This window comes from Macaca fascicularis, chromosome 7 (genome assembly GCF_037993035.2).
Source record: "Macaca fascicularis isolate 582-1 chromosome 7, T2T-MFA8v1.1".
Taxonomy (NCBI): domain Eukaryota; kingdom Metazoa; phylum Chordata; class Mammalia; order Primates; family Cercopithecidae; genus Macaca; species Macaca fascicularis.
In genome coordinates, this window is record NC_088381.1 from 132,167,352 (window position 1) to 132,304,401 (window position 137,050).

Sequence of the window (137,050 nt, forward strand, 5' to 3'; positions counted from 1 at the left end):
GTAAATTGTACCAACAATGAATTCTGTAATTCCTAGTAGAAAAGAACATTAAGTGTATGCTGCTTTGTGCCATGCCTGTTTTGCTTTATGATGTGTCCTAAAGGGGTGTTCAGTCTTCTCACTCTACCACCAAACTTAGTAGCTTACAGAGCAAACATGTATTATCTGAAAGGAATCCAAAAGTGGCTTTGTTGAGGGATTCAGCTAAGGGCCTCTTTTGAGACATTGATTGACTGAGGATGATAAATACACTTCTCAGGTGGCTCATTCACATGCTCACAGAAGGCTTCAGTTCTTCCCTGGCTGTTGGGAGTAGGCCTATTTCTCACCAAATGTGCCTTTCCATAGCACTGTTTGATATGTCCTCATGACATGGCAGCTGCTTTACTTCAGAGTGAATGATCGAAGGAGAGGACAAAAAGGAAGTCATGACCTATTGACATACCTCCACATTGGCCATATTCTACTCATTAGAAGCAAGTCACTAAATCCAGCCTACACTGGAAGAAGAGGGGAATTAGCCACACCTTTGGAAGGAAAGAGTATCAAAGAAATGGTGGCCTTATTTTATTTTTTTGAGACAAAGTTTCCCTCTTGTTGCCTAGACTACAGTGTAATGGAACAATCTCAGCTCACTACAACCTCCGCCTCCTGGGTTCAAGTAATTCTCCTGCGTTGGCCTCCCAAGTAGCTGGGATTAAAGATGTGTGCCACCAGGCCTGGCTAACTTTTGTATTTTTAGTAGAGACAGGGTTTCACCATGTTGGCCAAGATGGTCCCAAACTCCTGACCTCAGGTGATCCGCCTTCCTCGGCCTCCCAAAGTGTTGGGATTACAGGCGTGAGCTACCACGCCCGGCCTGTGGTCTTACTTTAAAACCACCACAGGAATACTGTTTGGGTAGGGTTTTTTCCTAAAATAATATTTTTAATAAATAATGGTTTTTCCTAAAGTAATATATACCTAGCACTGGGGATATAAAGATAAACAAGAGAGGCAAACCTCTTTTAGAGCTTAGCTTCTACTGTGACAAGACAGTAAACATGTATAAAAATTAATAAAATACTTTTAGGTAATAAGTGCTGTATATAGAATAATGTAACAGTGATCAGGGAAGGCACACAGGGAGTAACTTTTGTTAGTGTGACTAGAAAGGCCTCCTGTGATACATTAAGATAAATGGGGTTATACCATGCATTCTATTAGATACCCTGACTTTATCATTTAACAAAGCTATCTGTCTTAGCTTGGGCTGCTATGACAAAATATTAATAGCACAGACTGAGTGACTTTAAAAACAGACATTCATATCTGGCTGCGGAACCTGGAAAGACCAAGATCAAGGTGACAGCCAATTCAGTTCCTGGTGAGGACTCTTCCTAATTTGCAAATGGCTGCCTTCTCACCACATCCTCAAATGACAGAAGCAGCAAGCTCTGGTCTCCCTTCTTCTTTGCATAAGGACACTACTCCCATCTTGGGGGCCCCATCTGCATGACCTCATCTAAACCAAATTACCTCCCAAAGGCCCTGCCTCCAAACACCATCACATTCAGGGTAAGGGCGTCAACATATGAAAGTTCAGGGGACACAATTCAGTCTATAGCAGCTATCTCCCATATCTATACATTTATAGCTTCCCTTTAACAACTGCATCCATCTTGATAAAAATTTGCACATTTTTACAACTGTAAACAATGCTATGATAAACACTTTTTTTGTTTTGTTTTGTTTTTTTCAGACAAAGTCTTGCTCTGTCACCCAGGCTGGAAGTACAGTGGTGTGATCTCGACTCACTGCAACCTCCACCTCCCAGGTTCAAGTGATTCTCCTGCCTCAGCCTCCCAAGCAGCTGGGATTACAGGCATCCGCCACCACGCCCAGCTAATTTGCGTCTGTGTATTTTTAATAGAGATGGGGTTTCGCCACGTTGGCCAGGCTGGTCTCGAAACTCAGGTGATCCATCCACCTCGGCCTCCCAAAGTGCTGGGTTTACAGACATGAGCCACTGTTCCTGGACAACACATTTATACATATATATGTGTACATTCTGTAATAAACACTTTTACACATATATATTTGTGTGCACATATTAGCATTTTTGTAGGATAAACTTCCACAGGTGAAATTATCAATGGAAACACAATTTTAAGTTGTAGATAATGTCAAACTGCCCTTCAAAATGGTGGCAGGCCAGGCACGGTGGCTCACGCCTGTGACCCCAGCACTTTGGGAGGCCGAGGTGGGCGGATCACGAGGTCAGGAGTTCAAGACCAGCCTGACCAACATGGTGAAACCCTGTCTCTACTACAAAAACACATACACACACACAAAATGGTTGTAAAAATTTACACTTCTGCAAAAAGGAGTAAACACTGTTTCCTTACTAACTTCATGTATAAATATTTCTATCAAAAGATTTTATGTATTTTTATTTTCTTACAAACAGGCCATTTTCAGTCTTCATTTTATTTGATCAGTGTAACATTTAACAGTTAATTCCTCCTTCACAGAACACATTTTTCACCTGTCTTGTAAGGTAGCATGCTCTTGTGGTTTTCCTCATAACACACTGGACTCTCCTTTTCAATCTTCCCTCCTGTTTCCTCATCTCCTTGAATTCTAAACACTGAAGTGTCCTAGGCATCAGTCTTTGGTTGTCTCTACCTAAACCTATTCCTTTGGTGGGATCTCATCCAATCTCATGAATTTAAATGCCATATTTCCATTTAGATGTCTAAGAGGCAAGGTATTTAAAAACATTTAAAGCCGAACTTATGATTGTACCACCAAAACCTGGTCCTTGCCGTATCATTTTATTTCAACTCAGTAAATCACAACTCTATCTTTGCGCTTGCTCAAATCAAACCCTTGCTTTCCTTCTTATATCCTAACTTCCTCTTCATTCAGATGTTTCTCATCAGATTCTGCCTCCCACTACCATTCCTTGCCCTTTTAACTTATCTATTAAAAAAAAAATAGATCAATCTCTAAAACTATATATTTCTTTACTTGATCATTGTCCTTCCCACCAGAGATGAGCTGAGGGCAAGAACAGTTCACTACGGTATCTGATTCACTAATATCTCTAGCACCTATAGTAGTGTTCTTGGCACACAGTGGCACTCAGTAATTCTTTGCTCAGTAAATGAGTGGCTTGTACTGGTCACACACATCAGTACTATAGTTGAAAACCAAGCTGTTGAGGTAGCAAGGGTAACAAATTGAGAGATAACTCATCGGGGTTTGGGGCCTAGCCCAGGCACAGGTATGCAGCTGTAGGCAACTTATCCTTCAAAGCCTATTTCATCATCTGTAAAATGGGATTTATGCATTTCCTCAGCTTAAAAACCAGTTGAAATGGTCAGTATCTATTTGGTCTTACAAAAGACAAAAGTTTCACTCCCTACAACCTACCAGGAATATTTGCTTCAATTCCCTTCTTAATTTCACTTGCTCAGGTATAAAACAACTTAAGTGGACATTTTCAGAAGCTCTTATATTACACTGTACCTCTAAGATATCCACTTGTGCAAACTTTGAGAACAGTAAAAAGCAATTACCAGAAAAAAACAAAAAATCGGCCAGGCGCAGTGGCTCACACCTGTAATCCCAGCACTTTGGGAGGCCAAGGTGGGCGGATCACGAGGTCAGAAGATCGAGACCATCCCGGCTAACACGGTAAAACCCTGTCTCTACTAAAAATACAAAAAATTAGCTGGGCGTGGTGGCGGGCGCCTGTAGTCCCAGCTACTCGGGAGGCTGAGGTAGGAGAATGGCTTGAACCCTGGAGGTGGAGGTTGCAGTGAGCCGAGATCGTGCCACTGCACTCCAGCCTAGGTGACAGCAAGATTCCGTCTCAAGAAAAAAAAAAATCACCAGATTCCTTAATTCTATGATGGTTGCACCACTCTGCAAATATGCTAAAAATCATTTAATCAATTAAAATGGGTGAACGTTATGGTATGTACATTATACTTGATAAAACTGTTAAAAGAGATTATATAATTCCATATAAGGGACTACTATAAAATATCCTCAGAATTTAGGAATAAGATAAAAATACTAAAACCCCCCAATTTTTTAAAAAAATCTGTTTTAGATGAGCTCTGCCATTAGTTGAAACAGGCCACCGTCAGAAACAGCCTGTAAAAGAAACCCGGTATCTGGTCAAGTCCTAAGTGACCTGAACGAAGCATCTTCAGAACCATACTGAGATGACTGTAACCTGAGTGCGGTTCCTCCAGCAGAGCAGGCACATTCATCGGACTCAGTAACTCAAGGGGCCAGTCCTCTCCAGCATCCCAGCTGCCGTCGCCCTGTCAGGCTCCCCAGGCAATCGCCCATCTTAGTCCCTCTCCAGCGTGGACGCCTAAGGGGAGGGAGCATCCCTCCTCGAGGGTCAACTGGCATCTAGCTTATGAAGCCCGCGTGATTGTCCAACCCCAGACCTGCTGCGGGGCGGGGACGTGGGGGTGACAAAATCTAGACTACGACCCTCCCTGAGCCCTGGCAACCCCGGGGTGACCCCGACACCGAGGGGGCCACGCGCGCTCCAGCTCTAACACTCCTTTCAGCTCGGCCTGGCCTGAAACAGCGGGATCCGCTTCACCAAGGGCTGAGAGTCAGGTTCAGCTGAGGAGATTCTAAAAGCCCGGTACTGGGCCCAGACCCAGGCCCTCCAGAGTAGAACGCGGAGAGGCCCGACCCCAGTCTGGTGGCGTAGGTGTGTGACAAAGTCGGAAGGCAAGGCGAGCCAAGCTCTCCAGTTCCACATGTGCTGTCGAGTCCAGCGCCCGCCACGCGTCCGCGCGGGGACCCACCCATTACTCCCTGGAAGCCGGGCGTCCTCACACTCCTGTACCTCGTCCCCTGAGCTAGGGGGCAGCCACGAGACTCGCCACCCGAACCCGCGAAACTCTCCCCGCTCCCGCGAGACCGCCCCGCCCCCCGCTCCACTCCCTGATTGGCTCGAATAGGGCGGGTTCCGGCGTCGGTTTCAGCCCCTCTTCAGGCGAGTTGCTAGCCACATGCAAAGGTGCGCTCTGGTCCGCCTCTTTTCACCCGCCAAATATCCGCTCCAGCCAGTCATCACCGACTTCCTCCACGTTTTCCTAGTCGTCTCCTGCCGGCAGTGTAGCAGCAGCAACTCCATACGTTGAAGTCCCCTCCCTCCGTCCCCGCCCTCACTTTCTTTTCCTTTAAGGACCTCGCACACGCTGCAGTATTCAGAGGGGCGCAGGCGCGGTAGCGCGGTCTCTTGAGCTGTTGGAAGCACCAGGTTGAGGTGGAACGCGCACCATGAGTTGGGCTGCACAGAAAAGTGGTCTCCGCGTAAACTGTTGCACTTGTCCCTAGGGAATGTTGGACCACAGGAGGGGACCTGAAGTACGATGTACAGGCCCTAATGGTCCCTCTTTATAGAAGCGGACACTTGTAGGGGAGGGGCCCAGCGGGATAGGCAGAGAACAAGGAGGCAGATCTCAGCCTGCCACACCTGAAGACAGGTGCCGTGCAGCTGAGGAATGGGGCCCCAGGCAGAATTTTCCTGGTGGCTGTGCCCCTGGCTCCTGTTCTGGGGCAACAGACTCCTTTATTTGACCAGAAAACGTTTCTGCCAGCCTACTTGTTTGTGGCTGCCTGAAACCCCATAATTCAAAAATCCAGGCCACGATTTATTTCTAGTTTTGAGATAAAGAAAATTCGAGTTTAGTGAGGTGACAAGACTTGATCAAGGGTTACAAGACTGGTTAGTGACGGATGTTCAAGAACCAAATTCTCCTTACAAGCCCATTGCTTTCTCCATTATGTTAGCGTATTACCATTTGCTTAGTGGAACTCTATGCTCTCCCCTGTTAACCATCTCCCAGTCCTAGTCACGATTCATAGCAGCCTCAACCTCCTGAGGCTCAAGTGATCCTCTTGCCTCAGACTCCTGAGTAGCTGGGACCACAGGGGCGCGCCACTATGCCCAGCTAATTTTTGTAGAGATGGGGTCTTTCCATGTTGCTCAGGCTGGTCTCGAACTCCGTGTGGCTCAAATGATCTGCCCGTCTCTGCCTCCCAAATTACTGGAATTACAGCCTGTATTTCTTTTAGATTTTCAATTTATTACCACTAAGTTACAAAATATTCTCTTAGAATTTTTTTTTTTTTTTTTTTTTTTTTTTTTTTTTTTTTTTTTTTGAGACGGAGTCTGGCTCTGTCACCCAGGCTGGAGTGCAGTGGCCGGATCTCAGCTCACTGCAAGCTCCGCCTCCCAGGTTTACGCCATTCTCCTGCCTCAGCCTCCCGAGTAGCTGGGACTACAGGCGCCCGCCACCTCGCCCGGCTATTTTTTTGTATTTTTTAGTAGAGACGGGGTTTCACTGTGTTAGCCGGGATCGTCTCTCGATCTCCTGACCTCGTGATCCGCCCGTCTCGGCCTCCCAAAGTGCTGGGATTACAGGCTTGAGCCACCGCGCCCGGCCAGAATTATTTTTATCTTTGCATTCTGTATCCATTCTGTATGCATATCTATGCATTCTGTATATTCCTCTTTTCTAATGTTGTGTATTTTCACTTTCTCTCTTTCCTTTTTAACCAGGCTTGCCTGAGGTATCTATTTTATCTTTCCGAAGAACAAGTGGTTCTTTTTGATACAGGGTCTGGCTCTGTCTGTTGTCCAGGCTGGAGAGCAGTGGCGTGATTACGGCTCACTGTAGCCTCAACCTTCAGGGCTCAAGTGATCCTCCTGCCTCAGCCTCCCAGATAACTGGAATTACAGGTGCACACCTCCACGCCTGGCTAGCTTTTTGAAGTTTTTGTAGAGATGAGGTTTCGCCATGTTGCCCAGGCTGGTCTTGAACTGCTGAGCTCAAGTGATTCTCCCGCCTCAGTCTCCCAAAGTGCTAGCATTACAGGCATGATCCACAGTGCCTGGCTGGTTCTTTTTTATAAATATACATTTTATGGCCGGGCATGGTGGCTCACCCTATAATCCCAGCACTTTGGGAGGCTGAGGTGGGCAGATCACTTGAGGTCAGGAATTCGAGACCAGCCTGACCAACGTGGTAAAACCCCGTCTCTACTAAAAATACAAACGTTAACTGGGCATGGTGATGTGCACCTCTAATCTCAGCTACTTGGGAGGCTGAGGCAGGAGAATTGCTTGAACCAGGGAGGTGGAGGTTGCAGTGAGCTGAGATTGTGGCACTGCACTCCAGCCTGGGCAACAGAGCTAGACTCTGTCTCAAAAATAAATAAATAAATATACATTTTACTAGTTTATTTTGGTTTATATATAATGAATATATATAGTATGTTTATTAAATCTGCACCCTACTTTCTCTTTTCCCTTCTTAAGTTAATGTGCTTTTTTTTTGTCTTTTGTTTTTAAATCAGAAAAGGAGTAAGTACTATTAAATGTTTCTCTGTAGCTTGTCCAATAGATTTTTATAAGAAATGTTTGTGGCCGGGCGCGGTGGCTCAAGCCTGTAATCCCAGCACTTTGGGAGGCCGAGGCGGGTGGATCACGAGGTCAGGAGATCAAGACTATCCTGGCTAACATGGTGAAACCCCGTCTCTACTAAAAATACAAAAAACTAGCCGGGCGTGGTGGCGGGCGCCTGTAGTCTCAGCTACTTGGGAGGCTGAGGCGGGAGAATGGCGTGAACCCGGGAGGCGGAGCTTGCAGTGAGCCGAGATCAGGCCACTGCACTCCAGACTGGGAGACACAGCGAGACTCCGTCTCAAAAAAAAAAAAAAAAAGAAATGTTTGTTTTCACTATGTTCTATGTATTTTTGTAATTTTAGTGTTGATTTCCATTTTTTGAACTGAAGGTATTTAGAATTTTTGTTTGTTTGTTTTTTGTTTTTGGGACAGAGTTTCACTCTTGTTGCCCAGGCTGGAGTGCAGTGGCGCAATCTCGGCTCACTGCAACCTCCGCCTCCTTCCAGGTTCAAGCAATTCTCCTGCCTCAGCCTCCCTAGTAGCTGGGATTACAGGTACATACCATCATACCCAGCAAATTTTTGTATTTTTAGTAGAGACAGGGTTTCATCACCTTGGCCAGGCTGGTCTCAAACTCCTGACCTCAGGTGATCCGCCTGCCTCGGCCTCCCACAGTGCTGGGATTACAGGCATGAGCCACTGCACCCAGCCTAGAATTTTTTTAACCCTTTATACACACACACACACACACACACACATTTCATAATCAAATATACCAAGAGTATTTCATTGAAAAGGAGCAGCCCTCTTCTGTACCTCTCTTTTTTCCCAGAGGGAGCTCTTTTTAACTCTTTTAGCTGTTTCTGGTAGTAACTTCCATTTTCCTAAATAATTTTAAACCGCCCTATCTCGAGTTATCTATATTAGACATATTGTTGATTTCCTGTTATATGATAAATGAAATTTCATCTCTCTCTCTCTTTTTTTTTTTTGAGACGGAGTTTCATTCTTATCACCCAGGTTGGAGTGCAGTGGCACAATCTCGGCTCACTGCAACCTCCGCCTTCCAGGTTCAAGTGATTCTCTTGCCTCAGCCTCCCGAGTAGCTGGGATTACAGGCATGTGCCACCAGGCCTAGCTAATTTTGTATTTTTAGTAGAGATGGGGTTTCTCCATGTTGGTCAGGCTGGTCTTGAACTCCCGACCTCAGGTGATCTGCCCGCCTTGCCCTCCCAAAGTACTGGGATTACAAGAGTGAGCCACTGCACCCAGTCCGAAATTTCATCTCTCTTATACCACTTTCCTACCTGCTCCTTTCATCTTCCCAATATGGTTATATTGATATTTTAAGCTAAATGCATAATCAGCATTTACATTACCGTGATACTAAATGTTTACGAAAGCGTGAAGTTCTATATTCTTGGTACATTTTCTTTATTGTATTGCATTTTATTTTTCCTATAGTTAATGCCTTCCTTATATTTTCATACATTTAATTTTCAGCATTCATTTATTAAGGTTTTTTCCCGCCCAAATCTGTATCAGATGATCCTTTAGTCTGTAAAAATCTCCCATTTCTTCTCTCCCAAAGTCCTTCATTCCCTTGCTTCAGTCTGGATTTTGCTTTGGGGACCTGGGCACAGCTGTGATCCTGTGACTTTCCTTCTCTAATCTCCTAGTCAGGTTTCATTGTTTGCCAAATCACATTTCTTCCTCTTTTTTGGTTTCCTTTCTTATTTTACTGGAACCCATCCTCCAATGGCTTCCTAAGAAATGGTGCCTTGTAGAGAGACATTTTTTGAGGTCCTTGTGTGAATGACAATGTCTTTGAATCAGCATACTCAATTGATAGCTGGGTTTAGACTTTATTTTCACACACAAACTCCATTGTCTTCTAGTGTCTAGGATTGTTATTGAGAAAAATATGCCATTTTGATTCTTGTTCCTTAATACGTTATTTTAGTTCTTTTAATTGATTAAAACATTTACCACACTTTTTTTGTAATAACATTTTAGATAACTAATTTTTTTCTCATAATAAAATTAGGCCGGGCGTGGTGGCTCAAGCCTGTAATCCCAGCACTTTGGGAGGCCAAGACGGGCAGATCACGAGGTCAGGAGATCGAGACCATCCTGGCGAACACGGTGAAACCCCGTCTCTACTAAAAAATACAAAAAACTAGCCGGGCGAGGTGGCGGGCGCCTGTAGTCCCAGCTACTCCGGAGGCTGAGGCAGGAGAATGGCATAAACCCGGGAGGCGGAGCTTGCAGTGAGCTGAGATCCGGCCACTGCACTCCAGCCTGGGCGACAGAGCCAGACTCCATCTCAAAAAAAAAAAAAAATAAAATAAAAAATAAAATAAAATTAATTCAGCTGGACATGGTGGCTCACGTCCGTAATTCCAGCACTTAGGGAGGCTGAGGTGGGTGGATAGCTGGAGCCCAGGAATTTTAGATCAGCCTGGACAGCATGGCAACACCCCGTCTCTACAAAATATTCAAGAACTAGCCAGGCGTGGTACACACCTATAGTCCCAGCTACTGGGGAGGCTGAGGTGGGACGATGGGTTGAGAATGGGAGGTCGAGGCCGCAGTGTGTTGTGATTGCACCACTGCACTCTAGCCTGAGCAACAGAGTGAGACCCTGTCTCAAAAAATAAAAAAACATGTGTATTAGTGAAGGTTTGTAAAGTAGAAAATAATAGAAATAAAATTGAAATCACCAGTACTGCCACCATTTTGCTATAACTAATATTAAATATAGGTACATTTCCCTCTGGTTATTTTCCATGTATATTTTTTATCATAATCGAGTTATGCATAGTTTTTCTTAATCCTACTTTTTTCATTAACTACATCATTGTATTTTTTCTTAATAAATATTTTTGAAAACAATTTCTAGGGAATAGATAATCTATCATGTAATAATTTTTCTTTTTTGACATTTGCATTGTTTCAGTTTTTTCTATTATGAATAATGTTGTAAAGAATATCTTTGTGGGCCAGGTGCAGTGGCTCACGCCTGTAATCTCAGCACTTTGAGAGGCCAAGGTGTCTGAGGTCAGGAGTTTGAGACCAGCCTGACCAACATAGTGAAACCCTGTCTCTACTAAAAATAAAAAAATCAGCAAGGCATGGTGACAGGTGCCTGTAATTCTAGCTACTAGGCTGAGACTGGGGAATCACTTGAACCCAGGAGGCGGAGATTGCAGTTAGCCAAGATTATGCCATTGCACTCCAGCCTGGGCCACAAGAGCAAATCTCTCAGATATTCAAAAAGAATATCTGAATATCTTTGTGGCCGGGTGCAGTGGCTCGCGCTTGTAATACCAGCACTTTGGGTGAGCAAGGCAAGAGAATCACTTGAGCCCAGGAGTTTGAGAAAAAAAAAAAAAAAGCTGGGTGTGCACACCCTGTAGTCCCAGCTACTCCAGAGGTTGAGATGGGAGGATCACTTGAGCCTGGGAGGTCGAGCCTGCAGTGAGCTGTGATAACGCCACTGCATTCCAGCATGGGCGACAGAGCAAGACCCTAACTTAAAAAATAAAATAAAATAAAGAATATCTTTGTGTGAATCTTTTCCCCCCCGCCCCCGAGACGGAGTTTCGCTCCTTCGCCCAGGCTGGAGTGCAGTGGCGCAATCTCAGCTCACTGCAACCTCTGCCTTCAATCAACCCTCAAGCAATTCTCTTGCCTCAGCCTCTCCAGTAGCTGGGATTACAGGCACCTGCTACCATGCCCAGTTAACTTTTGTACTTTTAGTAGAGACGGGGTTTCACCATGTTGGCCATGGTCTCGAACTCCTGACCTCATTATCTGCCTGCCTTGGCCTCCCAAAGTGCTGGGATTACAGGTGTAAGCCACCGTGCCCGGCCCGTGTGTGAATTTATCCACATGTTTGATTATTTCTTTATAATACATTCCTAGAAAAGTTGAACTAATCTATACTACTGCTTGGTACTTATAAAATCTATTTCATTGTACCCTTGGTAGTCCTGAGTCATCACTTTTGTTGTCATATTTTATTTTCCTGATTATTTTAATAATGCATATTTATGGTGAAAAATACTTTACTTATGGAAGTATTGTTAAACCTGCAGTGTGTTAGTCTGGAGTGGATGTGGTATTATGCTAGTTCAGAATAACATCTTAAAGCGCAATTTTTTATTTCAATACTGTTGATTTCTGCAAAGGAAAACTCAGGGACTAAGCATTCCCAGATAGACAAGCTTAACAAGAAGTTAAGAAAGCTAGAGAAAGACAACATGCAACAAAGGTTATTGAATATTTGGCGGAATTTGCAGATTGCCACAATGCAAAAATTGGAGGAGAAAATTCAGAAACTTCAGAAACAGCTCAGTGATTTGAAATCGTCTAATAAAAATATGAAAACCCAACTGACAAGAGTAAATGTCCTTAAAGTGAGTAAAGGAAGTGAGGCTTTCAGAAATTCACTTAAGCTTTGGTCTTTTACCATTTTAGCAGCATGCTGTTCATTGAAGTTAAAAAAAATTAATATTAAAATTATTTTACATACATACAAAGAATATATATAATATTAAAGCATATAGAATAAAATTGGAATTGGAATTCACCACTCATTTTAAGAAACAAATATTACCAATACAATTGAAACCCCCATATATCCATATATCCTTCTCCTTATTCCTCAGTGATAGTTGGTATTCTAAGTGTTATGATTACAAATGCCTTGTTTTTTGTTTTATTATTAGTATTATTATTCTTTTTGAGATGGAGTCTCGCTGTGTCACCCAGACTGGAGTACAGTGGCGTGATCTTGGCTCACTGCAACCTCTGCCTTCCAGGTTCAAGCAATCCTCCCATCTCAGCCTCCCAAGTAGCTGGGAATACAGGCGTGTGCCACCATGCCCAGCTAATTTTTGTATTTTTAGTAGAAACAGGGTTTCACCACGCTGGCCAGACTGGTCTCACACTCCCGACCTCAAGTGATCTCCCTGCCTTGGCCTCCCAAAGTGCTGGGATTACAAGTGTGAGCCACCACATCCAGCCTGTTTTTTGTTTTAGTTTTACTTGTGTCTCTTACTGGGGTGATAGTTAAAAGTTGTAGTCATTTTGGGGACTCTTCTTTGGACCTTCTCCATATCAAGCTTCAGTTATACTATTTCAAAAATTATGCCTTAAGCCAAACAGGCATTAAATAACTGATCAAATGATATGCCAGTTTATCAGCAATATCTCTCTTACTGAAATGCCAGTTATGTTCTGTATTTCTGTATTTGATTAATGTAGGGCTTTAAGACCTTTGAGGATGCAGGAAACATGTTAAGACTATTTAAATCCCAAGTGGCCAGTTAATAAAAGTGCTAAGTAATAGTTATTGATGAGCACGATGGTGGGGAAATGTCTTAATTTAGAAATTATGGAATGTTTTTCTTTTCCATGTATCTCTCTCTTCACAAAAAAAGAAAGAAAAGGAAAAGATGCAAGAGTTATCATAACTGTTATTTAGAAGAGATCTAATCATAGTTATCTCCTTCCTTTCCCCCATCTTACATGCTGTCACAGGACAAAACAATTGAAAGGCTCAGGCAATCTTTAGCAAATGTTGAAACGATGAAAGAGAAGGCAGTTGTGAAAAGAGAAAACTTGAAAACTGCGTTAGACTCTGCAGAGCAAGAGGCAAGATCAGACAAAGAAAAGACCCAGCAGATGTTAGGTGCTGTCACTTCTGAGCCCCCTACAGCAAAGAGCACACCTGAAGAAGTATCAGGACAAGAACAAGAGGGTTTTTTTTAAACAATAAAATTAAAATTAATTTAGTTGAAGTGATAAACACCCATGCCTACTTAGACTGTAACTAACTGGACAAAAGGGAATATTGGCCTATGGAATCAAAGATGAGTTAAACAATCTAACCTCCAGGGAGACGGAGATGCACCTGGGCCCCAGGATCGGCACCTGGAACCTACAAACCCTTTCTCGTGGTCGCTTCTTGGCATCTATGTGTCAGCTCATCCGTCTGACTGCTGGTTGCTTTTCTCCATAACAGGAAACATGGTCACTGGCAACCATGGAGATTTATATGGAGTTTCTTGACAGGACAGAGAATCCCAAGAAAGGGTCTTATTGGCCCAGTTTAGGTCAAGTGTTTATCCCTGCTAAACCCACAGTGGCTAGGGATGGGATATATGATTATTTTATATACTCTAACCAGTGACCAGGAGGGTAGAGTTCTATGACATCATGTGTCATCATGTGAAGCTCAGGGGAAACCATGTATGTCATTTTCTGTGTCACTGTCTAGGAGAATAGAGTAGTGCTTCTAAACTTGCTTAGATTTTCACTATACTTATAAAGCAAATATTTTGAGATAATTTTTTTTTTTTTTTTTTTGAGACGGAGTCTCGCTCTGTCGCCCAGGCTGGAGTGCAGTGGCCAGATCTCAGCTCACTGCAAGCTCCGCCTCCCGGGTTTACGCCATTCTCCTGCCTCAGCCTCCTGAGTAGCTGGGACTACAGGCGTCCGCCACCTCGCCTGGCTAGTTGTTTTTTATTTTTTGGTAGAGAGGGGGTTTCACCGTGTTAGCCAGGATGGTCTCGATCTCCTGACCTCGTGATCTGCCCGTCTCAGCCTCCCAAAGTGCTGGGATTACAGGCTTGAGCCACTGCGCCCAGCCTTGAGAGAATTTTTAAAAGGCTAACTGATCATTAGGGGCAATTTTTAAATTATATGTCACATCTCCATATATTAGTTGCTTAGGAAACTTATACCTTAAGATATGCTTAAGCCGGGCGCGGTGGCTCACGCCTGTAATCCCAGCACTTTGGGAGGCCGAGGCGGGCGGATCACAAGGTCAGGAGATCGAGACCACGGTGAAACCCCGTCTCTACTAAAAATACAAAAAATTAGCCGGGCGCGGTGGCGGGCGCCTGTAGTCCCAGCTACTCAGGAGGCTGAGGCAGGAGAATGGCGTAAACCCAGGAGGCGGAGCTTGCAGTGAGCCGAGATCGCGCCACTGCACTCCAGCCTGGGCGACAGAGCGAGACTCCGTCTCAAAAAAAAAAAAAAAAAAAAAAAAAAAGATATGCTTAAAACATAAAGTCATGATATTAGCATTTCACTTTTTTCTCTCCTTAACAGCCTCGACCTCCTGAGCTAAAGCAATCCTCTCACCACAGCCTTCTGAGTAGCTGGGGCTACAAGCGTGCCACCACCACACCCGACTAATTTTTGTATGTTTTGTAGAGACAAGGTTTCACCATGTTGCCCAGGCTGGTCTCAAACTCCTGGGCTCAAGCAATTCTCCTGCCTTGACTTCCCAAAGTGCTGGGATTACAGATGTGAGCCACCGTGTCCAGTCCCTTATTTTCAGTCAAATCTGTTTTCCTTTGGTCACTTTGTAGTTCACTCTTCACTTTTTAGATGATTTTGTGTTTTCTCGCCTGAGTTAAACTCTCACATCTAGGTATCTTGGACATCTTTTTTGTTCATTTATATTCTGAATTATTACATTTCTGATTCAAAATAAAGTTTTTCCCCCATTCTTGTAAATCCTTTTAAAATTGATATTTAATTTTTTTCAGGGTGTTGTGTCAAATATGTGTCCTGTGTTTCATGGCTGGTTTTTTGTTGTCGTTTGTATTTGTTTTTTTTGAGATGGAGTTTTGCTCGTGTTGCCCAGGCTGGAGTGCAGTGGCATGATCTTGGCTCACTGTAATCTCCCCCTCCTGGGTTCAAGTAATTCTCCTGCCTCAACCTCCCAAGTAGCTGGGATTACAGGCGGCGCTACCATGCCCGACTAATTTTTGTATTTTTAGTAGAGACGGGGTTTCACCATGTTGGCCAGGCTCGTCTTGAATTCCTGACCTCAGGTGATCCAACTTCCTTAGACTCCCAAAGTGTTGGGATTACAGGCGTGAGCCACCATGCCCGGCCAATGGCTGTCTTTTGGGAGTATTTCTTTTTTTTTTTTCTTCATTACCTGAATGGTTTAGATGATAGTGCCTTTCTCTTTTCTTCTTAATTTTATGTGAATATAATTTGCTATTTCTGTATTCATTTTCAAATTCCGTGAATTGCTCTGGTCTTCAGCATAGCTGGTACCCTCAGGGTAGCTGGAGGGTACTTTAGGGTAGCTGGAGGCAGGGCTTACTCACTAGGTTCCTTAGCTCAATACCACCCTCTTCTGTTGGCACAATGAGTACAGTTTCTAAAGTTTACTAGATCAAGCCTTTTATTTTGGGAGTGAGGTATGATGTCTGATTCTGTAATACTGTCTCATTTGTATAAACTTCTTAATTTCCACTGTTTGCTTTTTGCTTTTCCTTTATTACCAAGCCTCCAAGGAACACCTCACCCAACTACCTCCCTCTCCCCTCAGAAACCTTGCCCTCTACAACTGCCATTTTTGGTCTCATGTGCTTCCAAGACCCTTGCTTTTCCTTCATTTGTCAGTGTTCTGATCCACCAGATCTCAGATTTGTTCTCGGTATTTCATCATTTATGAACTGTCTTGTTTCTGGGGGTAAGGTTGTCTGTGTTCTACACCGGTGAAAATTAGCTGCACCTTCCTCTGTAGCAGCCTCTGCTGGTTTAGGATATTTATTTCCCCACTTACATGCAAATTGAAGTTTGTGGTATTCTCTAGTTTTGCTTTAGGCATGATTTACAGGTAGTTTTTATTTGATCTCTGTGTTGATCACTATGGTTTTTGGAGGATGGGTAGAGAAATGTGTATTTAGGGGACTGGTATTCAGCAAATCAGAAGTCCAAAATGTAATTACCTTATGGATGAAAAATAACAAAATAAGCAGCAATAAAATTAAGTTTACTCTATAAAAGTGTAAAAACAAGAAAAAATTTAAATGCAAAGGAAATTTTAAATAGAGTTATTGTAATAGAAGAGACCATTTTTCTAGCTTAAAAATACTGTTTGAAAGTAGAATATATTGGCCGGACGCGGTGGCTCAAGCCTGTAATCTCAGCACTTTGGGAGGCCGAGATGGGTGGATCACGAGGTCAGGAGATCGAGACCATCCTGGCTAACACGGTGAAACCCCGTCTCTACTAAAATATACAAAAAAAAAAAAACTAGCCAGGCGAGGTGGCGGGTGCCTGTAGTCCCAGCTACTTGGGAGGCTGAGGCAGGAGAATGGCAGGAACCTCGGGGGCGGAGCTTGCAGTGAGCTGAGATCCGACCACTGCACTCCAGCCTGGTCGACAGAGCCAGACTCCGTGTCCAAAAAAAAAAAAAAAAAAAAGTAGAATATATTACATTTAATAATGTTTGATAAGACTAAATTTCTAGTACCAATTCTTTGTACATAATACATGGGTGACCCAAACTAATAACATATCTTGATTTCTGTAATCTTTTTGTAGCTCAGTGACTTTCAAGAAACTATTCTCAGCTACTCAGGAGGTTGAGGTGGAGGTTGCAGTGAGCTGAGATCGCGCCATTGCACTCCAGCCTGGGTGACGGAGTGAGACTCTGTCTCAAAAAATAATAAATAAATAAAATTGAAAATTTAAAATAAAAATGGAAACTGCTCACCTTCCGAGGTAGTTTTAGATGTACCCAAGATATCCTCTGTGGGAACAAGTCAGAAGCTGGACAGGCCTGTGGGAGTCAATGCCTGTTTCAGAGAGCTCTTCAGCATGGGAGGGCTGAGGTTATATTGGACCTTACAGAAGTAACATTTTGGAATGAAATAATTATCTTGAATACTCATTCAAGGGATACATGAGAATCACTTTCCAAATGGCCACAGCCATGATTCCCAAACTATGTGCCAAGGCACACTGGTGCACTGGAAGGATCTCAGCATGCCATGGAATATTTTTATTTTATTTATTTATTTATTTATTTATTTATTTATTGAGGCGGAGTCTCGCTGTGTCACCCAGGCTGGAGTGCAGTGACGTAATCTCGGCTCACTGCAACCTCCACCTCCTGGGTTCAAGCAATTCTCCTGTCTCAGCCTCCTGAGTAGCTGGAACTATAGGCGCCTACCACCACGCCCAGCTAATTTTTGTATTTTTAGTAGAGACGGGGTGAAGGGGTGGCCTGCCCCTCCACACCTGTGGGGTTTCTTGTTAGGTGGAACGAAAGACTTGAGAAAAGAAATGAGACACAGAGACAAAGTATAGAGAAAGAAAAACTGGGCCCAGGGGAACGGTGCTCAGCATACAGAGGACCCACTCTGGCACTGGTCTCTGAGTTCCCTCAGTATTTATTGATCATTATCTTTACCATCTCGGAAAAGGGGAAGTGGCAGGATAATAGGATCATAGTAGGGAGAAGGTCAGCAGAAAGACATATGAATAAAAGATCTCTGTGACAGGAATAAGTTTAAGGAAAAGTGCTGTGCCTTGACATGTGTATGCAAACATCTCCATAAACATTTTTAGTGCATAAAGAGCAGCATTGCCGCTAGCAAGTCCCACCTTCAGCCCTAAGGCTGTTTTCTCCTATCTCAGTAAATAGAACAAACAATCAGGTTTTACACCTAGACGTTCCATTGCCCAGGGAAGGGCAGGAGACAGATGCCTTTCTCTATCTCAACTGCCCAGAGGCCTTCTTTCCTCTTATACTAATCCTCCTCAGCACAGACCCTTCACGGGTGTCAGGCTGGGGGATGATCGTCTTTCCCTTCCCACGAGGCCATATTTCAGACTATCACATGGGGAGAAACCTTGGACAATACCTAGCTTTCCTAGGCAGAGGTCCCTGCGAACTTCCGCAGTGTATGTGTCCCTGGGTACTTGAGATTAAGAGAATGGTGATGACTTTTAACAAGCATGCTGCCTTCAGGCACTTGTTTAACAGAGCACATCCTGCACAGCCCCAAATCCACTAAACCTTGAGTCTCCACAGCACATGTCTCTTGCAAGGACAGGGTTGGGAGTAGGGTCACAGATTAACAGCATCTCGAATACAGAACAAAATGGAGTCTCTTATGTCTACTTCTTTCTATATAGACACAGTAACAGTCTGATCTTTCTTTCTTTTCCCCTACAATGGGGGTTTCATCTTGTTGGTCAGGCTGGTCTCGAACTCCTGACCTCCGGTGGTCCGCCCGCCTCAACCTCCCAAAGTGTTGGGATTACAGGCATGAGCCACCGTGCCCAGCCTGAATATTTTGATTTTAAAGGGAAACACTGTAATATTTGACATCTGTCAGGAAGGTACATGAATACTAGCTTCAACATTAGATCACCCTTCATTCTTTTTGATGACATATCTTTGTGATAGAAACTGCCCAAGTCTTCTCAGGATTTATACTTTTGTTGCCGAGTGAACCTCAGTAGTTAGTGGTATGACTACTAAAGAAGCTGTCTTGCAAACTTGGGGAAGGAGGCTCTTTCCCCAGATTCTAGGATCCCTGGCTGCAATGTAAGAAACTTGCTTATCCTTCCTCTCAATAATATCACCAGCCTAGCAAAAGAGGAAAGGTGAGGGACACCCTGCCCAGAGCCTCCACTTGCAGCCCAGCCTGCTCAAGCTGTGAGAACCACTTTATTCAGAATTTCCCCAGGGCCACGACCCAAGGTTCATCTGCCTGCTGCAGCCTTAGCACACAGCAGCCTGGCCATGAACCAGGCAGATCCTCTCCTCCCTCCAGGACACCCTTCTCTCAGGAAATGGAGGCCCTACCAGCTCCTACAGCCAAACTCTCCATAAAGGCCAAGGTGTTAAGGCGGGCCAGTTTCTGAAAGCGCCACCTTGTGAGCATATTAAAGAAAAATCTCTTGTAGAAACAAAGACGGCTTAGGGTTAATGCTCCTTTATGAATTGTGTTAGTAGGAACTGACTGTTCAATCATGGCACAGTCCAAGATGTTAGCTGTGTTAACTCTGAGCAAACAGGGGAGATCCTCAAATACATGGAACACTCTTTCCTAGAAAAGGTTTTAATCATGTGGCCAAATCACTGCCACACTCTTCTTTAATGGTAAGAATTGGATTTAGATTTAAGGCTTTAGATAAACGATTCTCAACCTTCAAGATGCAATGAAATGACTTAAGGACACTTTTCTTCCTAGGCCTATCCAGAGATTCCAGTTCAGTTTGTGGTATGAGGCCGAAGTATGGATATTTTTTTCAAAGCTCCTTAAGTATATAAATCGATAAAATTACTTTGGAAAACTGGCAGTGTATGAGTTTTCTGTTGCTGCTGTAACAAATATCATAAACTTTGTGGCTAAAAAATACAAATTTATTATCTTATGGTTCTAGAGGTCCCACTGGGCTAAAATTAAGGTGTCAACAGGGTGTGTTCCTTCTGGAAAGGGGAAAATCCATTTCTTTGCCTTTTCCAACTTCTAGAGGTTGCCCACATTCTTGCCTCATTGCCTCCTTCCTCCATCTTTAAAATTAGTAGGAATTGATCAGGCCCGTCCAGTCTTTCTCATAGCTACTATTCTCTGGTTCTTTATCTGATTCTACAATTTATCTGCTTCTCCTTCTCTTGCCTCCCTCTTCTCTATTTTTAATGGCCCTTGTGATTAAGTTGGGCCCACCTGGATGATCGAGAATGCTCTCCCTATTTTAAGGCCACCTCTTGGCAAACTCTGTAAACTTAATTCTCTTTTGCCATGTAACCGAATATACTCATAGGTTCCAGGGATTAGGACAAGGATATTTTGGGAGAGCCATTATTTTGCCTGCTGTAGTTAGCATCTACTAAAATTGAATACATGCATGCCTTATGAAGACGTAGTCCCACTTCTACATACATGTTAGAAGCAAATTTTTCAGTGCTGCACAATAAAAGAAAATAGCACTCGAATATAAATTTTCTCAGCAAGGCAAATTTACTCCTGCAGGACAGTGCCCCTCATAGGTCTGGTCACCATGAGAGCACACACAAACAAAGGGAAGAAGGGGTTTTTATTATCTCTAATGCAGCTTGTCCCTGTTACTGTGTCTTGCCTCCATTGGCTGGAGTTGGACCTCACAATCTAAGCTGAACCTGGTTGGCTAACTTGAAAAGTGCAGAAATAGGGTTACACTGGTGGGAAGGCAGGAAGATCAGTTTTTTGGGGAAAGCTGTTACAGCAGGGAGGGGGTGATTTCTTGGCTGTCATGCCTGAGCACAGCAGGGCGGGAGGGGCTGATAGATTGCGGGGCAAGATTACTTTAGACAAAGAACAGGGAAATAAGACTTCAGGACAGACAGTACAAGGAAGTAAAGACCTCTTGGAGAAGAACACCTTGTTTGTAACAAAGTGAAACTCTTTAAAGAGGAACTGTCTAAACTACTTGTTTTTAACATATTTAACAGAAATGTGTATATATTCTTTTTTTATTTTTTAATTTTTAAATTATTTTTATTTTTATTTTTGAGATGGCGTCTTGCTCTGTTGCCCAGGCTGGAGTGCAATGGCGTGATCTCGGCTCACTGCAACCTCTGCCTCCCGGGTTCAAGCGATTCTCCTGCCTCAGTCTCCAGAGTAGCTGGGACTACAGGCGCCTGCTACCACGCCCAGCTAATTTTTATATTTTTAATAGAGATGAGGTTTCACCGTGTTGCCCAGGATGTTCTCGATCTCTTGACCTTGTGACCCCCCCACCTCGGCCTCCCAAAGTGCTGCGATTACAGGCGTAAGCCACCGTACCCAGCCTTATTATTTTTTTTGAGACAGAGTTTCGCTCTTGTTGCCCAGGCTGGAGTGCAATGGCACAATCTTGACTCACTGCAACGTCTGCCTGCCAGGTTCAAGTGATTCTCCGGTAGTCCCAAGTAACCACCGAGGATGCTGAGGTGAGAAGGTGGCTTAAGCCCAGGAGGCAGAGGTTTCAGTGAGCCAAGATTGCACCAACCCACTCCAGCCTGGGTGACAGAGTGAGACTCCGTCTCAAAAAAAAAGGAAGTAGTTGCTGAACTTTTTAAAGGAAACCCTGCACATTTTTGAGATGGAGTTTCACTCTTGTTGCCCAGGCTGGAGTGCAGTGGCGCGATCTCAGCTCACCACAACCTCTGCCTCCCAGATTCAAGCGATTCTCCTGCCTCAGCCTCCCGAGTAGCTGGGATTACATGCATGTAACACCATGCCTGGCTAATTTTATATTTTTAGTAGAGACCGGGTTTCTCCATGTTGGTCAGGCTGGTCTCGAACTCCTGATCTCAGGTGATCCACCCATCTCGGCCTCCCAAAGTGCTGGGATTACAGGTGTGAGCCACTGAGCCTGGCATAGTCTAAGGATTTCAAAATAAACTTTTTACTATCTCCTTGACAATAATCTGTCTCCCATCCTCCTCTCCCAGACTTCTGTAACACTTTCTGCTAATCATATGAATCACTGTCTGTTGGAGACCAGCCTCATTCCCTTCTTCTAAACCCAGCTCATACCCTACTTCTAGATGTCAGTGGCCCATGTAGATAACCCACTAAACAATGTAGCTATCACAGAGATGATACTGAAGATCCTTCAGCCAGGTGTGGTGGCTTACACCTGTAATCCCAGTACTTTGGGATGAGGTCAGGAGTTTGAGACTAGCCAGGCCAACATGGTGAAACCCCATCTCTAGTAGAAATTTAAAAATTAGCTGCGAGTGGTGGCACATGCCTGTAATCCCAGATACTTGGGAGGCTGAGGGAAGAGAATCACTTGAATCCAGGAGGCGGAGGTTGCAGTGAGCACAGACCACTCCACTGCATTCCAGCCTCGGCGACAGAGCAAGACTTCATCTCAAACAAAACAAAACAAAACAAAAAAACAGAAATGCTTCTAGTCCGCCATGCTGTACTGCTTCCCTTGATCCTCCTTTAAGAAGAAGACCAACAAACTACTCAACATTTATCAATTATCTCCTGGAATAACCCAAGGTAATAAAAATCATGTTTCTTCAAAAAGCAATAAAAATTTCTCCTCACCTTCGCCATGAAAATATCCAAGAAATCTTATTGTCCATTCATATGCATATAAGGGATGAATCTGTTAGTGCCTGAGAACAACTTCTCCGAAAAGTCTGCTTTTCTCTCTGCCTTTTCTCTTTCAACCAGGTGTACTCTATGTAAGATATCAGTAGGCAACCATATCATGAAACCAACTCAACCAATCTTCAAATTTCAACTTAAAATAACAAAAAGAGCCAACGATGCCAATATGGTGCATTGAGCAAGTCCTGTGCAGAGCCCAAAGGTGCTACTATGGCTTCCAATGGGGTCCCCATTGGCACTGCCAGCTGGGCAAGTGAAGCTCCCAAAATTCCAGACAATGTGGAAGATTGGCTTCAGGGAATCTACTGCTTTGCCACCCATAGCAATGATTTCTGGAGGAACTTGATCCTCAATTTGGGACTCTTTGCTTTCAAGTTTGGCTAGCCAGATACTTGAGTGGCATTGACCTCATGGTGTTAGAGGAACCTCTCCTTACCAGACCTCTGGTTTGATAAAACATGACCAGAAATGACTCCATCTTGAAATGAGTAGCTAGGCACTCACAAGGCCTCTGTAAGGTTAATGCTTGTGGTCTGAAAATAGCCACTGGTCTGAAAATAGCCACACCCAAGCTGACCACCAATTATAATTACAGAATATTTGTGACCATACAGAACATCTCCCACCGATCCTGCAGAATGTCCAGATGTCCTAAGAGTATAGCCCACTTTATTAAAGATGCTGTTAATGAGCAGGCTTAGGCTGAAAGATTAATGGTCATCTATAACACCAATAGCCCCTACCTTTATTGAGCACATCTGCATGTTCCAAGTTAATTATAGCTTCTCGTAAGTTTCTTATAAATAGAGACACTAACAAGGATGGTGTGTTCCTCCTGCTTTCTGCGGATGACCTACTCTGTAACATTGTATGAACTTGCTTTTTTCTCTGTGCTGTGTGACTCCCCTTGAATTATTTCCTGTGCAAGATCCAGTAACCTGCTCTTGGGGTCTGGATTGGGACCCTCTTTTCTGGCAACAGTGTACCTCAGGCAGGAGTGTAGCCAGGTAGACAAATGGAATCCTGTGCAATACCCAAACCTTCCAAAAACAGAGCCTACAACATGTGACCACCACAAGATATCCTGACGGCAGCTGAAGTTTGCTTCAGATGAGCGCCTTCCCTTTCCCTGCCTAGTTTCCTTTTGTTCCTTGAACCCTCTCAGAATTCCATTCTCTGGTCAGTAGTCAGCCTTCAGTCAAAGCATTGCCCCTGTTCTGTAAAGTTCTGTGCATAGTTCCTAAGCTTCTGCAGGGGATGATCTTTGCTCTTACTCTGAGGAATAACAGTAATTTTTTGTTTGTTTGTTTTTCTGTTTTTTGAGACAAAGTTTCGCTCTTGTTGCTCAGATTGGAGTGCAATGGCGCCATCTCGGGTCACTGCAACCTCCGCCTCCTGGGTTCAAGTGATTCTCCTGCCTCAGCCTCCTGAGTAGCTGGGATTACAGGTGTGTGCCACCACTCCCGACTAATTTTTTGTATGTTTAGTGGAGACAGGGTTTCACCATCTTGGCCAGGTTGGTCTCAAACTTCTGACCTCAGGTGATCCACCCGCCTTGGCCTCCCAAAGTGCTGGGATTACAGGCATAAGCCACCATGCCCGACTCTAAAATATATTTCTTATGAAGAAAGCTGTGCAGTTATTCAAGTGCTTCTAGAGAGAGATCAGAAATGGTAGAGAAATGGCCGGGTGCAGTGGCTCATGCCTGTAATCCCAGCACTTTGGAAGGCTGAGGCCAGTGGATCACTTGACCCCAGGAGTTAGAAACCAGCCTGGGCAACACAGCGAGACCTGTCTCAAAAAGAAATCGTAGGCCGGATGCGGTGGCTCATGCCTGTAATCCCAGCACTTTGGGAGGCCCAGGTGGGTGGGTTACCTAGGTCGCAACATGGAGAAACACCATCTGTACTAAAAATACAAAATTAGCCTGGCGTGGTGGCGCATGCCTGTAATCCCAGCTACTTGGGAGGTTGAGACAGGAGAATCGCTTGAACCCAGGAGGCAGAGGTTGCAGTGAGCCAAGATTGCGCCATGGCACTCCAGCCTGGGCAAAAAGAGAAAAACTCCATCTGGGGTGGGGAGGGGGGGTAGAAAGAAAGAAATGGTACATAAATGAAGAGAAAAACAATCCTGTGTTAAGTTCTGCAGTATTTCCCATGGTTGAGGTCAATTTTGAAGCCATTCTTTTAAAGGTGAAATTTGGGTGTGAATAGCTGCCTGCCACCACTGGTAATATTGTGACAATCAGGAGGTTCTGTCAGAGGCATTAGAACCAGAGCAACTCCATCTTGAGTAGGGGTTGGGTAAAGTAAGGCTCAGAACTACTGGCTGCATTCCCAGGACTTAGGCATTCTTAGTCACAGGATGAGATAAGAGGTCAGCACAAGATACAGATCACAAAGACCCTGCTGATAAAACAGAACGCGATAAAGAAGACAGCCAAAACCTACCAAGATAGTGACAAAGCTGACCTCTGGTTGTCCTCTGTGCTTATTATACACTAATTATAATGCATCAGCATGCTAAAAGACTCTCCCACCAGTGCCATGACAGTTTATAAATACCATGGCAACATCAAGAAGTTATCCTATACAGTCTAAAACAAGGAGGAACCCTCAGTTCTGAGAAATGCCTGCCCCTTTCCAGAAAACTGATGAATAATCCACCCCTTGTTTAGAATATAATCAAGAAATAAATATAAATATACTCAGTTAAGCAGCCCATACTGTGATTCTACCTATGGAGTAGCCATTCTTTATTCCTTTACTTTCCCAATAAACTTGCTTTCACTTTATGGACTTGACCCTAATTCTTTCTTGCGTGAGGTCCAAGAACCCTCTCTTGGGGTCTAGATTGGGACCCATTCCCAGTAACAGTTCCACATGGATGCAGCTTTCTTTAGGGTAGTATTCACATTACCCAAATGTCATTAAAAAATTTTTTTAATAACATCCTTCTGTGTTGTTATATATAAAACATATCTCTTTTTAAACATTTTTAAATTTTGGAGACAGGGTCTTGCTATGTTGCTCAGGCTGGTCTCAAACTGGTCCCAAGCTATCCTCCTGCCTCATCCTCCCAAGTATCTGGGACTATAGGTGGCATCTGGCTACAGTATGTTTCCTTCTTTATTTTATTTGAGATGGAGTCTTGCTCTGTCACCCAGGCTGGAGTGCAGTGGTGCAATCACAACTCACTGCAAGCTCTGCCTCCTGGGTTCATGCCATTCTCCTGCCTCAGCCTCCCAAGTAGCTGGAACTGCGGGCGCCCGCCACCAGGCCTGGCTAATTTTTTTGTATTTTTAGTAGAGACGGGGTTGCACCGTGTTAGCCAGGATGGTCTTGATCTCCAACCTTGTGATCCGCCTGCCTCAGCCTCCCAGGGTGCTGGGATTACAGGAGTGAACCACTGTGCCCGGCCTACAGTATGTTTCTTGAAAATGCTAAGCATTAGTTTTCTTTTTTTTTTTAAATCTTGTCTTGTACTGAAATGACTATACTGAAACCGCCTGTGCAAAACTATGCCTGAGACAGTGAAAGAGATCTAACTTAACTGACTCCATCTTGTTTCTAACCTCCAAACTGTCCTTGTGCATTCCTGGGTGTAGGCTGAACTAACTTTGGGAGAAACTTACTTTATAGTTTATAGTTTAAAACAAAGGGCCGGGCGCGGTGGCTCAAGCCTGTAATCCCAGCACTTTGGGAGGCCGAGACGGGTGGATCACGAGGTCAGGAGATTGAGACCATCCTGGCTAACACGGTGAAACCCCGTCTCTACTAAAAATTACAAAAACCTAGCCGGGCGAGGTGGCGGGCGCCTGTAGTCCCAGCTGCTCGGGAGGCTGAGGCAGGAGAATGGCGGGAACCCGGGAGGCGGAGCTTGCAGTGAGCTGAGATGTGGCCACTGCACTCCAGCCTGGGCGACAGAGTGAGACTCCGTCTCAAAAAAAAAAAAAAAAAAAAAACCAAAGACGACAGTCCTTTCCCAAAGCAGACCTCCTTCTTGCCTGGAGACTAGATTGCCTTGGTAGGACTAACGTTAGCCACAAGATTAGAAATTATGGTTTAGGAGTCATGCAGCTGGGGGTTACAAGATTCTGACCCTCCCTAAACTGCTCCTAAGATTAGTACTTGAGATATTTTGCAGACCCTGCACTTGATGGGTCAGCTGGCACCACCATAAAGTGGCTCATCTGATCTTGAAGTCCCCACCCAGGAATTGACTCAGCTCAAGAAGACAGCTTCCATTCCCTATGATTTCATCTCTGACCAATCAGCACTCATGGTTCACGGGCTTCCTCCCACCCACCATGTTGTCCTTAAAAACTCTGAAGGCAGAATGCTCGTGGATACAGATTTGAGTAATAATAAAACTCTGGTCTCCCGCACAGCCAGGTCTGCATGAATTTATCTTTCCCTATTGCAATCCCCCTGTCTTGAGAAATCGTCTCTGTCTAGGCAGCGAGCAAGGTGTGGCCGGGCGCGGTGGCTCAAGCCTGTAATCCCAGCACTTTGGGAGGCCGAGACGGGCGGATCACGAGGTCAGGAGATCGAGACCATCCTGGTTAACACGGTGAAACCCCGTCTCTACTAAAAAATACAAAAAACTAGCCGGCCGAGGTGGCGGACGCCTGTAGTCCCAGCTACTCGGGAGGCGGAGGCAGGAGAATGGCGTGAACCCGGGAGGCGGAGCTTGCAGTGAGCTGAGATCCGGCCACTGCACTCCAGCCTGGGTGACAGCGCGAGACTCCGTCTCAAAAAAAATAAATAAATAAAATAAAAATAAAGTAATTATTGAAATTGTCGGGTTTATCATGTTATTTATTGTTTTTCCCATCTATTCTCTGTTCCTTTACTACTACTCTACCACTTTAATTTGGATTTAAAAAGTTTTTGTTTGTTCATTTATTTTTTGAGAGGGAGTCTCACTCTATTGCCCAGGCTGGAACGCAGTAGCGCGATCCCAGCTCACTGCAACCTGATTCCCTGGTTCAAACAATTCTCCTGCCTCAGCCTCCCCAGAAGCTGGAATTACAGGCACGTGCCACCACGCCTAGTTAATTTTTGTATTTTTAGTAGAGATGGGGTTTCATCATGTTGGCCAGGCTGGTCTGGGACTCCTGGCCTCAAGTGGTCCACCCGGCTCGGCCTCCCAAAGTGCTGGAATTACAGGCATACAGGCATGAGCCACTGCGTCCGGCCTTGGATTAATAAAGTTTTTTATTTCACTTTTCTTCCATATTAAGTTTTTAATATCTTTTAAATTATTGTTTAGTTGTTAAGCTGGATTTTGTGATTACATAATGCATATTTGATTTATTACATTCTACTTTTTTCTTTTTTTTTTTTTTTTTTTTTTGAGACGGAGTCTTGCTCTGTCGCCCAGGCTGGAGTGCAGTGGCGCAATCTCGGCTCACTGCAAGCTCCGCCTCCCGGTTCACGCCATTCTCCTGCCTCAGCCTCCCGAGTAGCTGGGACTACAGGCGCCCGCCACTGCGCCCAGCTAATTTTTTCTATTTTTAGTAGAGACGGGGTTTCACCATGGTCTCGATCTCCTGACCTTGTGATCCGCCCGCCTCGGCCTCCCAAAGTGCTGGGATTACAGGCGTGAGCCACCGCGCCCGGCCTACTTTTTTCTTTTTTCTTTTTTTTTTCTTGAGAGTCTCGCTCTGTCGTCCAGGCTAGAGTGCAGTGGCGCGATCTCGGCTCACTGCAACGTCTGCCTCCCAGGTGCAAGCTATTCTTGTGCTTCAGCATCCCAAGTAGCTTGGATTACAGATGCGTGCCACCATACCTGGCTAATTTTTGTATTTTTAGTAGAGGTGGGTTTCACCATGTTGGCCAGGCTGATCTTGAACTCTTGACCTCAAATGATCCGCTCTCCTCAGCCGCCCAAAGTACTCGGATTACAGGTGTGAGCCACCATGCCCAGTCTATTACATTCTACTTTAATACTTTTGTGGTACCCCCTAAATAAAACATTTATGATAGCATAACTCCATCTACTATTTCTTGCCCTTGTACTTTTGATATATATTTTACTTTTTCATATGTTATAAATTGTATAGAATTTTTTAAATTAACTGTTAGCACGAATTTCTATTTACCCTTTCTTTACTCCTTATTCTACCCTACAGTTCTCTGTAGCCACCAAGGATCATTTTCCTTCATCCTGAAAAATTGCCTGGTGTGTTTCTTAATAGTGTAGTTCTTCTGACAATAAATGTTTTCTTTATTTTTCTTCTGAAACCATGTTTATTTCATCTTCAATTCTGAAAGATAATTTCACTGAGCATAGATTCTGGGTTGTCAGTATTTTTTCTTTCAGCACTTTAAGATGCCATTCAATTATCTTCTAACTTTTGGCTGGGCACAGTGGCTCATGCCTATAATCCCAGCACCTTGGGAGGCTGAGGTGGAAGGATCGCTTGAGCCCAGCAACTCAAGACCATCCTGGACAACAAAGTGAGACCTTGTATCTACAAAAAAAAAATTTAAAAATTAGCTGGGCATGGTGGTATGTGCCTGTGGTACCTGCTACTCAGAAGGCTGAGTCAGGAGCATCACTTATGCCCAGGTGTTTGAGGTTGCAGTAAGCCATGATTGTACCACTGCATTCCAGTCTGGGTGAGAGAGTAAGATCCCATCTCAAAAAAAGGAGCTGCCTCAGCAATTACAGAGGCTGGCGTCAGGGTGGTGGCATGTATCTATAGTCCCAACTACTCAGGAAGATCACTTGAGCCCAGGAGTTCAAGGTTGCAGTGAGCTATGATTGTGTTACTGCACTCTGGCCTGGGCAACAGAGTAAAATCCTGTCAAAAAAAAAAAAAAAAAAATCCTGGAAGTATAATTATAATGTCAAAGAAAATACAAATTTAAAACTTTCAGGCCAGGCATGGTGGTTCACACCTGTACCAATCCCAGCACTTTGGGAGGCCAAGGCAGGCAGATCACGAGGTCAAGAGATTGAGACCATCCTGGCCAACATGGTGAAACCCTGTCTCTACTAAAAGTACAAAAATTAGCTGGGCATGGTGGCGCCGCCTGCAGTCCCAGCTACTCAGGAGGCTGAGGCAGGAGAATTGCTTGAACCTGGGAGGCAGAGATTTCAGTGAGCCGAGATCGCGCAACTCTCCAGCCAGTCGAGCGACTGGCTGTTTTCGTAGATATTATCAAATTACCCCTCAAAAAGGCTGTAAAAATGGGGCTTCTGCAAAAAGTAAACATTTTTTCTAGCAACTGCCTTTATAAGCATTTAGGTAAAAATATTTTGTCCTTCTATTCTCTTTGAAAGATTGATTTTCATTCTTTATTTGACCAATTTGCAACAGTTGACAGAATTAATTACCCCTTTTTCCACGAAACACATTCTTCCCTTGTCTTCTGGTTTTTTTTTTTTTTTTTGAGACAGAGTCTCACTCTGTTGCTCAGGCTGGAGTAGAGTGGCACGATCTCGGCTCACTGCAACCTCTGCCCCTTGAGTTCAAGCAATTCTCCTGCCTCAGCCTCCCTAGGAACTGGGATTACAGGCGTGCACTACCACACCTGGCTAGTTTTTGTATTTTTAGTAGAGACAGGGGTTTCGCCATGTTTGTCAGGCTGGTCTCGAACTCCTAACCTCAAGTGATCCACCTGCCTCGGCCTCCCAAAGTGCTGGGATTATAGGTGTGAGACACCGTGCCAGGCCTCTTCACTTGTCTTCTAAGGTGGGATGCTCTTGGGGTTTTCCTTAGAACACTCTGGACTCTCCTTTTAAGAGACAGGGTCTTGCTCTGTTGCCTAGGTTGGAGTGCAGTGGGATGATTATAGCTTACTGAAGTCTCCAACTCCTAGGCTCACAGGATCCTCCCACCTCAGCCTTCTGAGTAACGGACTATAGGCACATGGCACCATGCCCAGCTAATTTTTAAAATTTTAATTAATAATTTATTTTGAGATGGAGTCTCACTCTGTCTCCCAGGTTGGAGTGAAGTGGCACAATCTTGGCTCACTGCAACCTCTGCCTCCTGGGTTCAAGGGATTCTCCTGCCTCGGCCTCCCGAGTAGCTGAGATTACAGGCGCCAGCTGTCGCACCCGGCTAATTTTTATATTTTTAGTAGAGATAGGGTTTCACTGTGTTGGCCAAGTTGGTCTCGAACTCCTGACCTCAGCTGATCCGCCCACCTCGGCCTCCAAAGTACTTGGATTATAGGCAAGTTTTTTAGTTTTTATTTTTGTAGAGACAGGGTCTTGCTATGTTGCTCAGGCTGTTCTACAAACTCCTGGATTCAAGTGATCTTCCTGTATTTGGTCTCCCAAAGTGGACTCTCCTTTGCAATCTTCCTTCTTGGTTCCTCCTGTCTCCTTGCATTCTGAACACTGAAAGGTTCTAGGTGTTAGTCTTTGGTCCTCTCTCTACCTACACTCATTCCCTTGGTTGGATCTCATTCAGTCTCATGGATTTAAATATCTTCTCTCCATTTGGATGTCTAAGAGAAATCTAAAAATGTCTAAAGCTGAATTCATAATCTTTTTTTTTTTGAGATAGAGTCTCACTCTGTTACTGAGGCTGGACTGCAGTTGTGCAATATCAGCTCACGACAACCTCCACCTCCTGGATTCAAGCAATTCTTTTTTTTTTTTTTTTTTTTTTTTTTGAGACGGTGTCTCGCTGTGTCACCCAGGCTGGAGTGCAGTGGCCCGATCTCGGCTCACTGCAAGCTCTGCCTCCCGGGTTTACGCCATTCTCCTGCCTCAGCCTCCGAGTAGCTGGGACTACAGGCACCCGCCACCACGCCCGGCTAGTTTTTTGTATTTTTAGTAGAGACGGGGTTTCACCATGTTAGCCAGGATGGTCTCGATCTCCTGACTTCGTGATCCACCCGCCTCGGCCTCCCAAAGTACTGGGATTACAGGCTTGAGCCACCGCGCCCGGCCTAGCAATTCTTGTCTCACAGCCTCCCATGTAGCTGGGATTACAGGCACTTGCCACCATGACCAGCTAATTTTTGTATTTTTAGTAGAGACGGGGTTTCACCATGTTGGCCAGGCTGGTCTTGAACTCTTGGCCTTAGGTGATCCACCTGCCTCAGCCAACCAAAGTGCTAGAATTACAGGTGTGAGCCACCACACCCAGCCTCGAATTCATAATCTTAACCCCAAAACCTAGTCCTTCTGCATTTTACCTTATTTCACCTCAGCGAATGGCAATCCCATTTCTCCAGGTGCTCAAAGCAAATCCTCGCTTTCTTTCTTTTACATTCCAAGTTCCTCTCTTCATTAAGGTTTCTGCTCAGGTCGGATGCCCAAAGAAATCTCTCTTACCACATTTCTGAGACAACACTCTCCCACCTCCCAGCATCACTGCCTATACTCTTAGCTTGCCTATTTTTAAAACATAGCATGTCATAATCTCTAAAATTAGCCTATGTATTTCTTTACTTGATCGTTGTCTCCTCCACCAGAATATGAGCTAAGAGCAGAAATTTTGCTGGTTTACTGGGGTATCTCTAGCATCTAACAGCAGTGCTGTTGGCATAGTGGCCACTCAATAATTATTTGCTCCATGAATGAATGATTTATGCAACTCATACATAGATACTGTCAAAACCCAGCCTGTTGAGATGGTAAAGGCGGTAGATTTAGAGATGAAACATCAGATATGGGGCCTATACCAGCTACAACTATGCAGCTTTGGGTGTTATCCTTCAAAGTCTATCCCTCTCTGTAAAATGGGGTTTCTGCCATCTTCCTCAACAAATAAGAAAGCTGGAATAGTCAATATCTATTTGGTAGTTTAAGACAAAAGATTCACTATCTGTAATTTACCAGAAACATTTCCTTCAATTTTCTTCTTAATTTCACCTGTTTAGGTACAACACGAGACAGTGTGTTTTACGGTTATTATTATGACATCATTATATTACTAAGTCTGTGCCTTTAACATATCACTTGTGCAAACTTTAAGAATAGTAACTTTAAGGCCACGCACGCTGGCTCATGTCCATTATCCCGGCATTTTGGGAGGCCGAGGCAGACTAATCCCTTGAGATCAAGACCAGTCTGGTCAACATAGTGAAACCCCAACTCTATCAGAAATAGAAAAGTTAGCTGGCATGGTGGCATGCGCCTGTGGTCCAAGCTACTCGGGGGCTGAGGTGGGAGGATCATTTGAACCCAGGAGGCAGAGGCTACAAAGACCGGAGATCCTGCCACTGCACTCCAGCCGGAGCAACACAGCGAGACTCCGTCTCAAAAACAAACAAACAAACAAAACCAAAATATATATATATATTAGAAATAATTACCAGAAACAGAAAATCACGAGATTATCTAATCCCATATATGGGGCTACTATAAATAACCTCAGAATTTAGAAATAAGAAAAAAATACTAAAAGCCCCCAAATTAATAAAAAATCAGTTTTAGGCCAGGTGCGGTGGCTCACGCCTGTAATCCCAGCACTCTGGGAGACCGAGGCAGGTGGATCACAAGGTCAGGAGTTCAAGACCAGCCTGGCCAAGATGGTGAAACCCCCTCTCTACTAAAAATACAAAAATTAGCCGGGCGTGGTGGCGGGCTAACTAGGTGGCGCCTGTAATCCCAGCCACTTGGGAAACTGAGGCAGAGAACAGATTGTACCCAGGAAGCTGAGGTTGCTCCATCCTGGGCGACAGAGTAAGACTCCGTCTCAGAAAAAAAAAAAAAAGTTTTAGATGAGCTCTGCCATTAGTTGAAACAGGCCACCGTCAGAAACAGCCTGTAAAAGAAACCTGGTATCTGGTCAAGTCCTAAGTGACCTGAACCAAGCATCTTCAGGACCATACTGGGATGACTGTAACCTGAGCGCAGTTCCTCCAGCAGAGCAGGCACATTCATCCGACTCAGTAACTCAAGGGGCCAGTCCTCTCCAGCATCCCAGCTGCCCTGTCAGGCTCCCCAGGCAATCGCCCATCTTATTCCCTCTCCAGCGTGGACGCCTAAGGGGAGGGAGCGTCCCTCCTCGAGGGTCAACTGGCATCTAGCTTATGAAGCCCCCTTGGATTCTCCAACCCCAGACCTGCGGCGGGGCGGGGACGTGGGGGTGACAAAATCTAGACTACGACCCTCCCTGAGCCCTGGCAAACACGGGGTGACCCCAACACCGAGGAGGCCATGAGCGCTACAGCTATGACACTCCTTCCAGCTCGGAGGGGCCTGAAACAGCGGGCTGCGCTTCACCCAGGGCTGAGCGTCAGATTCAGCTGAGGAGATTCTAAAAGCCCGGTACTGGGCCCAGACCCAGGCCCTCCAGAGCAGAACGCAGAGGGGCCCGACCCCAGTCTGGTGGCGTAGGTGTGTGACAAAGTATGAAGGCGCGCCAAGCTCTCCAGTTTCACATGTGCTGTCGAGTCCAGCGCCCGCCACGCTCCAGGGTGGGGACCCGCCCAAAACTCCCTGGAAGCCAGGCGATTGAGACCCCGCCACCGCGTCCCCAAAGACTGGGCGGATACTGGAGAAGCGCCTCCCGAACCCGCCAAACTGTCTCCCGCGAGACTGTCCCGCCCCAGCCCCGCCCCGTAACTCTACTCCCTGATTGGCTGGAATTGGGGCCGGGTACCAGAGTCCTTTCCAGCTTAGTCTTCGGCCGGGTTTCCCGCCGAATGCAAAGGCGCACTGTGGACTGGCTCTTTCTTTCCGCCAATCATATCCGCCAGCCATTCATCACCGATTTTCTTCATCTTCCCCTCCCTCTTCCGTCCCTCAGGCCCCAACCCTTTAGCTCTCAGCTGGTTAAGGGACACCGGGCCTTCCGGACTGCGCATGCGCTGCCGCGTCTGCCAAGAAGCGGGCAGGGGCGCAGGCGCAGTAGTGTGATCCCCCTGGCCAGTCCCTAAGCACGTGGGTTGGGCTGTCCTGCTTGGCTGCAGAGGGACTGGAACCTCGATATTGGTGGTGTCCATCGTGGGCAGCGGACTAATAAAGGCTATGGCGCCAGCAGAAATCCTGAACGGGAAGGAGATCTCCGCGTAAGCACCTGACATTTTTGTTGAGTGTGGGGCTGTGGACTAGGGCTCTGAGGGTGTACAGGTCCCCCGGACCCATTTTTTGCGGGAGGGACACTTGTAACGGAAGAGTTAGGCCTATAATACCGGAAGACCTGCAGCCAAAGAAGGAGATCCCGAGCACAACCTGCATTTGCAAGTGGACTGCTTAGTGGCTGTAAGCCGCTGGCTCCTGTGCTTCGGGGAAAAGTCCTGTGCCGACTATACTCCCAAACGCGCAGCTGCTGGTGACTTTCTGCCGAGAGAGAGGGTAGTTGCGGCTTCCTGGAGACCCCCTAGTCAGAACTCAGAAATCCAATCTACTTAGTTCCCGTTAATTTGGAGGTGAGTAGATGGAGACTAGTGAGGTGACAAGGCTTGACAAGACCACAAGGCTGATAATGACAGAGGGTCCTTCCAGCTCATAGCTTTTCCCACTATATCATGGTCTTATCATATGCTAAGTGAAATCTAATACATTTTTCCTTTCTCTTCAATCTCGTGCTTCTCTCTAACAGCCATCTCTGTGCCTTGGTCCTAGAGTTACTTGAAACTTAATTTGGCTCCTGAGTCCTGAGAATATTCTGCATTCCACTTGACCTCTGCCTGTTCTACCCTTGCGGGACATCTGATTGCTTAATTAGTGGGTATCGTTGCCATCTTTACTCCCAGGAAGTAACACTGGCAGCTTTTTGTCTGGGAGGTGACTGGTGAGGAAAAATGAGAGTAGAAGGAAGAGGGAAAGATATATTCTATCTAGTAGAGGAAGGAGGGAAAGATATATTCTGTGTGACCTTACTGAGTTTGCTCTTGGGACCTTTCACATCACCAGTTATTTAAGTAACTGTTGCCAGTCACAGCAGTTACTAAATTGTAATTGTCCTGTAACTCCTAACTTTGTAATAGAGGTTTTTGAGTGAATTACAAAGTCATTGGTGGTGAAAAGGCTGGGCCCAGTGTCTCATGCCTGTAATTCCAGCACTTTGGGAGGCCAAGGCAGGTGGATCACCTGAGGTCTGGAGCTCAAGACCAGCCTATCCAACATGGTGAAACCCCATCTCTACCAAAAATACAAAAGATTAGCCGAGTGTGGTGGCAGGTACCTGTAATCCCAGCTACTTGGGAGGCTGAGGCAGGAGAATCGCTTGAACCCGGGGCTGGGGGGGGCGGAGGTTGCAGTGATCGAGATGCACCTTTGCATTCCAGCCTGGGCAACAAGAGCGAAACTCCGTCTAAAAAAAAAAAAAGAAATCACAATACTTATTGCTTAGTGCTTTTCAAATGTGGCTTGCTAAACTGTATTTCTGTGTGACTTTTCTTTTTTGTTTGCCAGTATTCGAACTTCCTTTTCCAGTGGCTTTTTTTTTTGATATAAAAATCTTCCTTTTAGAAGGACTGTGAAGAGATAATTCAGTGCATAATAACAGTGTAGATAATTTACTGCAAAAATAATGCACCTTGGCCGGCACTGAGAACAGGTGCTCACTGAATATGCTTTCGTTGATTGGAGAGCAAATTAAATATGTTTATCAACTCCATAAGGGCAAATACATGTATTGTCTTATTTTTGTCTATATCCTAAACACCTAGAAACCCTCTTTCATGCCTTACTACTTGTGTGGTTTTAAGCAAATTAATTAACCTCTCTGTGCCAAAGTTTCCTCAGATGTTAAGTAAAAGTCATGTCTAGGTCATTGGGATGTCAGTAGAATTAAATGGGTTCCTAACAGATGATCATTTAGAATTCTTTCTGGCACATGATAAGTATTCGATATATGTTGTATTAATGATCAGTAATTAGTTAATGTATATATGAATGATTCATTATCTTTTTTTTTTTTTTTTTTTTTACGTGGTAGCTGCTGCCTTGAGATCTTTTTTTTTTTTTTTGAGATGAAGTCTTGCTGTGTCCAATTTGGCTCGCTGCAACCTCTGCCTCCTGCGTTCAAGCAATTCTCTCTCTCTCACATCAGCCTCCTGAGTAGCTGGGATTACAGGTGCCTGCCATCACGCCTAGCTAATTTTTTTTTTTTTTTTTTTTTTTTTTGAGACGGAGTCTCGCTCTGCCGCCCAGGCTGGAGTGCAGTGGCCAGATCTCAGCTCACTGCAGGCTCCGCCTCCCGGGTTCACGCAATTCTCCTGCCTCAGCCTCCCCAGTAGCTGGGACTACAGGCGCCCGCCACCTCGCCCGGCTAGTTTTTTGTATTTTTTTTAGTAGAGACGGGGTTTCACCGTGTCAGCCAGGATGGTCTCGATCTCCTGACCTCGTGATCCGCCCGCCTCGGCCTCCCAAAGTGCTGGGATTACAGGCTTGAGCCACCGCGCCTGGCCTTTTTTTTTTTTTTTTTTTTGAGATGGAGTTTTACTCTTGTCACCCAGATTGGAGTGCAATGGTGTGATCTCAGCTCACTGCAACCTCTGCCTCCTGGGTTCAAGCGATTCTTCTGCTTTAGCCTCCCAAGTAACTGGGATTACAGGTGTGCCACCATGTCCAGCTAGTTTGTTTGTTTGTTTGAGACAGAGGTTCACTCTTGTTGCCCAGGCTGGAGTGCAGTGGCACAATCTCGGCACACTGCAACCTCCACCTCTCAGGTTCAAGTGATTCTCCTGCCTCAGCCTCCCGAGTAGCTGAGATTACAGGTGTGTGCCACCCCGCCTGGCTAATTTTTGTATTTTTAGTATAGACAGGCTTTCACCATGTTGGTCAGGCTGGTCTCTAACTCTTGACCCCCCATGATCCACCCACCTCGGCCTCCCAAAATGCTGGGATTACAGGCGTGAGCGACCGCACCAGTCCTAGAATTTCTTAAAAATCCAGCCCACTTCCCACATTCCATCCTGCGGATTAGGAAATCACTGGAGACCAGAAAAGTGGTGTGATTTGTCCAAGGGTGAATGGCAATGGCTCAACTAAAACTAATGTCTTCACTCAGTATATGATGTTTTTCATTCTAACCAGCACTTACTACTTGCTAAAAGGAATTTCATAAGCTTTTCTTTCTTTCTTTCTTTTTTTTTTTTCCAGACAGGGTCTCGCTCTGTTGTTTAGGCTGGAGTGCAATGGCACGATGTTGTCTCACTGTAACCTCTGTCTCCTGGGTTCAAACGATTCTCCCACCTCAGCCTCCCAGGTAGCTGGGACTACGGGCATGTACTACCATGCCCGGCTAATTTTTGTATTTTTAGTAGAGATGGGGTTTCACCATGTTTGTCAGGCTGGTCTTGAACTCCTGACCTCAGGTTTCACCATGTTGGTCAGGCTGGTCTTGAACTTCTGTCCTCAAGTGATCTGTCCGCCTCTGCATCCTAAAGTGCTAGGATTATAGGCGTGAGTCACTGCGCCCAGCGCTTTGCTTTTTCTTTGTAGTCTTCCTCTCATTACCATGTTTCCCACCCTGCTGAGAATGCTATCCCTGACTTTTGTCCTCTTCTATTATTCTCCTTTTATACCTTCCTGGGATCCCGAACATTGACAGAGTTTAGCATTCCAGATTCCTTCTCTACCTGCTCTACTCTGTGGGAAACTGGGTACTTACATGATGGATTTAGTTGCCAAATTATCTTTCTTTGGAAGTAAAAGCCCCATTTCTTCCTTACGGGGAATTCTAAGGTTGCAGCCTGAATTTGACAACTGGGGGAAGGTCCGAGAGGTAGAGACAAGTATCTGTTCTTTGTGGGTATTTATTCACTTACTCAACAAATAGCTGTGTGTGTCCTCTAAGCCAGGCAATCTTCAAAGCTCTGAGACTCTTAACAGTGAACAGCCCAAATCCCTACCCTCATTAAATTTGCATACTGATGGGTAGAGACAGACGTTGAAATAGGTGAAACAAATTGTGAGCTGGTGAGAAGCACAAAGAGAACACCAGAGCAGAAAAGAGGGACAGGAATTTCTGTGGCTTGGTGGCTGCAATTTTAAATATGGGAGTCATAGTCTTTGTAAAAGTGACTTACGGGCAAAGACTTGAAGGAGGTGGAGCCATAAGCCTGCCAATTTTGTGGGGGAAATAGCTCCTGACCAAAAACACAGCCTGTGCCATGGACCTTTGTCCTCACCAGTTAGTAAATTACTGCTTTGGGGGTCAATGGCAATGGCCCTGTGAGAAGCTGACTGAGTAGAGGCTCCTGAGTAGAGGAACTTGACCCTGCCCTGGGCAGAAGTCTTTTAAAAGATTATGCGAAGTGGCTGGGCGGTGGCTCAAGCCTGTAATCGCAGCACTTTGGGAGGCCGAGACGGGCGGATCACGAGGTCAGGAGATCGAGACCATCCTGGCTAACGCGGTGAAACCCCGTCTCTACTAAAAAATACAAAAAACTAGCCGGGCGAGGTGGCGGGCACCTGTAGTCCGGAGAATGGCATGAACCCGGGAGGCGGAGCTTGCAGTGAGCCGAGATCTGGCCACTGCACTCCAGCCTGGGCGACAGAGCGAGACTGTCTCAAAAAAAAAAAAAAAAAAAAAGATTATGCAAAGTGGGAGAAGGATGTGCATTAGATAGTGTTGGAAGACCCACCTTGCTTTGTAGACAAGAAAGCATAGTTGTTCTGTAAGTACACCTTTCAAAGTGGGGCTTACTACAGTTATATGATTTCTTTGGTTTTCCCTTCCCTTAATTTGCTATAAATTAAGCCTGCTTTCTCCATTGGTGGCATTTTTCTTGATTAAGTCTCCTTTCTTTTTTTTTTTTTTTTTTTTTTGAGACGGAGTCTCGCTCTGTCGCCCAGGCTGGAGTGCAGTGGCCGGATCTCAGCTCACTGCAAGCTCCGCCTCCCGGGTTCACACCGTTCTCCTGCCTCAGCCTCCCGAGTAGCTGGGACTACAGGCGCCCGCCACCTTGCCCGGCTAGTTTTTTTGTATTTTGTAGTAGAGACGGGGTTTCACCGTGTTAGCCAGGATGGTCTCGATCTCCTGACCTTGTGATCCGCCCGTCTCGGCCTCCCAAAGTGCTGGGATTACAGGCTTGAGCCACCACGCCCGGCCGATTAAGTCTCCTTTCTAAAGAGACTAGTTGTGAAGAGGCAGATGGTTTGAGTAGGTGCTGCGAGTGTTTGCTGGCCAAGTGCAGGGCAAGTTGGGTATGTTTGTAAGCTCGCTGTGGATGGTAGCTCCAGAGCCTACGCACGGTGCTGCCTCCTTCTCTGTGCATCACTAGGTCATGCAATTTACCTCTGTGCCTTAGCTTCTGTATATTGGAGTAGTAATGTCACCTAACTCATAAGGTTGTTAGAATTAAATGAGTTAATACCTATAAAGCATTTAGAGAAGTCGTTGGTACACGGTAAGTTTTAGTAAATAGGTACTTAGAAAGTACTCATTGAATAAAAAAGTTATGTGTGTCTTTATCCAGCCTGTACCTTTGGGAGCTGGCTTATAATCTTGAGACTTAAAATTAGAATTTATCCTAGTGATCAAAGATAAAAGTTTGGAACCTTGGCTGTACATTTTAGCTACAGGGCTAGAAGAAGTGTTTTTGTAAAAATAATTTGCTTGCCATAGTGAAGGGCAGGTCTTCTTGGTTACTGAGTTAACATGGATAAGGCTTTTACTTTGTCTTGTAGATTAAATACATGTAGGCCCTTTTATGCTTAAAAAGATTTGCCTGGACAGGGCGTGGTGGCTCGTGCCTGTAATCCTAGGACTTTGGGAGGCCAAGGCAGGTGGATCACCTGAGGTCAGGAGTTGGAGACCAGCTTGACTAACATGGTGAAACCCCGTCTCTAGTAAAAATACAAAATTAGCAGGGTGTGGTGGCACATGCCTGTAATCCCAGCTACTCCAGAGGCTGAGGCAGGAGAATGGCTTGAACCTGGGAGGAGGAGGTTGCAGTGAGCTGAGATGGCACCATTGCACTCCAGTCTGGGCAACAAGAGCAAAACTCCATCTCAAAAAAAAAAAAAAAAAAAAAAATTTGCCTGTAATGAACTCCAAAGTGCAGGTTGTTCAAAAGTTACATGGAACCTTGACTGTCATAGCTGGATTGCTTCTGGAAGCCTGTGCAGGAGAGGTCAGAGTTCCAGAGAGGCTGGGACCTTCAGCTAGGACTCCAGCCAGGCTGTTGGGCAGGTAGCAGCGATAGTGCAGCAGAGCCCTGAGCTGGCAGCCAACTGCTATGGTCATGGCACCTGATTGGGGATGTGGTTTGCAAATAACTGTCTGTCCTTGTCCATCAGGGGGGTTGGGATCAGGCAGTTTGGGATTTGGGTAGTGGGGTTCTGAGCAGAGGTGTATGGTTCCCTGTTACATCCCCTATTTTCATGAAGAATCTTCTAGAAGGAAAGCTGGCCTAGCACAGAGGAGGGTCCTTGGAGTGGAGGGAAATGGCTCCCTTCTCCTCTAATTGACTCAGTAGAGGTTGGTAGAATAGAGGTTAGGGGGCAGGGACTGCTTGTGTGGCCTTGGAAAAGTTAGCCTCACTTTCCTCTCTGTGCAGTAGGGATGATGAGAACTGTCTACTTCCTGAGGTTGCCCCAAGGATTAAAAAAATGTAAGACTCTCAAAACAAGCTTCTGTGACATCCCATCCACAGTGCAGAAGGCCCCCATTCCCCCTGCACTGTGCAGTTGGCTCTCCTTTGCTCCCCTTAATTGACCAAAAAGCAGCTTCGGGCACCTTGTAAATCCTTGACCTCGAAGAAGTGGGTGGCTAAAGGTGCCACACTCAAGAATCCTCAGACGCTCAGCTACTACCCTTCCCCTCAATTTTGCAGTTTATGACACTTTAGCCAGAAGCGAAGTGACTTGCGCAGGTGTTCCAAGGTTGGTGGCAGAGGCTCGATGGTGCATTTCTTTCCCTACCATGGGCTTGTCATTGGCTTGCTAGAAGGAATTGCAAACTTCTACCCCCCAGCAGGAGACACCCTGACTTTGGTTCTGCCTGAGGCCTTTCCATTGTGAGGAAATCATTCCACCCCTCAGTCTGGTTGGGAAGCACCCAAACAGATTCTCTTCAAAAAGTCATTTTTGAGGTTATAGTCCAATTTTGACTGGTTAGAGACAGGTCAGACCTACTTACTTTGCTGGCTCAGCCTTTTTTTTTTTTTGCCCCTCACCACAAGCCTGGACAGGAGATGGACTGCTTGGTATCTGATGATTGAGAGGTCCCAGGAGATAAGGGAGCATTTCTGTAAAAAGGTTTTGCCAGAGCCTGTTAGGAACTTAATCTTAATCTTGACTGCAATGAATGACTTAACATGATAAGTGATCTTTGGGTTTAGGTGCCCAAATACCAGCCCCTCCTTAGTTAGCAGCCTTTTAGACCTAACCTTTTCTACCTAAGGTTTTCTTTAGTCTTTTTGAAAAGCAGGAAGGCCAGGTCCTTGTGAGGCTTTTCTCATTATGAGCTCTTGGCAGGTTCTTCCCTCCAAGTGGAGAACCCTTACCTTCTCCATTCTTTCTACATTCCCGTCTGATGATCCAGAGGCCTGCAAGGGACCTAGAGTTGTTCACTGGAGCCCTAGTCAGCTCTAGTGGCCAGATCTATGGTTAGGTAATCCTCCAATGGTGAGACTAATTCTCAGAGTTAGGACCAGCAGACTTGCTGGTATCACCTCTCCTTTGTTGACATATAGTTAAGCATAGCTTCTTACAGATCCTCGTACTCAGAGCCAACCCTGTCTTGTCTCAAAACTCTTGCTACTGGCAGAAGGTGATAAAATTGTGGCCTAGAGGCCAAATGTTTTTTGTTTGGCTTACAGAATTAGATTACTTCCCAACACATTTATTACTTTACAACATTAGATTACTTCCCAACACATTTATGCCTGTAGTTACACATAAAAATCTGGATGCCTGACTTTTTGAAAGGTATGAAAAGTTTAGCAATACTATGCTGTCTATTCTTCATGCCACCAATTCGTTGGATCTGAGTAGATGCTGCCTGCCCCCTTCATCCTTGAGTGGGTGGGGGTGGGGGAGGTGGGACCTCATTGTTCAGGAATCCTACCACACTTGGTTGCCTGTACCAGGACTCCGAAGGTGCTTTTCTCTTTGAGACCTTTTTCTGAATGAACTTAACGGTCCACTTTTAAAATCCTAAATTTTATAAAGCCTTAACCAATCCAACCCAGTCCATTTATTGCACTAGATCAGAGGTTGTCAAATGGGGCAGTTTTTTACTCCCTCTACCTCAGGGTACTGGGCATGCCTGGAGTCTTTTGGATTGTCATACGGGGAAGGGGTGTACTATTGGCATCTAGCGGTAGAAGCCAGGACTGGTGCTGAGCATCCCGCAGTGCACTGGATAGTCCCCTTAACAAAGGATGATCTGGTCCAAATGTCAGTGGTGCTGAGACTGAAAAACCCTGATCCAGAAGCTTAACATGAGTTATTGTGTCACTGTGCATGTGGATTAATGATGGTCTTTACCCTTACTAAGAATTATAGGATTCATTAAAATTTTACACTATTCTGACTTATTTTCATGTCATAAATATCAAGCAGTTTACCTTTGCTTTCTAAGGGCTTTGAGTTAGAGAGAATTGGATGGAAGAACTTTACATTGTAAACTTCTAATGAAGCATAAAATAGTTTCCTCACATTAAGCTTTCAAATATGTATTTGAGATACCTGTCAAATTTGGTAAATGTTTGGGTTAAATTATAATAATTTTTTGGTAAATATTCTTCAATGTAATAATAGTACTATTATCAATTGACTGTCTTGTATACTGATATAATGTAGCTTTTGCTATATTAGTGATAGGTGAAAATCAGTTTTCTTTCAACGAGAAGGTTAATTTAGTGTTTTAATTTGACTTAAATGACTATGAATTTGAAATACATGTATTTCTTAGAACACTAGGTGGCCTCACAATCACAATTATTTTTACAAGGAACTACATATTAAGTTTTTAAACATTTTTTGAAGGTTTTTTTTTTTTCGAGATGGAGTTTCGCTCTTGTTGCCTAGGCTGGAGGGCAGTGGCGCGATCTTGGCTCACGGCAACCTCTGCCTCCCGGGTTCAAGCGATTCTCCTGCCTCAGCCTCCTGAGTAGCTGGGACTACAGGCATGCGCCACCACGCCCGGCTAATTTTTTTTTTTTTTTTTTTTTTTTTTGTATTTTTAGTAGAGACGGGGTTTCACCGCTCAGGCTGTGTCAAACTCCCGAGCTCAGGTGATCCACCTGCCTCAGCCTCCCAAAGTGCTGGGATTACAGGCGTGAGCCACCGTGCCCGGCCGAAGTATTTTTTAGTAGTATGAAAATTGTTAATGAACAAATGAAATAAATCAACAAATAAACAAAATGGGAATAAGACATATTAAGTAAAACATTTGCGTTCTGCATTTTAAAAATCTTATAACAGCCGGGTGTCGTGGCTCATGCCTGTAATCCCAGCACTTTGGGCGGATCATGAGGTCCGGAGACAGAGACCATCCTGGCTAACACAGTGAAACCCTGTCTCTACTAAAAATACAAAAAATTCGCCGGGGCGTGGCGGTGGGCGCCTGTAGTCCCAACTACTCCGGAGGCTGAGGCAGGAGAATGGCGTGAACTCGGGAGGCGGAGCTTGTAGTGAGCCGAGATCGCGCCACTGCACTCCAGCCTGGGCGACAGCGAGACTCCGTCTAAAAAAAAAAAAAAAATCTTGTAACAGTAATCTATTGGGGCAGGGGGATACATTGTGTCCGTTTAGAAAAAGACCTGTGTCATGCGCGTTCATGTGAAGAAACCACCAAACAGGCTTTGTGTGAGCACCTGGCTGTTTATTTCACCTGGGTGCAGGCGGGCTAAGTCCCAAAAGAGAGTCAGCCCAGGGAGATAAGGGTGGGGCCCTTTTATAGGATTTGGGTAGGTAAAGGAAAATTACCGTCAAAGGGGCGGTTGTTCTCTGGCGGGCAGGAGTAGGGGGTCACAAGATGCTCAGTGGGGGAGCTTTTTGAGCCAGGAAGAGCCAGGAAAAGGAATTTCACAAGATAATATCATCGCTTAAGGCAAGGACCGGCCATTTTCACTTTTGTGGTGGAATGTCATCGGTTAAGGCCAGGCAGGGCATTTGCACTTCTTCTGTGATTCTTCAGTTACTTCAGGCCGTCTGGGCGTATACCTGCAAGTCACATGGGATGTGATGGCTTGGCTTGGGCTCAGAGGCCTGACAACCTGTTTTTTGTTGTTGTTGTTGTTGTTGTTGTTGTTTTAGAAGAAGCCCTGTTTTTTTTTGTTGTTGTTTTTTGTTTTGAAACGGAGTCTCAGTGGGTCACCCAGGCTGGAGCACAGTGGCAGGATCTCTGCTCACTGCAACCTCCGCCTCCCGAGTTCAAGCGATTCTCCTGCCTCAGCCTCCTGAGTAGCCGAGTCTACAGGCATGCACCACCACGCCTGGCTAATTTTTTGTATTTTTTAGTGGAGACGGGGTTTCACCATATTGGCCAGACTGGTCTCAAACTCCTGACCTCGTGATCTGCCCGCCTCGGCCTCCCAAAGTGCTGGGATTATAGGCGTCAGCTATCACACCCGGCCCAAAGCCCTGTATTTTGAAGGTGAATGTTCTTGGTTCTTCTCTGATCAGTTACTAAAGTTGTTTTTCCTGTGCCTTTTGAGAATTATTTGAGAACTCCTCTAAGCTTGTGGCACATTTCAGCATTTTTGCTGTCTAAAGGCAGCCTTATTTTAATCATGTACATTTCATGCTGCCTCCTTTGCCTACCATATAGCTTCTGTTGAAATGTCCATGTTATATTTTATTTTTATTTACTCATTTTTCTATATCCATAATAAGAGTTAAAGGTTATATTTTAGCAATGTGTTTTTTTCTCTGTCGTAACATGTTAAAGATTTAAAATTGAGCCATGATGTTAAACAGTGAATTGGAATTTATAATGGATTTGGCAAGAATGATTATATAAGACTTTGGACCAAAGAGAGCCTGGATGACTGTGTAGGGGTATTGGGGTATGCCCAGCACCACATCTGATTGTCATTTAGGGGAGCAGCTAGGCCTGGAACTGCTGGGGTGTGAACACTGTGGTATTCCCTGTTCTCTTGTCTCAGAGCGAACTGTGGTCTTTATCCAGGTCTAATCCCAGTTTAAAAAGAAAAAAAATCCAATGGTCTATTCTTTTGAGCTATATTATTGTAGAGAATACTGATTTGAAAAAACAAGGTCACTAACTAGAAATAAAATTTGAGCTGGGTGCAGTGGCTCATACCTGTAATCCCAGCATTTTTGGGAGGCCAAGGTGGGAGGATCACTTGAGCTCAGTTCAAGATCAGCCTGGGCAACATGGCAAAACCCCATCTCTACAAAAAATACAAAAATTAGCTGAGTGTGGTGGTGTGCACCTATAGTCCCACCTACTTGGGAGGCTGAAGTGGGAGGATGGCTTGAGCCCAGAAGGTGGAGGTTGCAGTAAGCTGTGATTGTGCCACTGCACTCCAGCCTGGGCGATAGAGCCAGACCCTGTTCCAAAAAAAAAAATAATAAAATAAATAAATAAAAATAAATAAAAATTGGAAATCTTGGGTATGACTTCTTTCTTGTACCATTCAACATTCTTGATGTTTACTAGGCCAGTCCAAATAATCTATTTCTTGTGTGCCTGTTTATGTCAGTTTTTTTGTGACATGTGGAGAAGTGGAGCTGAGAGTAACCAAATTAGAATGAAGGAAGAGCTGTTTGTGAATGTCCATGTGACAAATGACAAAACTGGTTTTCCAAGAGGGACAGAGCTTGTTCAAGTTGAATGTTGTATCATATATCATAACTGGGCAAGGTTGAGCTATTCAGGTATTTATTTATGGATGTAATTTCATTTACTTGACATCCTAGAGTATTGTTGATGTCACGCATGTCCGTGTGAAGAGACCACCAAACAGGCTTTGTGTGAGCAATAAAGCTTTTTAATCACCTGGGTGCAGGCGGGCTGAGTCCGAAAAGAGAGTCAGCAAAGGGACATGAGTGTGGGGCCAGATAAGTGTGGGGCCGTTTTATAGGATTTGGGCAGGTAAAGAAAAATTACGGTCAAAGGGGGGTTGTTCTCTGGCGGGCAGGAGTGGGGGTTACAAGGTGCTCAGTGGGGGAGGTTTTTGAGCCAGGAAGAGCCAGGAAAAGGAATTTCACAAGATAATATCATCGCTTAAGGCAACGACCGGCCATTTTCACTTCTTTTGTGGTGGAATGTCATCAGTTAAGTCAAGGCAGGACATTTGCACTTCTTTTGTGATTCTTTAGTTACTTCAGGCCATCTGGGCATACACGTGCAAGTCACAGGGGATGCGGTGGGCTTGGCTTGGGCTCAGAGGCCTGACAGTTGAGAAGTTGTATGTTAGTAAATTGATCGTCTTAGTTTTGCAAGAGGTTATACTTTTTTTCACTCTAATAAGGAGACTGCAGGAGGTTATACTTTTAACCTTGTGTTAAATTCTTGGTAAGGAAAATTCCTTTGTGAATTATAATATAATTTGTAAGTTTATGCTGAATTTGGAGGGGGATTCATTGATTTATCATTCAACCTTATGTGGATACCCTGTGGTAATCTTACTAGTGTAGGTTGAGCAAAAGGTGTGTGCTTGAGTTTGTTCCTATAAAATTTTTTCATGACAGCACCTGGAGAGTGGAAATGTGAAAAAAGATGAGGATCGGCACTTTCTAGAAGTGTTGGTCTAAGTTTTCATTTGTTTACTATATGATTTTGAATGCCATCAACTAATACATTTTCAATTATCCCTGAACCCTTTGGTCAGTTAGTGTCAGTAGGAGTTAGAAAAGATCCAGTTGGCCGGGAACGGTGGCTCACTCCTGTAATCCCAGCACTTTGGGAGGCTGAGATGGGTGGATCATGAGGTCAGGAGTTCAAGACCAGCCTGACCAACATGGTGAAACCCCATCTCTACTAAAAATACAAAAATTAGCTGGGCATGGTGGCACGCGCCTGTAATCTCAGCTACTCCGGAGGCTGAGGCAGCAGAATCGCTTGAACCCAGGAGGCAGAGGTTGCAGTGAGCAGATATCGCACCATTGCACTCTAGCCTGGGCAAGAACAAGTCCCCGTCTCAAAAAAAAAGAAAAAAGAAAAAGAGCCACGTCTACTTGTGGCCTGGAAAATTGATGGGAAGTTCCTGTACACATTAAACCAGATAATGTCCATTCACTGGTGTTTTTATTTTATTTTTTTTGGAGACAGTCTTGCTCTATCATCCTGGCTGGAGTGCAATGGCACCATCATAGCTCACTGCAGCCTCAACCTCCTGGGTTCTACCCATCCTCCTGCCGCAGCCTCCTGAGTAGCTGGGACTACAGGTGCCTGCCACCACTCCCAGCTAATTTTTTATTTTTTGTAGAGATGGGGTCTCACTATGTTGCCCAGGATAGTCTTAAACTCCTGTTCTAAAGCAATCCTCTTGCTTTAGCCTCCCAAAGTCCTGAGATTACAGGCATGAACCATTGCCTGCTCCTGGCCAGTGTTTTTGATTTAAAAGAGAAATACAAGCCGGGCTCAGTGGCTCACGCCTGTAATCCCAGCACTTTGGGAGGCCAAGGTGGGGGGATCACCTGAGGTCGGGAGTTTGAGACCAGCCTGACCAACGTAGAGAAACTCTGTGTTTACTAAAAATACAAAATTAGCTGGGCGTGGTGGCGCATGCCTGTAATCTCAGCTACTTGGGAGGCTGAGGCAGGAGAATCGCTTGAACCTGGGAGATGGAGGTTGTGGTAAGCCAAGATCGTGCCATTGCACTCCAGCCTGGGCCGTGAGAGCAAAACTTCATCTAAAAAAAAAAAAAAAAGAGAGAGAGAGAGAGAAATACAGGCCCAGTGCAGTGGCTCACGCCTGTAATCCCAGCACTTTGGGAGGCCAAGGTCGTAGATCGCTTGAGCCCAGGAAATCAAGACCAGCTTGGGCAATGGTGAAACCCCATCTCTATCAAAAGTACGAAAATTAGCCAGGTATGGTGGCACACACCTGTAAAGTCCCAGCTACTCAGGAGGCTGGGGCGAAAGGATCACTTGAGCCCAGGAGGTCGAGGCTGCCGTGAGCCTTGATTGTGCCACTGTACTCCCAGCCGGGGTGACAGAGCGAGACCCTGTGTTAATAAACAAACAAATAAAAGAGAAATACATCTAATAATCTGCATCACTTATCTGTGCTTGGAACATTCAATATTAACTCCACCCTTTCCTTTTTCTCTAGGCAAATAAGGGCGAGACTGAAAAATCAAGTCACTCAGTTGAAGGAGGAAGTACCTGGTTTCATACCAGGCCTGGCAATATTACAGGTATTATGATAGTTTATTTCCATTAATGTTGTCTTTGCTTGATTTCTTAATATCATTTCACACCTCTCCCTCTACTTTCCTTTCCTTTTTTTTTTTTTTGGCTGCTGTGTAATCTCATGCCTTTTCAGTCTCTCTTGACAGGTTCCCCCTCTTTGGCTCAGTTTCTAAATGTTGGCATATCCCGGCCCTCTGCTCTTCTCTGTGGATACCCTTTCTCTAGGCCAGTGTCTCTTAACTTTTGGTCTTAACTTAGGGCCCCTTTACAATCTTTTTTTTTTTTTCCTTTAATTTAATGTATTTATTTATTTACTTTTGAGAGAAAAGGTCTTACTCTGTTGCCAGGCTGGAATGTAGCAGTGCAATCATAACTCACTGTAGCGTTGAACTCTTGGCTTCAAGCAGTCCTCCTGCCTCTGCCTGCCAAAGCATTGGCATTATAGGCGTGAGCCACTGTACTTGGCCCCCTTTACACTCTTAAAGATGTAAGACCTCAAGGAGCTATTGTTTATACAGATTTATCCATTAATGTTTACTGTATTAGAAATTAGGAAGTTTTGGCCAGGCACGGTGGCTCATGACTGTAATCCAGCACTTTGGGAGGCCAAGGTGGGCAGATCACCTGAGGTCAGGAGTTTGAGACCAGCCTGGCCAACATGGTGAAACCCTACCTTTATTAAAAACACAAAAATTAGCTGGGTGTGATGGTGGGCGCCTGTAATCCCAGCTACTCAGGAGGCTGAGGCAGGAGAATTGCTTGAACCTGGGAGGTGGAGGTTACAGTGAGCCAAGATTGTGCCACTGCACTCCAGTCTGGGTGACAGAGATTCCGTCTAAAAAAAAAAAAAGAGAGAGAGAGAAATTAGGAAGTTTTAAAAATGTTTATTCATTTAAAAATGCCAATAGTAAGCTCATTTATTATATGTTAACATAAATAACATTTTATGGAATAATAACTTTTTTAAAAACAAAATTTAGTGAAAAGAGGCATTATTTTATATTTGTGCACACCTCTTTCCTGTATGGCTTAATAGAAGAGAGCTGGAGTCTTATCTGCCTCTGCATTCAGTCTTTTGCTGTGTGCTGGTTTGATTGAAATATATGGAGAAAATTTGGCTTCATACAGATGTGTAGCTGTAAAAGGGAAGAACTTTTTAAATAGTCTTTCCAGGTAATTGTGGGTATTTTTCTTTGATGTTGTACCAGGACTCAGTAAGTAAAGTTTTAAAAGATTAGTTGCAATGTAGAATCTGAAACGTCATCAGTGAACTTTGATACTTTGTTACATCTTCTCAGACTTGCATACTTTGCTACATCAAAATGTTACATTTGGAATGAATATTTACCCCATGCATGGTTTTGTAACATCCTTTGTTCCTCATTTGGAAAATAATAAGTTCCCTGAATTATGCAGATCTTCCAAATGTTAACATTTCATTATGCAATATGAAAGAATTGGAATCATTAACATCACCAAGCTCATCAGAGAAGTTTTCAAGTATTGAGAAGCTGTCAAGCTCACAGGGGTGGATAAAAAATTTTAACTTTCACCCAAAAACTCACGTTTTATCATTGGCAACAAATACAATTAATTGTTTCTCTGGAAATACCAGGCTCACTTTATTCATTTTTGAGAAAATATTTGTCAGATACTCAAGCCTGAATAATCATTGCTTGTCAGTTGTTATTTCAAGTAAAGATGGTGTTCCATATAAAAATGCATCTGTTTCAGCTAACAAGGCAAAAAAGCACAAGTGCAGCCTGGACAACAAAGTGAGACCCCATCTCTACAAAAAAATTAAAAAATGAGTCAGGAGTGGTAGTACAGACCTGTGGTCCCAACTACATGAGAGGGAGGCAGGAGGATCACTTGAGCCCAGGAAGTCAAGGCTGCAGGGAGTTGTATTCATGCCACTGTACTCCAGCTTGGGTGACAGAGTGAGACCCTGTCTCAAACAAACAAACAAAAAATGCACAAATACTTTAGTAACAACCACAACCACTGTACTTCTGTATATAGCAGAAGTGCATTATAAGTGCTTCCCAATTCCTTACATAGACTTAAACACACATGCACTCAAGAGTTGAGGTATGTGTGTGTGTGTGTATATATATATATATAATTTACTCAGTACAGTGGTACAGTGGCACAATCTTGGTTCACTGCAACCTCCATCTCCCAGGCTCAAGTAAGTGAGTGATCCTCCCACTCAGTCTCCAGAGTAGCTGCGATTACAGGCATACACCACCATGCCTAATTTTTTTTTTGAGACCGAGTCTTGTTTTATCGCCTAGGCTGGAGTGCAGTGGTGCACTGCAGCCTCCACCTCCCAGGTTCATGCAGTTCTATTGCCTTAGCCTCCTGAGTAGCTGGGATTACAGGTGCCTGCCATCATGCCCTGCTAATTTTTTTTTTTTTTTGAGACAGAGTCTTGCTCTATCCCCCAGGTTGGAATGTAGTGGCGTGATCTCAGCTCACTGAAACCTTTGCCTCCTGGGTTCAGGTGATTCTCATGCCTCAACCTCCCGAGTAGCTGGGATTACAGGTGCCATGCCTGGCTAATTTTTGTAATTTTAGTAGAGATAGGGTTTCACCACATTGGCCAGGCTGGTCTTGAACCCCTGACCTCAGGTGATCCACCTGCCTCAGCCTCCCAAAGTGCTGAGATTACAGGTGTGAGCCACTGCGCCCGGCCTTAATTTTTTGTATTTTTTTGTAGAGATTTTTTTTGCCTTTTTGCCCAGGCTGGTCTCGAACACTGGGACTCAAAGTGATCCTCCTGTCTCAGCTTCCCAAAGTGCTGAGATTATAGGCATGAGCCACTGTGCCCGGCCTTAATTTTTTGTATTTTTTTGTAGAGATGGTTTTTCGCCTTGTTGCTCCGGCTGATCTTGAACTCCTGGGCTCAAAGTGATCTTCCCACCTTTAGTCTCCCAAAGTCCTGGGATTACAGCATGAGCCACTGTGCTTGGCCACGTTAAGAAAATTAATAATGTATATTTCTTTATCAAGGGCCGTCCTAGTGAAACTGGCATCTAGTTTTACTGAGTGTGTGTGGTAGCGAAGGATACCTTGACAACTAGTCCAAAGCCATTGTCTTGATTTGTGCGGGTTCACTAATAGTCTTACACACCATTGCTTTTGCACCATCAGTACAGATGTTAACACAATTAAAAAGGCAAACAGCATTGTAGTGGTATTATAATGAAACTAGCCTGGCCCAAATAAATCTTTCAAAAGGTCTTGGGGTCCCTAAAGAGTGTGTGGGCCATACTTTCAGAACCATTATTTTAGGCAGTTTCATCTATCAGGCCAGTGACTTCTAAATCTAGATCTCTTCTGAGCTCCAGGCTCTTGATCTGGGACACCACTGGTTTCCTTCCCTCCTTGGAGTCTCCTTTGCTTGTTGTTGCTCATCACCCTAATACCTAAACCATTTGAATGCCTTGGGACTCACCCTTGAGGTCTCTTCCCTGTCTTATTCTTTCCCTAAGTGACCTCACCCAGTCCCATAGCTTCATGAGCGAATACTTCCAAATTTAGGTCTCTATCCCGAGTTTCTTCCCTGAGCTCCAGATTCACCCAGTAGGGAGGTATTCAATAAATATTTTTATGGACAAATGTATGAAGGAATGTTTACAGTCTTGATTTGGATGACAGGAAACTCAAGGCTTTCATTTGAAACTCCCGTCAGAGTTTCACCCAACTTGGACATAGTCTCCCTTACAATCTATATGTATGTCTCGAATACATCATTTAATCCCTTGCTAAGTTTCTATCCCTTGTTTATTAAGAATGTCAAAGTAGGCATTGTGCGGTGGCTCACGCCTGTAATCTCAGCACTTTGGGAGGCTAAGGCTGGTGGATCACTTGAGGTCAGGAGTTTGAGACCAGCCTAGCCAACATGGTGAAATCCCATCTCTACTCAAAATATAAAAATTAGCCAGGTGTGGTGGTGCACACCTGTGATCACAGCTACTCAGGAGGCTGAGGCAGGAGAATCGCTTGAACCCGGGGGACGGAGGTTGGAGTGAGCCGAGATCGCGCCACTGTACTCCAGCCTTAGACTCTGTCTCAAAAAAAAAAAAAAAAGTCAAAGTGAATACTACTTAAATATCCCTCTCTCCTCTGCTGTTTGTCTAAAAGGGCTTAGCTGAGAAGAAAAGCACAGAAGGCCTGTCACTCTCTGCCTGGCATGTTCTCTGCTGTGGTGGATTTTCCCTTTTTTGCAAATTACTAAGAATCAAAAGTATATGTTGTGGGTGTATACTGGTACATTTGGTGACTGGTTATATCTTGGCTTATTTTTGCAAATTGTTTGTTGTAGAAAGAGTAAATGTCATAGGCAAGAAGTATACCCTTTTAAAAGAAATATTGAGTTCCCCCCCATTTTAAAAATTAACTTCCAACCTTGTTTTTTTACATTTATTGATGACAAATGTTTTTATTACATAAACACTGTTCTACAGCTAGTCTCATGTCCTTGCTGATAAAAAAAAGTGGTAGAATCTTTTAATTTTGTACTTTAGCACCAGAGTCAACAGCTTTCTGTGATACAAGATTTATGTAATACATTGTAATCACATCTCCCTGCCTCAGACCTCTAGTCTTTTTCACTCTGGTGCTGGCACCACCGTCTTCCCTGAGCCAGAAGCCTGAGGCCGTCTCCTTACTGAGCTCTCTTCCTCACTCCCTGCATCCAGTTAGGGGCTATTGTCCTGTTGATTCTGCCTCTCATCAACTCTTGGAATCTGTTGCCTCCCCTTGATTCCTACTGCTCCCAACCCTGGGAACACTATAGTTACCTGCTTAATGATTTGGGGGTTCTATCTAGATACCTCCTGTCTGTCCTCCTGATGGCAATTTCAACCCTTGTTAAAATGCAAGTCTGATCACAATCTATCCAGCCACATTCACTCTCCATCCTTTACCAGAATGATAGTACAAGTTGAGTATCCCTTATCTGAAATACTTGGGACGAGAGTGTTTTAGATTTTGGAATCTGTATATACATAGGGATGAGATCCAATTCTAAAGCAAAATTTATTTATGTTTCGTTATATACCTTATACTTGTAGACTGAAGGTAATTTTATAGAAGTGTGTGTGTATATATACACCCATATATATATATATTTTGAGACGGAGTTTTGCTCTTGTCGCCCAGGCTGGAGTGCAATGGCACGATCTCGGCGCACTACAACCTCCACTTCCCGGGTTCAAGGAACCCTGCCTCAGCCTCCCGAGTAGCTGGGATTACAGGCGTGTGCCACCACACCTGGCTAATTTTTATATTTTTAGTTGAGGTGGGGTTTCACCATGTTGGCCAGGCTGGTGTCAAACTCCTGACCTCAAGTGATCTGCCTGCCCTGGCCTCCTAAAGTGCTGGGATTACAGGCATGAGCCTCCGCACCCAGCCTAGAATTTAAATTCCTCTGGGAAAGCATACAACACTGAGCCTGGCACAGTGTGCCCTCCACGACCTGGCTTTCTCTTTCTGCCCCGACCTCTCAAAGTGCTGGGATTACAGACGTGAGCCACTGCGCCCGGCCAATTTTATATATTTTTAATAATATTGTGCATGAAATGCACTTTTAACTGTGTTTTGACTGTAAGCCATCACATGAGGCCAGGTGTGGAATTTTCTACTTTTGGCATTGTCAGTGCTCAAAGTTTCTGATTTTGGAGCATTTTGGATTTGTGTTTTTGTTTTTTGTTTTTGTTTTTTGAGACAGGGTCTCACTCGATTGTCCAGGCTGGAGTGCAGTGGTGTGATCACAGTTCATTGCAGCCTGGATCTCCCAGGCTCAAGCTATCCTCCTGTCTCAGCCTCCCGAGTAGCTAGGACTACAGGCATCCAGTTAATTTTAGTATTTGCAACAGAGTTTCTCCATATTGCCCAGGCTAGTCTCAAACTGAGCTCACATGATCTGCCTGCCTCGGCCTCCCAAAGTGCTGAGCCACTGCACCTGACCGATTTTGGATTTTTGAGTTAGGGATCTTAAACCTGTACTACTTATATAGAGTGTTTACAATAGTTCAAATGATTTGTTTATATTTCTAATTGTTCTATGTTTTATCTATGTTTTATACTACCCTACGAGGTAGGAGATGGCCCCTTATAGCCATAGTAACTCATGCTCAAAGATCTTGGGTAGCTTGCCCAAAGCCAGTCAGGAAGGGACTGAGTCTGGGAAATGAACCTAGGTCTGTCTCTGAAACCCATTTGTTCTTCCTCTTTGTTTTTCTAATTCCTTAGCAATGCATTCAAGAACATTCATGATCTGGCCCAAGTATATATTTAAAAGTTGAGTTTTCATTTTTTTTAAATAAAATGGATGAGTAACTTCCCAAATAACTGAATATTTATAGGAAATTAAGACTTGACTTTTCATTATAAGAGATACTAATGGACTAAGCATGGTGGCTCACGCCTGTAATCCCAGCACTTTAGGAGGCCAAGGTGAGCGGCTTGCTTGAGCCCAGGAATTTGAGACCAGCCTGGGCAACATAGAGAGACTTTGTCTCCAAAAAAATACAAACATTAGCTGGTTGTGGTGGTACTTGCCTGTAGTCCCCACTCCTGGGGAGGCTGGGGTGGGAGGATTGCTCAAGCCCCGGAGGTTGAGGCTGCAATGAGCTGTAATCGTGTCACTGCATTCCAGCCTGGGTGACAGAGCAAGACTTTTTCCCATTAAAAAAAAAAAAAAAATTATGCTAAGGTGATAGAAATACAGCCTTAGCCCCATATAGCATCATTAGTATTTCTCTCTCTCTTTTTTTTTTGAGTTAGAATCTTATTCTGTCATGCAGGCTGGAGTGCAGTGTTGTGATCGCTGCTCACTGCAACCTCTGCCCTCCCCTGTCCCCCAGGGGATCCTCCCACCTTAGCCTCCCAAGTTAGCTGGAACTACAGGCACACCACCATGCCCAGCTGATTTTTGTATTTTTTGTAGAGATGGAGTTTCGATATGTTGCCCAGGCTGGTCTCTAACTCCTGGGCTCAAGCGATCCACTCACCCTGGCCTTCCAAAGTGCTGGGAGTATCGGCATGAGCCACCGCACCTGGCCAAAAAACTGATTTTTAACAGTATTCGGGAACTATTCAGAGTGCTTTATGTACAGTAACTCATTCAGTCTTCACAAAATACATGGACAGAAACAATACAGTTAATAAACTCAACTAGACTGTATCTTCATAAGGTTTCTGAAACAGAAAGAAAAATGAACCAGTAGACCAATACCCAAGATATCTTATGGTGTAGAACATGGATTAGTAAACTGTGGCTCATATCCAAATGCTGCCCAGTTTATAAAGAGTTAAAAAAGCATTAGCAGCAGCTGCTATGACAGGGTATGTGTCCCATAAAGCCTAAAATATATACCGCCTGCCCCTCTATAGAAACAGTTTATAGACTCCTGGTATAAAAAAAGTGTCCCTGACCTGTTCTGGAATAGGATCTTTTGGATGATGTAATACTCAGCCATCTTCAAGGAAGAAATCAGCATTTTTTTTTTTTTTTGAGATAGAGTTTTACTCTTGTCGCCCAGACTGGAGTGCAATGGCAGGATCTTGGCTCACTGCAACCTCTCCCTCCTGGGTTCAAGGGATTCTCCTGCCTCAGCTTCCCAAGTTGCTGGGATTACAGGTGCATGCCATCACACCTGGCTAATATTTGTATTTTTAATAGAGATGGGGTTTCACCATCTTGACCAGGCTAGTCTCGAACTCCTGACCTCAGGTGATCTACCTACCGGCCTTGGCCTCCCAAAGTGCTGGGATTACAGGCGTGAGCCACTGCGCCCGGACAGAATACATGTTCTTTAAACGTTCGTTTTGCTTCTAGTCTATCAATGGTTCTATAGCCACTCTCCCCTATAAAATGCCTATACTGGCCAAGTGGGGTGGCTCATGCCTACTTAGCACTTTGGCAGGCTGAGGGAGGAAGATTGCTTAAGCCCAGGTGTTTGAGACCAGCCTGGGCAATAGTGAAACCCCATTTCTACAAAAAATACAACAATTGGCTGGGTGTGGTGGCGGAGGATTGCTTGAGCCTAGGAGTTGCAGGCTGCAATGAGCCATGATCATGCTACTGTACTCTAGGATGGGTGGCAGAGTGAGACCATGTCTCAAAAATAATCAATCAATCAATCAATAGGCCGGGTGCGGTGGCTCAAGCCTGTAATCCCAGCACTTTGGGAGGCCGAGACGGGTGGATCACGAGGTCAGGAGATCGAGACCATCCTGGCCTACACGGTGAAACCCTGTCTCTACTAAAAAATACAAAAAACTAGCCGGGTGAGGTGGTGGGCGCCTGTAGTCCCAGCTACTCGGGAGGCCGAGGCAGGAGAATGGCGTGAACCTGGGAGGCGGAGCTTGCAGTGAGCTGAGATCCGGTCACTACAGTCCAGCCTGGGCGACAGAGCGAGACTCCGTCTCAAAAAAAAATTAAAAAAAAAAAAAAAAAAAAAATAAATAAATAAATAAATAAAACCTATACTAAAAGTGACTCTTTGAATTGGCTTTTTAGATGTCTTTTCCAATAAAACTTTGACATATGCTCATAACTGTAACTATTAAGTTTTTTTTCTGGAACTGGTTGTAGTTTTAGTGTTTTAGACAAACTCCTTCAGAAATATTCAGGCAGAAAAACAGTTACATATAAAGGAACAACAACAGCGAGAGACTTCAGACTTCTCCTGTGTGACATTAGATGCCAAAGACAACATCTCTGAAGGAAAATACTGTCACTCCATATCCACCAAGGCCAGTCAAGTGCAAGGGACAGCAGAAAAATATTTTCAGTTATACGGACTTAGAAAAATGTCCACCTACCTTTCCTGGAAAAGTGACTTACAGTTACATTTCACTTACCTGAAACATGAATGAAGATAAACTCTAGAACAGAGAATCTGTGGCTTAAAAAGGACTGGCAGCAAGTGGTAAAACAATTTAATCTCAGAGTTAAGACTAAATAACTAGTTGTAGGTATAAATATGAATGAAATTGTAAAAAAAAAAAAAAATACTTTTTTATTTAGAACCACCTCCTTTCCTACTTTGATCTAAAAATTCCAGAATGTATCAAATCTGGTAACTGCACCAGTAAGGGTTGGGTGGTGGGGCAAAGAACATACATAGAAAGTGACCAAAGAGGAAACATGAGAGGCACTAAAAGTCTAGGGAAGTCCCTACAGGAAGCATCTAATGTACTTAGATACAAATAATCCATTAAAAAAAAAGTAGAATTCCCCTCAAAGGACTCTTCTGGCTCTTGCGATTCAAATTAGCACAACAAAACTGAGAACTGTCTGTATAAGGGACAACTGAAGCTAAGATTCCGGCCATGTCCTGAGATCTGAGGGGAGCATCCAGTAATAGCATCAATATGACAAGGTCAGAAAATCCTCTGTCACAAAAGCTGGCTTCTTTCTTTGCCATGGTCCTGTTAAAAGGAGCTATGCTTCAGTTATCTTTGATATGAAGGGACCTACCACCTTTCCCTCTGTGATACCCTCTGTAATTTTGGGAGAAACACAACTTATGGTAGCATATATCAACCTTGAAAAGGAGAAATACCAACCACTGGAGCATGAAAAAATATTAGTAAAATAAAATTTTACAAATAAATGGTTATAATGATAAACTATAAATATGTTCATGGTTAAAGAAACAGAGGGAACATAGTGAGACACAGCATGGTGGTTCAAAGGATTTGGCGTCTGCACTACAAGTTTCTCCCTCTTTTTTTTTTTTTTTTTTAAGAGACAAGGTCTCTCTGTTGCCCAGGCTACCCAGGCACAATATCATGACTGACTGTGCACTGGTGCAATCATGGCAAAACTCCTGAGCTCAAGTAATCCTCCCACCTTGGCCACCCGAGTGCTGGGACTACAGTCGTGCACCACCACGCCTGGCTAATTTTTTGTAAAGATGGGGGTCTCGCTATGTTGCCCAGACTGGTCTCAAACTCCTGGACTGAAATGATCCTCCTCCCTTGGCCTCCCAAAGTACAGAGATTACAGACCTGAGGCACTGCACCCAAAGTACAGAGATTACAGACCTGAGGCACTGCACCCGGCCTTCTCTCTGTGTTGGGGCCGGCAGATTGCCCTTTGTCTTGCCTGGCTGTTTATTCAGTGTAAACTAGAGTGAGGTCCTTCCACCCTCCTTTCTATTTTCTGTGTGGAGGGGCCAGGGAGCTTTCCATTTCCCCTGGGGGTGGGGGAGAGGGTGTGGACTGTGCCCTCTGGGTGCTCCTGCCTCTCAGGCATTTTTCTTGCCTGATGACAGTTTCTCAGCCCTCCATACTCTGTTTTTTTTGGTATGGCAGCAGAAATCCCACATGTTTCTGGTAGGCCTGCAGCATCCTTGCTTAGTTTCCTGTGCAGATGCAGATATCCTCTACTTTCTGTTTGAGGTTTTGCAGTGAGAACCACGTGGGCCTTGTTTAGGGGAGGGGCTGTAACACCATCTGTGTTCACATAATCCCTCCTGCCCCCACAGCCTCCCTATACTCCTGTAAGTTCTCTGCAACAAGAGTTGCATGATTAAACATTTCTTTTATTAAAACTAAAATTGTAGAAGCTTTTCTGTGCACTTTGCCTTTCCCTAATCATCTGATTTGCATGCATTTATTATTCTAGATTGGCAACAGAGATGATTCCAATCTTTATATAAAAGTGAAGCTGAAGGCTGCTGAAGAGGTAAGCCAGAACAGCCGTGCCATCACCCTCCCCCACCTCCACCTGGGTCCTATCAATTACCCCTTGCCCTTTTTGTTCCTCCCTGTGTAAACTTTTATCACCCACAGGAGACATTAGTTTATCTATTTTGCAAGTCAGAAATGGGTGAGTTAGACCTGTGACCTCTGGTTTGCCCTTGAGTTTTTGTTTTCTCTTTAATGATTTTCTTCCCAAAGAGCAGGATGTCAGTTGAGAAAAGTGACGAGACAAGTCTCAATCATTTTAGGAGATTTATTTGCCAAAATTAAAGACACACCTGGGAGACAGGTCTATGCCTTTCTCTGAAGATGATTTCGAGTTCTCCAAATTTAAAGAGGAAAGGGCAGGTTATTGAGAAGTACACAATTTTCATGTAAGAGGTGGGTAGGGAAAAATAGTCATTCATGACTTTGGCTAAGTGAATCTGCATTTTTTTTTTTTTTTTTTTTTTTGAGACGGAGTCTTGCTCTGTTGCCCAGGCTGGAGTGCAGTGGCCGGATCTCAGCTCACTGCAAGCTCCGCCTCCCGGGTTTACGCCATTCTCCTGCCTCAGCCTCCCGAGTAGTTGGGACTACAGGCGCCCGCCACCTCGCCCGGCTAGTTTTTTGTATTTTTTAGTAGAGACGGGGTTTCACCATGTTAGCCAGGATGGTCTCGATCTCCTAACCTCGTGATCCGCCCATCTCGGCCTCCCAAAGTGCTGGGATTACAGGCTTGAGCCACCGTGCCCGGCGAATCTGCATTTTTTACATAAGATGACATAGACAGTTGGACACCATGGCTTATGCCTGTAATCCCAATACTTTGAGAGGCTGAGGCAGGTGGATCACCTGAGCTCAGGAGTTCGATACCAGCCTGAAAAACATGGAGAAACCCCATCTATACTAAAAATGCAAAAAATTAGCCAGGTGTGGTAGCGCATGCCCGTAATCCCAGCTACTTGGGAGACTGAGGCAGGAGAATTGCTTGAATCTGGGAGGCAGAGGTTGCGGTGAGCTGAGATCATGCCATTGCACTCCAGCTTGGGCAACGAGAGTGAAACTCCATCCCCCCCCAAAAAAAGATGATATAGACAAGTGGGGCTGAGGAAAAATGCAGGCAATCTGCATTTTACATAAGATAACATAGACAAAATGGGGCAGGGGAACAATCAGATATACATTTGTGTCTGGTGGGCTGGGGGTGGCTGCACCTGTAAAGACAAGCTATCGGTTTACATTGCCATGGTGAAATTTTAACAGAAACATCATAAAGATCTTGCAGCTCACTAGGAATTTCCTTGTGGGCAAAATATGGGGGAGGCATGTAGCTTTTCATCTTGTAACATCTTATTTAGGAACCAAAAAGGGGGAGGCAGATTTGCATGACCCAGTTCCCAGCTTGGCTTTTCCCTTTGACTTAATGAATTTGGGGTCCCAAGATTTAATTTCCTTTCTCAAGGAATAGCAAGCGTGACATTGCTGAAGTGCCGTAGTGGCAATTAACCAGCGAATGATGAATGGGTTGAAGTGAGGGACTCATTCTTCAGAACATATAAGGGTGAAATGATGACCAACACCTCCTTGTTTGTTAGTCATGTCTGTAAAAGAAATGGTTCAATATCTCAAGTTGTCTTGCCATTTACCTGCTTTTAATGTCCGTTTTGCAGATTGGGATCAAAGCCACTCACATTAAGTTACCAAGAACAACCACAGAATCTGAGGTGAGTTTTTATGAGTTGATTGTGAAGAGGGAAGCTGAAGTGGTTTCCTCTCTGGTTTTGGTTTAGGGGGACTTTGGGGACTGACACATTTACCCAAGACCTCCAGGTACTTTTTTTTTTTTTTTTTTGAGCTAGTTTCACTCTTGTTGCCCAGGCTGGAGAGCAATGGCGCGATCTCGACTCCCTGCAACCTCCGCCTCCCCAGTTCAAGCGATTCTCCTGCCTCAGCCTCCCAAGTAGCTGGGATTACAGGCGCGCACCACATGGCCTGGCTAATTTTTATATTTTTAATACAGACGGGGTTTCACCTCGTTGGCCAGACTGGTCTCGAACTCCTGACCTTAGGTGATTCACCCGCCTCGGCCTCCCAAAGTGCTGGGATTACAGGCGTGAGCCACCACCATGCCCAGCACCTCCAGGTGTTCTTTCTTCACAGACTCCCATAAAGGAGATGGTGCAGTCCTAGGGGAGGAATATTTGGTACTCAAAGTGTGACTGCAGTACTGTTTGCTTCCAAATCATCTGTTGTGTTTATTAAAACTGATCCTTGGCCTGTAATTATCTGCATTCTAAAAACCAAATATGTATTCCTTTTATATGAGGTTTAGGAATAGGCAGAACAAATTAGTGGTGATTAAAGTCAGAACTGTGGTTGCCTGTAGGTGGGAGATTAACGCTAAAGGAGTAGGAGGATAAAGCAACTTCTTTTTTTTGTTTTTTTTTGTTTTTTTTTTTTGAGACGGAGTCTCGCTGTGTCTCCCAGGCTGGAGTGCAGTGGCGTGATCTCGGCTCACTGCAAGCTCCGCCTCCCGGGTTCACGCCATTCTCCTGCCTCAGCCTCCCAAGTAGCTGAGACTACAGGCGCCCGCCACCATGCCCGGCTAGTTTTTTGTATTTTTAGTAGAGACGGGGTTTCACCATGTTAGCCAGGATAGTCTCGATCTCCTGACCTCGTGATCCACCCGCCTCGGCCTCCCAAAGTGCTGGGATTACAGGCTTGAGCCACCGCGCCTGGCCAGCAACTTCTTAAGGTTATAGCAATGTTCCATATATGTGCTGTCCAGTATGGGAGCCACTAGCCCCAGGAGGCTATTTGAATTTAATTAAAATGACATAAAATTAAAAATTCACTTCCTTGGTTGTACTAGCCACTTTGCAAGGATTCAGTAGCTGCTATTGTATTGTAAGGTGCAAATTACAGAAAATTTCTGCCATCACAAAAAAGATGATTGGACATTGCTGCTCTACATCTTGATTTGGATGATTGTAACATGGGTATTATTGCTGTAATAAGTTATTAGAGTTCTTAGCTCTTTTTATTGTATTGTATTGTATTTTTAGAGACAGGGTTGCACTCTTGCCCCAGCTGGAGCACAGTGGTGTGGTCATAGCTCATTGTAGCCTCAACCTCCTAAGCTCAAGTGATCCTCCCACCTCAGCCTCTTGAGCAGCTGGGACTATAGGCATGAGCCACCATGCCCAGCTAATTTTTTTTTTTTTTTTTAAGACAGGGTTTTACTCTTGTCGCCCAGGCTAGAGTGCAATGGTGCGATCTTGGCTCACTGCAACCTCCACCTCCTGGGTTCAAGCGATTCTCCTGCCTCAGCCTCCCGAGTAGCTGGGATTACAGGCATGTGCCACCACACCTGGCTAATTTTGTATTTTTAGTAGAGACAGGGTTTCACTACGTTGGCTAAGCTAGTCTTGAACTCCCGAGCTCAGGTGATCCACCCACCTCAGCCTCCTAAAGTGCTGGGATTACAGGCGTGAGCCACTGCACCCAGCCCCTGGCCCTAATTTTTAAAAATTTTTGTAGAGATCACATTTCACTGTGTTGCCCAGGCTGGTCTTGAACACCTGGGTTCAAGTAATCCTCCTGACTTGGCCTCCCAAAGTGCTGGGATTACAGGCATGAGCCACCTCGCCCAGCCATTTAGCTCTTTTATTTGATGGACTTCTTACCAGACACCTAGGGGATGCATTTCTATGTTAAATACAGGTGTTCTGCTCAGGAGTCAAGGGGAAGGTACATTCTGAAAGAACTATAATTAAACTGTTGGGGGGAAATAGGGCAACCTAATTTTTGCCTTGAAAAGTGTTTCTTCCTACCTTTTGATTTCTATGTGATATACAAATTATATGTGGTATTACTTTTAGGTGATCAAGTACATTACATCTTTGAATGAAGACTCTACTATACACGGGTTCTTAGTGCAGCTACCTTTTGATTCAGAGAATTCCATTAACACTGAAGAAGTGATCAATGCTATTGCACCCGAGAAGGATGTGGATGGGTAAATGTGGCTTGGCTTCCTATGTCTCATTGCATGCTTTCATTTATAATATGTTTCTATTTGGGGAATACAGCATAAATGTTTCTAAAGAGTAAAGATACCTAATTGCCTTTATTTCCTTCTTATTTCCATCACTTTTTTTTAGATTGACCAGCATCAGTGCTGGGAAACTTGCTAGAGGTGACCTCAATGACTGCTTCATTCCTTGTACGCCTAAGGGATGCTTGGAACTCATCAAAGAGACAGGTAAAAACAACAAACCAAACAACAAGAAAGCATCATTTCCTGAAGCCTGGTCTTGACATGTGGTGGCATAGAGGAGGTACATAGTGGGCCATAAATAAATGGACTTGATTGGCAGAAGGGCCTGTCTAGTAAGGATGTTACCTAAATTTTCTCTCCATTTTCTCAGAAACTCTATGAAGTAGGTACTGTTACTGTTCAACTGCTAAGAGAATAGGCTCAGGCCAGGCACGGCGGCTCACGCCTGTAATCCCAGCACTTTGGGAGGCCGAAGTAGGCAGATCACCTGAGGTCAGGAGTTCGAGACCAACCTGGTCAACATGGTGAAACCTTGTCTCTACTAAAAATACAAAAGAATTATCCAGGCAGGGTGGTGTGCACCTGTATTTCCAGCTATTTGGGAGGCAGAGGTGGGAGGATTGCTTGAACCCGGGAGGAGGAGGTTGCAGTGAGCTGAGATCACCCCACTGCACTCCAGCCTGGGCAACAGAGTGAGACTCTGTCTCTAAAACAAACAAACAAAAACCAGCTCAGAGAGAGCAAGTAACTTGTCTAGGAGACAATGGAACCAAGATTTGAATTCAGAGTTATCTGAGTTGAAAGCAATTTATTTTTTGTGAAAAATAACCTATACAGTAATAAAAATTTGGATAGTTTAAAAGAATACGAAGTGAAAAGTCCCACCTCCCCCCACCCCCAAAATGGGCACTGAATCTCCACAGTAGTTCCAGGACTCGACAGATGGCTGGAAATGGGTCTCCTGTACAGTTGGCCATATTGTCCCATTACTAGTTAGCACCTTGCTATTTTAATTTCATTATGAGTACTTTTAGCAGAGGTTATTTTTTACAAGGAAATGGGTCCTGGTAAAAAGAAGTAGGTCAGAAGTTTCAAGTGGAAAGTTTTGGCCAGCATAAATGAAAATTTTCTGTGGTTGGCAAGAAAAGATCAATCAAGCCATAAACTTTGACAGTTCATTTCTACAGTTAAATGTATATTCTTCAGCATATTTAGCAAACATTGTAGTGCCTTGCTTAAAAAAGAAAAAAAATCCCACGAGGACAGCATCTGAAGGCCACTGCCTCTTATTGACAGTGATGCTATCATTTGCCCTGATGCAGCTTTAACTCTTCTGCTGAATCCTTAAAAAGTATAGAAAGTTACCTTTTAAAACTTCGTGGTCCTTACTTCTAGATGTTCATGATGTTAACATTATTATTATAAGAGTTTATCTTTTCCTGAAAAAAACGATTTTATACAAGAAGCACAACTTAAACCCTACCTGCCTTGACCAAGGGTCCACTGCCCTCAGCCTTGACTGCCCTGAGGACTCTGATGAAGTCATCAACGTCTCTCTGCTTTCTTCTTTGTGGACAGCTCATTCTCGGGCTCCACTTTGTGGCCACAGACACCTACAGCCTGGTTCCATCCTCAAGCCTAACAGTCATGGGATTGGATCTTATCAGCTGAGGGAAGAAATATGGTCACCTGTCCACTACTGGATACTCACTCAGGCTGTCTTTAGTAGAGTATGAGTCAGCCCTAAAAAGGACATTGGTATATTGCCAGAAACATGGATGCTGTGATGCAAAAAGAAAGCTTGCTGCCACAGTTAAATTTCCCCTTTATCACTTCCCTGCAAGTAACCCTATGGCTCAGGCCCTAAGCCAAAAGAGAAATTTGGGTGAGGAACTGTATAAACAAACTTACCAAATTTGGAAAGAATTACTGATACTAATCTAATTTCCTACACATCTCTCCAACCTGTTACATACACCCTATTTGTTTTAACTGTTTTTCCCATGTAATTTAATCTGATATCTTCTGTATGGCTGATTAGCTGTATGTCAGGGTTTCTTTTTTCTTTGAGTGTAGGTTTTCTTCCCACTCCCTTATGACTCAATGAATGATCTTGGCTTAAGCTGCTCCCAAAAACCCACGGCAAGAAGGACACATGTACAAGTCCCAATTTATAGCTGAAACCCTAGAGTTAAGAATATTATTGCCAAAGAAGGAATGTTTTTGGGAAGGTTTCTGTTTGATGTTAAGAACCTGTTTTTGTGTACTTATTCTGAATTCTCCACGTGGCATGTGAATGAGGGCAGCTTCTATCCTCCAGCTCTGATGCAGGCTGGCTTTTCTTTCAGGGGTGCCGATTGCCGGAAGGCATGCTGTGGTGGTCGGGCGCAGTAAAATTGTCGGGGCCCCGATGCATGACTTGCTTCTGTGGAACAATGCCACAGTGACCACCTGCCACTCCAAGACTGCCAATCTGAATGAGGAGGTAGGGAGTCCAGGGGAGAGGTGAAGGTGTTACGGTGGGGAGGGTGGGTGTTCTTTTCACACACTAAGTGCCAGATGCTGCCATGTCCTTTATACTCATGACCTCATTTAACCCCATCATCTCATTTTTACAAGATGAAAAAGCAAATTCAAATTAAAGGCTGAGTGGGGTGGCTCACACCTGTAGTCCCAACACTTTGGGAGGCTGAGGCAGGAGGATTGTATGAGCTCAAGAGTTTTTGAGACCAGCCTGGGCAACATAGTGAGACACTTTCTCTGCAAAAAAATAAAAAATTAGCCAGATGTGGTGGGCGCATGCCTGTAGTCCCAGCTACTCGGGAGTTTGAGGCAAGAGGATTGCTTGAGCCCAGGAGGTTGAGGCTGCAGTAAGCCATGATCACACCACTGCACTCCAGCCTGGGCTACAGAGCAAGACCCTGTCTCAAAAAAAAAAAAAAATTAATTAATTATTTAAAAAAAAACATAAAATTAAAAGCGTGCCCAAGTTTATACAGAGTTTGTTCTGTGTAATTTCTCTTTTCTTTTTTCTTTCTTTCTTTTTTTTTTTGAGACGGAGTTTCACTCCTGTTGCCCAGGCTGGAGTGCAATGGCGCAATCTCAGCTCACCACAACCTCTGCCTCCTGGGTTCAAGTGATTCTCCTGCCTCAGCCTCCTGAGTAGCTGGGATTACAGGCATGTGCCACCGCACCTGGCTAATTTTGTATTTTTAATAGAGACAGGGTTTCTCCATGTTAGTCAGGCTGGTCTTGAACTCCTGACCTCAGGTGATCCGCCTGCCTCCGCCTCCCAAAGTACTGGGATTACAGGTATGAGCCACCACGCCCGGCCTTTGTCTTTTTTCTTTAGAGACAGAGTCTTGCTCTGTTGCCTAGGCTAGAGTGCAGTGGCAGTCCATCAGAGCCCACTGCAGCTTTGAACTCCTGGGCTCGAGTGATCCTCCTGCATCAACCTTCTGAGTAGCTGGGACTACAGGCATGTACCACCATGCCTGGCTAATTTTTAAGCTTTTTGTAGCGACAAGGGTCTCACTGCATTGCCCAGGCTGGACTCAAACTCCTGGGCTCAAGCGATCCTCCTGGTTCACCTTCCTAAAGTGCTGGGATTACAGGCATGACCCAACATGCCTGGCCTCTCACCAAGTACTTTCTACCTTAGTCTGCCTCGTGGTGGACAAGGATTAGCAGTATAGGCACTCAGACTGACCTCTGGCAGCCAGATCCCATGTATGTAAAAGTGGTGGCCTCAGAGTGGAGGTGCTCCAGAGGCAGTTGTGGGCAGTAGTCTGCTAATATCTACGGCAGCTTGTTCTAGATCCCTGCATCAGGTTCCTGAGCCCAAGAATGCACACATGCCCATGTGCCTGTTGACAGTGCAGTCTCTTAAATGTGGGGAGAGAGCAGGAGAGAGGTCTAGTACCTTCTCTTTTAATCCTCCCAAACTAGTGCTTTGTGGAAGGTGGTAGCCCCATATTCTGTAGGAGAAGAAGCAGTGTCTGGACATTATAACACGCAGGGCCCCAAGCCTGTTTGCCTCTCTGCCTTGCAGGTTACACTGATTTCCCTATTGGGTAAAATGGCTGGTGAAAGGGAGCTCTTTGGCATGTGTAGAAATGAGCATGGCATGTGAAGGGCTGTCAGAAACAGTGCGTGGCTTACATTTGAGGCCTTAACCCAGTGTCTTATGAAATAGCCTATGACAGTTAAGAATTTAATACAAAGCTCAGGGATATCCTTTTCATTTCTGGGTTTTTTTGGTGTGTATTTCATTATTTCATTTCTGATGTCCAAATCCCCTACCCCCTAGGTAAATAAAGGTGACATCCTGGTGGTTGCAACTGGTCAGCCTGAAATGGTTAAAGGGGAGTGGATCAAACCTGGGGCAATAGTCATCGACTGTGGAATCAATTATGTCCCAGGTGAGTGTTGCTGGAGGAGGAAGGTGGCTTCTGGTGTTGAGGATGGTGTCTAGGTCATCAAATGAAGCCTGAGAGAGAAGCTTGTCTCTAATTTTATGCTTGTAGTACTAAGGTTTAGGGAGACTGACTAGCCCAAGGGTGCACAGTTAGTAGATAGAAGAGGTGCCACTTGCAGGCAGGTCTGGTGCCAGAGCTTGTGATTTTAATCATGTGCTGTACAGCTTCCAAGATGACTTTGTCCAGGGAGAAAGTGAGACGGAGGGCAGGAGGGATATATCACTTTATGTTCATGTAGAGATCACCCTTTATTTCAGCAAAGTTGTTGGATGGATTTAAAACACAGTATAATCATTGCAAAGTGCTATGAGAGTCCAGAAGAAGGACTCATTCTGCCAAGAGGAAGGCTTTACAAGAAGATGTTTGACCTGGGTTTTTTTCTAGGCTGAGAGGATAAATCTAGCCTTTTAATCATGTCCATAACTATACTTGGCATCCTTATCTCCCAGTTACCCCTTACTCCCATCTTTTGGTTAGTACCACCATTCTTCCTTCCCACAGGTCTGAAGCCTTTTAGTTTCCCTCCCAAGCATTCCCTATATTGGATCCGTCTCTAAATATTAGGAATTGTTTTCTGTCTCCTCTGTTCTCAGTGTCACCACTGAGTGTTACCTTCTCAGCTGACAGGCTGTGATAACTTCCTTGCAGGTGTCCCTCCCTCCCGCTGCTTCCCACTCAGATCTATCCCCATGCTCTTGCCTTGCCATGTTCACCTTTGGGCATGGACCTCTGAGCCTCTTCCTTCTTACTTGCCAGACTCCTTAGCCTCACACTAATTTCAGTGACCTCTGCAGCCTGTGATCTCACTTGCGTGTGGTGAATACCTGTCTTCAACTTGTAAAGTGGACCACTTTCTCTTCCCTGCACATGCCTCATTTGTCCTTTGTAGCTCCCATCCCTGCATTCTTAGTGGAGTGGGCTATTCTTTCAAACAGAAAACTTCACAGAACAATACGGCAAAACTTGTATGCGTCCTCATAGATTCAAGAAAGGAACTATCTTTAACTGAGCAACTATTGTGTATCAAGCACAATGCCAGGCCTTGGGCTGCACAACTGAATAAGGTTCAACTTGACCTTCACCTTCAGCTTCTTCCTCCCTGTCATGTCCGTTATTCCTTCCAAACCTTGTTTGATTTCCCCTTATCAAGGGATGATCTTTCCTTCTCTGCCTCCCTCCTCTCCCACAGAGCATGTGTATTGTATCTTTTACTGTATGTGTCTCACGTGTGGCATCCTGTGCTCTCCTACCTAGATAGCTCCTCAAGGGCAGTGGTCACTGTGGCGCCACATCCAGTCTCCTGCCATCTGACCACTGGCACTCATATCTGTTGAATTGTTGAAGGGAGTTATAGCAAGAATAGCCTTTTTTCTCCCTTCCCATCTCAAGTTTCAGATGTAGACGCTGAGCTGCCAGGAACATTAGTCACTGTCAAGCCTTCACCGTTTTTAACCTCCCTCCCACTCTCCCCACCGTGCTTTTAAGACAGTAGCTCATAATTGATCACTCATTTTCTTGTAGTGTAATTATCTAACAGGCGATAAAGAAATTGCTCTCCTACAACTCCGCACTTTGAATACTTGCGATATGACATTCAAGCTCAGTCTGTTTAAAACCTTGCATCTTCTGTAACATATTTCTGCTTTTGGCATTTTTTTTTTTTTTTTTTTTTGGATTACATGTGAGAGATGGAGAAGAAAAACCTGGGTGGGGATCTGGAGTCTTGCAGATAGGTAGGAAATGTTGACTTAAACATGAAACTTGCCATCTTGTTCACATTAATTTCTTACATAGACAATAAAATATGAATAAAATCAAAGCAGTATCTTCCCTCCTGGTCACCAGTGTTTTTACTGGTAATTTGCATATAGGCAAATGAATGTTGATAAAGCTGAATGTTATTGTGTCCCCCAAAGGATGGCAGAATCACTCAGTTATAGACCAGCAAATGGGCTGCAGGACCTAAAGACTGATATTTGCATATGTTCATTTTAGAAGCAACATATTCTACTACCGAGCTACTTCTTGGTTCATATTTTAATTACTTAAATAGTTTGCATGGTCCACTCAGGGATAACATTGTAAGTCACTTGCCAAATTAAGAGTGAATCAAGGTGTGTATACCTTTTCCAAAGAAGGAATATTTTTAAAGATTCAAGTGCAGGGCAGAAAGTATTAGCCAGAGAAACACATAAAAGTGTTCTTCCTGCTTGGCTTACTAAAGATAAATTGAGAAGGGCCAAATCAATAGTGTTTTATTTGGAAGAGTTAAAAAGAGGGAACAGATTCCCCACCCTACTCCAATCCAGTCTCAACCTATCCAGTGTAGCTGCTTCTGGACTGGCCTCTATTATTAGGGTCCCCAAATTAAATGTAAAAGAGTCAGGGCTCAGCTGGATCTTTTTTTTTTGAGACGGAGTCTCGCTTTGTCGCCCAGGCTGGAGTGCAGTGGCCGGATCTCAGCTCACTGCAAGCTCCGCCTCCCGGGTTTACGCCATTCTTCTGCCTCAGCCTCCCGAGTAGCTGGGACTACAGGCGCCTGCCACCTCACCCGGCTAGTTTTTTGTATTTTTTTAAGTAGAGACGGGGTTTCACCGTGTTAGCGAGGATGGTCTCGATCTCCTGACCTCTTGATCCGCCCGTCTCGGCCTCCCAAAGTGCTGGGATTACAGGCTTGAGCCACCGCGCCTGGCCTCAGCTGGATCTTTAGTTGAATTTTGTACATGTAATTTGGCAAGGAAAGAGAAATTCTGGGGCTGGGGGTAGATAACCAAAATGTCTGCTCATTACTGAGGTCATATACTTAGGTTGAGCAGTGGTCACTTTTTCCACTGACCACGTCATCCTATCCACGAAGCACTGCGTATTTAGCAGTGCCTCGTCAACCCTGACAGTATTTGGTTTAGGAGCAAAACTGAACTCATCTAGTGCTGCGTTTACTCGTGTAGTCAAGATATATGTCTCTTATCTGTGGGAAAACGAAAATGACTAACATTAACACATAGAAATAGATGCAGCAGGTATTTCAAGCTAACTACATGTGAAGACTATTGAAACTTGTACAGAGGGCAAACCTCTACCTATATTTCCTTGGCATTTTGAAATGACTCTAGGGGCTGTGAGAGAAAATGTTCTGCCATAGTTTGCTGCTTTATAATCTTTTAGAAACCTGAAACCATCCCAGTCAGTTGTGTTTACCAGCTCCTTTTACTCCATATAAAAAATATCTTATGTATCTGTGGTGGAAAGAGAAACTCTTGCGCTTGGAGGTTGCTTTTTCAATTTCAGTAATGTACACATTTTCTCATTTTGCCCTCAGCAAACTTGTGATAGGTAGTGTTAAGCCTTCTTTGCATTTTGGACTTCAGATTAATATGGAGCCCACAGGAGCTGCAGAACTAACTTTTTTTTTTTGAGCTGGAGTTTCGCTCTTGTTGCCCAGGCTGGAGTGCAATGCTCACTGCAACCTCTGCCTCCTGGGTTCCTGCGTCCTGAGTCTCCTGCCTCAGCCTCTGAGTAGCTGGGATTACAGGTGCCTGCCACCACCCCTAGCTGATTTTTAAAAATATTTTTAGTAGAGACAGGTTTCACCAGGCTGGTCTCAAACTCCTGACCTCAGGTGATCCACCCACCTTGGCCTCCCAAAGTGCTGGCATTACAGGTGTGAGCCACCACACCTGGACCTAACTTTTAATAAAAGAGCTGATGCTACAGCTAATCTCTTTTTATTTATTTATTTATTTTTTTGAGACGGAGTCTCGCTGTGTCACCTAGGCTGGAGTGCAGTGGCGTGATCCCTGCTCACTGCAAGCTCCGCCCCCTGGGTTCATGCCGTTCTCCTGCCTCGGCCTCCCGAGTAGCTGGGACTACAGGCGCCCGCCAGCAAGCCCGGCTAATTTTTTTGTATTTTTAGTAGAGATGGGGTTTCACAGTGTTAGCCAGGATGGTCTCGATCTCCTGACCTTGTGATCCGCCCGCCTCGGCCTCCCAAAGTGCCTGCTAATCTCTTAATTCTGGCTTCTTTTTTTTTTTTTTTTTTTTTTTGAGACGGAGTGCCCGCCACCTCGCCCGGCTAGTTTTTTTTTGTATTTTTTTTTAGTAGAGACGGGGTTTCACCGTGTTAGCCAGGATGGTCTCGATCTCCTGACCTCGTGATCCGCCCGTCTCGGCCTCCCAAAGTGCTGGGATTACAGGCTTGAGCCACCGCGCCCGGCAATTCTGGCTTCTTGCCTCCACCTTGGAGCTTCTTCTCAGTTGTGGCGATCTGATCAGAGAGAAGTGGTGATGTCGCTACGACTACCAGATGCAGCCTGGGAGCCTTATTGCTTCAAGGTCTAGGCCCGCCCCCAGCCCCTCCTGGAAGTGCACTGAAGCCAAGTGTAGGATGTTCTTTGTGTGAGTGAGCAATGATGCATCACTGGGTTTTGTTCTCTTGAATAGCTATTCTCTGCTGGTAAGATTTGTAGTTGTTCTTGTGTCCTTTTAAGGGAAGTGTAATTATATTCTTTGCCTTTAGCATACATTTAAGTAGCTGTGTCTTTGGAATTGGATGTCGAATTGTTCCTCCAGCTCACACATGGAGCTCACAAAATGCTGACAGTTGCTGTAGAAACGATATGTGGCAGCTGTGACAGAGTTGGAGCTTTGTGCACCCAAAAAATTTCCTTTGTAGGCTTTGGCAAATTAACATTTTAAAAGGTGCTCATTATATACTGGGTAGTTGGTTTTAAGAATAAAAAACAGTTGATATTTTGTCACCTGAGAGACTACAAAAGGATTCTCCAGGTTCTGAAAAACCACTTATGCATCTTGGGAATTTTTGCAGGTAAAATAATTTTCTCCCTAAGAAATAGCAAGCATCTGTCATTCCATAGCTTTTAAGTTAAGTAGGCACTGGAGCCTGATGGGACTTACACACCCTAAAATTCTGCTGAGTTTTTGTCGTAACTGATCACCAGGATTAATTCTGAGACTTAGCTTTGATTTCTCCCCACTTGACCAGATGATAAAACAAATGGGAGAAAAGTTGTGGGTGATGTGGCATACGACGAGGCCAAAGAGAGGGCGAGCTTCATCACTCCTGTTCCTGGCGGCGTAGGGCCCATGACGGTTGCAATGCTCATGCAGGTACTTGTGAATAAAAGTTTCTATAAGAGTTCTGAAAAGCTGATTGAGTTTTGGCTGCCTTTCTCCCCAAGTAGAAATGTCAAAAACCTACTCAGAAGTTAAGTAAAGATGTGAATTTATTGAGAAAAAGGGAAGGGAAGAACAGAGAAGTAAGATCAGGCACATTAATAGAGGAAAGTAGGGATGGCATAATTCCAATCTCTTTTGGAATATAATAACTTTGAAAGAAGAAAAGTGCAACCCCGGTTTGGCCAGGTCTGTTTTGGTGTGCCTTCCCTTTCTTTTTCTTTTTCTTTTCTTTTTTTTTTTTTTGAGACAGTCTCGCTCTGTCCCCCAGGCTGGAGTGCAGTGGCACGATCTCGGCTCACTGCAAGCTCCGTCTCCTGGGTTCAGGCCATTCTCCTGCCTCAGCCTCCCGAGTAGCTGGGACTATAGGCGCCCGCCACCGCACCCGGCTAATTTTTTGTATTTTTAGTAGAGACGGGGTTTCACCGTGGTCTCGATCTCCTGACCTTGTGATCCGCCCGCCTCGGCCTCCCAAAGTGCTGGGATTACAGGCGTGAGCCACCGCGCCCGGCCTCTTTTTTTTTTTTTTTTTTTTGAGATGGATTTTTTCTCTTGTTGCCCAAGCTGGAGTGCAATGGTGCGATCTCGGCTCACCACAACTTCCGCCTCCCGGGTTCAATTGATTCTCCTGCCTCAGCCTCCTGAGTAGCTAGGATTACAGGTGTGCGCCACCATGCCCGGCAAGTTTTGTATTTTTAGTAGAGACGGGGATTTCTCCATGTTGGTCAGGCTGGTCTCAAACTCCCAAACTCAGGTGATCCACCCACCTCGGCCTTCCAAAGTGCTGGGATTACAGGTGTGAGCCACTGCGCCTGGCCTGCTTTGCCTTTCTAACATGCACCAGCTGACAGGGGCCAGGCAAGCAGCCCCAAAGCATGTTAGGTGCCTGTTGACTCTGACCTCAGATGGAAGGATGGTAATAAGTGGGTGTGAAGCAGTTCATTTTGTGATTGAACTGGAGTGACCTGGAGCCTGAAACTGAGGTGAGGATTAAAATAACCACCTCTTCTAAGTTTCATTTATTTCATTTTGTTTAGAGCACAGTAGAGAGTGCCAAGCGTTTCCTGGAGAAATTTAAGCCAGGAAAGTGGATGATTGAGTATAACAACCTTAACCTCAAGACACCTGTTCCAAGGTAAAAATAAAATTTTACTGATTTAAAACTTTGTGAATTGTTCGTTTTTAGTTGAAAGATACTGTGGGTGCACATATGCTCCCTCTGAAGGCGCTATCGGTGGTTGGGGTTGGGTTGGGGGCTTGTTACTACTGTGGGATTAATTAAACTCAGTGGATAAACATTAATACCTATTTTCTATATTTCCAAAGTGACATTGATATATCACGATCTTGTAAACTGAAGCCCATTGGTAAGCTGGCTCGAGAAATTGGTCTGCTATCTGAAGAGGTAGAATTATATGGTGAAACAAAGGCCAAAGTTCTGCTGTCAGCACTAGAGCGCCTGAGGCACCGGCCTGATGGGAAATACGTGGTGGTGACTGGGTATGGTTTTTATTCATGTTGCCATCCAAATCTTCCTATCAGTCCTGATCGTTCATACCAGGCGTTGCATTTGCACTTTGCACATGTATGTAGAGGTGCCTTTAATTTGATTTTAGCATTTTCACCTATATTTGATCTCATTTGATCCTTACAGCAATCCTGAGAGGTAGGTAAGAATAGATGATAATCATAGATGAGAAAATTGGTCAAAGTTATCCATCTGGTAAGTGGAAGAGTTTGGTCTTAAAACCCGGTCTTAAGATAGAATCACCTTTTGTTGTTGTTGTTGCTGTTGTTGTTTTTGAGATAGAGTCTTGCTCTGTTGCCCAGGCTGGAGTGCAGTGGCATGATCTCAGCTCACCACAACTTCTGTCTCCCGAGTTCAAGCGATTCTCCTGCCTTAGCATCCTGAGTAGCTGGGCTACAGGTGTGAGCCACCACGCCCAGCTAATTTTTGTATTTTTAGTAGAGACTGTGTTTCACAATGTTGGCCAGATTGGTCTCGAACTCCTGACCTTGTGATCCACCCACCTCGGCCTCCCAAAGTGCTGGGATTACAGGCGTGAGCCACCGCACCCGGCCAGAATCACCTTTTTGAACCCCAAATTCATTAATTCAATGGATCTACTAAGCACTCATTTTATTGCTGGACTGAGGTTATATTAAAAAGCTAGTTTTTGAGTAGCTGGGATTACAAGTGTGCGCCACCATGCCCGGCGAGTTTTGTATTTTTAGTAGAGACAGGGATTTCTCCATGTTGGTCAGGCTGGTCTCAAACTCCCAAACTCAGGTGATCCACCCACCTCGGCCTTCCAAAGTGCTGGGATTACAGGTGTGAGCCACTGCGCCTGGCCTGAATATAAAATGAGAAATTAAAATTATAGCTGTGTCTCTATAAGATAAAGTATATTTGCTTCTTACAGCAAGAAGAGCTAAAATACAGGAATCATTTTTTTTTCTTAAAGTTTTTTGGAAATTACAACTAAGACTCTTGAAAAAGATGTCTTTCAGGGCTTTTGTCTTTCTTTTTCTTTGTCTTTTCTTTCTTTTTTTTACTTTAAGAGATGGAGTTTTGCTCTGTTGCCCAGGCTGGAGTGCAGTGGTGCAGTCATAGCTTACTGTAGCTTGGAACTCCTGGGCTCAAGTGATCCTCTTGCCTCAGCCTCCTATATAGCTGGGACTACAGGCATACACTGCTATGCATCACTTTGTTTTTCTTAATCTTTAGATTACGAGTCATTCTCTAGGGTCTGCTAGGTGTGACTTAGTGATTCAGATACACTTCACTTAATTCTTTAAACTTTCTCTCTTTTGCTTTCGTCTTGAAGAATAACTCCAACACCTCTGGGAGAAGGGAAAAGCACAACTACAATTGGGCTAGTGCAAGCCCTTGGTGCCCATCTCTACCAGAACGTCTTTGCATGTGTGCGACAGCCATCTCAGGGTCCCACCTTTGGAATAAAAGGTACTAGTGAGACTGGACCGTGGGTGATGACAGGGGACCTGCTTCTCCTTCAGTCCTCCCAGGCACACGTGACCTATGATACTTATGAGGTTTCGACTCATTTCAGCACCAGAAATGTCATTCTCACAAACCACTGTGACTATGCTTTTGATGAAGGCTGTCATTGGATCTCCCCAGCTCCTGCTGTCACTGTTTGCCACTGCACAGGGATTCTCTGGGATGGGTGATATGTAGCTGGGGGTGCTTTTATTTGACCCTCATAGTCCACTGCCACAGTAACAATAAAGGTAATCATAGCTACTGATCATCTTACGGATACTCTAGAGACAATGACAAACCCCACAGATGTTTCACTTTGTTGAAAATAAGAAAAGCCTACCCTTATTGAATATATGCTTTGTGCCAGATATTGTGCTGACCAGTTTTTGCATTTTATTTTATCATCCAGTACAAGATAGTATTGTCACCATTTTACAGTAGCAGCAACTGGGACTTCAGAGGTGGCTTGGTCAAAGGCACCTGTATTAAGTACCAGAGTGATTCTTCCATGTCTATTTCAAGCTCTAAGCTAGTACCATACTCATACTTTACCCTCAGATTTTTATTGCTGCGGTACTACGAACATGTGTTTTGTTTTGTTTTGTTTTTTTTGAGACAGGGTCTCACTCACTCTGTCGCCCAGGTTGGAATGCAGTGGTTGCGATCTCGGCACACTGCAACCTCTCCACCTTCTGGATTCAAGAGATTCTTCTGCCACAGCCTCCCAAGTAGCTGGGATTACAGGTGTGCACGACCATGCCTGGCTAATTTTTGTATTTTTGGTAGAGATGGGGTTTCACCATTTTGGCCAGGCTGGTCTTGAACTTCTAACCTCAAGTGATCTGCCTGTCTCAGCCTTCCAAATTGCTAGGACTATAGGCATGAGCCACCATGCCAAGCTGCTATCTTTTTTTTTTTTTTTTTTTTTTTTTGAGACGGAGTCTCGCTCTGCCGCCCAGGCTGGAGTGCAGTGGCCGGATCTCAGCTCACTGCAAGCTCCGCCTCCCGGGTTCACACCATTCTCCTGCCTCAGCCTCCCGAGTAGTTGGGACTACAGGCGCCCGCCACCGCGCCCGGCTAGTTTTTTGTATTTTTTAGTAGAGACGGGATTTCACCGTGTTAGCCAGGATGGTCTCGATCTCCTGACCTCGTGATCCGCCCGTCTCGGCCTCCCAAAGTGCTGGGATTACAGGCTTGAGCCACCGCGCCCGGCCTGCTGCTATCTTAATTAAAATAATTTTTATTAATTATGATAGGTTCTTAGAGTTAGCTTTCTCTGCTTGGTGACAGGGTATCAAATTTTGCTTGTTTTAGCAATTACTGCAAATGTTGACACGGGGTACACCTTCACCCTTCCACCTTTTTTTTTTTTTTTTGGCAATGGAGTCTCGCTCTTTTGCCCAGACTGGAGTGCAGTAGCATGATCTTGGCTCACTACAACCTCCGCCTCCTGGTTTCAAGCGATTCTCTTGCCTTAGCCTCCTGAGTAGTTGGGACTACAGGTGCATGCCACCATGTCTGGCTAATTTTTGTGTTTTTAGTAGAGATGGGGTTTCACTATGTTGGCCAGGCTGGTCTTGAACTCCTGACCTTATGATCTGCCCGCCTCGGCCTCCCAATATGCTGGGATTATAGGCGTGAGCCACCGTTCCCAGCCCACCCTTCCACCTGTTTTATAAATATAATCACTTAGTTCTGCTCTTGAGCTTGTCTTAACCCCCTTTCAACTTCAGCACGAGCTATTCCTTATTGTGCTTATTGAACTCTTTATTTTCCTTTTACTCTTATTGCAAATTGCCTCACTGCACGGTCTCTGCCTCACAAAAATGAAATACATATTAATAAATCTCTGGGCTGGGTGAAGTGGCTCATGCCTGAAATCCCAGCACTTTGGGAGGGCAAGGTAGGTATATTACTTGAGGCCAGGAGTTCGAGACCAGCCAGGCCAACATGGCAAATCCCATCTCTATTAAAAACACAAAAATTAGCTGGGCATGGTGGTACGTGCCTGTAATGCCAACCCATTACCCTCCAGCCTGTGAGACAGTATGAGACTGTCTAAAAATATATATATATATCTGATTTACATTTATTGCACTGATAACGTGGTAACCTGGACATTTTTGAGACACGGTCTTGTTCTGTCTGGAGTCCCAGCTCAGGCTGGAATGCAGTGGCATGATCATAACTCACTGCAGCCTTGATCTCCCAGGCTAGGATTACAGGCATGAGCAGCCATACTTGGTGTCCTGGACATCTTTAACTGACTTTTGGCTGATACAGATTGAGCATCAGAAATCTAGAAACCTGAAATCTGAAAGGCTCCAGAATTCTAAACTTTTTGAGTGCTGACACGATGCTCAAAGGATATGCTCATTGGATCATTTCAGATTTTAAGTCGTGGATTTGGGATGCTGGATCATTATGATGCAAATATTCCAACATCTGAAAAACAAAAACCCAAATCCAAAACCAAAATCCAGGCATTTTAAATAAGGGATACTCAACCTGTAATCCAAGTATAAATCTAGCAATCAGGCTGCTTTCTAACAGCCTAATCTATTTATATCTATTTAGGAAATATATCTCTATTTAGGAAAAATTGCAGTCTTTGTGTTAGGTGTATGTACTTTAAATATTTCTGTTTTAAAAGCCAAAGAAGCTTTATGAGAGTAGGAAATTGAACAGGTTTGCCTTTATGTAACTGTCAGCTGGGTGTTTTAACACATGCCGATAATCACAAGGAACCTATTTCTAAAGATAATGAGTAGGTATATATTTGTTCATGGTTTTGTCATTTAAACTCAAATTTCAATTGAGAAACTACTTAGTATTAGAAAACACTTGATCAAAACTGTCCAAATGATTGTAAAAGGTAAATAAATAAATGTGCTTAGTAGTTGCAATAATGCATTTGCATTTATTTGATTTCTGTCATTGGAGGATGCTTAACTGAGTCCCTACCCTTGACCTGTCCCCTAGGTGGCGCTGCAGGAGGAGGTTACTCCCAGGTCATTCCTATGGAAGAGGTAAAGTATTTTGGGATTTGGCTGAATTAGATCCTTTTTTTTTCTTTTTTCTCTTTGGCTGAATTAGATGCCTTTTTTTCCCCAAGACGGAGTCTTGCTCTGTTGCCCAGAGCTGGAGTGCAATGGCACGATCTCGGCTCACTGCAACCTCTGCCTCCCAGGTTCAAGCAATTCTGCGTCAGCCTCCGGAGTAGCTGGGATTACAGGCACACCACCACGCCCAGCTAATTTTGTATTTTTAGTAGAGACGGAGTTTCACCGTGTTGGCCACGCTAATCTTGAACTCCTGACCTCGTGATCCGCCCGCCTCGGCCTCCCAAAGTGCTGGGATTACAGGCATGAGCCACCACGCCCAGCCTAGATTCTTTATTATAGCTTTTTCTCTCTGGAAATTAGCCTTTTTTGTAGAGCTCTTAGTGGACAAATGACTTGTTTCCCAGCAGAAGCAACACCTAGGGGGAAAACAACTTTATTTGTAGACTTGTGATACAGCTTGGTTTCAAACTTTGGCTTTCAGTGGGAATGATCATTATAAGCAAATCACCAAATGAAGCATGGTATTGGGAAGCAGCAATACATAGCGAATTCAGAATTCATTTATGTAACAGCAGAAATAGGAACAGTGCATAGACATAGAGTTGGTGCTGCTCCCGTGCACTTCTCCTCGCTGTTTCAAGGTGTGTCCTCAGTAACCCAGTGTTGCTGTTGATCCCAGTGGTGTGGTATTTGTGGTCTCTGGACATCTCATTTTGGAAAAGCTGCAAGTTCTGTATTTGGGAGGAGATTCTTCTGCAGACAGATAATTGGTCATTTATGTTTTCTTTTTTTTGAGACAAAGTCTCCCTCTGTGGCCCAGGCTGGAGTGCAGTGGTGTGATCTTGGGTCACTGCAACCTCCGCCTCCCAGGTTCTCCTGTCTCAGCCATCCAGGTGGCTGGGATTACAGGTGCGCACCACCACACTTGGCTAATTTTTATGTTTTTAGTAGAGATGGGGTTTCACCATGTTGCCCAGGGTAGTCTTGAACTTCTGGCCTCAAGTGATCTGCCCACCTCAGCCTCCCAAAGTGCTGATATTATAGTTGTGAGCCACCATGCCCAGCCAGTCATTTATGTTTTCAAGAACTCTCTGTATTGGGTGTTCGTCCACTAGCTGGGCTGCCTTCAGTATTCCACTGGCTTTAAAATAGGGATTGAGCTTTGCAATAGAATGAAAGTTGGAAAGATACAGAGCAGCTGGGAGACTAATGTGGCTTCTGTTCTTTTGTAGTTTAATCTCCATCTCACAGGTGACATCCATGCCATCACTGCAGCTAATAACCTCGTTGCTGCGGCCATTGATGCTCGGATATTTCATGAACTGACCCAGACAGACAAGGTAGGATGCCAAAGCCCCATGAATCCCATTGAACACTTTTGAAAGTATTGAACCATCTGAATTAGTGTTGGTCTCTTGGGTGCTGAGGATGCAGGTAGCAAGGCAATGGGGTTCCTCTCATTTTAAAGCCCCTTTCTTTTCTTTAAGGCTCTCTTTAATCGTTTGGTGCCATCAGTAAATGGAGTGAGAAAGTTCTCTGATATCCAAATCCGAAGGTTAAAGGTAAGCTTTTTTTCTTCCACATTTTTTATATTGTGTGGAATCTGGAATCTGATCATTGATTAGGACATAAAAGTCTTCTTGGAGTAGCCTATTTTAGATGAAGTTACATCAGTAATCATAGTCTTAAAGTCGTGATACATAGCAAAGATTGATGGTAGAGGTTATTTCTCATTTATCTATAGATTAGAAGTGGCTAGTGTGGAATAAATAGAACACTGACAACCTGCCCTCAGCTCAGAAAAAAACGACACTTCCTTTATAACATGAACAAGAGTTAGGATGCCACTGTGGCAGCGTAGCAGCCTTTGGAGTTTGCATCATTGGGACCTTAAGCAAATTTGTTAAATGACTTGTTTCTCTGTTTACTCGTCTGTAAAATAATACTTGCCTTCCCCTGAATAGATAAGGGTCTGTGTTAAACAGTTAAAAGCGTGGTTATATCTATATGTTATTTGAATTTCTGTAACAAATATGCAGTTAGCATACACCATACCACCTGACCCAGAAATCTCACCCAAAATAAATCTCTGTTCACATAAAAATCTGTACATTAATGTTTTTAGCAGCTCTATTAATAATTTCCCAAAACTGGGACTAATCTAAATGTCTTTCAATGGATGAATAAATAAACAAACTGGTACATCCATACAATAAAAATAAATGAGCTATTGATACAAGCAACAACTTGGATGAATTTATGCTGGGCGAAAGAAGCCAGTCTCAAAAGCTTGCATATTGCATGACTCCATTTGTATGATATTCTCAATAAGAGAAAATTATAGTGCTAGGGAACAGATCAATAGATGCTAAGGGTATGGATGAAGCGAGGGTATGACCATAAAGGAATAGCAAAAGAGAGGTGTTTTGTTTTGTTTTTTGTTTTCTTTTTTGAGACAGGGTCTCTCTCTGTCACCCAGGCTGGAGTGCAGAGGCACAATAACAGCTCACTAAAGCTTCCACCTTCCAGGTTCAAGCAATCCTCTCACCTTAGCCTCCTGAGTACCTGGGACTATAGGTGCACACACCACCACACCTGGCTAATTTTTTACTTTATTTTTTGTAGAGACCTTGTCTCACCATGTTGCCCAGGCTGGTCTCAAACTCCTGGTTTCAAGCGATGGTCCTGCCTCAGCCTCCCAAAGTATTAGGATTACTGGCGTGAGCCACCACGTCTGGCCACAAGGGATTTTTTGTTTTTGTTTTCTGTTTTTTAATTTTTCAAAAAGGTATTGGTTTTGTTTGTTTGTTTGTTTGTTTGTTTAAGACAGAGTCTCACTCTGTCTCCCAGGCTGGAGTGCAATGGCGTGATCTCAGCTCACTGCAACCTCCACCTCCCAGGTTCAAGCAGTTCTCCTACCTCAGCCTCCTGAATAGCTGGGGTTACGGGTACCTGCCACCATGCCCAGCTAATTTTGGTATGTTTAGCAGAGACAGGGTTTCACCATGTTGGCCAGGCTGGTCTTGAACTCCTGACCTCAGGTGATCCACCTGCCTTGGCCCCCCAAAGTGCTGGGATTACAGGCATGAGCAAGGTTTTACTCTGTCACCCAGGCTGTATTGCAGTGGTGCAATCACATCTCACTACAGCCTCAACCTCCAGGACTCAAGTGATTCTCCCACCTCAGCCAACTAGGTAGCTGAGACTACAGCCAGGTACCACCATGCCGAGATTTTTATATATTGTGTAGAGACCGGGTTTTGCCATGTTGCCCAGGCTGGTCTCAAGCTCCTGGCTCAAGCGATCTGCCCACCTTGACATACCAAAGTGCTAGGATTACATGCATGAACCACTGAGCCCAGCTTTTTTCTTTTCTTTTCTTTTCTTTTCTTTTCTTTTCTTTTTTTTTTTTTAAGAGATGAGGAGGCTGGGCATGGTAGCTCACACCTGTAATCCCAGCACTTTGGGAAGCCGAGGCAAGCGGATCACCTGAGGTCAGGAGTTGGAGACCAGCTTGACCAACATGGAGGAACCCCGTCTCTACTAAAAATACAAAATTAGCTGGGCGTGCAGCTGCATGCCTGTAGTCCCAGCTATTCAAGAGACTGACGCAGGAGAATCGCTTGAACCCGGGAGGCGGAGGTTGCAGTGAGTTGAGGATGCCCCACTGCACTCCAGCCTGGGTGACAGAGCTAGACTCTGTCTCAAAAAAAAAAAATTGGACTTGTGTTTTACAACACTTCTTGGTCACTATGATACTGTGATTATTTAGGTCTAGGCTTAGGGAAATCTGTTGCTCAGTTATAGGGACAAACATGTTAATAATACCTTTGTACGTGTGTGAGTAATGTGAATTTGCAGATATTGGGATAAAATCACTTTTGTCAGACCCAGAAAAAACAGGGCTGGGAAGACACGAAAAAGAGGAGGCTCACACTTACACGTCTGTGATAATAACTGTTTGCAAGGCCTGTAATCCCAGCACTTTGGGAGGCCAAGGCAGGAGGATGACTTGAGCCCAGGAGTTCGAGACCAGCCTGAGCAATGAAGCAAAACCTCGTCTCTACAAAAAATTTTAAAAATGAGCCAGGCGTGGTGGCATGCACCTGTAGTTACACCCAGCTACTCGGGAGGCTAAGGCAGGAGCATCCCTTGAACCCAAAAGTTCAAGGTTGCAGTGAGCTATAATTGGGTCACTATAATCTAGCCTAAGTAACAGAATGAGATCTTGTCTCAAAAAGAAAGAGCAAAAATTGTTTCCAATGACTTCATAAAACCCCACAAGAAATCCCTTCACATCCTTCACACATCTCCTGCTTTGCACAGCTTGCACGTTTCAAATGTATACTTATGTTTCCATGACAAGACTTACCACTAGACATTCTTTAGGATGGGAGTAATTCAGATAAGATGCTCTTGAAAGGATGCTTTCGCAGTAACGGCAGCTGCACCAATGAATTGACAACTCTGCTTTGAGCTTCTGGGAGTGATGAATTCTGTATTTTTTATTTTATTTTATTTTTTATTTGAGACAGGGTCTTGCTCTTTCACCCAGGCTGTAGTGCAGTGGCTCAATCATGGCTCACTGTAGCCTCGACCTGAACTCTGTTTCTAAGCAGACTACATGAAGCTCTCTCTCCTTTTTTTTTTGAGATGGAGTCTCACCCAGGCTGGAGTGCAGTGGCATGATCTCGGCTTACTGCAACCTCTACCTCCTGGGTTCAAGCAGTTCTCCTGCCTCAGCCTCCCAAGTAGCTGGGATTACAGTCACCCACCACCATGCCCAGCTAATTTGTGTATTTTTTAGTAGAGACGGGGTTTCACCATGTTGGCCAGGCTGATCTCGAACTCCTGACCTCAGGTGATCTGCCCATCTCGGCCTCCCAAAGTGCTGGGATTACAGGTGTGAACCACCACACCCAGCCAAAGCTCGCCTTCATTGCTAGTAAAAGCTTCCCTTCCCTCACTAGGCATATTTGTGGCATCCCAAGTTATAATCCTCATCTCTCGTTCCTGAATAAACTCAACCTACTTGGAGATAATTTTTTGTAATGTCTTTTTTTAGGTTGACAGTGGGAAATAACCCCCAGCTTTCAGTTTTTCCTTCTGAATTCAAGATGGTTTGCATTTCCTAGAGGGGATCCCATTTAGAGCTAGAGATCAAAATTTTTGTTTTACATTTATTGTGCTTCTATTTGTCTTATTTTATGTTTTCATTTTCCTACCCTTTCAGAGACTAGGCATTGAAAAGACTGACCCTACCACACTGACAGATGAAGAGATAAACAGATTTGCAAGATTGGACATTGATCCAGAAACCATAACTTGGCAAAGAGGTACCAGAGCAGTGTACAAATCCCGTTTGTTTTGACTATATTGCACACCCCACACCCTCCAGAATAGTTGTTAAAATGTGAGGCTCAGAAGCTTCCATGTTGGTATTTTACCAGCGAAGGCATGACTAAGATGGTGACATTATTTCTTTTTCTTGCCACCTCTCAGTATCTCTCCTTATTAGCTGTCATCAAATCTCTCTTCATTGGATTGGTCGAACATTTTGCTGGCTATTCAGTGTTGACTGAAATTAGGGTAGTTAAACCAAAACTAACATTTTACAACTTTAATTTTATGCAAAAAGTTTTGGTGTCATGAAGTAGAGAAATTATGTTTAATCACTTATTGAATCGTGTGACCTTTATTCTTAGAACTCTTGTGTGGCATAAATGACTTGATTTTTTCTGTAGTTCTCTAGCTTACCTAATTTTTTTTTTTTTTTTTTTTTTTTTTGGGACAGAGTCTCCCTCTGTTGCCCAGGCTGGGCACAATCTCGGCTCACTGCAAACTCCACCTCCCAGGTTCACACCATTCTCTTGCCTCAGCCTCCCGAGTAGCTGGGACTACAGGCGCCTGCCACCACGCCTGGCTAATTTTTTGTATTTTTAGTAGAAACGGGGTTTCACTGTGTTAGCCAGGATGGTCTCAATCTCTTGACCTTGTGATTTGCCCGCCTCGGTCTCCCAAAGTGCTGGGATTACAGGCATGAGCCACTGCACCCGGCCTACCTAATCATTTTTTTACCTCATTTTATTAAATTCTCTTATATTAGGTAGCCTTCAAGGATTAATTACTTACCAATTTAGTAAGTAGGTTGCCTGGCTTCACTGCCATATGTTACTTTTCTCAATGCACAACTAGTGTAGCTTAGATTTTACTTTGCATCAACAGTGCAGCTTTCTATTCTGTATCACTATTGAGAAGGAATCTTCATCCCCTCATGCAGAATGCAGCTGAAGGCCAATTTATTGACCGTTTTTGTGATTTTCCTTGACTCAATAACTGTTGCTAGCTAATGGCATTTTTTAGATGACACTCTCAACGTCTAAAACCACACAGGAATTTCTCTGCCTTTGCTTCAATAGCTTTAGACAAATGGTATAATATTTTATAAGGAATAAGCTAAAAGTCCATTTTGAAGATTTAGTATCCGATTTACTTTTCTTTTGCTCCGTGTCTCATTCATGTTTTCTAAGAAACTAGAGGCAGTCATACCTATTGACTGGCTATTTTTTACAGAAATATTAGTTACATGAAACCTGATATTTTTTTCTTTTGAAAAATAAGGGTTGGCTCTAACAACGCATTACAGTAAGAGTGGGGCGTGTGTGTGTGTCTGATTGCTATATAAGACACTGCTTTTGGTATGAAATTATGATAGTCTTTATGGAAAATAATTTGGCATGTTATCAAGTGTCTTAAAAATGCTTCTCCTCTTTGACTCATTTAGAGTATGAACTGGGTTTTTTTGTTCATTTTGTGTGTGTGTGTGTGTGTGTGTGTGTGTGTGTTTTACTTTGAAATTATTTTAATTTTGAAATAGAAAACATCTTGAAAGGAAAAAAAACCCACAAAATATATAGGCAAATTTGTACTCTGTGAGCTTCTCACATCCTCACACTTCTTCACCAATCTCTAAGATGAAAAACTCTGTTCTAAAACATATTCAGCCATCAACAATGATGTTATTAATAGGAATATGGATCAATTTCATTTTGTGTTTCTTTGATATTGTTTGACATTTGATACTGAAATGGCAACTCCTGTTTCCTCTCCATACTCATAGTACGCTCAGTACCTCACTTCTGACACCAGATGGGTAGTTTTTCTCTTCCACAACAATTCAACTTTCACTTCTCCAGTGGATATTGACTGAGTATCCTATGATTTAACTCAATTCTGATACTAACTGTCTGGAGCAGATCCTATAGGTAAAGGGCTTAGTCCTACAAGACTGCCCCACTTCACACACGAATCGCAAATCCAGGTTGTCACCTGTGCTTCTGATCAACTGGTTATGAACTGGAGGGTCCCCACAATCCCCTGCTCAGGTTCATTTCCTAGAATGGTTCACAGAACTCAGAGAAGCATTTCACTTGTGTTTATGGTTTATTATAAAGGATACAGCTCAGAAACAACCAGATGGAAGAGAAGCATAGGGTGCATCACTCTCCCAGCACCTGGATGTGTTCACCAGCCCAGAGGCTCATCAAATGTTGTTCAGGATTTTTTTTTTTTTTTTTTTTTTTTTTTTTTTTTGAGACAGAGTCTCGTTCTTGTTGCCCAGGCTGGAGTGCGATGGAGTGATCTCAGCTCACCGCAACCTCTGCTTCCCAGGTTCAAGCGATTCTCCTGCCTCAGCCTCCTGAGTAGCTGGGATTAACAGGCATTTGCCACCATGCCCGGCTAATTTTGTATTTTTGGTAGAGACAGGGTTTCTCCATGTTGGTCAGGCTGGTCTCAAACTCTTGACCTCAGGTGATCTGCCCACCTTGGCCTCCCAAAGTGCTGGGATTATAGGCGTGAGCCACCACGCCCGGCCTGTTCAAGAGTAATATACACCCCTAATACCTTACCCAGAGGTTGGTGGGTGGGACTGAAAGTTCCAGTCCTCTAATCATTTGTTCTTTTTGGTGACCAGTCCTTTCCTGAGGCTGTCTAGGAGACCTACCATAAGTCACTTATTACCATAAACTCAGGTGTGATCAAAAGAAGTTTGTAATGAATAATAAGACACTCCTATCACCCTTGGAATTCCAAGAGCTCTATGAGCCTTGTGTCAGGAACCCATGGCAAAGGTCAAATATATTTCCTATTACACTACACATACAAAAAACCAGAACTGAGGGTACACTAAAATGTTAACAGTAGTTAGTCCTGGGAAGTCGTTAGTTGGTTAGTTGCTTGATCTTTGCCATGTTTTTCGTGGTTATACAATTGGATAGATATTCTGTCATCAGAATAGAAATTATCTCTGTTAAGTGTGCTATGTTTCCTAAATTTCCAGACCAGGACTGGCACCCAGCATGTTTCAAAAGATATTTGCACTTGCCCTGATTTGATGGCTCCTGTGTTTCTTACGGTGGTGGAAAGTCAATGAGTCATCATCCCACAGAACAACAACACAAACCTCAGTCTTTTGAAAAAATGTAGACTGCTCTGTTTTTCTTATATGTGGAATATGCTTTAAAATAGATTCCAGATTTCTAGTTAACTGTTTGAATTCTCTAGATGGAATAAAACCAAGCCACTCCACATTCCTTTGCTTTAAAAATAACTCCTGTGTATTTATGGTATATGAACATCATTTCTTAACTTTAACACATATTCTAGCTTTGCCATCCATTTTGAGATCAAATATTGATAGACAATCATGCAATTAGACTTATTGCTTTAAAACTCTGCTGCTTCCTTTAACTTTGTGGTCCTTTTACTCAAAATCGTTCTATATTTTGCCTGTCTGCTATAGTGTTGGATACCAATGATAGATTCCTGAGGAAGATCACGATTGGACAGGCTCCAACGGAGAAGGGTCACACACGGACGGTAACAATTTGTCCCTTTCCAAGGAGATTAGTTCGGAGGCACTAGATCTTGCTGCTTCTCTCCTCCTCCATCCTCTCTCATACGATTGATACTGCCAGGTGTTGTTCTGCCTTCTCCCTTTTAAAATGGAAGTGAGTAGGTGTGTGGCATTGAGCACTCCTGACAGCTTTTGCAATAAATCCCATGTGTCACCTGTGTGTTTTTCCCCCAGCATTTTTTCCTGGAGGTGGAGAGCCCCAAGTGAATATCCTTGCATAGAAATTGATTAAAATTGCTTCTTTTTTGTAGCCATTTCACTGTATATCTCCTTGGTTTAAGAGGTACCATATTGTTCCCTTGTATATGAAGAAAACAATAAGCACATGATTATAAGCGGCCATGATAAAATCATAGCTTTTTGGTCCTACTGTAACATTTATTTAAAAAAATTGACAACTCAGGGCTGGGTGTGGTGGCTCACGCCTATAATCCCAGCACTTTGGGAGGCCGAGGCGGGCGTATCACTTGAGGTCAGGAGTTCGAGATCAGTCTAGCCAAACCCCGTCTCTACTAAAAAAATACAAAAATTAGCTGGGCATGGTGGCACGTGCCTGTAATCCCAGCTACTTGGGAGGCTGAGGTGCGAGAATTGCCTCAACCCGGGAGGTGGACGTTGCATTGAGCCGAGATTGTGCCACTGTACTCCAGCCTGGATGACAGAATGAGACTCTGTCTTAAAAAAAAAAAATTGACAACTCAGGGTCTTGGAATAATTAATTAATATTTTTTGCTATTAGAAGATTATGTTCATTAAATATTTTGGGTAGTATTCTGTTATTCTATCCTTTTAAGCTATTTGTTTAAGCCTCAGATGTAAAAAAGGATCACTTGCAATTCACACTTCTGGTTTAACACACAGTTTTTGCTAGTGCTTCTTTTCCCTGCCCACAGGCCCAGTTTGATATCTCTGTGGCCAGTGAGATTATGGCTGTGCTGGCTCTCACCACTTCTCTAGAAGACATGAGAGAGAGACTGGGAAAAATGGTGGTGGCATCCAGTAAGAAAGGGGAGCCCGTCAGTGCCGAAGATCTGGTGGGTACCCAGGCATGCCAGGCTTGGCGACATCTGTATCTGTTGTCCTAGGGTCTTTCAGCAGTTATTAATAACAGAATTTAACGCTGTACTTAAGACATTGCAATTAACTCATCAGTTTAATCCTATTTTGCTAATTGCAAGATAATTATGAAATGTTTAAAAAGTACATCAGAGTGAATAATAGGTGGTATGCTTTACTAATAGATCACAAGTCCAGGTGATTTGAGTAACATCTTCATCCTGTGGGCATCTCTAAAAGTGGGCGTATGACTTCAATTTGCAGAGAACATCAAGAGTACCATTGCTTTATCTTTGTTGCTAGTTAGTTCAGCTACACTTTGATGGCTTAATAGAGTGACCTGATGTTAAAAGTTGGTATTGAACTCTTGCGTAATATTGCAGTTTCAGCTTTGGAAGACACATATTGAGTTTGGTATTTATAGAAATGTCTGCCCAGATACCAGAGTTACAAATAACTGAGTACTCTAGGAACAAGCATTGCCATGCTTTAACCGAGTCTAGAATGGATTTCTCACATCAGTCAGCAGCAGAGCTTGATAAAGATGCTTGTTTCCAGAGTCACATGTTTTTCCAGAAATTACATGTGAATGTCATTTTTATTCTATCTGGCAACTTTGGCTGGGCGTGGTGGCTCACGCCTGCAATCCCAGCACTTTGGGAGGCCGAGGCGGGTGGATCACAAGGTCAGGAGATCGAGACCATCCTGGCTAACACAGTGAAACCCTGTCTCTACTAAAAATACAAAAAAAATTAGCTGGGCGTGGTGGCGGGTGCCTGTAGTCCCAGCTACTTGAGAGACTGAGGCAGGAGAATGGCATGAACCCAGGAGGCAGAGCTTGCAGTGAGTCGAGATTGCGCCACTGCACTCCAGCCTGGGCAACAGAGCGAGACTGTGTCTCAAAAAATAAATAAATAAATAATTGGCAACTTCCTAGCATATCCAGAAAGAAACCATGAATGGTCTGATTCAGGTGAAAGTATCAGTTGGTCCAAGATGGCTAACATGGGTAAGCCTAGAATGTCAAATATTGGTTTCAGAAGGTTGGGTTTTTTTGCTGGTGGGAGTTCATGCTGCACACATTTGTTTCGTAGGGGGTGAGTGGTGCATTGACAGTGCTTATGAAGGACGCAATCAAGCCCAATCTCATGCAGACATTGGAGGTGAGCAGAGTGACTCCTGCCTTCTTGAATTGGTTTTGGACAGTCAGAGCAGAGTGGTTATAAAGCACACTTAACCTGGGTAGTCGAGACCTTCTCCACTTGCTCATCTCTTTCTTCTCATTCTTCCTCACACCTGTGACTGGGAGGTTACTAAAATAAAAGAGATGACTTTGTATTTTCCCTCTGGGAAGTATTTTTCCTTCTGATTCTAAATCAATTCCATATTCTTGAATGTATGATCCCACTTTGAAGCAGGATTGGCAACTCAGCTCACGGTGTCCTGGTTTCCACAGGGCACTCCAGTGTTTGTCCATGCTGGCCCGTTTGCCAACATCGCACACGGCAATTCCTCCATCCTTGCAGACCGGATCGCACTGAAGCTTGTTGGACCAGAAGGGTTTGTAGGTTAGTGTTTTTGCAAAACCAGTGAATAGACTGTATATTTCTTTTAACATCAGGGGAATTGGGATGACATTTTTACTGTTGCTTTCCTCCTTACAGTGACGGAAGCGGGATTTGGAGCAGACATTGGAATGGAAAAGTTTTTTAACATCAAATGCCGGTATTCCGGCCTCCGCCCTCACGTGGTGGTGCTTGTTGCCACTGTCAGAGCTCTCAAGATGCACGGGGGCGGCCCCACGGTGAGCAGTGGGTTGAAGTGTCTGATTATCAGCAGTGTGCTGACGGCCGAAAGGAAGTTGGATGACTTCTGCCTGTTTCTTCATTGAGCTGCTTTTATCCTCGTGATTAATAGGCAGCAAAAGCAAGGGATGGGCAGACAGCCCTTGTGTTGGCTGCCTTATCACTCACAGGCACTGTCAGCGCTCAGCATTTTAAGAGGGCCAAAATCGGCTGCCTACCTTTCGGAGGACATCTGACAACATCTAAACCCCTCCAAGGACGTGTGCTTGGCTAGCCCCACAAAAAACTGTTTTACGTTCAGACTGTTCTTTTTAAATCTGCATCCCTCTGTATAGTGACACTGGCAACCAGCCACCCAAACCAGTTAGCTGAGACAGAGGTCAGCCCCGTCTTGAGTAGTTCATGCTGGACAGGGCCTCCACACCCTAGGGAGGCAGCAGGGGAGAGGAGAATGACAGATCTGCCCAGGGCTGCCCTGGTAACAGAGAAACAGGTGGAGACTGGCTCATCCTCACCTCCAGCCTGAATTTTGTATTTCTCTGAATTCTTACTGCTTTGAAATTCCTACTACTCTACTTTTTATCCTAGTATTTTAACACCTTTTCTTTAGGTCCTACATGAAAAGGCATGGTGCTAGTTTTCTGAAATCATTTGAAAAACTATTAAATTCCTGTCCACCAGGAGCTTGTATTGTAACTTAGGAAATAAGGCTTCCTTCACCTACAGGATAAAAATCAAATTTCTTTTGGTCAGGGTTTGTTCTAATGTAGCAGTTCTCTGTTTTGGCCTCAGAACCTCTTTACACTCTTGACAGTTATTGAGGGCCTAAAAGAGCTTTTGTTCATGTGGGTTATAGCTATTGATATTTACCACATTAGAAATTCAAACTGAATTACATGTTAACATAAATAACTTTGTAAACATGAAAATGCACTATCTTTTCCCAACAAAATTTAGGCATTGTCCATTTTTCAGATCTTCTCTGGGTCCGGCTTAATTGAAGATAGCACTTAATCTGTTGTGACATCACATGTCTCATAACATTTGGAAAAGTCCATTATATGCTCAATGAGAGGATGATAATGAGAATAAAAGGGCCATAAGATGTTATGGAATCTTATGGAAATAGTTTTGACCTCATGGAGCCCTTCAAAGGATTGGGTCCCCAGAGCACACTGGGAATGCTGCCATAACAACCCCAGCACCCCATCCAGTCTTAATTATCCCTGAGTGCCAAAGGCACTCCCAACCCAGCACACCCCTTTCTGCTAGTAGCGCAGAATAGACTCCCTTTTTTTTCCCCAGTCACAACTAACATTCCTCTCTCTTACACCCCTCACTCACCCTCACACCATCGCACCTCCTTTCCTTGCTTCCTCCTGACCTCACAGTCAGGATAATGTCCTATAATGCTGTGCATGGAGGGGAACATTTGCACATATGGCTCTGTCAAGGGAGTAGGCGTCCTGCTCCCATTACCTTACTGACGGGAAGCTACGTGTAAGGTCCTTGCTTCTTGCTATGCCTCCTCATGACCCCTTCTGGAGTTGTAGCATCATGGTCTCACTGCAGTGGGAGAGGATGGAGCTTCCTAATCACTATCCACTGCCCATGGTGGGGCCCATGAAATGGACACCTTCACCCACTTGCTCAATTCTGTGGATGCAACAGGGCTGAGCCATGGCATAGATCAAGACTGGGGGCCGGGGGGCGTTGAGGGGGAGGGTGGCACCAGACATCTCCATCCTTTAGATACACTCTATAAAAGAGAAAGAAAATCCTTCTGTATTGTTTTCCCTCTTGTTTGTATTGACCCTACACCATGGTTCAGCTCCACCAATGCTGGGTTGGCATTGTGGACCAGCTCATGAAACCACAGCAGGGCTCATCACAGGCTCCATCGACAGACATCCCAGGATGACTTCCGCAGGCCCGACCGCTTCCTCTTTCCCCACACTGCCCTTGATTCCCAACCCCACTGCTATGGCCTTCACTCGATGAGTCACTGCATCTGCCTAGGGTACACCCCTTTCCACTTCTCCCACCATCGATCCGGTCCTTCTCACCTGCTTAATTCAGGTCATAGAGGTCTTCCACGCTGCTCAAAGCAGTCGTTTTTGTTCTGTGCTGTGTGATTGGTCACATGCCCTAAGTCCTTAGGGCAGGAAATAATCTTATACTACTGTACAGTCTGCAAGCATTGCAGCCTCTTGCCTTTAACACATGACAAGCACCGTTTTAAGCTAGGAGATTTAAATAGGAAATGCCTCTGACTCTGTTTCTTTTCCTTCCAGGTCACTGCTGGACTGCCTCTTCCCAAGGCTTACATAGAGGAGGTAACCTCAGTTATTTCTTATCACGTGTCCTAGAAAGCACCACACTTTGAATCAGCATTTCTCCACCTGGCCCGTGTGGAAATGAATGGGTTATTGCTGTGACCCAGGGTGCAGGGTGCCAAAAGGCCTGCAGTGTGCTGAGTAGTTACATTAAATGAGTAGATAGGGAAGATGGGCCTCACAAAACAGAATTGTCCTACATAGGGTGTCAATAAGCCACTGCCCTAGACCAGTGGTTGCTGCTCAACAGCTGATTTTGACCCCGGGGACATTTGGCAATGTCTAGAGACTTTTTTTATTATTACAACTGGAGGTGAGGAGTGCTACTAGGATCTAGTGGGTAGAAACAGGGATGCTGGCTAAACATCCTTTAATGCACAGGATAGCCCCCTACAACGTTATCCAGCTCAAATGTCGGGAGTGTGAGGCTGAGGAACCCTGTCCTAGACTAATAGCAGTTCCCTTCCATTGTCTTCCCTGCATTGGCTGGGTAAGTTCCAAATGCCGTTCAGATCAGAAACAAGTAGAGACCTTTTTTGAAATGGCTTCTCCTCTCCAGATTTAAATCGATATTAAAGGGCCAAGATACATGGTCAGGATTCTGGTGGTTTTTCTAGACAAAGCTTCCTGGATATTTATAGCATCAAACAGGAAGCTAGAGAACAACTGTGAGCTCAAACCTTTTCATATTTATGTCATTTACCATCAAAGAAACATCTCTGAAGCCAGTTTGGGGTGGTTACAGGAGAGACAGGCCATCATATAAGGTGGCAAGGTCACCTGCTGTCACTGCTAATTCAATTTTTCTGCCTTTTTGGAAGGCTTTTAAATTATCAAGCAATACAGGGTCAGCAGTGTTCAGGCCCCAAATGAAGTATTTCAAAACTGGCTAGAAAAAAATTGAGTCTGCCTGTCATCTGAGTTATGGTTTGCCTTTTATGGTCATTTGTCTGATTCATGCGTAGGAGGGGAATTCACAGTTCTGGCCCTCCTGCCACCCCACAGCCTTTCCTGTGTCTAATTACAGTGACTGCCCCTAGCTGGCCCAGCTGGTGTCTTCATTTAAGAAATTCTGCTTATTTAAAACTGTTCTTGATCAGCCTTACATATTAATTGGTTTTCATGTAAAGAATTAGCAGTGTTCTTTAGAAGCTCAAATAAATCATAATCTCAGTTTTCAATTATTAAAGGAAAAAAAGCATAAATCATTTATAATGAATCAGTTGTTTTCCACCTTTTATCCTACCCATTTCTGCTTTTTTGGTATCCACAAATATTACTGCTGGGTTTTGCTCATGATTCAGTATATGTATTTTTATAAGACTCTTTTATTTTTAAAATATTTAATGTATTGTTAAGCCTACAATAGTAATATACCCTTTGTAAAAAATAATAAACAAACATTACAAGAATATAATATATGTGAGTTGAGTCCCCTTAACAGTTCAGAGCATATTTCTCAACATTTAAAAAATTATCATGAATTATACGCATGTATTTTTGTTTGTCCTAAAATGGAATAATTAAGCTCTCCATGGTTTTGCACCTTTAGTACGTCTTGGACAGGTTCCATGTTAACACAGATGGGTCTCACTTTCATAACATCTGCATGATAAATATTCATTGAGTGTATGTATTGTAATTCATTGGCCCAGTCCCCCTTGGAGGAGGTTTATGTTTATAATTTTCCAATGCTACAAGCAGGGCTGCAGTAAACATACTTAAAGGTACATTTCCTTAATGGCTTCCCTTTAGTTTGTAGTACTTGGTTTTTTTGTTTGTTTGTTTGTTTGTTTTTTGAGATGGAGTCTCGCTGTGTCACCCAGACTGGAGTGCAGTGGCGCCATCTCGGCTCACTGCAAGCTCCGCCTCACGGGTTCACACCATTCTCCTGCCTCAGCCTCCCAAGTAGCTGGGACTACAGGTGTCTGCCACCACGTCCGGCTAATTTTTTTGTATTTTTATTAGAGACGGGGCTTCACCATGTTAGCCAGGATGGTCTCGATCTCCTGACCGCGTGAGCTGCCGCGCCTGGCTGGTTTTTGGTTTTTTTTGATGGACAGGGTCTCACTCTGTCACCTAGGCTGGAGTGTAGAGGCGTGATCATAGCTGCAGCCTCTAACTCTTGGGCTCAAGCAGTCTTCCTGCTTCAGCCTCCCAACTAGCTGGAAGAACAGGAACATGCCACCACACCAGGCTAGTTTTTTAATTTTTCGTAGAGACAGGGTCTCCCTATGTTGCCCAGGCAGGCTGGTGTCGAACACCTGGGCTCAAGTGATCCTCCAATCTCAGCCTGCCAAAGTACTGGGATTACAGGTGTGAGCTACCACATCCAGCTCGGTTTTTTTTTTTTTTTTTTGAGATGGAGTCTTGCTCTTTCGCCAGGCTGGAGTGCAGTGGTGTAATCTCGGCTCACTGCAACCTCCGCCTCTGGGGTTCAAGTGATTCTCCTCCCTCAGTCTCCCAAGTAGCTGGGATTAGAGGTGCCCACCAGCACACCTAGCTAATGTTTATATTTTTAGTAGATACGTGGTTTCACAGTGTTGGCCAGTATAGTCTCAATCTCTGGACCTTGTGATCCACCCACTTCATCCCCCTCAAAGTGCTGGGATGACAGGTGTGAGCCACCCCACCAGACCCAGCCTTTTTTTTTTTTTTTTTTTTTTAATTAACTTTTCAGTTGTGGAGACAGGGTCTTGTTATGTTTCTTAGGCTCGTCTCAAACTCCTGGGCTCAAGTGGATTCTCCTGCCTTGGCCTCCCAAAGTCCTGGGATTACAAGTGTGAGCCACTGGGCCCAGCCACTGGCCTGATTCCTAAAGACAGTATTTATCTTATTTCTTGCCCTCATTCACAGCCGAGTTCATTAAAACCTTTGAAAACATCGCTGCTTACTTCATATTTCCTGGCAGTATTTACGGCAGCCATGTAACGAATACCTCTTCTGTGCCAGCCACTATGTTGTTAGACTCTGTCTTCTGATGGAAGGGTCTGTGCTGTGCCGAGTAGAGTCAATTTGTATTATCATACCCCTACGAATACATAAAATCTAAAAACACAATTTGTAAATATAATTTGGGTAAGGGTAACTAACTCCTTTCAAACAGTAAATAAGCTATAATGTTATGGCATAATGACAGCAAATATACCAGCACTTTTTTTCTCGAAGGCTGGGAAACAAGCAGAGCTCCACTCTAGTGTCATAGGCTGGAGTGAAAGCTGCAGTCCTCCATAGCATCCACTCACAGCACTGGAAGAAATGCACCAAGGGACCTTCTCTTCTTTCTTGGCCTCCTTGTCCTGACAGTGAGTGGCTGCTGGCTCAAGGAGGTTGTTTGCCTTTGAAGAAGAACCTGCAGTGGTTTGCAACTCTCTGATCTCGTAGACCTTTCACTGTTGTTTTTATAGAACCTGGAGCTGGTTGAAAAAGGCTTCAGTAACTTGAAGAAACAAATTGAAAATGCCAGAATGTTTGGAATTCCAGTAGTAGTGGCCGTGAATGCATTCAAGTAAGTGTAGAGTGTAAGAGAAAAGGATGAATGTGGAAAATCTTCTGGAGCTGATTGTACAGCACTGCTTTTAGCTTTATTTTGTTTTTCAGTTACTGCTATTAGTTATAGCCTGTGGTTTTAGCCAGCACCATGACAGGCACTGCGTACGTCACAGCGGGCTCACCACCTCACCCACCGAGGGTCCCAAAGTCAGATTCAGCTCCTGTGGGCCCTTTTTCTTTCCACTGGGGGAAGTAACACACAAGCCTGAAGTTCGGTGTTCCTTTTTCAACTTTAGAGGCCTTTTATGCTAACAGAAGGTCATAGGCCTATAGTGTTCCATTATTTTACTCATCTGGTGGGATGTTGTCTTGACAAAGAATTGGGCATATTACACTGGAAGGGGTCATGCAAGAACTTGTGTGGGTTGTTTAGGTATTGCACTGGTGGTCAGGGTTTTGTTATAATGGCCTCACCACAGTAGAATGGGAAGCAAAATTCTTCTTTTTTTTTGAGACCGAGTCTCTCTCTATCGCCCAGGCTGGAGTGCAGTGGCACGATCTCCGCTCACTGCAAGCTCCGCCTCCCAGGTTCACGCCATTCTCCTGCTTCAGCCTCCCAAGTAGCTGGGACTACGGGCGCCTGCCACCACGCCTGGCTAATTTTTTGCATTTTTAGTAGAGATGGGGTTTCACCGTGTTAGCCAGGATGGTCTCGATCTCCTGACCTCGTGATCCTCCCACCTCAGGCTCCCAAAGTGCTGGGATTACAGGCATAAGCCACCGCGCCCAGCCAGCAGAATTCTTAAAAGCTAATATTTACTGATTCCTTGTGGAGTGCTGGGAATTTTCCAAGTACTTTACGTGAATTTACCATCTGAGTCTCATGATGTCCCAATGAAATAAGTGCTGTGATTATTCTCATATTACCCAGGTGGAAATTGAAGCACATAAAGCTTAGGTAACTGGCCAAAAGTTACCAGCTCGTAAGTTTCAGACCTGAGATTCAAACCCAGGCTGAATTTCTTAGTTAATGTTTGTTTATCAGTGGGTGATTCACATGAGGTTTAATGGCAAAAAGAAGACAGACTCTGTCTCTCCAGCTATTTTCCATGCTTTCATATGAAGTGCTTCCTTTACAGGACAGACACAGAGGCTGAGCTGGACCTCATCAGCCGCCTTTCCAGAGAACATGGGGCTTTTGATGCCGTGAAGTGCACTCACTGGGCAGAAGGGGGCAAGGGTGCCTTAGCCCTGGCTCAGGCCGTCCAGAGAGCAGCACAAGCACCCAGCAGCTTCCAGCTCCTTTATGACCTCAAGGTGGGTGATTTGCTGTTTGCAAAAACAAGAAAAAAGACGGAAAGGGCACAGTGAGGTTTCTGTGTGGCTACTTCTATTAGAGCCCCATGCTTCGCAGCTTCAGCCTTGTGGTTTGATTCCCACATAGGTGAGTTACCCAACCACAGCCTGGACTATGACCTGTAGGCAGCCTTCTTTTTATTTCTGAGACAGAGTCTTGCTCTTTTGCCCAGGCTAGAGTACAGAGGCATGATCTCAACTCACTGCAACTTCTGCCTCCTGGGGTAAAGTGATTCTCCTGCCTCAGCCTCCCGAGTAGGTGGGATTACCGGCGTCTGCCACCGTGCCCGGCTAATTTTTAAATTTTTTTAGTAGAAACGGGGTTTCACCATCTTGGCCAGGCTGGTCTCGAACTCCTGACCTCGTGATCCACCCACCTCAGCCTCCCAAAGTGCTGGGATTACAGGCGTGAGCCACTGCGTCCGCCCAGACAGCCTTCTTATAAACATATGCCATTGCTCACTTACAGAGAGGATTTAAGCAGGAATACCCCAGGGTGGCGGGGGAACCGTTGCTCATATCCTAACTTTGAAAAGGGTCAAAGTACAGGTGGCAGAAGAGAAGGTTACGTATAGACCAAATATGTAATTCACTGTAGCCTTTAACACAAGGCACCAACCATGTGGCAGATTGGTAAGGGGCTGCATCGAGCTTACAAAATTTTTCTGATGGCTTTTCAGTAAAGGGGGAAAGAAGTGGGCCCCCAGGCTCACTTCTCAGTAAGGTGCTGCCTCAATTTCAGGGCCCTCACATGCAAAACCAAAGTACTCCAGGAAGCTTCATCATTTTTTCCATCACTAAGCAAATTAAATTACACCTGGTCTAAGTAGAGCCCTGTTTACTCTATGATACAATAAAGTTAATTCAGGAAAAGGTTTTTCTTATTATAGGGTTGTGTTTTGTTTTCATTTATCTGTCCAATGTATTTCAGGATGTGATTTGACATTAAGTAGTATGGAAAAAACAATTGGAAACTTTGTTACGAATATGAGATATATGCTGTAGTTAATTTTCCTATTCTCTAGGCTAGTTTTTGGCTTGGTTTTTTTGTGTGTTTGTTTTTTGTTTTAAGACAGTGTCTTGCTCTGTTGCTCAGGCTGGAGTGCTGTGGTACAATCATGGCACACTGCAGCCTCAACCTCCTGGGCCCAAGTGGTCCTCCCACCTCAGCCTCCTGAGTAGGTGGGACCACAGACATGTACTACCAAGCCTGGCTAATTTGTTTTATTGGCCGGGCGCAGTGGCTCACCCCTGTAATCCCAGCACTTTGGGAGGCCGAGGCGGGTGGATCACCTAAGGTCAGGAGTTGGAGACCAGCCTGGCCAACATGGTGAAACCCCATCTCTACTAAAAATAAAAAAAATTAGCTGGGGCTGGAAGGTTGAGGCAGGAGAATCGCTTGAACCTGGGAGGTGGAGGTTGCAATGAGCTGAGATTGCACCACTGCACGCACTCTAGCCTGGGCAACAAGTGCGAAACTTCGTCTCAAAAAAAAAAAGTTTGTTTTATTTTATTTTTCTTGTAGTGACTGGGTCTCCCTATATTGCTCAGGCTGGTCTTGAACTCCTGGGCTTAAGTGATCCTCTTGCCTCAGCCTCCCAAAGTGCTGGGATTATAGGCATGAGCCACTGTGCCTGGCCTGGCTTGGTTTTTAATAGATAATCATAGACTTTCAAAAATAGCCCTGAAAAACCAGAAGGAATAAACTTATTACTCTTGAGTTTTAGTGTTCTCTTATTTCTCTTTGCTTCTTGCAGATATAATACACTTACAGTTAATTAACATTGACATTGATATTCTCCTGTTGAGCTTTGGTTTTATAGACAAGTTTTAAAATCTGTTCAGCAATCATCTTTTTAGAAAAATGCCATAAACCCAAATTTGTACACAAACGCAAAGCATTTATAGGCACCCTCTCCACGCTCCCATGCATAGCACCCAAGACTGGAAACCCAGTCCTTGAAAACCAGCAGGAGACCTGGAAGAGCAGGGACATATGGACTTTAGAACCCATTTCTACTTGCAACTTTTATCCATTCTGGCAAACAGGAGGCTGCCACTTTTTGTCTTACTCAGCGTCTGCTAGTCTTAAATCACCCTTCAACCAAAGTGCTTTTGCTTCAGAAGTTCTAAATGTGCCTTGGCATTTATAGAGCTCCAGTTATGAGATGCATATGAAAATAATCTGTTTCATCTTTAAAGTCCTTATTGAAGATTCACTTTATTCATGTCCATTATACAAAGCCCCTTCATAAATTATCACTATTTAGTTCAAAAGGGAATTTTTGTTTTTATAGATATAGATTATTGCTCCTTTTAAAAACAAAACTTGGCTGGGCGCCGTGGTCACGCCTGTAATCCCAGCACTTTGGGAGGCTGAGGCAGTGGATCACCTAAGGTCAGGAGTTCGAGACCAGCCTGACCAAAATGGTGAAACTCCGTCTCTACTAAAAATGTAAAATTAGCCAAGCGTGGTAGCACACACCTGTGATCCCAGCTACTTGGGAAGCTGAGGCAGGAGAATCGCTTGAACCCAGGAGGCAGAGCTTGCAGTGAGCTGAGATGACGCCATTTCACTCCAGCCTGGGCAACGAGTGCAAAACTCTGTCTCAAATAAATAAATAAATAAATAAATAAATAAATAAATAAAAACTTGCCTAATATGTTCTTTTAGCTTTAGTTGCTAGGGAGTATAAAGCCAGATATATTGCCTAATTTTTGTAATTTGCTCATCCAAATTACCCATGAGTAGCTTTCCTTCTCATTTCCTTTAGGCAACCTCTCCCTATGCTGTTCTCTCTGAATCTTAATGCCCTGAACTAGTCTACACAGCATTTAAGAAACCAGCTCCACTTCTCTGAAGGCTTTGCCCCAGAGGAAACAGCTCATGGGACTGAGCCCTCACCAGCCAGACCATTGGTCTCTGTCCACTGCACTGTTTGCCTCAGGTGCCACAGAAAGTAGACACACCCAATGCGTGTTGATCATGTAAATCACTGGGTTGTTTTTTCCAATACCTAGGTGATTTTGCTTTTATGATTATTTCCTAATTCCTGGTGTTTGCACTTAATCAATTGTGTTAAGGGTAGCATCTGCCTCTCATATACAAACTGGGAATTATGTAGATGGACATTGGTTGTCTTATTTCATAAACAGTGTCCCCAGATCTGGTTTGACAGGACTGATCTCCAGTATTAGAACACCTACTTTTTAATTTTTATTATTTAAAAATTTTTATTTTTTAAAGAGACAGAGTGTTGCCATGTTGCCCAGGCTGGTTTCAAACTCCTAGGCTCAAGTGATCCTCCTGCCTTGGCCTCCTCCCAAAGTGCTGGGATTATAGGGATGAGCCACCATACCCAGCCTGAACATCTACCTTTTATTTATGAAGAAATAATTATTCTTGGGTAGTCAGCAATACTGTTTATGATGTACTTAGCAAGAGATTTTAAATATGTACTTACATAAAACCTTAATATATATTAATGCATGTGTGTATCTATATCTATATATATAATATATGTATGTGTATATATACGTATGCATATATAGATATAAAAACTTTACCTCTGTGGGACATTTTCACTTATAAAATCTGAGGCTTGATACTAAAAGAAAGTGTTCCTGGCCGGGCGAGGTGGCTCACACCTATAATCCCAGCACTTTGGGACGCCAAGGCGGGCAGATCACCTGAGGTTGGGAGTTCGAGACCAGCCTGACCAACATGGAGAAACTCTGTCTCTACTAAAAATACAAAATTAGCTGGGCTTGGTGGTGCATTCCAGTAATACCAGCTACTCGGGAGGCTGAGGCAGGCGAATCGCTTGAACCCAGGAGGCAGAGGTTGCAGTGAACTGAGATCGCGCCATTGCACTCCAGCCTGGCTGGAATTGCATCTCAAAAAAAAAAAAAAGGAAAGAGAAAGTGTTCTTAACCCAATCAACCTCAAACTATTTGCATATATATATATTTATATAAAAACCATCTTCTGCCCCTTTTAGGGACTCTGACCTAGAATGTGGCTATGTCCTGGTTAAATGTCCTCACATGTGTCCAGTCATGGTGTCACCATCTCTTTCTTGTGCTTTAGCTCCCAGTCGAGGATAAAATCAGGATCATTGCACAGAAGATCTATGGAGCAGATGACATTGAATTACTCCCCGAAGCTCAACACAAAGCTGAAGTCTACACAAAGCAGGTAGATTTTTGGTTAGTTTATCCTTTCAACTCTTTGCAAAGCAGGCCTGGAGTCACAATCTCTGGGTCCTCCCAACCCTGGCAAGTACCCATTGCTTCACTTCTGTGGGTGGCAGCCTTCTCTCCTCTGAAATTCTGGGTTTGGATTAGGCGGCACAGTCCCTGGTTCTTTATTTACCCATAGACAGTATATGAATGTGTAGAAATCCATGAGGAAATACAGAATGTCTTACCAAAATATTGAGAATGTCTCCAGTTTTTGTTTTTTTGTTTGAGACAAGGTCTGGCTCCATTGCCCAGGCTAGAGTGCAGTGGTACAATTTCAGCTCACTGCAGCCTCTGACTCCTAGGCTCAAGCAATCCTCCCACCTCAGCCTCCTGAGTAGCTGGGCCTACAGGCACGTACCACCACACCTGGCTAATTTTTGTGTTTTTTGTAGGGATGGAGTTTCGCCATGTTGCCCAGGCTGGTCTCGAACTCCTAGGCTCAAGCAGTCCACCCGTCTCAGTCTCCCAAAGTGCTGGAATTTACAGTCATGAGCCACTGCACCTGACCCTCTCCAATTTTATTCTCATATCTACTCCAAACTGTTATTTTAAATTGGTTTTATGTTATTTCCATAGATGGAAATAAAATATTCACTTGTGGACTACAGTTGTGAGTACATAACTCCCTCACTCAACAGAGTTCTTTTTTTTGTTTTTTGGCATAATAAATAAGCTGGAGGACAGCAAGGTAGAGATGTATATAAAGGGAGTTGGATGTTTCAAATAAATGGAAGGAAGAATCCATGTAATCACAGGGCCCAGATGGTCACTGCTGTGTTGTCATCTTTTCATTTGTCTTCCCTTCTTTCCCCAGGGCTTTGGGAATCTCCCCATCTGCATGGCTAAAACACACTTGTCTTTGTCTCACAACCCAGAGCAAAAAGGTGTCCCTACAGGCTTCGTTCTGCCCATTCGCGACATCCGCGCCAGCGTCGGGGCTGGTTTTCTGTACCCCTTAGTAGGAACGGTAAGTGTGTGCTGCAAGGGAGGAGCGGGCGCATCTGCACTTCTTGTCTGAAGTGTGTTGCTGAAACCATCAAGCAAATGCCAAGTGAGCAGAGTTCGCTGCCCAGAAGAAAGTTGGAATCACGCCTATTATGATTGCTGTGGATCATAAGCTATAAAGCAGGACCTATATAGCTCTTGCTGTGGACCGTCTTGGTGTCAATTCAAGAATGATGCCATGACTACTCATACTGAATAAAAAATTCTGTTTCCCAGGGGCAGTATGCCCTTCACTGAATCTAGGATGATCCCAGTTGATAGGCTGGGGTAGTGCTAACATAATCACAGTTAATGTTTATTGGGAGCCTTACATAGATTAACTCAGTCCCCCAACAGCCCTAGGAGGTAGGGACAGAGGTTTTATACCCCCAGGGTCTTGCTGACAGGCCTAGAACTTATGCCTGAAATTCAGCGGGTTTATTATTTTTGAGTAAGGAATTTCCCCATTAAAAAATGCAAATGGGACCCTTGAGATATGAAAGGTGAGGTTGCTTATTTACACTTCAAGGTGAACGAGGTATCCAGTGCTTTCTTATCTTACAGATTTTATGCATATTCAAGGAAGAATATTGCCAATTGGGAAACAGAGGGGAGGGATGCTTAAGGACATAATCATAGTTTGGGCTGACATTGTTCCAAGGTTAGCATGGATCCTGAATCTAGGTTATCCCCTAAATCTGCCCCGTATCCTATATCTACAGATTATACTGCCATGCAATATAGGATTGAAATATTAAACTAAACCAACACACATGGAAAAGAAACCAACATATCTCCTTTTAGATTTATGTCATTCTTTCAGTATGGTAAGAAAGTGGTAGGAGGTGGCATTATAGAGTTGAAAACATAGGACATTAGAGCTGAATCCATTTTCACCTCCAGATCTTGGCCTTGGGCAAATTATGAAAGGTGAGAGCCCTGCTGCCCTCAGTTCACACTGTAGGGCAACATTATCACATCACAGTGGTGCTTAGCACAAATGCCTGCATCTCACTGCCTCCTTAGCCCTCTAGAGAGCAGGAGGCTGAGCTTTGCTATGATGTACATCAGTCTCCAGGATTTGTAGAAATCCCCTTTGGTAGGAATGTTCCACCATTTTTTCCCAGCACCTTGAATACTGCAGAAATATGTGGTGGTCTTTTTGGAGAAGTTGTCAGCAACTACCAGCTGAAAGAGGCGTAGCTGTACTCTTTCTTGTCACTTTTGATCTTCACATGAAGAGAAGGATAACAGTAGAGGTGAAAGCAAATCTGGAAGCAGTCAGGCCAGTAAGAGTCAGGCTGTAAGGTGGAGAGAGACACAGCCTGCCCAACTCAAGACTTTCTCATTTAGAACAAAGTATGCGTCAGAGGCCTTCAACTTTAAGTTGGACCAAGATGTTTCCACACATGATCAAATGGTTTAATCACTATTCTAACACCCTCCAGTTGCCGTTGAGGCCTTAACAGGACTCAGATTATTTGAATATTTTCTATATTAATTCAAAGTGTGATGGCTTCTTTTCAGAACTTTATATCTAAGTTCATACAAGTGTGTACACATAATATTTTCTTTTTTTGTATATTTTCTGATTATCAGTGACCAGTGTTTAGGAGGGAAAATCCTCTTGAGGAACGAGTGAAAATATCAAAAATCCTACTCATCACTGTTTGTGGAACCATCTTTAGGGTTTTCTGCTGACATGTACATGTATGTCTACAACAATGGGCATGTGTCTTTTATCTTTATAATGTCATCTTCTGGTTTTTCTGCTGGGTCTAAGGACCCATCCTTTCCTTTCTCCTACTTGTCTCACACCTAGCACCTCCTTACGTCTTACACGATATGAGAATATAAACCAGTTGTCAGATCCCTGTAATGTTTTGGGGAATATTGACTGGTACTCAGAAGTCAGTCAGAATGAGGTTTTCTAAAGTATTGATGATGTTTTGTGTTACAGAAGATGACTCATTCTTTTTTAATAACCTTTTTATAGTTAAGTTTTAGAAGTAACCTAAGCTGTTTTCCTGTCTAGATTTAATTTGGAACTTGTGTGTATTCATTATATAGGACATTGTTACAGATAAAAATATACTGAGTTTTCACTTGCAAGCCATACATATTTGCATCTAAGTAGAAATTTGTCAAAGCTGAGTCTTTAGAAAAGCAGTGAGTACAAATATAATTTGTAAGCATTACAAGTTTAGTTTTAGAAGGCCATTTTGGGCCAGTAAGAATAGTGATTATAAAACCGTCTAGATTATGTACAAAAGTGTCTTGGCCCAAGTTAAAGGATACTAACTCCTACCGTCGTGTTGCTGAAGCAAAAATCACATGGGCAGCTCAGCTAGCAAGACTGAATAAAACAAAATTTAAAAGCAGACAAGCCCCGCACCTCCTTTTGGTCTTGCAAAGTGTGAGCTGAGGAGGTGAGTGAGCAACTCCTGCACTCCCCAGCACTCATGCGTGTAAGGTGAAAGTGGAAACACCTCCTGCTACTGCTTGTGACCACATGGAAGATGACCGCGAAGGCTGGCATTTGGTTTGCAGAAGGACATGAGGAATCAGTTTCTTTTTTTTTTTTTTTTTGAGATGGAGTCTCGCTCTGTCACCCAGGCTGAAGTGCAGTGGCGCAATCTCAGCTCACGGCAACCTCTGCCTCCCAGGTTCAAACAACTCTCCTGCCTCAGCCTCCCGAGTAGCTGGGATTACAGGGACACGCCACCATGCCCAGCTAATTTTTGTATTTTTAGTAGAGACCGGATTTCACCATGTTGGTCAGGCTGGTCTTGAATTCCTGAACTTGGGTGATCCACCTGCCTCGGCCTCCCAAAGTGCTGGGATTATAGGCATGAGCCACCATGCCCGCCTGGGATCAGTTTCTAAGTCTGAGTTTTTTAACAGGATTAGTGACTTTATTTTTAATATGTAACAAGAAGAGTACCCACTTTATTGACAACTATAAAATGATGTTCTATCTTTGTGCCTTGGGCTTTCTTTCTGAAGGAAAAGTGAAAGTAAAGATGACTTTACGTTTATTTTAGACATGGCCTCGCTCTGTCGCCCAGGCAATGGGATGATCATGGCTTACTGCGGCCTCAACCTCCTAGCCTCAAGCAGTCCTCCTGCCTTAGCATCCCAAGTAGCTGGAACTACAGGCACATGCCATCATACCCAGCTAATTTTTTATTTTCTGTAGAGGTGGGGGTCTCACTATGTTGCCCAGGGTGGTTTAGAACTCCTGGCCTCAAGTGTTCCTCACCTCAACCTGGTATTACAGGCGTGAGCCACTGTGCCCAGCTTTAGTTTATTTGTATTGCTTTTTTACATCCTAGATGAGCACAATGCCTGGACTCCCCACCCGGCCCTGTTTTTATGATATTGATTTGGACCCTGAAACAGAACAGGTGAATGGATTATTCTAAACAGGTAAGTTGTTACTGGGTAAGAATTTTGCTTTTTTCCTTATGTAGCTTATTTATGAATTATAGAGCTCAAACTGACGCTACAAAAAATCACATTCTAATGCTTTCAAAACATTTCTTTTCAGACTTCCCTGAGGGGAGAGGGGATAGGAATGAGAGTTGGCAATAACCAATGAGTTGAAATATTTATATTTCTTTTTTTTTTTAAGATTTTTTTTTTTTTTTTTTTGGAGACGGAGTCTCGCTCTGCCACCCAGGCTGGAGTGCAGTGGCCGGATCTCAGCTCACTGCAAGCTCCGCCTCCCGGGTTCACGCCATTCTCCTGCCTCAGCCTCCCGAGTAGCTGGGACTACAGGCGCCTGCCACCTCGCCCGGCTAGTTTTTTGTAGTTTTTAGTAGAGATGGGGTTTCACAGTGTCAGCCAGGATGGTCTCGATCTCCTGACCTCGTGATCCGCCCGTCTCGGCCTCCCAAAGTGCTGGGATTACAGGCTTGAGCCACCGCGCCCGGCCGAAATATTTATATTTCAACACATTTTTGGAAGAAGTGCAGCATGGCTTGTCACAGGTTGACAGTGTAGGGGAGAAAACTGCTGTCCAATAAACTACAGAGGAAACTACAGGAGGCATTAGACTCCCTCTGCTGAAGCCCCAGGAGGCTTGGGGTTCAGAGTTGATGACACATTGCAGGTCAGGAACAGCTGACGGTCTATATACTCTGAATAGGGAGTTAGAAGGCAAGAGTTAGTAAATGTCTTAGGAAGTATAATAGAAAAGAGAAGGAAACAGGACCAATCTGGAAGTTCTTAGGGCCTTAGGTGAAAGGGCCCTGAGTACCGACTACAGTGAGTGACGTTGCATTGTTTGATATTTTTGAAATTTCAACAGGACGTGTCTCTCCTTAGGCAGGTCCTTGGGGCTGAAGAAGCAAGCTGCAGTGTGCACTTATATTCCTAGACACGTCCTGTTGAAATTTCAAAAATGTCAAACATGAAAATCCCAACATCTTTCTCCAGAGAATAAAAAAGTGGCTTGCCTATGAAAAAAATGAGAACTAGACTTAACACCCGTCTTATTGGCAATAAGAAGCTTTTAGACAATGGAGGAGTGTCCTGTAAGGTCACAGGGAAGATGACTTTCAACATGTGCTCACACCTAACCGAATCTATCTGGATGTTTTCAGACATGTGAGGGTTTGCTGCCCCACATCTCTTCCTAAGAAGTTATTTAGCAATGTACTTAGCAAAATGAGGAATTAACCAAGAAAAAAGGAAGACACGAGTTTTGGGAAACTGAAGCCTCATTTGCACATTAGTGAAGGGGCATTCTGATAAGCATACAAATGACCTAGAGTTACAAATCCAGTGTGGAACAGGATGGGGAAGCACCTGAGAAAAACTAGAAAAAGCTAGAAAAGACAAGGATATCAAATGGTCATAGTACAAAACAAAAGCTCTTGCATTATTTGAGAAAGTTAAGGTCCAAGTAGAAGCAAACTGTAGTTTGATGCTAAAACACTATTCAAGTCCATTTATGGACATGTCCTAGAAGAGCTGGTGGTGGGAAAGGATGTAAATGTTAACAACTTTGGCAATGTGAGTGGGTAATGGTGCAGTATGGAAGGAACAGGAAACATTTCAGTGCTTAGAGAAAACATTATTTCTTGTTTGTTTTTCCTTCCAGATCCTCATCCATCTTCAAGAAGCTACTTTGAAAGTCTGGCCAGTGTCTATTCAGGCCCACTGGGAGTTAGGAAGTATAAGGAAGCCAAGAGAAGTCAGCCCCTGCCCAGAAACTAATAGTAGGAGTTTCCCCGGAAGTCATTTTCAGCCTTAATTCTCATCATGTATAAATTAACTTAAATCATGCACATGTCTATTTACTTTAGTGACGTTCCACAGAATAAAAGGAAATAATTTTGCCATCTTGGTGTTGCAATATGAATTACAGCCTTAACAGACTGTGCCACAGGTCTCTGCCGTCCTTTGTGAGCTCATTTGTCAGGTAGACCCTTGGGCTGAAGATACAAGTTGCAGTGTGCCCTTTATGATACTGTTGTGTTTAGAGGGAAATGTATGCATGCTTGTGTATTTCTGAGAGGACACACAATTCAGGGGACCTCCTGAGAGGGTCGGGTTGGAAGCTAATGACTTACCTTTTTATCTTATACCTTTCTATGTTGTTGAATTTTGTTTTTCTACCCTGAGGAAGTATTGCTTATACAAGTTTTTGCCTGAACTTCCTTGGAATTCCCATTTCTGTCACAGCTTTAGCACTCTATGTTTAGAGTTCTCAAGAAGGATGGTCATACAGCACCAGCCTTAGGTGAGCCTCTATTCTGTTGGTGCAGCAAGTATTCATTGAGTTTCTTCTAAATGCCTGGGCTCTACCCTTCCCTACAGACTTTCTTTTTTTTCTTTTTTTCTTTTCTTCTTCTTTTTTTTTTTTTTTTTTTTTTGAGACAGAGTCTCGCGCTGTGTCACCCAGGCTGGAGTGCAGTGGTGCGATCTTGGCTCACTGCAAGCTCTGCCTCCCGGGTTCACGCCATTCTCCTGCCTCAGCCTCCGAGTAGCTGGGACTACAGGCGCCCGCCACCACGCCCGGCTAGTTTTTTGTATTTTCAGTAGAGACAGGGTTTCACCGTGTTAGCCAGGATGGTCTTGATCTCCTGACCTTGTGATCCACCCGCCTCGGCCTCCCAAAGTGCTGGGATTACAGGCTTGAGCCACCGCGCCCGGCCTCTTTTTTTTTTTGAGACGGTGTCTCTGTCACCCAGGCTGGAGTGCAGTGGCACAATCTCGGCTCACTGCAACCTCCATCTCCTGGGTTCAAGCGATTCTCCTGCCTCAGCCTCCCAAGTAGCTGGGATTATAGGCATGAGCCGCCATGTCTGACCTAGACTTTCTTTTTCCTAAAACATTAGGTTGGTAAAAACCACAATTACTTTTGCACCAACCTAGTATTTTTTTTCCTCCTCTTCTGGCTGGGCGTGGTGGTGGCTCATGCCCATAATCCCAGGACTTTGGGAGGCCTACGTGGGCGGATCACTTGAGGTCCAGAGTTCAAGACCAGCTTGACCAACATGGTAAAACCCTGTCTCTACCAAAAATACAAAAATTAGCTGGGTGTGGTGGCAGGCACCTATAATCCCAGCTACTTGGGAGGCTGAGGCACGAGAATTGCTTGAACCCAAGAGTCAGAGGCTGTAGTAAGCTAGGATCATGCTGCTACACTCCAACCTGGGAGACAGAGCTAGACTCTGTCTAAAAAAATAAAAGAAAATATTTTTCCTTCTCTTCTTGTTCTTTATCTTCTATCTCTGTTCTTCCTCTCCCATTTGTTTCCTTCCCTTTTCCCCTCTGCCTTCCTCCACTGGATCCTTCCAGAGTATGCTGCATGTCACTGGTGCCAGTGCTAAACCCTGCTGATGTTGGCAGAGCAGTATTTTTCCCAGTGACCTTGGTTTTATTATTTTTAATTCCCTAGGTCCACATCAATGTTGTAATACAGTCAATTTTACAGTCCACAGAAATGATAGCAGTGCCTTGAGAGGCATATGGCAAAGGGGTCACAATGCAGAGCCCCAGCTCTGTGGCGCAGAGCCTCACCCACCTCCCTGCCTCCACATCCTCACCATGGAAATAGGAGCACTGTTGGTACCTACCTCGTGAGGGCGGTTCTGGAATTACTCAAACACATCATCTAAGATGCTTTGTACAGGGCCCGGCACATTGTAAGCACTTGTCAGTTCCTGTTGCAAAGCATCATCCAGGCCCTGTTTGCACAGTTAATTGCTTCTGGTACTTTTTTTTTTCTGGTGGGGGTGACAAGAGTCATGCTTTGTTGCCCAGGCTGGAGTGTAGTGATCTCGGCTCACTGCAACCTCTGCCTCCCAGGTTCAAGTGATTCTCCCGCCTTAGCCTCCCAAGTATCTGGGATTACAGGTTCGCACCACCATGCCTGGCTAACTTTTTGTATTTTCAGTAGAGATGGGGTTTTGCCATGTTGGCCAGGCTAGTCTCAAACTCCTGGCCTCAAGTGATCCTCCCACCTTGGCCTCCCAAAGTGCTGGGATTACAGGCGTGAGCCACTGTGCCCGACTGCTTTCTAGTACATCTCTTAAATGTCCTATGAAACTTCACCTGGAATGGGATTTGCTGGGAATTAATTTTATAGACAAGGGAAGGATGCAGTCTTGTTAGATATGGTGACTTAAAGATCATCTTAAAGGATTTAGGTTTTCTTATATTGCCAAAAACCACGTGGGTTTAAATCCTCAATACTGGTAGGGGCTGGGCATGGTGGCTCACACCTGTAATCCCACCACACTCAGCTGAGTTTTGGAGTTTTGTTTTTTGTAGAGATGGGGTCTCACTGTCTTGTCCAGGCTGCTGAGGCAGGAGGATCACTTGAGCCCAGGAGTTCAAGACTAACCTGGACAAGTCAGACCCCATCTCTACAAAAAACAAAACCCCAAAATTCAGCTGAGTGTGTGGTGCACGCTTGTAGTCCTAGCTGCTTGGGAGACTGATGTGAGAGGTTTGCTTGAGCCCAGGAGTTGGAGGCCACAGTGAGCTATGACTGAGCCATTGCACTCCAGCCTGCACAACAAAGCAAGACCCTCTGTCAAAATAAAAAAGAACTATAGAAGCACTCGTGCTTGGGGTAACTATTAGCATGTGCTGGCAGAGAAGGTCTAGTGCCTTCACCTTGGTGCTAAGAGTCCCTCCAGAGAGTGCCTTCCCCGTGCCCTTTCTCTTCTCTGGGCTGCTAATGCCTTCCTTCCCCATATTAGTAATATTACTGATAAACAAATTGTGCATTCTGTGATCTCACTTCAGAGACTGTTTCTGTGCATTGAAGATGTACATACAGTCTTAATTCAAAAGAGATAACATTAATGTGCTGCCACATTAAACAGATTGCAACAGTATTACTACTGAGTTTGTGTTGACTCTGTGCACCCTCATGGTGCCCAGGAACAGATGAAACCACCAGAGACTTGGAGCCTCAGGTTCATTCAATGGCATCCCAGGGAACGGGGTTGAAGGGCTTACTCCCAGAAGGCCTCTGAAATGTAAGAGCTATTAACAAGGAGTTGTAAGTCATTTTTGGTAGCTATAGGCCCAGGCAGTGGGTAGGTAGAGATCAAGATGGGAGAAATGGTAAGATCAGTAGAGTATTGTTCAGATAAATATGTAAGCTATTTTATTGGCACACTGTATCTGGTGATATTAACATGATAAGCTATAGTCTGGATACCAATTTCTCATCAGATTGGAGAAATATATTTATAGCCTATTTCCTGTTATATAATGAAAAGCTACTAATGGGGTAGTAGACAATGATATGGGTAATAGCTTAAACAGCCTTCGTTGTCACTTACCTGAATTCAGGAATGACAGGTTTCTTTCATGCATGAGGTACTGGATACATTAAACACACACACATACAGATATAGCAGAGTTCTAGTCATATCCTAAAGAAAAACCATGGTGCGCTATGTTATAGTGTGTGAGTGACTCTGTGTGTGTATGTGTGTTGGTGGAGGTCAGGGATGACTTGTTTGTAATATACCTTAAGGAAGTCTGTCTGAATTTGCCCTTTAAATACTAAATTAATTCACCTCTTACCTCAAACTGCCTTTCAGTTCCCTTTTACTAATTCTGTTTAAAAGAAAGCCAAGTGAAGGCCGGGCGTGGTGGCTCACACTTGTAATCTTAGCACTTCAGGAGATCAAGGCAGGAGAATTGCTCAGGAGTTCAAGACCTGAGCTCAGGAGTTCAAGACCAGCCTGGGCAACATAGGGAGACCCCATCTCTACAAAGAAAAAAAAGAAGAACCTGGGCATGTGGTCGCATACCTGTGGTCCCAGCTGCATGGGAGGCTGAGGTGGGAGGATTGCTTGAGCCAGGGATTGTACCACTGCACTCCAGCCTGGGCAACAGAGCAAGACCCTGTCTCAAATAAAAATAAGACAGCTATTCTACCCTGTCTTCACTTAAATAAGCTCATCTTATTTTTTGCCTGAAACTCTTGCAAACTCCCAGGACTGCTAGTTTTGAGATACCTTGGATCTCAATAAAGAATAGTTCTCAATTGCTTATGAGTATAATGTATTTCTTTTGGCTTAAAGTTCAACACTGGCAACAAGTAGGGCTAACAACCCATAGAGAGATACGAAGACCATTTCTGTAGGCGTGTTTGCTGAGTGAAGAAGGCTGACTGAATTTTTTTTTTTTTCTTTTGAGACAGGGTCTCACTTTGTTGCCCAGGCTGGCGTGCAGTGGTATAGTAGTGGCTTACAGCAGCCTTGACCTTCTGGGCCCAAGTGATCCTCCCATCTCAGCCTCCTGAGCTCCTGAGTAACTGGGACCATAGGTGCACCACCATGCCCAGCTAATTTTTAAATTTTTTTTGTCTCCCTATGTTGCCAAGGCTGGTCTCAAACTCTTGGACTCAAGCCATCCTCCTGCCTTGGCTTCCCAAAGTGCCGGGATTACAGGTGTGAGCCACTGCACCCGGCCCTGAATTCTTAATTACAACTAAACTAGATGCTTGTGGATTTTCCTGTTTTACAACTCTTGCCTCTTTTATCTGTAAATTTAAGATCTTGACAGTTTGTTTATATTTGGCTTTGCTTTTGTGTCCCAAGAGTTCTTTCCGTGATAAGCCTATGTGGAAACTATGGAACCTTACAAATATAAAACATTTCCAAAAAAACATACAAAAATGGACACCTGACATCTACACTCCCTAAGATCGTGATCCTCTTGAAGAAAGGAGATGAACGCGGCTGCTTTTCAGTAGTTCTTCACTGCACCTTACCAGGTTCTTCATCTGGATGCTATGCTGTGAGGGCCTGAGGAGGAGGCTGGGATTGTGATGGATCCTACTGGATTTTACAGCTGGAGCTCCCAGGAATGCCCTCATAGGGAATGTCCTGAAGGGAATCATGGGTAACTTGTAAGCTACCTCAACTTATTTTTGGAACTATGTAAGATATAAGATGGATGGAGCTGGGTTGCCGTGCCTTTCTCGCCTTGTCCGCATAGAGATGCAGCTGCTCCTGCAGGCCAAAGTTCTGCACGAATCACCTCCACCTGCTTCCCACTGGGAGACAAAGGTCTGAGAGCCTGTTTAGCGATGAACCACGATGATCTTTTTTTTTTTTTTTTTTTTTTGAGACGGAGTCTCGCTCTGTCGCCCAGGCTGGAGTGCAGTGGCCGGATCTCAGCTCACTGCAAGCTCCGCCTCCCGGGTTTACGCCATTCTCCTGCCTCAGCCTCCCGAGTAGCTGGGACTACAGGCGCCCACCACCTCGCCCGGCTACTTTTTTTTTGTATTTTTTAGTAGAGACGGGGTTTCACCGTGTTAGCCAGGATGGTCTCAATCTCCTGACCTCGTGATCCGCCCGTCTCCGCCTCCCAAAGTGCTGGGATTACAGCCTTGAGCCACCGCGCCCGGCCTACGATGATCTTATACTCAAGTCACTCCTGAGAAAGTCGGGTTTCTTTCTGTTTCCATTTCTATATGTAATTTTCGCTTCAAACAAAAATGACCTCGCTATTCCATACACAGTTTTGAATCCTGCTTTTAAAATGCGATGTCTGCCTTGTCTTTAAATATTCTGAGGGGTAGGAGAGGACATGTGTAACAGGACTGTCTATAATTTGAAACTGGACCTCACCATTTAGCGTCTCAGAAACGCGGGGTTCATTGCCCTGGCCGCTCCCCGCCTTCCCTCCGCCCCCCACCCCTCCCCGAGCCTTCGGCTGGCTCTCGCGGTCCCCGCCTCGGCGATAATGTAGTCTGGCGGCGGAGATTGGCGCCCAGGCGGAGCACGGTGGCCTTCCCCGCGGCAGGCAGGCTGCTGCTGCAGGTGGGTCCCGGCTTCCGTGCCGCCCCCCGCCTCCCGCGTCGCCCCGCCCCTGCCCGCCCGCTCGGCTCCGCTCCGCTCGCATTGGCTCTGCGGGCTGTCTGTCCCCGCGCGGTGGGGAGGGGGCGCACCCGGCGGCGGGCTCTGCAGAGGGCGCCTTGCTTCGGCTCCCTGGAGGCCTGGGCGCCGGGCCCCGCGAGCGCGCCGCCACCTTGGGAGCAGTGTTGGCCAAGGACCCCGACGCCTTACGTGAGTAAAGGCAGGGCGGGGAGCCTGCTGGAGAGGAGGGTCGGGGGCAGTGTCCGGTCAGCGGACCGCGGAGTGGGCAAGAGGCGCCCACTGGACATGGGGGATGTGAGCCCCCTGAGGTGCTGGGAGTAAGAACGCGGGAGGTCGCTTGTCCGCAGGAATCCGCGGCCAGGACGACCCTCATCAGGTCTGCCCACCTATCACCTTCGCGTTACAGCTTGTCTTAGAAGCATGGGTTGCCGGTGGCTTTTTTCCTTCTTTATCCCTCTTTGCGAAATGTGATTCTGGGTTTCTGGCCATTACATTATAATTCTGCAGACAGCTTGAAGCTGGGTTATCTGTTCCACGCCCCCGGCATTTTCCTTTTTGAGTACTTTATCCTGCGCTCTGTCTCCTGCCATAAGGGGCGTCAAGCCAGAATTCGAGATTCCTTCCTCCAGGAGGAACCTTCGTGGTCCATATCTGGTGCTGGGAAAGATGCATTGCTTTCCTCGGGTAGTGGATGTTCTTTGCTGCTTAAGGGAAAAAGGAAAGGGAGTGTTTTCTGTGACATGAGACTTGAAATTCTATCAGGAAATGAGCACAGGGACTTTAAGATTTCCTGAGGCGATAAAGCTACCCTTGCTGGTTAAGAGCGAATCCTTTGCAGTCTGACATTCTGCAAAGTTTTAATGTCTACAGACTGCATTATTTTCCCCCTTCAGTTAAGTTTCTGTTTGGGCATTCGTTTTATTTCTAGTGTGTGAGACACATTCAAGTGAGCTTCTCAAACCATTGTCTTTGCGCAATCCACGTTAGTTTCAAATGATACACTCCTGAACATCTCATTTCAATATTTCTATTATGTGGTAATACAGCCTCTGCTTAACAAAAGTGCTCAGGTGTTGAAAACTCACAAGAGGTGAGAAGATTTAAACAGAGTTATCAGCTGAGGTTCTAGTGCTCACTGAAACATAAATGTGAGGAGAAACACTGTCAAATGTCCATATTTTAGTTCCGTCATTGTTCTAGAATGACTTTATCTTTCTGTTAGAGGCATACAGTATGAAACACCCAACCTAAGAGAATATTTACTTAGATCATAAACTGATTTTCAGGGTTCCAGTTCTTTCCACAGTTCATAAAATTATGGGTTACCCACATGAAACTTCAGTGAAGGATTTACATAAAAACAATATAAAGAATGAGTCCCTTTGCTTATTTTAGGGCATCCACCCACTAAAATTCATAGGATCTTTGTTAGATAATCACTTCCCATTTCCATTCTTTGGTGCCATCATACCATTCTGAGGATTAAATTTTCAATACACCTTTGTATTATCTAACAGTTTGCCAATTGCATAGTTTATCAACCTATTTTTGGCTGTTAAATTAGTTCCTGAACCGAAAAAGCAAAATATAAAGAATTTCTTTTTTTTTTTTTTTTTGAGACTGAGTCTGGCTCTGTCGCCCAGGCTGGAGTGCAGTGGCCGGATCTCAGCTCACTGCAAGCTCCGCCTCCCGGGTTTACGCCATTCTCCTGCCTCAGCCTCCGGAGTAGCTGGGACCACAGGCGCCTGCCACCTCGCCCGGCTAGTTTTTTGTATTTTTTAGTAGAGACGGGGTTTCACCGTGTTAGCCAGGATGGTCTCGATCTCCTGACCTTGTGATCCGCCCGTCTCAGCCTCCCAAAGTGCTGGGATTACAGGCTTGAGCCACCGTGCCCGGCTTAAAGAATTTCAAAAGCTTGGTTTTCAAATAACAAGAACTCAGACTACTCTTGGTTCAATTATGAGTTGATAAGTACCTTGTGATTAAATGACCATTAATCAATTTTTAAATTTTTTTACTAATGAATATACTGCAGATTAGTATCCCCAAACAATCCATTTTCTGATGAAACTCTTAAAGCCCAGTTTCAGAACATAAGCTTTAAGCAACAAGCAATCTTTTGTTTAATCTGAGCTCTGTTACAGCTCTGCCTTAATCTCAGCCAAATTGCTTCATCTGTAGATGGTGATACCACCATCTTTGTAATACTGTGGTGAGGATTACAGATGTATGTAAAAGTGTGTGCACCGCCTAATACCCAAGAATTGCTCAATAAATGTCAGCTATTGTTACTCTTACTGACCTCCAACTATGTGCAGATTATGGTGGAAACATGTGATACAGCAAATACAGTACTTAAATGAAAATGTCAAAATTATACAACTAATTTAAGAGTGGGAAATGACAGTAATGCTAAATTTTCCTAAGAATATGTATGAAAAGTAGCACTTCCTTGATGGAACATACATTTTTAGAACAGAAACCTTATGTTATAATGGAAAAACTAGAGAGTCAAAGTCTCTAGTTCTAACTCTGGCTATGACCTTATCTAGCTGCATGGCTTTTAACAAGACAATTGCTCCCCTCTGGAGTTCAGTTTTGTCATCTGGCTGGATTTGAGTAATCTCAAATAATCTCTAAAGTCCTTTGCAGCTTTAAAATTATTTATTGAGTGTGATAAAAAATACATTAGCTTGTTTTTCATCCTGCACTTCATTTTTTGTTCTTCCTGTTATTTGCTTAATTTGCACTTTAGAGCCATAAGCAATTCACACAGACAACACAACTAAAGAACTAATAATATCAGACTTGCAGGGTAATCCAAAATGAAGTTTCAACAAAGAGGATAAAACAATAGAATCACATTGAACTCTTTAATAGGGCCAAAGTAAACCCCAACGTTTATTCTCCAGTCATTTCATTATTATATGGAAAATATGCCTGGTAGAATCTTATACATTCAGCTGAAATAGTCTCCATAGAAAATAATAGGCTCATAGTGAAATAAAATACCACTTTCTTTTCTCTCATCAGGTTGATCTTTAAATAAAGCAAAAATTTATTCAAGAAAGGGCTTTCATCAAGAAATTAAAGAGAGAAATTACAAGCAATAGAGAAACTGGGCATTTCTATACTAGAGAAACCACCTAAAACAACTGTATGGAGTAAGATGAAAGGTAAGAATATGCCTGGATGAAATTTTACCTAGTGTGACATTTTTGCCCATCTTTTTGTCACAAAAGGCTGCTAAGGAAGAGAGAATATAGTTTTCTAGAGAATAAGAGTACAGTGTAAAAATGGAAACCACAGTTTCAGAAATTCATGTAGAAAACAAGGATGAGAAGAGATCAGCAGAAGGTAGTCCTGGGGCTGAAAGACAGAAGGAAAAGGCATCCATGCTTTGCTTCAAGAGAAGAAAGAAAGCAGCTAAAGCACTGAAGCCCAAAGTTGGCTCTGAAGCTGCTGATGTGGCAAGGAAGTGTCCCCAAGAAGCAGGAGCTTCTGATCAGCCAGAGCCCCCACAGGGGGCCTGGGCCTCACTCAAACGTCTTGTAACACGCAGGAAAAGGTCAGAGTCTTCAAAGCAGCAAAAGTTATTGGAGGCTGAAGTGCAACCTGCAATAAACACTGAGGATGCTGATCTTTCTAAGAAAAAGGCAAAATCTAGACTTAAGATTCCCTGCATAAAATTCCCAAGAGGGCCAAAAAGGAGTAATCATTCCAAAATTATAGAAGACTCAGACTGCAGCATCAAAGTCCAGGAAGAAGCTGAAATTTTGGATATACAAACACAGACCCCATTGAATGATCAGGCAACAAAGGCTAAGTCAACCCAGGATCTAAGTGAAGGCATCTCACGGAAAGATGGTGATGAAGTCTGTGAATCAAATGTGAGCAATAGCATAACTTCTGGAGAGAAAGTGATTTCAGTAGAACTTGGATTAGATGATGGGCATTCTGCTATTCAAACGGGAACTCTAATCCTTGAAGAAATTGAAACGGTCAAGGAAAAACAAGATGTTCAACCCCAGCAAGCAGGCCCACTTGAAACTTCAGAAACAGACCATCAGCAAATAGTACTTTCTGATGTTCCACCTTTACCTGCAATCCCAGCTCAACAAATTATGGAAGAAGCCAGTAACAATATCCTAAAAAGTGCACCAAATGGGAAAGACTATGAAAGTAGAGAGATTGTAGCTGAAGAAACTAAGCCAAAAGATACTGAATTGAGCCAAGAATCAGATTTTAAAGAAAATGGGATCACTGAAGAGAAGTCCAAATTAGAAGAAAGCAAACGAATAGAGCCCATTGCTATTATTATTACAGACACTGAAATCAGTGAATTTGATGTTAAGAAATCAAAAAATGTCCCTAAGCAATTCTTAATTTCAACTGAAAATGAGCAAGTAGGGGTTTTTGCTAATGATAATGGTTTTGAGGATAGAACTTCAGAACAATATGAAACACTCTTAATTGAAACAGCCTCTTCTCTTGTCAAGAATGCTATTCAGTTGTCAGTAGAACAGCTGGTTAATGAAATGGCCTCTGATGATAATAAAATAAACAATCTTCTACAGTGACTTACTCTCCAGAGTCATGGCAGGAAAAACAAGCTTAATGAAGAATTATTTTATACATTTGTGGCATTTCTTACTCAGTAACAAATGAGAGATTTATCATCTCTAGAACTTAAAAGGTACAATTCCAGCGCAGAAGTGCTAAAGATTAAGTCAAGTTTATAAAACTCTACCACTGAAATGCAGTCACTTCTGGATTGGAGGAAGTCAGCACAGATTGCAGTATAAAGTGACATAACATACAGGGAGTTGCTAAAACGGCATATGGAGATTGGAGTGCTTTGGGGGAGGAAGATGTATTTATTGAGCACTTATGGTATGCCATAAGCTTTTTAATGACCTCTGATATAACAAAGTCTGGTTTCCTTTTGATAATTCAGCTGTGTATAGGCTAACATCACATTGAGTTTTTAAAAACTTATTTTTACAGTGCACATATATGTTGTTTAAAATGGTGAATAAGGTGAGCTACTTTTGTGAATGTGATTTGTAATTGTTACATTCCTAAGCAGTAGGCTTAACTCAAAAAATACATTGCATTTTCCCAATTTCAGCAGATAGTGTGCAGAATACGCATATTGAAATTAAACGTGAGTGGTTTTCTAGTCTTAAGTCCCTTATAAGAGCTATTTGGCCGGGTGTGGTGGCTCACACCTATAATCCCAGCACTTTGGAGGCCAAGGAGGGTGGATCAGCTAAGATCAGGAGTTTGAGACCAGCCTGGCCAATGTGGTGAAACCCCGTCTCTACTGAAAATACAAAAATTAGCTGGGCGTGGTGGCGTGCGCCTGTAATCCCAGCTACTTGGGAGGCTGAGGCAGGGGAATTGCTTGAACCCGAAAGGTGGAGGTTGCAGTGAGCCAAAATTGCACCACTGCACTCCAGTCTGGGCACCAGAGCAAGACTCCATCTCAAAAAAGAAAAAAAAAAAAAGGAGAACCATTCACAAATCCTTCAATCAGGCAAACTGTTACTAAGTGCAAAAGTGTAGAAACAAGGAGTGGGTTTTCCCTCTCTTCTTTCTGCCTCAACAGATCTGTATATATCCATTTCTGCATGGATTTATCTGTGAAAAGTTAAAAAACGAAACAGCAAAAACAAAACAAGTGGAATATTATTCTTCATCCAGAAGAAGGGAAAATTCCCAATTAAATTATCATAGATAATATAGGATTCATCTTGCAGAATTACTTCTTTAAGAGCCATATTCATCAACCTCTCTCCAAAGAGGCGAGAGTAGATTCAAAGCCAGGCTGGTAGTAATGGTCCTGGAAAATCCTAATAATCTAGTGCAAATATTATTTATTTTTGGCCAAAAATGAGCCATGAATGTGGGTGAATAGAAAGTGAAAAGTTAAAGCACATTATAATTTAAATGTCAATATTACTTCCTGTCTGTGTGTTGAGAGAAACCAGTAAAAATCATTTTACATGGATATTGACAATTAACTTTTTCATCACTATTTTCCTTTCTTTTCTTTTTTTGAGACGGCGTCTTGCTGTCACCCAGGCTGGAGTGCAGTGGCGCGATCTCGGCTCACTGCAAGCTCCACCTTCTGGGTTCATGACATTCTCCTGCCTCAGCCTCCCAAGTAGCTGGGACTACAGGCGCCTACTACCACGCTAGGCTAATTTTTTGTATTTTTAGTAGAGACGGGGTTTCACCCTGTTAACCAGGATGGTCTCGATCTCCTGACCTCGTGATCCTCCCGCCTCGGCCTCCCAAAGTGCTGGGATTACAGGCGTGAGCCACTGCACCCGGCCTTCATCACTATTTTCAATCCAGATATACTTTACAAAAATGAGAAAGGCTTATTTGCATTTTTATTTACATATTGAAAGGGAAGCATCTGATCTCATCAATGATTGCCATATTTTTTGAAAAAGTAATCCTATTTCAATCTTTCCTTGTGTGAAATGGCCATAATACCACAATGCACTTCCCTACCTCACAGGTTAGGATTCAAAGTGTGTATTCCCCCATTGTGTAAATTGAGTGATTATGTTACTACTTGAAACAGATGAAGTAATAAAGATGAAGTACGAGATGTAAGGTATTTGTTCAAGAGCTCCATGTGGAGGAAAGAATGCAAATTAGATGATTTTAAATGATCTGGGTGAATTCTTGCATTGTGTATGGATTGCATATAGAAAGTATTTGCAGGCCGGGCGCGGTGGCTCAAGCCTGTAATCCCAGCACTTTGGGAGGCCGAGGCGGGTGGATCACGAGGTCAGGAGATCGAGACTATCCTGGCTAACATGGTGAAACCCCGTCTCTACTAAAAATACAAAAAACTAGCCGGGCGTGGTGGCGGGCGCCTGTAGTCTCAGCTACTTGGGAGGCTGAGGCGGGAGAATGGCGTGAACCCGGGAGGCGGAGCTTGCAGTGAGCCGAGATCAGGCCACTGCACTCCAGCCTGGGAGACACAGCGAGACTCCGTCTCAAAAAAAAAAAAAAAAAAAAGAAAGTATTTGCTATTTTGTCCTACAGAATCAGCTTCGTTTCTTTCTGTAAATACATATTGAGACCTCTATCAAAAGAAATTAATCTGACTTTGAAATTGAACCAAATCATGGATATTATTAGCAAGATTCTTTGCTGAAGTGCAAAAATATTTCCCCCAGATTTTCCTACCTTCACGCTTATAATCTTGGGGGGGTGGAATCCTTCAATTTAGCAAGATGAAAAGTGTGTCATTCAAAACACATGACCCAAGAAGTCAATTTCTTTTAATTGTACAACTTTTAAACATAAAAAAAAAGACGAAGTCATCTTCTCTGAAAACACTATTTAACTCACTATATATGGTGCTAATGGACTTGGACAGCCACCAACTATCATATTTAAAAGTGAACAATTTTAAAAACCTGACTAAGGTTGGTGCATTTTACAGTGTATTGAAGAATCCTGTCCTCATTTACTGCAAGGATGCCTCCAAGCCAATACACTGCATTGTAAATGTTTAATAATCTCATGAACAAGCAAAAAGTATAGCACTTACCGTTATTGAAAATATTTTGGGGGATTTTTAAAAAAACAGATAAATGGTAAATATGTGTATTGAATTTTTTGGTTAAGAAAGTAAAATTTTATCTAATGCTAGGTTTTTACTTTTTTCACTGTGGTTTAATACATATTTTTGTTTAGAATGTATTGATTGTTTTTATGATGAGATGTATATTTTACTTGCATTCATTCTTAAGTGGTTTCTGTTTTTCTATTGAGAATAGCTGTTGAATTAAGTACGATTTCAGTTAGAAAAAGGAATTCAGAAATTAATTGGTCTCAATCAGATTATATGTGCTACATGGCCAAATCCTATTACAGTGAATTCTAAGGTGATTCAAATTGTTTTATTGTTATAGAAATATGCAGAAATTAGATGGCTTCAAAGTCATAAAATATTTTTCTTGTAATAGTATTTAGGCAATTTGACCTTATATGCAAACATTAAGTGAATATAAATAGGTTCTGGTTCAATTCATGTCCATTTAACGACATTAAAATAATTATTAGGAACACCACATGAATTTTCATTTACATTTGCTGTGGTATAAATTCTGCTTTTAATGAATGTTTATTTATTTATTAGCCATAATTAAGTTTCTCTTTGAACCCAGAATTTTACAAGGCTGGGGGTTGGGGATGGGGATTATTGGATACGTGTTAACTTTTTCAGCATATTATCATCCCTCTTTTAAGAGTCAAGTATTATTCACTTTGCTTCTTACAACCCAGAGAAGGTGAAAATTCTCCTCTATTTTATGTAGCACTATTCACTTAACATTTTTTCAAAGCACTTTATAGGATATAAAAATAGTACCCTAAGTAAAGGTAGCAGAAAACAAAAGAACTTTCAAACAGAAATTATGTTCCCTGCCACCTCCTCCACCTCAAAGAATAATAAGCATGTGGCACAAAATGGAGTTCTTCAGAAAAGCTGTCTGCATAATTTTCCTTCAAGGTAATGTGTTTGACAGCATGAAGTTTGTGATGATCTTACTTGGTCTACTATTTAGTTGAGTCTTAGAATCTCTTTTATTTACTTCTGAGACATTGTTATTTCACCAGTATATGTGAACAGGCTTGCTAAAGGCATTAAAGATATGGATCATGAGGGCACCAAATTGGCTTCTGTATGCAATCCAGCATTAACTTCATCCATAAATTTCTAACTTCAAGTTGCCTTATTTTTTATAGTTAAGAATGTTTTTAGAGGTTTACAACAGAATTTTAAAAATAATTGTCAGGCTTTAGAATCCCATTGTTTGAAAAGATCCTTTTAATGTCAACTTTATTGAAATATGTAGTCTACTTTCTAATTTCATCTGATACTCAATACAGCAGGATTTGATTTTTCTGCCTGCCATTTCTGCATTAAAAAAAAAAATCCTCATTTAGGATTTAGAGTTATTTAGGTTCAAATTCCTATGATGTTTTATTGGGTAACATGAAGTCTCTTATACATAGTTCAAAATTTCAATCCATGGTATATTTTATGGTACATTTTTGAAAAGAAAATTTGTAATGCTCCTTAGTTACAAAAATTAGAAGGAAGCTACATAAAATGCAGGTGTCCTAATTAAATTTAATTTAATTCAACACACGTATTAGGCAAAACTCATACCTAACACTATTTGATAAGGGGGACAGGCTCCCTGCTCTCCAAGAGCTCAACCTAGGGAGCAGTGACAACAGCAACTGGGTTGGGGTTAAGGCAAAGAGTCATGGATAATGCTGCAACATGAGTGGCATAGACGGGAGTACACAGAGAGAGCAATTAATTTTGGTGTGGGGAAGGTGGTGATCTGAATACAGCAGCAGTTTGAAAGTGTTCCATTTTTAAATAAACAGTATGCTCATTTTTTGATTTGTGACTAGGTGTAGAAAAAAGCCTGCATAGTGTTACATATTTATAGTAGTTCTTTGTAAAAACATTAAGTGGATGAGCTATTATGAAAGTAAAAGTTTCAATTTTTTCTCATTAAAATTAGTACTAAATTACTGTGGATCAGATGATAATATTAAATAATACTCTGTAGAAAAAACGTTTCAAGTTGAATTAATTTATGTACTGATTATTAATACAGAATAAATGTTATATTGACTCATGTTTGTTTATTCAGATCTTTTAAAAGAACTGTGGGCAAACTATGTTCATTTCCTAAAACTACAAAGATCACATTGATGGAACTACTGAGTTCGCACTACCAAAAGTTCTACTCTGCTAATTGGAAATTGGACAGAGATTTCACAGTAACACTCCTAAAACAGTCCTTCAGCAAGAGAAATAAAAACACCTAAAATGTTGAACTAATTCAACCAAAAGGGCAGTTCTGAATTTGATGACATTTGTGAATCTGACAAAAACACTGTTTTCATCTCTTGCTATACTCATTAGTTGTCTTTTCTGCATTAACCTATGAATTGTTAATAATCTTTATGATTTTTCAAATGACTAATCAATGTGAAAATGCTAGAATTATTCAGATGGTACGTACTAAAGGTGGGTGTTTAAAAAGTTCTGTATTTACTAAGGCACTGACTTCATTTTGGTAATGTTAACACCCTAACTTTTCGTAACCACAGCCCAATGATAACAATCAGGCTCTAGGAAGGAGTGTACTTTCCAAATCTTGGGACCAATTTAAAACTTGATAGTACCTTAAAAGTCGTAAAACTAAATCTGGCTTCAAAGCAAAATGCCTTCTTAATGTACAAACATGGTAATAGCGTAGCTAGTATTTCACATTTTGCAGGATTTTTAAGAGTTTTATGGTCCAGCGCGGTGGCTCACGCCTGTAATCCCAGCACTTTGGGAGGCCAAGGCGGGCGGATCACAAGGTCAGGAGATCGAGACCATCCTGGCTAACATGGTGAAACCCCCGTCTCTACTGAAAATACAAAAAATTAGCCGGGCGTGGCAGCGTGTGCCTGTAGTCCCAGCTACTCGGGAGGCTGAGGCAGGAGAATGGCATGAACCTGGGAGGCGGAGCTTACAGTGAGCCGAGATCACGCCACTGTACTCCAGCCTGGGCGACAAAGCGAGACTCTGTCTCCAAAAAAAAAAAAGAAAAAAAAAAGTTTTATTAAATCTCATCTTCTTGGTTTAAAAAAAAAAAAGATACACTACACTTCACAAAACTTGTCCTCACAGGCAATTCTGTTACTCCCTTTTTAGACCTACCTTTAATGCTGACGTCTGGAGTCCCCAGCCCTTCTGTGAATACCTACTTTTCTTTCTTTTTTCCTTCCTGAAAGCTTAAGCTTACTGAGGGTTAAGTTCCTGAGCTTAGGAAAGAGAGTATGCGTGTTTGTACACTACACATTCACAGAAAGTCCTCTGCAAAACTGGGTGTGGGCACAATGAGCAGTGAACGGAAACCTAGGTGAGGAGAGGACGGTGTGGCGCTGAGCCTGGGAAACTCCCAGCCTTAAAATTGTCTCCATAAACTCCACCCTATCAATGGGAGCAGTGTCCCCCAGTTTCAGGACATTAGCAAGACTAGATGCACTTTCCCCACCACTTGCTTTGTGGTGAAACTCAAAAAGAACTTTTGGCCTTGATCTGACAGTGCTACTATGGGAGAACGATTATACACTTTTCACAGCTGTACTTGTGGTCTTAGGACCCAGGCCTTCCATTTCTGCACTCCTGGGAGATAGGGAGCACAAGGTGACACCGAAGCAGATGCAGTCATTTGTACACTTGTAACCGAACCTTGTATTCCTCAATCCCTAGTCTGACATCTAAGCTGTTAGGTCACAGAAAGGTCTGGTTAGTATGGCTACACGCGGGTTTCTGTACCATATCTGTGATAACCATCACAATGCAGCTTCAGGCATGCATGTGCTGCTAATCAAATATCTATAAATTACAATGCAAAGGTTCCATATGGAATGGCCATTTGCAGCATAAGAACTTTAGAATATCACTTCTGTTTAAACAGTTCTTTCAAAACTAGAGTATTTCTATCCTCCTGACAGAATGACTAAGTTAGAACTGCCTTGTACTCTATATGGCTGAGATGCAGAAAATGCCAAAACAATTGGTCACGACTCAATTCAGGTAAAAAAAAGTCAACCTGAGTTTTTGATCTTTTATCCAAATGTATCTTTTTTTTTTTTTTTTTTTTTGAGACGGAGTCTCACGCTGTTGCCCAGGCTGGAGTGCAGTGGCGCGATCTCGGCTCACTGCAAGCTCCGCCTCCTGGGTTCACGCCATTCTCTTGCCTCAGCCTCCTGAGTAGCTAGGACTACAGGCGCCCGCCACCGCGCCCGGCTAATTTTTTTGTATTTTTAGTAGAGACGGGGTTTCACTGTGGTCTCGATCTCCTGACCTTGTGATCCGCCCGCCTCGGCCTCCCAAAGTGCTGGGATTACAGGCTTGAGCCACCGCGCCCGGCCTATCCAAATGTATCTTAAATGGCCTTATCAGTAACTGTCCTGATTTCAGGGTGAATTTGTTTAGAATTCTTTAAAAAACCCTCAGTATCTGGCTGTTGTGTTTTTCCTGAAGGATTACCAGTGAATAATGATAATCATTAGGGTTCATCAAACTCTAAGACATATTTTTCTGTGTGGTATGAATCTTTTTCTCATTGAGGTATAATTTACATACAGCAAAATCCGTCCTTTTAATACAAGTTCTACCAATTTTGACCAAGACATTAGTTGTGTCACCTACGGGTAATTTTAAATCTTATTCTGATTTCTTTTTTTTTTTGAGACAGAGTCTTGCTCTGTCGCCCAGGCTGGAGTGCAGTGGCCGGATCTCAGCTCACTGCAAGCTCCGCCTCCCGGGTTTACGCCATTCTCCTGCCTCAGCCTCCCGAGTAGCTGGGACTACAGGCGCCCGCCACCTCGCCCGGCTAGTTTTTTGTATTTTTTAGTAGAGACGGGGTTTCACTGTGTTAGCCAGGATGGTCTCGATCTCCTGACCTCGCGATCTGCCCGTCTCGGCCTCCCAAAGTGCTGGGATTACAGGCTTGAGCCACCGCGCCCGGCCTCTTATTCTGATTTCTATACCACTTGTCTTAGTTTAATCCTGACTATCTCAGTGAAAACTGCTACTTGCTGCAGAAATTCAAAATAAGGGCTTCTTAAACCCAATGTTTAAACCAGGATAAGGAAACGCAAGGCTGTCATGCACAGCTGTGTCATCGGCACAGCACAACTTTGGGAGAAGCCTTCATTCAATTGAGGCACCCCTAGCACTGTGTTGTGTACTGTCTGCATGGCCATCATGGTGGCTCTGAGTGTAGCCAGCAGCTTGAGAGAGCAGCAAAAACTGTGGTATGTTGATAGTGAAATAGGAGATATTTAAGATTTAAAAAAAGGATTCTTCCCTTTATATGTCTTTCCTCATAGACTTTAAAATACTGTGATAGAGAGGACAGAAACCACTGAGCTCACACCACCAGACCACACACATGTGAAAAAAGAGCAATGTTGGGAAATGAGAACTGGTCAGCTAGGAATATTGTTGAGATTCACTCCCCTCGAATCTTTGATCTGCATTGTAAAACCTCTCCCCTCGCCTTTGCAAATATATTTTCGCCTTCAAAAAGTAACCGGTGTGACTTCACTTTCTACAGAACCACTCCAGGTTCTTCAGGTTTTCCTCCCTATATAGTAGTTCATAAACGCCAGTTCAAAAAAAATTTTTTTAATTACCTGCATATGGTCTGAACTAAGTTTCATATGGCTTCCACTACAGAAAAAATGTGGCAGAGCTAAATGCACAAGATCCCATTCCTCAAAGGCCTGCTGGATGCACATAAATCTGACAGGGAACCTCCTGAAACTTGGTAATAACACAGACCAGACAAGGGATGACGACCACAGTGGGTGAGAGCAATCTTCTCCAGCCTCCCTCCTGGCACAAGCCTCTCCCGTTTCCAGGACAGTAGGGACACACCAGTTGTACAGAAAATCTCTCTTGGAGCAGTGTAATTCCTTCAGGCATGTGACATAAAAGGACACCATGGTGTTCCAGTAGCTTAACACTTTATTATTTTGATACAATACCACCAAATTGTTTCAATGAAAAAAGTTTCAAACTTGTATAAACAGTGGAAGAGAATGTATCTGAGGGAGAGTGGGTTCATTTTCCAAGTTGGCTTATCAGCTGTAAAATAAACTTAGGAGAAGCAATTGGTGATTAGGTACGAAGTCCTAGGATGATGAGAATAATATTGTAATCAGAAATGAAGGGGGAGGCAGACTGTATTCACTCAGTATTGGAAGGTGAGAAGAGTTGAAGGTAAGAAAACTCTTAACTTGGGGGGAGGGGGGAGGGATTGCATTGGGAGTTATACCTGATGTAAATGATGAGTGCTGACGAGTTGATGGGTGCAGCACACCAACATGGCACAAGTATACATATGTAACAAACCTGCACGTTGTGCACATGTACCCTAGAACTTAAATTAAAAAAAAAAAAAAACTATTCAGAATGGAATGGGTTGGAAAGTATGAGAGAAGAAAGTCAGTTGTTGAACCATAGTTGGAAAATAAAGTAAATTTCAGTAGGTAACATACTGGCCTACCTCATAGATTGTGGATGTACAAAAAATGAACAAAAGGCAAGAAAGAAGCAAGGGAGCGTATTTACTCAAATGTCCTTCAATCTATGTCTTGACCAGGCAGAACACCAAAAACTGAGTGTGATGCCTGATTAGAAGAGCCCAAATTCCAAGGCCTCACAGTTAATGACTTGGAAAAATCTTCAGAAATGCTCAATGTATCACAATAATGTGGTATTTTACAAAGTTATCTGCTGAGATATGTACATGTAAATCAGAGGCATCTTGATTAAAGAGGGATGTCAAGATACTGCAGTACCTTATGAAATTTTAAGAAAATTCTCATTAGTCTTGACTCTATAAAGCATGATCCAAAAGTAGCTAGGCCCTAAATAATATTTACTATTAATAGTAATGCTGAATTCAAGTATAATGAACTTTTTAAAGGTACACTGGTGCCACCTTTTGGCCAGATTAAAAATTTACAGAAATTATAACCTACAATCTCAATTTCATGAAGAGACCTCTTCGGAGACACAATTATTTAGTTGAAACATTATATGAATAGTTTCAAAACTGTCTTGCTCATTAATACATCTCTGATTTTTAACAATCACATTCATTCCTTTTTAATAATCACATTTTTATCTTTTAAAAGCTGGGATCAAGGGTAATACAAATAGAATTTAATTCTGAACACATCTCACACTCTAATACTTACTCTAAACATGACTGGGATAGAAATCCTCCAAATTAGGCTTCTTTGTATTCTTTTATTTCTGACAACCATCACAAAACTTACTTTAAGATCTTAGGTCAACCTCAGCTCTAATGACATTTTGAGGTACATGTTCTTTATTGTGGGAGGCTGTCCTCTGCACTGAGATGTTTAGCAGCATCCCTGGCCTCCACCTACTAGATGCCAGCAGCAGCCTCCCTCATTGCCCACCCAACTGTGACAACCGAAAACATCTCCACATCGTCAAATATCTCTATGGTCGGGGGATAGCCTTGTGTAATGGTTAATTTTGTGTCCAAATGACTGGGCCACGGGGTGCCCCAATAGTTAAACATTATTCTGGGTGTGTCTGTGAGGGTGTTCTGGAGGGAGATAAAATCTGAATCAGTAGACTGAGTAAAGAAGATCACCCTCCCTGATGTGGGTGGCTCTCATTCAATCAGTTGAAGGCCAGAATAGAATAAAAAGAGACCTTCTCTGGCCTGACTGCTTGAGCTGCAATTATTGGTCTTTTCCTCCCTTTGGACCCAAATGGAAACATCAGCTCTTCTCGAGTTTCAGGCCTGCCAGCTTTTGGACTGGAACTTACGCCATAACCTCTCCTGGTTCTCAGGTCTTCAAATTCAGACTGGAACATCACTGACTCCCCTGGCTCTCAGCCTCCCAACTGCAGATCTTGGGACTTCTCAGCCTCCATAATTGCATGAACCAATTCCTTGTAACAAATCAATCTCTTTCTCTTAGTTCTACCTGTTGTTTCTTTCTTTTTCTGGAGAATCCTGACTAATATACCTCAGTTGAGAACTACTATTGTGGATCATGTTACTTGGGGCAAAAGGCGATACAGTAGACTGTAAATAGAGAAGAAAGCAGCAGCTGGGCACGGTGGCTCACACCTGTAATCCCAGCACTTTGGGATGCTGAGGCAGGTGAATCACAAGGTCAGGAGTTCGAGACCAGCCTGGCCAACATGGTGAAACCCTGTCTCTACTAAAAATACAAAAAATTAGCCGGGCGTAGTGGCAGGCACCTGTAATCTCAGCTACTCAGGGGGCTGAGGCAGGAGAATAGCTTGAACCTGGGATGCGGAGGTTGCAGTGAGCTGAGATCACTCCAGTGCACTCCAGCCTAGGCAACAGAGCGAGAATCCATCTCAAAAAAAAAAAAAAAAAGAAGCAAAGCAAGAAACTTCTGGGAAATGACGAGATACTACCTTTCTTTCCAGAGACGGCAGTTGGAAAGCATTTGGTTAGGACATCAATTTTCTATTAACACAGATTATGGTTGGTAAGAATTAGGCCCAAGAATGCATTTTTGCATCACACCTCCAAAATGTTACCCAGTACAAAGACTACTTACCTCAACACCAGGAACACAACATTTGTCAAACACTGATGTAAAATAAGAACACATTCTACAAGCTGAGCTAATAAACTTTCGATTAAGTCACATTAATTTGTCTTGATAAAATAAATGAAATTCATTGTTTCCATTTTTCCATTCCAACTACAGGATACACAACATTTTTTTTTTTTTTGAGGTGGAGTCTTGCTCTGTCACCAGGTGGAGTGCAGTGGCGCGATCTTGACTCACTGCAACCTCTGCCTCCCGGGTTCAAGCAATTCTCCTGCCTCAGCCTCCCTAGTAGCTGTGACTACCTGCACGCGCCACCACACCCAGCTAATTTTTTGTATTTTACTAGAGATGGGGTTTCACCGTGTTGTCCAGGATGGTGTCGATCTCCTGACCTTGTGATCTGCCCGCCTGGGCCTCCCAAAGTGCTGGGATTATAGGTGTGAGCCACCGCACCCGTTTTGTTTTGTTTTTGAGACAGTCTCACTCTGTCGCCCAGGCTGGAGTGCAATGGCACGATCTTGGCTCACTGCAACCTCCACTTCCCGGGTTCAAATAATTCTCCTGTCCCAGCCTCCCAAGTAGCTGGGACTACAGACGCGCACCACCAAGCCCAGCTTATTTTTGTATTTTTAGTAGAGACAGGGTTTCGCCATGTTGGCCAGGCTGGTCTTGAACTCCTGACCTCCGGTGATCCACCCGCCTCAGCCTCCCAAAGTGCTGGGATTACAGGCGTGAGCCACCGCCCGTGGCCAAAATTTTTGGCAGAGATGAGGTCTCACTATATTGCCTGGGCTGTTCTTGAACTCCTGGGCCTTGGCCTTCCAAAGTGCTGGGATTATAGGCATCAGCCACCATGCCCGGCTGATACACAACTTTCTAAAATAATGTTTCTAAAGCAAATTCACAGTATATTAGGTGGATGAGTTTAGCCACACAATGTATTGTTGATTTTGGTCTCCTGTATTTGCTATGTTACATGTACTTTGAAGATTTTTTCAGTGGGTCTTTTCTATTGAACAAGTTTTTATAATCTAAGTTTATTTTAAAGTTTATATTTGATCCATTCTGACTAAATGACTTTATTTAGCACAAAATAGAGGAGCTGATGCCAGTTAGTATCAATTGCACCAGAGCAATACTTACTAATTAATCAAGTGCAGTACAAATACATACTGAAGCACAATGAATTCTTCCAGGTCTTCAAGACAAAAATCACAGTTTGTAATTCCTTGTATTTAAGACATCCAGGTTTGGGATTGTGTAATCTCACCAGTTTTCAAAATGTCTAACCATACAAACACAGAAGTACAGCAGATAATAATCATTTACAGACTTCACTCTTAAGAAATTAAAAATTAACAATTTAAGTGCTACAGATCTATATGTAGTTCAAAACATATAAAGACACAAATTACATTATGAAAATTCTTCGCATGGCCCATTTTTACATCAATTACTATAAAAAATGGACATTTATCAAATATCTGACTCACAACATCAAGAATGTGCCTGCACAAACAAACGTTAATGAAATTACACATTTTTCACACTATCTTTTTCCATGATTAATATGTATTTCCTTCAGTTTTCAGTGAAGACTTTTCTAATAATACTATGTTATTACCTTCAACCCATTTCCTGTCCTCATCTACTATTTAGATCACCTACATTAAAGAAATAAAAATGGGCTGGGCCTGGTGGCTCACACCTGCAATCCCAGCACTTTGGGAGGCTGAGGTGGGTGGATCACAAGGTCAGGAGTTCAAAACTAGCCTGGCCAACATGGTGAAACCCCGTCTCCATTAAAACTACAAAAATTAGCTGGGTGTGGTGGCGTGCACCTATAGTCCCAGCTAATCGGGACACTGAGGCAGAAGAATCGCTTAAACTTGGGAGGTGGAGGTTGCAGAGTACCAAGATCGTGCCACTGCACTCCAGCCTGGGCAACAGAGCGAGACTCCATCTCAAAAAAAAAAAAATAAATAAATAAACATATTTCTTTATTGTTTTTGTTCCTTTTCCTTTGTGTAAACAATGTATTTGGGAGAACTTTCAATAAAGCTGAAATTGACAAAGTTTTATTCCCAATAATGCCAAAGAACTAATATCCTCCTTACTGAAGGCTAAAAAGAAACAGTGATGATTAAATTACAGTAGAATAGGAATTCTAGCAACAGTATTGTTTCTAGAGTTATTTGTAAAAAATAACAATAAGAGTTCTGTCAATTAGTTATTGAATATTAGATAGTACATTACTGCTTTTAAGAACGTTCTAGAACTTATAGGCTGAAATACTAAAGTTAATACGTCTATCTAAAGAATAAATGTCGTTTATATGGTTGGTTTTAATCAATAATACTGAGAGAACTTAACACATTTAATATAAATCCTCACAACACCCCTGTGAGGTAGGTATTGCTTACACTCACTTTACAGATGAGAAATCAGGAAGAGCAAGAATTAACAATCTCAAGATTTATAAATAAAAAAAATTCGGCCGGGCGCGGTGGCTCAAGCCTGTAATCCCAGCACTTTGGGAGGCCAAGACGGGCGGATCACGAGGTCAGGAGATCGAGACCATCCTGGCTAACACAGTGAAACCCCATTTCTACTAAAAAATACAAAAAACTAGCCGGGCGAGGTGGCGGGCGCCTGTAGTCCCAGCTACTCGGGAGGCTGAGGCAGGAGAATGGCGCAAACCCGGGAGGCGGAGCTTGCAGTGAGCTGAGATCCAGCCACTGCACTCCAGCCTGGGCGACGGAGCCAGACTCCGTCTCAAAAAAAAAAAAAAATTCTTATTTTCTTATAAGGCAGACTGTGCTGAGTTCTGATGATATGCTAATAAGAACAAATACTAAAACAGTCTCTATTTTTCTCCAGAAAACAACTGTGTAAGATTTTGAAAGAAGGAAAAATTTTAAGCTGACTCACGGGGAAAATGTTTGTTTAGTATCTGCCTGATACACAGATGAAAGTGCATACGATATTTCCAGTTTCAAGCTTGGTAATCGTTATGCAAACTGCACCATATTATTAGGATACTGGCTAACCGTATAGCTCCATTTTGTGGAGATGTAGTCCAAAATAAAGGTTTTAGCTGGAAGAACTTTTTTTTTTTTTTTTTTTTTTTTTGAGATGGAGTCTCGGCTCTGTCACCCAGGCTGGAGTGCAGTGGTGCAATCTCAGCTCACTGCAACCTCCGCCTCCTGGGTTCAAGCTATTCCCCTGCCTCAGCCTCCCGAGTAGCTGGGATTACAGGTGCCCACCACTACGTCCGGCTAATTTTTTGTACTTCTAGGGTTTCACTGTGTTAGCCAGGATGGTCTTGATCTCCTGACCTCATGATTCACCCGCCTCGGCCTCCCAAAGTGCTGGGATTACAGGCGTGAGCCACCACGCCTGGCCTAGGTGGAAGAACTTCTAAAATACAAAGCAAATTTTCTCAGTGAGCAATCACATCTTTAAAAAATAATACTCAGGGCACAGTGTTAGGCATATGACAGTTACTTTAAAAGATGCCTGCAGAGCCGGGCGACGGTGGCTCATGCCTGTAATCTGAGGCCAAGGTGGGCGGATCACGAGGTCAGGAGCTCAAGACCATCCTGGCCAACATGGTGAAACCCTGTCTCTACTAAAAATATAAAAATTAGCTGGGCGTGGTGGCATGTGCTCAGGATGCTGAGGCAAAAGAATTGCTTGGATCCAGGAGGCGGAGGTTGCAGTGAGCCAAGATAGCACCACTGCACTCCAACCTGGCGACATAGTGAGACTCCATCTCAAAAAAAAAAAAAAAAAAAAAAAACCCTGCAGCATAAATGAAAACAACAACAACAAAAACTGGGGGTCAGTCCCACACCATTTACTGCATCTCTGGAATTCAGCTTTTGGGACTTTTTTTCTATAAAATGAAGTTGATATTTTCCCACTTCTTAAACAGAATGAATGTTATAAGGAACAAGGAAAGAGCATTTGCTTTGAATTCCCAATATTAAAAGGAACTGTAAGAATAGAAATAGTTAACAACTATTTTCTTAACTCTCAACAAACAGATATATTTCTGCTTTAAATCAGTGTCTATCACGGCCAATCAGCTGCTAACAAACTCTTACCATTTCTCCACACTCTGCCCTGACAGTGCTTGCTGTCTTATCCCATCATCCATATACAACTCTACCTCCACCCTTTAGCTATATACAAGGATTTCCTGCGTCAAAGAATAATGAGTGGGCTGGGCACGGTGGCTCACACCCGTAATCCCAGCACTTTGGGAGGCCGAGGCTGGTGGATCACCTGAGGTCAGGAGTTCCAGACTAGCCTGATCAAGATGGTGAAACCCCGTCTCTGCTAAAAATACAAAATTAGCTGGGTGTGGTGGTGCATATCTGTAATCCCAGCTACTTGGGAGGCTAAGACAGGAGAATCGCTTGAACCCAGGTGGCAGAGGTTGCAGTGAGATGAGATTGCACCATTGCACTCCAGCCTGGGCAACAAGGGCGAAACTCCTTAAAAAATAATAATAATAAATAATAATAATGAGTGGGCAAATAGGGAAGAATACAGAGGAGAAAAATTAAGGCTAGGAAATATATCCTAACTAGCCTAAAATACAAAAAATAAATGTTAATACTTGTGTTCTTCCAATGAGATGAAATCTTTGAGGGCAGTACAAATTTGAATAGTTGCCTAAGTGAATTGGTAGGAAAAAGTTTAAGATTAGATGAAGTTCTGAGTTCTGACCCCAAAGAGCAATACATTTGTTTTAATTACTCCCAATACAATTGATCTTATAAATAGTTAGATTTGTTCTCAACACACATCAGTCTTGACCATAGGAGCCTTTACTCACTTGTCTAAGGCAGAAACTCAACTGCCTGACACAATATCCAGTAGTTTTTTCTTCATTCAATCCTCAAGAAAAACTTACCACTTTGTAATTTACCTAAACTGTTTATCTAGAGAAAACCTTTGTGTCCTTAGAATTAGCTGGATTACTCTTTGAGCTCCCTCCTGACTGAACGCTGATGCTGCTGAATGTGTCAGGAAATATCCTCGGAAGTGGAGGGAGCTCAAGAGTTTTTTAAGTGGTTAAATTCTAAGGCTCACAAACCAAATTTTTTATATGTATTCAAATGCCTGTGAAGCTCAGAATTTAACAAGAGGGCAAAAAAAATGTCTGTTTTATTATCCTTGACTATGTGGTGTTTGAAATTTAAACATTTCAGAAACAATTTAGATCTATCCTTTGTGGTGAAGCTTAACCAGATATTTCCCAGGTATATAGAGCCACGGAATCTGTAATTTATTCCATCAACTTTAACTCTCCTGGGGTTTTAGCTTTGTAAGTGTCACCATTATAAAGAGGGTTAAGTTGATTTATAGAGGGAAAGCTAACATCATGGGTTTTAAATGCAGTTACAGAACACTCAATGTATCCACTTTGCTGGCTTTATGGATCAGGAAAAAAGTAAAAACTGTGCCAATGAAAAACTACTTTTTCAAGTGGTTTTTAGAAAATTAGTATCAACCCAGGAAGCCCCCAAAATCCTCTGACATTGAGGGTAGAAAGATGATTTATATTTTATCATCTTTCTCTTTCAACTCATGTAAACCTCTGGTCATAAAAATCTCAAATTGCTTTTTAAGCTGTCTAAGAAAACACTATACACCAAGGTAACAACCCTGGGGTTTTTAGTCAATGTAGTTCTAGCTCAGTCTCTGTCTCTGCATGTTTATTTATCTATGTGTGTATATCTTACTGTTTCTTAAAGATTTTTTAATTTCTCTCTGACTCTTCTCCCTTTCTTTTAACTGTTTCTTATTAAAAATGAGGTATACCATGCCTGTAATCCCAGCACTTTGGGAGGCCGAGGCGGGCGGATCATGAGGTCAAGAGATCAAGACCATCCTGGCTAACACGGTGAAACCCCGTCTCTATTAAAAAAATACAAAAAAGTTAGCTGGGCATGGTGGTAGGCGCCTGTAGTCCCAGCTACTCAGGAGGCTGAGGCAGAATGGCGTGCACCCGGAGGTGGAGCTTGCAGTGAGCCGAGATCACGTCACTGCACTCCAGCCTGGGCGACAGAGGGAGACTGTCTCAAAAAAAAAAAAAAAAAAAAAAAATGAGGTATACTCAATGTTAAAAAGTAAAGAGAAGCCATGTAGGTAAGATGTTGTAGAGCTAGTTGTTAAAAAATAAAACTACTCATGATTTGGTATATCTTAAAATAA

The 137,050-nt window shown here is 43.6% G+C and overlaps 2 protein-coding genes and 2 pseudogenes across 6 annotated transcripts; 2 read left to right on the forward strand and 2 right to left on the reverse strand.

Annotated features, from left to right (window-relative positions):
* Positions 1 to 2,453: 2,453 nt before the first annotated feature.
* LOC141407372 (uncharacterized) lies at positions 2,454 to 5,806 on the reverse strand (annotated as a pseudogene).
* A 27,417-nt stretch (positions 5,807 to 33,223) lies between these two features.
* On the reverse strand, positions 33,224 to 34,280 carry LOC141407373 (uncharacterized; annotated as a pseudogene).
* On the forward strand, positions 34,221 to 108,607 carry MTHFD1 (methylenetetrahydrofolate dehydrogenase, cyclohydrolase and formyltetrahydrofolate synthetase 1). Of its 5 annotated transcripts, none has more exons than XM_073997519.1 (28): positions 34,221 to 34,706; positions 48,485 to 48,569; positions 59,213 to 59,272; positions 60,939 to 60,992; positions 63,150 to 63,286; positions 63,432 to 63,532; positions 65,677 to 65,813; positions 67,638 to 67,749; positions 72,809 to 72,933; positions 74,037 to 74,134; positions 74,326 to 74,499; positions 75,828 to 75,964; positions 78,986 to 79,032; positions 80,301 to 80,408; positions 80,556 to 80,630; positions 84,302 to 84,404; positions 87,872 to 87,948; positions 88,879 to 89,019; positions 90,136 to 90,204; positions 90,498 to 90,609; positions 90,706 to 90,845; positions 93,141 to 93,182; positions 96,590 to 96,690; positions 97,814 to 97,991; positions 102,121 to 102,228; positions 103,090 to 103,242; positions 106,595 to 106,688; positions 108,367 to 108,607. In XM_073997519.1, the coding sequence occupies exons 7-27, from the start codon at positions 65,739 to 65,741 to the stop codon at positions 106,682 to 106,684; spliced, it is 2,265 nt and encodes a 754-aa protein (XP_073853620.1). In that variant the 5' UTR covers positions 34,221 to 34,706; positions 48,485 to 48,569; positions 59,213 to 59,272; positions 60,939 to 60,992; positions 63,150 to 63,286; positions 63,432 to 63,532; positions 65,677 to 65,738; the 3' UTR covers positions 106,685 to 106,688; positions 108,367 to 108,607. The 5 variants fall into 5 exon arrangements, with proteins under 5 accessions (XP_073853620.1, XP_005561523.3, XP_045252495.2 ...); XM_005561466.4 differs by having other exon boundaries at positions 34,221 to 34,346; XM_045396560.2 differs by lacking the exon at positions 74,326 to 74,499 and having other exon boundaries at positions 34,221 to 34,346.
* Positions 108,608 to 114,722: 6,115 nt separating this feature from the next.
* Positions 114,723 to 119,963, forward strand: AKAP5 (A-kinase anchoring protein 5). The gene is made up of 2 exons (XM_005561468.5): positions 114,723 to 114,811; positions 117,656 to 119,963. Exon 2 carries the CDS (start codon positions 117,919 to 117,921, stop codon positions 119,200 to 119,202), a length of 1,284 nt encoding a protein of 427 aa, XP_005561525.3. The 5' UTR covers positions 114,723 to 114,811; positions 117,656 to 117,918; the 3' UTR covers positions 119,203 to 119,963.
* The last annotated feature ends 17,087 nt before the right edge of the window (positions 119,964 to 137,050 follow it).

Excerpts from the sequence above, each read along its gene's own strand:
- MTHFD1 (XM_005561466.4), top strand. The coding sequence starts at position 34,306 with ATGGCGCCAGCAGAAATCCTGAACGGGAAGGAGATCTCCGC. Across the intron at positions 34,347-48,484 it reads AACGGGAAGGAGATCTCCGC|GCAAATAAGGGCGAGACTGA; the intron begins GTAAGCACCTGA and ends CTTTTTCTCTAG. Across the intron at positions 60,993-63,149 it reads GAACAACCACAGAATCTGAG|GTGATCAAGTACATTACATC; the intron begins GTGAGTTTTTAT and ends TATTACTTTTAG.
- AKAP5 (XM_005561468.5), top strand. The coding sequence starts at position 117,919 with ATGGAAACCACAGTTTCAGAAATTCATGTAGAAAACAAGGATGAGAAG.